At 36.3% G+C, this 110,276-nt stretch overlaps 5 protein-coding genes across 11 annotated transcripts; 2 read left to right on the top strand and 3 right to left on the bottom strand.

Annotated features, from left to right (window-relative positions):
- Positions 1 to 1,041: 1,041 nt before the first annotated feature.
- On the top strand, positions 1,042 to 5,007 carry LOC306885885 (isoamyl acetate-hydrolyzing esterase 1 homolog). Of its 3 annotated transcripts, none has more exons than XM_079442681.1 (6): positions 1,048 to 1,187; positions 1,257 to 1,309; positions 1,380 to 1,522; positions 1,606 to 1,767; positions 2,595 to 2,716; positions 2,794 to 5,007. In XM_079442681.1, the coding sequence occupies exons 1-6, from the start codon at positions 1,125 to 1,127 to the stop codon at positions 2,884 to 2,886; spliced, it is 636 nt and encodes a 211-aa protein (XP_079298807.1). In that variant the 5' UTR covers positions 1,048 to 1,124; the 3' UTR covers positions 2,887 to 5,007. The 3 variants fall into 3 exon arrangements, with proteins under 3 accessions (XP_079298809.1, XP_079298807.1, XP_079298808.1); XM_079442682.1 differs by having other exon boundaries at positions 1,425 to 1,522; positions 2,794 to 3,803; XM_079442683.1 differs by lacking the exon at positions 1,257 to 1,309 and having other exon boundaries at positions 1,042 to 1,206; positions 2,794 to 3,804.
- LOC306885883 (disintegrin and metalloproteinase domain-containing protein 17-like) lies at positions 4,990 to 20,686 on the bottom strand (the record flags this gene model as incomplete). 2 transcript variants are annotated; one of them, XM_079442677.1, is made up of 20 exons in its annotated part: positions 20,260 to 20,686; positions 19,722 to 19,854; positions 18,647 to 18,780; positions 18,450 to 18,538; positions 18,187 to 18,364; positions 17,359 to 17,489; positions 17,134 to 17,220; positions 14,787 to 14,900; positions 13,898 to 14,039; positions 13,729 to 13,820; positions 13,509 to 13,661; positions 13,230 to 13,429; positions 12,136 to 12,239; positions 11,919 to 12,053; positions 11,095 to 11,219; positions 10,912 to 10,990; positions 10,734 to 10,822; positions 8,873 to 8,929; positions 8,591 to 8,630; positions 5,360 to 5,715 (listed from the first exon to the last, which is right to left on the bottom strand). In XM_079442677.1, exons 1-20 carry the CDS (start codon positions 20,372 to 20,374, stop codon positions 5,360 to 5,362), a joined length of 2,553 nt encoding a protein of 850 aa, XP_079298803.1. In that variant the 5' UTR covers positions 20,375 to 20,686. The 2 variants fall into 2 exon arrangements, with proteins under 2 accessions (XP_079298804.1, XP_079298803.1); XM_079442678.1 differs by lacking the exon at positions 8,591 to 8,630 and having other exon boundaries at positions 4,990 to 5,715.
- A 367-nt stretch (positions 20,687 to 21,053) lies between these two features.
- LOC306886002 (putative E3 ubiquitin-protein ligase RNF144A-A) lies at positions 21,054 to 64,066 on the bottom strand. 2 transcript variants are annotated; one of them, XM_079442850.1, is made up of 9 exons: positions 63,927 to 64,060; positions 63,265 to 63,380; positions 43,086 to 43,236; positions 41,793 to 41,897; positions 40,471 to 40,531; positions 35,439 to 35,649; positions 32,034 to 32,181; positions 31,747 to 31,836; positions 21,054 to 24,411 (listed from the first exon to the last, which is right to left on the bottom strand). In XM_079442850.1, the coding sequence occupies exons 2-9, from the start codon at positions 63,363 to 63,365 to the stop codon at positions 24,280 to 24,282; spliced, it is 999 nt and encodes a 332-aa protein (XP_079298976.1). In that variant the 5' UTR covers positions 63,366 to 63,380; positions 63,927 to 64,060; the 3' UTR covers positions 21,054 to 24,279. The 2 variants fall into 2 exon arrangements, with proteins under 2 accessions (XP_079298976.1, XP_079298977.1); XM_079442851.1 differs by lacking the exon at positions 63,265 to 63,380 and having other exon boundaries at positions 63,927 to 64,066.
- A 797-nt stretch (positions 64,067 to 64,863) lies between these two features.
- Positions 64,864 to 68,548, bottom strand: LOC306886107 (S-adenosylmethionine-dependent nucleotide dehydratase RSAD2-like). Its single transcript, XM_079442989.1, has 6 exons — positions 68,161 to 68,548; positions 67,780 to 67,941; positions 66,584 to 66,813; positions 66,346 to 66,495; positions 66,065 to 66,097; positions 64,864 to 65,698 (listed from the first exon to the last, which is right to left on the bottom strand). Exons 1-6 carry the CDS (start codon positions 68,519 to 68,521, stop codon positions 65,534 to 65,536), a joined length of 1,101 nt encoding a protein of 366 aa, XP_079299115.1. The 5' UTR covers positions 68,522 to 68,548; the 3' UTR covers positions 64,864 to 65,533.
- Positions 68,549 to 69,185: 637 nt separating this feature from the next.
- Positions 69,186 to 74,478, top strand: cmpk2 (cytidine monophosphate (UMP-CMP) kinase 2, mitochondrial). 3 transcript variants are annotated; one of them, XR_013785643.1, is made up of 6 exons: positions 69,186 to 69,842; positions 71,221 to 71,335; positions 71,544 to 71,745; positions 72,100 to 72,333; positions 72,442 to 72,511; positions 73,638 to 74,403. XR_013785643.1 is itself a non-coding variant. In XM_079444029.1 (5 exons), exons 1-5 carry the CDS (start codon positions 69,264 to 69,266, stop codon positions 73,756 to 73,758), a joined length of 1,251 nt encoding a protein of 416 aa, XP_079300155.1. In that variant the 5' UTR covers positions 69,186 to 69,263; the 3' UTR covers positions 73,759 to 74,478. The 3 variants fall into 3 exon arrangements, 2 of the variants coding, with proteins under 2 accessions (XP_079300155.1, XP_079300156.1); XM_079444029.1 differs by lacking the exon at positions 72,442 to 72,511 and having other exon boundaries at positions 73,638 to 74,478; XM_079444030.1 differs by lacking the exon at positions 73,638 to 74,403 and having other exon boundaries at positions 72,442 to 72,558.
- Positions 74,479 to 110,276: the final 35,798 nt, after the last annotated feature.

Raw genomic sequence — 110,276 nt, 5'->3', positions numbered from 1 at the left:
CCATTTTGGAGAGTACCACGACGTACGGTCCACTTCCCCCTGAACGTTTTCAATGCAAAGTGCGCTCATGCATCGTGGTAGACAGTAATAAAGTTGTTATTTTGGTTTTCCTTGCACACAAAAAGTGTTCTCTTAGCTTCACAAAGTTGAAATTGAGCCACAGTAGAACGAAGGTCTTAAGGGTTCGGAACGACATGAGGGTGAGTAATTAATGACAGAATTTTCATTTTTGGGTGAACAATCCCTTTAATTTACTACTAAATACTGCATAGTATATTACCTAATATTTTAAAATAGCAGACGTGGCTATGTTTAGAACTGATATTAGCTTACTAACTGTAAACGGTACATAATCTAGCCTATGTATTTATTCATTTACTCATTTATTAAATATCAAGTAGCTTAGAATGGATTCTAAACAGATCCTCTTGCCATTTAATAACTAAATAGAACTGCATATATAGCGCTTACATTTATTTGTTATTGCCATTGGCTTAACTAGTTTGGCATAACTAGAAACATATATATTCATTATAGAATAATAATAATTATTATTTATTTACATTACATTTCTAGAAATCACAGTTTTAAAATTAGGCTTCCTTTTATATCCAGGTCTTTCAAGACTTTTTGAGGGGTAAAATAAGAAATATCTTGATTTTTAGTTGATTTGGCATCATGATGCTTGTTTTGTCTTCTTTTATTCACTTTAAGTCATTGGAGGTTTGCTGAGGTCCCCTAGTGGGCCCTGGCCCCTTAGTTAATAACCAATTATTTGTTTATTTATAATAATACATTGCCATGTTTAGAATGGACTGAATAACACATTTTATGGTCATTTATTTATTAAATAGTAAATTGCTATGTTTAGAATAGACAGAATGACACCTTAATAATATGCACTCTATTTGGTTTATTTATTTAATAGTAAGTGGTCGTGTTCTCGGCGCGCGCTGTAATCTTTGAAGACAAGGAAGCAGTCACGCGCTTTAGTAAAACGAGAAAGGATTCAATGCGAGGAAGTGAACGAGTCAAAGATTCGAACACCGAATCGTTTAGAAACGAAGCACCACATTGACATTGGTGCTACTAGTAGACTGAAGTCGCCAGGTGTTGCTGTAACTATGTCGACACTAAAGAAAGTTATATGGCCCCAAATCATCCTCTTCGGCGACTCAATAACGCAGGTAACATTTTGGGACACAGGTCAGTTTGGGTTTTATTCTTTACTCTGACATGCCGTGTTTTTGTTTCAGTTTGCGTTTCAAGCGAACGGATGGGGATCCGAAATCTCTCATAAACTCGCCAGGTACAGATTTTATGATAGCACAGATGGATTATTGCATTTTGATGATTTTATCATTCCTTTCATTTATTAGAAAATGCGACGTAGTAAATAGAGGCTTGTCGGGTTACAACACAAGGTGGGCTAAGACTGTGCTTCCTCGCATCGTGCCCATTTCTGATGCCCCTATTGCGGCTGTGACCGTCTTCTTCGGCGCTAATGATTGTGCTTTGGAAGGTAAGAACATTTCAAGTGTCATTTCAAGATCTAAACACCAGCGGCAGTGATACTATGAGACACTTACAAACGTTTCTTCCCAGACAAGAACCCCGCGCAGCACGTGCCTCTCCAGGAGTTCACGGAGAATTTAAAAGATATTGTCAAATATCTGCTGTCTGTAGGAGTATCCAATGACAAGATCATCTTCATCACACCACCACCACTTCAAGAAGCCGCCTGGGAGAAAGAGTGCTTGCTAAAAGGTGACACACCTCCTGAATTTAGGCTGTGTTCAATACTAGTGTACTGCATGCTGCACAGTGTTAGAAAATAGCATGTACACGGTAGTATTCTATACTGCCATCATATGACCTCATTACTTTTAATTAAAATAATGAAGTTTATTTTTAATTTTAACTCAATTTTATGTTAAAATGTTTGAACTGAACAACCTGAACAAATAGATCAAAGATGATAATCATGCTGGATTCTTCATTTGAGAGCCTTGCATTGAGGGATACAGTACTGTATTTTCATTGTTGAGAGCACACACACACACACACACACACACACACACACACACGTGTAAGACACATTTAATTACATTAAGAAATTACGTAAAATACCAATAAATAAAACTTAACATTAACAAACATTAGTTACACTATAAACTATTTTGGTTCCCCTCACTTTACAACAAATATTTTAAAGGAATAGAAAAATATACGATATAAAACAATTCTTTATAAACAACATCTGCTGTTGATACATTTTTACTCAAATCTTGGATCAAAATCGACTTGCAAAATACCCATTTAATTCTGAAATTATAACCAGATCACTTCATTAGACACGCAACAGTGTCATGTGACAGCAGTGTAGCAAATTAGATGAAACATGTATTGCTGCATATTACATGCTGCTTCACATACTATTTAAAAAAATACTTGGCAGTATATAGTTTGAAGCAAGCACAACTTAAGTATTTAGTTACAATGATAGTCTCTCTCTATCCCTCTCTCTCACACACACACACATAATGAATATTGTTTTTGGTGTGTTTAAATGCTCTTTTTCTTTTTTAAATCAGGTTCCGCTTTGAATCGTCTGAACTCTGTGGCTGGTCAGTATGCGCAGGCCTGTGTTCAGGCTGCTGGACAGTCTGGTGTGGATGTTCTGGATCTCTGGACGCTCATGCAGAAAGACGGGCAGGTAACAAAGTTGGCAAAACCATAAATGGTGAATTAACAATCAGAACTAGAATAGAAACAAACTGTTTTTCCCCTCAGGATTTCTCAGTATATCTTTCGGACGGACTTCATCTCTCTGATAAAGGCAATCAGTTTGTGGCAGAGCATTTATGGACACTTCTTGAGAGGTGAGTGACTGATTTGCCCTTCATTCTGCCTTACTGGGGGGATGTGGACCCAAAATGCCCTGAGAGCAGCCTACTGTGTGATTAAAACACAGGTCAGATGATGCACAGCGTGCAAAACACCATTCAGTTCCTATAGTTTATATTTGGACATTTTTGGATACGCTTATCCTAAATTGTGTAAGGACCATCCACCAGTCACGACTTGATTTGAAAACAGGAGGTGTTTGGAGTTACTCAAGTTAAATCACAGATGTCACAGATAATGTTTAATGTTCTGCCAAAAATATATTTAGATTTCTGAACGATTAATGTTTTGGTGAAGCCAATTGATTTATTGAGCTTCTTATAAGCTTTTTAGTAGGGACAATAATGGCTTTCATTTTTAGATCTTCTGGCAATATCAAATGTATTTTCTTTCAGGGTAATAAAATAATCAGAAACACTTCAGTGTAGAGGCAGGTTATTCATGTGGCTTCAAACCCCAAGAATAGGCTACATGTTAAAAAAATGTGACATAACCAAGCATAAAAACACACTGTATGATAGCAGAATGAGATCAGATACAGCTGTCTACATCCAAGAGAGATGTTTTAATTACTTCTGATTTGATATACAGGAAAATAAGAAACAATACAAAATATACATTTAGTCATTTGACTTCTGGCACTTTAAGACTTGATAAGATCTTAAAATACGACTGTAATAGTTAAAGTCAGATATTTCACAGTGGGGGAATACTATATTGATTCATTTTGGTCACATCTATACAACTGTTTTAGTGGCAAAAAGAGAAAATCCATGAAATATGCACATCCCTCGGCTCTGTAATCAGTGTTTCACATATTCATGCTGCTATATTAACATGACATGAGATGCTATGGAGTATATAGTAGTACAAATTAAACTGAACAAACCTTAAAGCAAAAAATGATGTGCAATTTCTACTTTTAAGCCTTAAGAACACACAAAATAATACTCATAAATTGCATCTCGTCTTACAGTTTCCAAACACATATGACATTTAATTCATAAACATGTCATAGGACATGCATAGCTTGAATCTTCTCAGCAAGTCGACCAGTGTAACATTAAAAGTATAGAGTCATGCAGTAGTCCTGCTGCTCATGTTCTTAATGAGGTATACATGAATAAAAATACTACTGGATGTATGTTACAAGGCACATACTGACTGTATTAAAAGAATATTAAATACAAGTTAAAAGGATTGTTTACCAAAAATAGAAATTCTGTCATCATTTACTCACCGTGATGTCATTCCAAACCCAGAAGTCTCTTAATCATCTTCGAAACCTGCATTCTCTCCAATCAAAAGTCCATTCTCCCAAAACTTTCATACTTTACATCAGGCATCCTCAAATCTGGCCCACTCCTGCAGAGTTTAGCTCTAACCCTAATCAAACACACCTGAGCATGCTAATCAGAGTCTTCAAGATCATTAGGAAATCACAGGTAGGTGAGTTTGATCAGGGTTGGAGCTAAACTCTGCAGCAGACTGGACCTCCAGGGAAAGATTTGAGGAACCCTGCATTACATGATACTAATGCTTTACATGATGAAAAGATTTCATGCTAGATTTTATTCTCATCTATACACAAATCATTTCTGGTAAATAGAAAGCAAATATAAGGTGATTGTATCTCTTCAGAAGACCTGGATTAAACTATATTTGATTCATATACATTTACAATTTCTTTATGAACATTTTGAAGTGTGAGTTTTGGCAGAATGAATTTTAAATGACAGATCTCTCTCAGGTTTTATTAAAAACATCTTCATTTGTGATTTTTGGGTTTGAAATGTCACGAAGGTGAGGAAATGATAGCATAATTTTCATATCAAGATGAACTGTCCCTTTAAGATGCGTTTTTCAAACCTGTGTTACTTACCTTCTCCAGTGGAACATAAAAAGAAGATATTTTGAACACTGTTGCTACTGTTTCTGTCCATACAATAAAAGTCACTAGGGTCCAAAAGAATATTTGACCCCATTGACTTCCATGCATCTGTGTTTCCACAAAAGAAAATCAATCATACAGGTTTGGAACGGCATCAGGTTGAGTAAAAAATAACAATGTTTTTTTTTTTTGGATAAACTATCAATTTAAACACATAGACTTTTGTCTTTTTGCTGGCTTCTGGAACTGATGAGTCATATTTCACAGCCAAAGATGCTGTCCAAAGCTGTATTGAATTTATTCCTTTAATTTTTTAATTGACCAAATGCAAAGTAATTTCTCTTGGCAGTTTCTGACATGCTTTTAAGTAGCACTCTATTTTTAACAACTACAACTGTGCATTAAAGGAATGCTACAAAATTTCTAAGAACCAACCAAAATGTGTCAGCAGTTTGCACATCACGTACACTTTTAAATGCACCAACAAAATGAAGCCTGATTGCAGCTCAACTCATTTTTGATTCATGCCAGTGTCAGTCTCAGCACGCCGTCTCCTTACTGTCAATGCGCGCCTGTCTTGTCAGCCATCTCTTGTCCCCGCGGGATGGCATTGTCTGTCCGGTGAGGTCCTCGAAGGACCTGGCAGCTGTGTTGCTTTGACGGAAGCCGGCCTCCTCGTCCAGGTGAGAGGAGTCTCCGCTGGGGTCCTCCTCGATTGTGGCCATTCGCAGCAGATCTGCTTTGAGTGTGGCGGAGAGGTTGGCAGGGTCTGGGCCGGCGAACTTCTCCTGTGCCAGTGAGACGCCGGGGCCTGTGGGGCCCAGTGAGGGCTGAGGTCGCGCTGCCGCTGAATGCAGATGAGAGGCCTTCACAAAGCGGATGGACGCCGATTCCAGACCGCTCATCATCTCTGCGCTCTAAGGACAGAATTTGTGATGGAATAAGTAAGGGAGACTTATCGTAGTTGTCACAACTACATAATAGGCATAAATAGGGATGGGCATGAGTACTCGGAAGTGACAGCAATAATTGATTATCAAAGTACTGTGTATCAGAGATTTTTACTTTCTGTCAAAAACATTTAGACCAGTGGTTTTCAAAGATATTTCTTTTGGTATTCTGCTGAAACTCAAAATGCTGCTTGATTTTTATTAAAGGGGTCATCGGATGCCCATTTTCCACAAATTGATATGATTCTTTAGGGTCTTAATGAAAAGTCTATAACATACTTTGGTTAAAATTTCTCAATGGTAGTGTAAAACAACTTTTTACCTCATCAAAATCAGCTCTGCAGAAATCAAACCATTTTGTTGCATGTTGCTTTAAATGCAAATGAGCTCTGCTCATCCCGCCTCTCTCTTCTATGGGGTGACAAGCCGTACTCTGAGAGAGTGTTAAATTTAGCCGCGGAACTTGCTAACTAGCACGTTATTAGGAAGTCATTTGCATATTAGCACGCCATTTGCTAGGGGTGCAACGGATTGTAGATGATCTGTGATCCGCACAGACCAGACCCCACGGCTCGGCACTCATGTGATTCGCGGGGTTAACGGTTAAGTTTAACCATCATAGAGTGAAAGTTTATCATTTGCACATTGTAACTACTCGCTGGTCATTAAACAGTCCACGCTTCCAAGATACTGATGTCCATATGTTTTATTTTCCTGATATGGAACACCGTGAAAACATGCAAACAAACAAAGAAATAGTTTTACACAACAATTCAAAGGACATCAACGCAAATAAAAGAAATATACAACCATTAACTCTTTTACCGTGTTGGCCTGATAACCAGCAGTAGAATGGTAAGGAGCTCTAACATGTGTCTCTGAATTCACATCTCGCCATTCAATTTGTACCAATACTTCCAGGTTAAACTAATCAGGAAGGGTCATGTGACTTTCATTTTAGTCAACTGAGAATACAGCAAAATAAAGTACAATACCAACAAAATTAGGAAATTAACACGCACACAAAAATACACACTTAAATCGTGAAATCATAAAGATACAAACAATATAAACATTAATCCCTAAAATCACAATACGTCCGTCATAACTCATAACTGACCTATCAGCGTCAGCTACACACGTTTTGTCTTGCCAATTTACCCATTCAAACAATTTGAAACCATTCAAGCAGAAGAGAACACGCACACTGTTGTTTTTTACCCAAAGCGAGCACACGCAGAGAGAGAGAGAACACTTCAATTGCTTAGGAGACATTTTTGTCTACGTCCCTGTTCCGGCGTCGAAACAAGGGCTGTTACAGCTCACTCAGGACGGGTCTAAGGTAAGACGGCCGTGTCAATCAACTATCGTGGGAGCAGCCTTGGTCCGTGTGACGTCACACAGACAAGAAGCTGAGAATGGCCTGATTTGAAAAAGGGGATATTATATTTAGGGATTAAATAAAACCACTGGGTGGATTTTTATCATTATAGGGTGGTTGTGTACACACACATTTATGTTCAAACAACTTGTAAAAATGAATTTTGCTTCCGATGACCCCTATAAGAGAAACTAGGAGTGCTGATACATGAAGATTCATTTTGTGATTTTAAAATATCTTCTGTATATTTGTCAATAAATATAATTATTCATGGAAGAAATAAATAATTTCAGTTTACACTTTTTTTGTTTGTAGCAATTGAATTAAGTATTTCTAAGAAATATAATTTAGTCATTTTAAGTTGCCCCGTGGCTCCCTTGGAAGTTTGCTGATGGTTAAGAACTACTGATTTAAACAGAACACAGTGAAAGAAATACAAAAGGGTTCTGAGAACAAAATCGAACAAAAAAAGTGGTTTTAAACTATTTTTAACATGCCATCTTAAAACTGTGACTGAATTAAAAGCAAAACGTGATACAAAGACATCTGAATGATGTTTATGGAAGTAAACCAGCTACTGATTTATAAAAAAAAAAAAGGAAATTTTTTGCATTTAAAAATACAATTATTTGTATTATTTTTTTCTTTTCTTTTTATATTTATTATTTTTTATAATAGCACTTTTACTGAAACTTGGACAAATTATTATTTTTTTTAATTCAGCTTTTTTGCATAATTTAAAATTACAATTTGTATTATTTTTATTTAATAATAGCATTTTTACTGAAAATTCTTCACAAAAGTGTGCAGAAAAAAGTAAAATATAAATATATATTAAAAAAAAACTTGTGGACCATCTCTAGGATCCAATTTTGATCAATTTTAAAAAATGTTAATACACAATTATAGAGTTAAACAGTATAGATCAAACAAAATTGCGAATCTATTACAATACACAAAAATGATAATTCATATATATATATATATATATATATATATATATATATATATATATATATATATATATATATATATATATATATATATATATATATATATATATATATTATGTAGAAATTTATATTTATACATAGTTGCGCAGTTAACTGATGCTCATCCCTATGCAAAACATTAACAGCATGCTACACTTGAGTTAAATGCAGAAAAATATGCATCTGCCAAATCAGTAACGGTCCATTCACATAAATGAAGAGGCGGGTACCTGTAGCGTATGCAGTATCAAGAGAATTTCAAAGCCATGCATTTAAAATGCTCCGGTACTGAACTACATCCAAAAACAGCAGAAACCGGCAACACATCCTCATGGACACCGAATGCACGAGACATACAGGACAAGCTGAACTAAACTCAGTCAGTCCGTCTGACACGTCACAACCAGCGCGCTCCTACTCATCACACTCAAGGGGCATAGCGGTGCGGGTCTGTATGACGCTCACTCACCTGAGTTGAGAGCTCTACTACACACCTCCACCATCATCTGCTGCAGTTCCACAAGGGTCAGAGCAAACAAAACACAAGTCATACATGTGCAGCCACGCTCGCCCATACTCGCTCGGATAAAAGACGCCATGCTAACTGGATGAGCAAGTTATTATGTTACTTTGGGGTGCTGGGTGACTTTAATGCAGGTTTAGTTTGTTAGTTAGTCTGTTAGTAATCTGATCTCCGCTGCAAGAGAAAGGAGCTATGGTGGAGTTGTAGTTTTGTGACAGAAGGACTTACACTAGGGTACATCATGGTTTTGGAGTTGTCCTCATATTGCTGATCCAGTTTCTTGTCCTATTAATGAGCAAAGAGAAACGATCACTGTAATGTCTTACCTTTAAAGGCCTCGTTTAGCCAAAAATTACAATTCTGTCATCATTTACTCACCATAGTACTTACACAATTACTTCTGTGGAGGTATTATCAGAAACAGAAGTTTCTGAACATGACCGCAATACAAATGACATTATGGCAAAATTTATTTAAGTTTACAAACTGTACAAAATAACAAGTATCCCATACACTTAAAAAAAAAAGACATAAAAAAAAACAAAGCCATTGGCTTATTTCCTTTGCGGTCCTAACATTTTTTTTTTAATGTTGATTGAAATAAAGCTGAAAAAAATAAATAAAATAGAAATATCAGATGAAAACTTGTAATGAAAAATGAAATGAAAATGTTTTGAAATAAGCTTTTAAAATGACTAAAACAGAAATAAAAATTAAAACTAAATAGAAACAAATAAAATGACAAAACCATAATCATAACACAACAGAATTATAAAAAATTAAACTAGTTTTTACTAAACCAAATTACTAAAACTTGCATTTAAATGAAAACTAAAAGTATCAAAAAAAAGCTCATTTAAAATATTAATAAATACTATAATAGTACATACATATTGCTAACATACGGATTAAAAATATAAATATCTTATAAGTATATATTTTTAATTATAAATAAAAAGTGTAAATAAGTATATATTAAAAAGACAAACTCAAATTTAATAAAATAAAATTTTAACTATAAAAATGAAAAGCGAATTCAACCCTAACCCATATTAATAAATACTATAACAGTGTATAAATAATGCTAAAATACTAATTCCTCACACAAAGTTATCACCTGGCTTTAGAAGACTTGAAATATAGCATTCAATTCGAATGGACCACTTTTATAATACTTTTAGGGAGCCTTTTGGAGCTTGACTGTCAAAATTCAAACCAGTTGCACAGAAGAAAGTCAAATGAGTGTGAGTAAATAATGACAGGGTGGGCTATCCCTTTAAAGCCGGGCTCACACTGTGCGATTTTTAATAGTCTTTTGCGATTGTTGCTTGTCACACTGTACGAACATGATCCCCATGTCAGACTGTAGGATCTCAGTTGTGTTTAATGTCAGACTGTACGACAGTCAAGACGCGACAAAAACGGACGTACTCAAGAAGACTTGTCCGGAGTTTTACGTCATCAATACGTGACCCGCGTTCTCTCGCTATAATGGTAGCTAGCAAACAACAACAACGTGTAGCGTTAGTTTTATTAATTACATGCCTTGATGTTAAAAGAAAAAACGAAAAAGACGACGTGTGTGGAGCAAGTCATGGCTGGGCAAAAGAGGACTTTATGGACTTCCAGTTCTACAGAGCGAACTTGAGGTAATTTTGTTATTCGAGTTTAAACATCCTGCCCCTTAATAAATAAACTTTAAGTAAACTTTACTTTGTACATATATTGTTTTTACAAATAACAAAGTTGAAGTTTGACGTTGTCGCGCTAATTGCGTCATCAAGTTCAGTGCTCCTATTGGTTCTTGGTTTGACAGTCGTCGTAGGAGATGTCACACTGCAGGAAAGTGTCTGAAATCTGCCAGAATTTAATCGGAGGAAAAAATTTATCGCAACGGCCAATAATCGGCTGTCGGTGAACATGTCAAACCAGCGATCTAGACAACCAATTTTAGCCTAGGATTATAGGAATCTTTTAGGATTTTCAAAATTTGTCTCAGACGACCAAATCGTGGCCAAAATCGCACAGTGTGAGCCGGGCTTAGAAAAATCAATCAAGAAAAACATATTGATTGTAAAATAAGTCTCACCACACAGTGCACCAGTATGCTTAGGGGAATCCAGAAAACGAGAGAGAAGACCACCACTGATCCAACTATGTTGTCAGCCAAGAACTTCCCTGCACATTGACAGAAAAGAGTCACCGCTGGCATTTACAAAACATACAGAAAAAGATCTAGCTAAATTCACCCTGCTATCATCCCTTACCAAATGTGTTGATGTCCAGTTTGTCAATGAAGTCCCATAAACGTTCGATGACATCTTGGACGTGCTTCATGCATTTACCCTGGAATGAACACCACCACCACAGCACTTATCACCCTAGTGAATAGAAAACATTATTCAATCTGATAAATGATCAGTCAAAACATAGACAAGCAGTGTACTCACTGCCCCGTCACAGAAGCCAACAGTACAAGGTTTGCCCTTGCGCAGGTAAATAAATGACCCATCACTGTCAAAGGGAGTGCACCCACTACCGTTCCTACAGCACACTTTACACGAGTTCTCAGTCTCTGAAAAACATCACAGCAAATGGACAGACTCAGCACTTGTGCATTCATAATTACAGGTAAAACATAAATCAACCCTCTCAATTAGTGAGCCAATATAACACAATTTTGATATGGTACGCATCTCAGTCTGTACAGTTTCTGTTTACATATATCTGAAGTCAATGTTGTGTAAAATAGTCTAAATAATCCTGTAATTTCAGTCGTTTTTATACATCTTACCTGCTGCCATTATATACAGAAGTCTGGCGATAGTCGTCACACAGTCTGTATTTACACTATCAAAACTTTGGGGTCAGTAAGATTTTTATTTATTTAAAAAAATTAATACTGATATTCAGAATTAATCTGATCAAAACTGACAGTACTGAACATTGATAATAACAAGGAATCAAAAAATATTTCTTGAGCACCAAACCTATACATTAGAATTATTTCTGAAGGATCATGTGACACTGAAGACTGGAGTAATGGCTGCTGAAAATTCTAATTTGAATCACAGGAATAAATTACATTTTAGATCTATATTCAAATAGAAAACAATTTTATATAGTTATTTTCACTATATGGCTGTTTTTAATTTTGAAACTAACCTTTAAAAAAAAATTAATAATAATATATATGCATTTGACTGGTCATCTAGTCAGATCTCTTGGTTGGACACTAGTGAACACAGAGAGGAGGGTCTGTTGGGACATTTACCATTGCAGGCACAGGATTCAAGATTATGCACAGCCTCACAGAAAGGCATGCACTCGCCCCTCTGACATTGGCCCTTGTCAACACACTCTGTATTATCATCCAGGTTACCAGGGGTGGGGCACTCACTGCTGTTGCCTAGCGATACACAAGGGTAAAACGTTAAATGTAATTGATGCAGACCACTGCTACATGGACACTGGAGAGTTCTGGGGCTCACCTGTGCACCTTGACATGCCCTTGCAAGTGGCGGTGATGGTCTCCTGACAGATCTTATCTGCACTATCAAACCTACAGTTCTTGCAGCAGGGGCTGTTTCTGTCACTGAGGGTCAAAGACAACAATTTCAGCCACAAATACTGAGAACCACACTTCTTAAAACTTTTTTTAAACTATATTCTGACTTTTGACTTCTAAACCTTTTATGAATATGCTTCTGTTGAAGCCATTAGCCAGCATAATTAAACCTAATTGAAAAAATGTACTTATCCAATTTAAATTCCCATGAATATACATAAAATATACTCTAGTCATGTGATATATATGCAAGTTAAATATATTAAGGTTCTGCAATATAGAAATATATTGTGGAAACTTAATTTCCTGTAGAGCTGCTTTGCACCGATTTGTATCGTAAAGAATTTTCAGCATCATTACTTCAGTCTTCAGTGTCACATGATCCCTCAGAAATCAATCTAATATGCTGATTTTCTGCTTAAGAAACATTTCGTATTATCAATGTTGAACACAATCGTGCTGTTTAATGTTTTTGCAGAAACCATGATAATTTTTTTGGGATTCTTTGAAAAATAAATATTTTGCAATATTATAAATATCTTTACTGTCACTTTTTATCAGTTAAATGCATCTTTGCTGAATAAAAGTATTAATTGCTTAAAAATTCACTGAATGGTAGTGTATACATGCATTATTTTAAAAGTTTTATTATATTATATTATTCTATTTTTTAAATTATTATTTGTTAACGCTATTCATTGTGCATAAAATAGCTTAACAAAAGATATTACAGGTTTTTATCAATTTTCATATTTTTATGTAATTAATTTTATATTAATTAATTTATTAATATTCTAAAATACTTTATTAATATTGTTTTTTATTTCTGAACTGGTTGGTTTGGTTCATGACTTAGATTGGGGTATTTTTTTAAATGCCTATACAATGAATAGAAAAAATACTTTGAGAAACAAGACCACTGAAATAGTGTGTGGTCACTATTGTGATCTATATCTGATCGATGCTGATAGTCTTAAATGCTGATATCACTATGTCTATCACTGTTAGCTTCTTTACCTGCATTGTGCCTGCTTCATGAATTTGCACTTAGCTGTGCAGCAGGGGTCATCATTGAGATGAAGGAGTCCAGGGTCACAGTCTTCATCCTCCTCCACACGGGAGTTCCCACACAGCTTACTGCTCCTCTCCTTAAAGCACTGATGGGCCATGAACTTTAACGTCCTACTGACAGAGAACTTGCTACAGCTGGAGAAGCGCTGAGGGAACAAATAAAACCGGTGAGTAAGTAAAGTAGCTACACGTAAAAGGGAAAAATCAGTACAGGATGGATAATACCTTGTTGTTGACGTGATCTCCGCTGACTGCAATTGGGTACATGACATATTTGCCACCCTGGTCGTCGCTGGGCGCACAGGCAAGTATGTTGTCTGGATCGTGTTCTGCTCCAAAGTTGTGCCCGAGCTCATGAGTTGTTACAAGATCTGCTTCCTGGTAAGATAAATCATTAGTATGCTACCTGCTAGTATACAAGATGCAAGTGGTATTAAAAGCAAACCTTAGTCAGAATAGTTTTCCCATAATTCATGGTGCTTGTCAAGCCTGTGTTTAGGTAGCTGGGTTTCCTGATGGTTAGTGATGGATAGTAGGCTGTAAGACAGGAATGTGCAAGGTCAAGCACTTTTGAAGAGTGGAAGTCCACTGATCACAGTTGAAGAGATCCTTACGTTTAGGGCAGAGTCCTCCCAATCCCTGTTTGGAAGGAGCCACGTATGCCAGACCCAGAGTGCCATCATCGAAGTCCTGATAGGTGAAGAGATGGGCAAGGCAAACTGTAGAGGCATTGTCTGCAATGTCATAACTGAATTGCTAAAGAGAAGCAAGATAAAGATGGGATAAAGGTGAGGGTCTATAAATATGTGATGGAGGGATCCAGACAAATAAACTTGCTGTATATTATAATTTACATAAACTAACATTTTACTTCAGCATTTTATTAACATGATAGGTTCCAGCACATCATTCAAACAACGTTTACCTTACAGTTGATATGACCAATATTTTTTTACTGGTCAAAATTTTTTTTTAACTCCATTAATAAATTAAGTAATTAATAATGACTTTAAATAATATGTAAACAAAAGTATGTATCTTTACACATGAACATACTTTTAGTATATATACTGATGTAAGGTTCACAACCCTAAAATACATCACAGTAACGAATCCTGGTTAATTGAGAATCAAACAAGAAAAATGACCCGCAGTTAAGTGAGAGAGTCTGTTGTGAAGGGATTCATTGTCTGAGTGAATCTGATTCGAATCACTAACTTGCAATTAAGCAAGAGGCTGGTTCATGAATCTTTTCCACTGATTCATGAAAAAGAATCAATTCTTAAAAGTTACTCTTAGTGATTCAGACATCATGCTGTCTGTGCAGGAAACAATGGTAAAAATAATGGTAAATAAATATGAACTTATTTATTTTGAATTTTTTTGTCTATTTTGAAATACTTATTAATACAGTACAGAATACAAATCACAAACTTTTAATTGTACTGGAATAATTCACATTTTGACCTGTGTATACTGTATTTCTAGGGACACTGCACTTACTTCTAGAAGCTTCTTCACATCCCACACACCGTCCTTTCTTCCAAATGGGCTGCCATCCATGTTGTAATGAATCTCTCCGTGGGCAACTTTTGTGGGCTCTTTGTTTATAATTATCTGTGGGATTTATATACAACTTAGACGCCAAGATAACACACGCAGATCAAAAACTTGGACTCACTGAACAATGAAATGAAGCTGAAAAAAAGCATTGAGCACATGAACTCCACTGTAATGATGGAAAAAGCAAGAAATAGATTTAGTAAAAGTGTCAGTTAGAGGACGGCTGTACTTTCCCATACAGTAAAAATGAATGGACAATGGAGCTTTCAAGCTTTAAGAAGGATGCAAAAGCATCATAGAAGTGTTTCATATGACTTGTGTGCTGTATTGCAACTCGTCTGAAGCCATGTGAGAGCTTTGTGTGAGGAACAGAGGTCATACAATTACAAAGTTTTTCAGAATTCAAGTCATTATTCACTGATAACCTTCAACGCTCATCATCAATGAATGTTTTAATCAAGAACTGTATCACTGATTTTTCAATGAATAATTCAGAGCGCTTTAATGATCCATTTCAGTGATTCATTCAAAAGACCCTATTTCACAATTCAGACATTACTACTTCTCTTGTGAACATTTCATTGGTAGTTTGAAAGGATATCAAGCAGGGAAGTAACGATATCAAAATCTCAATTATAGTAATAGCCATATATTTTAAAACAATTGCACTGTAAAATAAATGAAAATGAATATTTAATAAGTATATCATTTTTGCTTTACACTACAGTAGGGCAATTACAATACTTCTTTCCTAATTTCTACCTTTGAAAGAGATATTTTGAATTTGTGCTGCAGTAACGTTTCCCATTTAAACCACTAGCTGTCAGTAATTCATACTTTTAAGAAGTTTACATGTATTTTAAAAACTACAATTTTTGCCCAGAAGACCTATATATTGACCTGTCATATTGTCATGTGACCACGATAATATCGAAACAGTGTTGCTATCGTGATATTATGATATTAATAATATCTTTACATCCCTAATCAAGATTTTCAGTGAATAATAACTGAAAAAATAAAGTGCAGAAGTCGTATAGAACAGTTTTATTATATTTTTGTAGTGCCTTTCACACTAAATCTTCAACTGTTAAACAATTCCTTTAATAAATAAGAAGAGAAACTAGAGGTATTATCACATCTGGAATAGTTAGCCCTGGGTCATTCTAAACCCTAGTTAAATGGAATACTGGGTTATCTTGTTTCACATTTTTAGCACTTGTATTATTGCAGACTACTATCAAATGTTGCCTGAATGGACTTTTGTCTTTTTGAATTTTTGAAGAATTCAACAGTTAACAAAAAAACAATCTTCTTCACAACAATTAACGTGTTTTGTCACCACTTGCCATTTTTCCCTTAAAACTCTGAATCAACTGTTTATACAATGTGCTGTGTTTTCATGATTGCCCAAAGTCTGTGAATATGAGGCATGCGATTGTGTGTCTGCTGCCTAACATCTAGTCATAGCATTCTAACGGCGCATCGTTTAACACTGTACATGTTTGGCACCGCAATGCTCCAGACCACGGTTTCATACAGCGGTGGCCAAAATGATTAGAACACTAGTATTTTCACCAGCTAAAAAATGGTTTTAAGTCAGTTATTTCCATCTTTTGCTGTAGTGTAGTGTCAGTAGGAAAAAAGAATATCAGTTTACATTTCCAAACATTCATTTAGCCATTAATTGTAATAATTCAGTGAGATTGTTGTTTGCACAAGGAGTCTGACAACAGCCAGTGCTCCACACTGAGATCTGATCATCATCCAGTCTGTCTGGAATGACATGAAGAAACAGAACAAACTGAGACAGACTCAATCCAGAAGAACTGTGGAGAACAACGTCTCCAAGATGCTTCAAGAAACCTACCTGTAAAGCTACAGTACTGTTTTAGGCACTTGTGTAAAAATGCTGTGAAATGATGATGCTGTCAAAAAAAAAGTCATATTTGATTTTAAAGTCATCAACATTTGGTGTGAGCATCCTTTGCTTTTAAAGCAGCTTTTGCCCTCAGTGCACTTGCGCATAGTTTTTCAAGTAGCTTTGCAGGAAGGTTTCTTGAAGCATCTTGGAGACGTTCTCCACAGTTCTTCTGGATTTAGTCTGTCTTAGTTTGTTCTGTTTCATCATGTGATTCAGACAGGCTGGATGATGATCAGAACAGATCTCTGGCTGTTGTCAGACTCCCAGGGTTAAACATAGTGTGAAAACTCTTAGGAAAATAAAACTCATCTACTGAAATAAGAATGCTAAATTTTAATGAGAACAGAGAAGAATGATCCTGACCTGCTGAATCTGCACACCGTAGCCTATAAAATCATCATCCCAGGATGTGTTTCTGTATATATCATCCACTCTGTCTATCAGCTCAATCTGAAATACACAAAACGCACAAAATCAATACATTTTTAATCTGATATCATGGTGTTTATATGCAACAAACTGCTCTGTTGTATACTACAAGTTGAGTGAGGGCTCTCTTTTCCGGTTACATTCATTTGCATTGCTCACCAAGTAGTTGAGGGTGGTGCTCTCCTCTCCACGGCCCATGTGCTTGTAGAAGCGATGATCTGCCACTAGCAGCAGTGGGCAGGTGTTCTTCTTGTGGTCGTGTGCAGATCTTCTCTCTATGTTGTGAGGCTCTGCATTCAAGAAATAAAAGCCACTAAACATGCTGCACTATAAAATCAAAACTAATCAACCAAATTATTATTTCTAATTGCTCAGTTCCAAAGCATCAATATCCATAAATGGATCAACACAATTTAAAGCAACACAATGGGGGACTTCCATGACTAGTATGATAATGGAGAACAAGAATGAAGTTACTGAATTAAATTATTATGCATTGTCTCCAGACTATGCTCAGTTTTCGTAGCAGGAGGTCACTGCCGGGTGACTACATGCTTGAATAGACTGATGTATAACTCCTACACACACTCATGCAGTAACCATCTCGCTCATCATGAGCATGTGATGAAAGCTGAATATCTATTGTGTGTTTAGGCTGCTATCATAATTAAATATGTCGGTCTCAATATTACTAAAAAACAAAATGACCTTTAAAGACAACATTTTACAATTACACTAGAATCCATATAGTCTGAAAGTTCATTTGGTGGTTTAAAAAATGCAATAATTATATATAACTGCAGGGAATTCCAATAAATTCCTGTTCCTCAAATTTAGTTAAAAATGGTCTGCCACCTGAAAAAGTTTCAGAACCTCATGAAAAAAGGAAATGGGGTTAATTTTGATAACTTGTCTGATTTCCAGTCTCCAATACTAAATTACCCAAAAGCCTATGTGGTCCCGTTCCATATATTTGTAAATACACACCCTCCTCCTGTTGCTTCTGTCCCGCTGCTCTCGCCTCTTCTGGCAGGAGCTCCTGAGCATCAGCGTTCACATATCCACACACTTTGGGTGAGGACAGTCGACTGATGTTTTTAATGTCCTCTGAACGGTACACCAGCAAACGGCCATCAGAGGGTGACTCTGTAAACCGCCACAAGGGCTAAATGAAGACAAGAGTAAAAATGCACACTGTGAAATTAATATCAAATATGCTTTCAAGTATTAAGCATGTTTGAACAAATTACCTCTACATTATATTCAGCCTCTTCAGTAAGAATGTGGGCTGAAAACTCCTCCCCGTCTATGTGTGCCTGCACACGCGAGTGCTCCTCTCCTGTTGAGATAGCAAACAATATGTTGATGTATGATAATAAATCAGAGATGAAAAAAACAAGAATATTCAGTTCTCAGCCAAGGCTGATGTTTTCATCCTATGTCTTACCTACTACGTGTCCTTTATAGTAATTCTGTAACTGAATGTCAAATTGGTCCTCTTTTCCATTCTTGTCTAAGAATACAGCCTTGAAGTTGTCAGTGAAAAGGTCTGTGTTGGTTGTCAAGTACAGCTTGAAGTGCCTTTGAAAAAAGATGTAATCAATGTGTTTTTATTTCAGTGAAACTCTAAAGGAAGAACAAGCCTCTAATCGTGATCTCTTCAGGTCAGAGGTTTAGAGAAGAATAGCATAAACACTGTAACTCTCAAAAAAAAGAAAAACCCAGCAAAATGAATGAATGAATGGATGGATGGATGAATTAATAAATAAATAAAAAAAAAAATACAGAGATAGCCACAAAGATATATATATACATATACATATACATATATATATATATATATATAAAGATGTGGAATAAAAAAATAATAAATAAATAAAATAAATACAAATATATAATACATTAAACAAATAAATAGAAGTAAATAGGCTAATAAATACATAATATAATAATAATTATTATTATAGAAACCAGGGTGGTCAGAAAAGAATATCACTAACAAAAAAAAAAAAAAAAGCAATTAATATAAAACAGAATAAAATATATATTATATTCTTATAAATAAAATATAAAAAATACAAGTCTATATAATAGAATAAAATAAATAAAGGTACATGTTTTTATGAAAAGAAATATGCTAAAAATAAATGCATAAGATTATTATTATTATCAGAGACCAGTGGTGGTCCGAGAAGAATAACACAAATAAAAAAATAAAACAAAATAATTAATTTAGAATAGAATAGAAATAGGTAATATATTATATATTAGATAAAATAGATAAAATAAATACAAAATTATCATAATTTTAAATCAAGGAGGGACAAAGAAGAATAACAAACCTTAAATAAACAGATTAAGTAATTTATAATAAAATAAATAATTTAATCATTATAAAGAATCAAAAAATGAAAAAGTCGCATATCACGTGATCTGCCTTTAGCAGACTTCAAGTCTGCTTATTTAGTGCCTTTCGCTGTGTAATAGTGAGAGAGTGCTGTGTGTTGATCTGACAGCTTTACCTCTGGAGTGCTGTGAAGCTGACCAGCCGCTCCACATGTGATCGAGCATCAACATCCCTCTTCCTGACCGAGTGAAGCTGGAGATCTGATGCAGGCACAACATCAAAGTCTGACAGTATGGAGCTGAGCGCATCTGGATGAAGTAAAGCATATATATTTCATTACTCCTACATAATACCACACACACACACACACACACACACCATTTCAACTTCTCAAATCCCAAAACAATATCTAAAGATTAAATATTAGTAAATATAACAATTAAATATTTTTGGTCAGCACTACATCCTACTGTACAACCATCCAGTGACCCAAACAGTTTCCACTGCAAGAGAAGTTAGTTAATGTAAATGTGTTTTATATTCAACTGCAAATGCAGCAGCTTCCATGTTGGAGGAAATGAACTAACATAAGCGGTCATGACTGAGTCAAAACAGGAAAATGAACTCACCAATCCAGACAACCCCCAGATATTTTGTTTTATATTTAATTTCCTTGTTGAGCCCATTTGAACTGCTTTCTCCGAGTAACTTACCAAACTCTTTTATCTCTTCCTGATTTCTCAGGTCTTCTTCAACAGATGCTGGTTTCACCGCACTATGGATAGAAAGTGGAGCTAATAACACTAAATAAAATATCAAAGACTCCATACTGGCGATGAAGCATCACTTCTGTCAAAGCACCATGTCTGGATGTAAAGCCCGCAGCTGTCAACATCTACTGTCCGTCATTTACCAACATTCACGACCACCTTCTGTTCGCTTAATGAAACTGACGGTGACAGAGGGCTTTAAATATAAAAACTGACAGGATGGGATCCCGTTGAATGCTGAATGTCCAAAAATACGAGACATTACACCGCGAACCGCCACAGCGTTCAGCTTCTCTCACACTGATTCGCGCTGGATTCTGCTGCGATAACAATCTGAGGAGGAATTCCGCCGACTCTACTTCCGGGCAACGATTGAAGTCCCCGGAAGAGGGAACTCTTATTTTGAATTATATTTTAAATTTGTACTGAGATTTTTTTTTTTTTATTATAACTGACCACGATAAATAAAATTTCATACGTGCAAATAAATTAAATAAAACTGATCTTCCAAGGACTCTCTTAATTTACTGTAGTAAAAACTATTTATTTAGAGTGTGTATACAACTAAACAGTTTTTGTATTAAAATGTAAAATTAATCTAATTAATATATTTTTAATAAGAGTAGGCATGCAGATACTTTTATACAAATAAACATTGTGTTAAATAAATTAAACAAAAACGAACAGTTTAACTAAAATTTACTAAGCTAAAAAAAGAATGAAATTATTTTACTTAGCTATATTTGGCAAACATTATTTTATTTTTCAGCACATCATGAAATTACATCATACAACATTTTTGAATCCATGTTTTTAATGATATATTTTTCAACAGTGGTCTATTAAACCGTTTCCTTGACATTTGAAACAAAATGCAGACATAACCAAAATAATAGGGGGAAAAAAAGATGAAGATGAATACATTGTAATATCACAGTGTTAGACGCAAAGACAATACAAGTAAATATGTAGTATTTTGTAATTGTATTTCTTTTTTATCTTTAGGACTTACACATACATGCGATTTTACATTAAACTGTACAAGTGGAATTTGGTTCTGAATCACAACGAATAAAACATTATGACGTCTCAAAAACAAACAACTGACACATGAAAAGGCCATCTAAGGAAGAGTGAAAGGCAAAATCTGTTTTAAAACAATGGCAAGGAGCACTGACAAGGTCCCTAAAAATCCATAGTGGTACAAGTCAAAGCATGTAAAATAATCATATCTGGAATAAACAAATGTCAAGAGTGAAAGATCGACATCAATGCAAACAGACCACTGTTGAGAAAGACAAAACTAGACATGCTTTCCAAATTCTTGCTCTAACTCCAAATTATAAGAATTTGCAGGAGTTTCATCAGGAAATATAAAAACCAATCTGCAAAGCTAAGTTTTGTGCAACAAGCAAATTCCAACAAACAGGAACGATACACTTTTTGGCTGATTGCAAGATCTAGTGTACGTCAAGGAGTATTTCCCAGTTTACATGTAAAGCCACAATTATTTCTAATTTGATGTAGGAACAAACAGCGTTTCAAACGGGATCATGACAACCCAAACAAAGAGAACAAAAACAGCACTTGACTGAATGAACAGGCAAAGTGCGAATTCAATAACCCTGAATTAAGGAAACAATTATATTGTACAACTAATAATTCATAAACACTGTATACAACGAAAAAAGAACACCAAATGGAGTATTACAACAAAATATATACATACATCATAAATGAAACACAATTAGCTTAATTTTTTTAAAGCCCATACAACATCTGTTTTGAGTATATATTTAGAAGAAACAGAAAATGTTCCCTCATCAACGTCATAAAAACCTGCTTGGCACGATTGTCAATATATACATATACATATAAATACATACATATATACATATAAGCATTTATATTATTCTACATGAAATGGCCAAATGTTGCTGAATAACATGAGCACAATTAGATTCAGCTGGACTGAGTAACTTGTGTGCTATTCATAACTGACAATGATGCTGTGCTTTAATTTGATCCATCATGCTGATTTTTGCTTGTCATAATCAGAAAATAATGTAGCAAAATCAATTCTGAGATGCTATTACTGTACTGTATATCATGGCCATTTCATGTACAATGTTGTGACTACATATGCATTAAGGTATTTCTTTAAACATCACACAAGCTGAAAAGTGCCAAAATTATTCATCTAAGACCTGAGGATAAACAAATAAAATTAAATAAAAGCCCTCAGCTACAGGAGAGAAAACCAGTGAGGTACTCAAAAACTTTAAGGCTAAAACGGGATAATGCTACCAAAAGATGGAGGTGACTAACATCAAATATTCACCAAAAATCAACTTTATGAATACTGTGAGTGAATACTGTGAAAACATTCACCTTGCCATATCAATCTCCAATTTGCCACCTTTCCATTACACAACATTAACGAAAAATGGCAGCTGAGGGAATCTCACAAAGGATTTTAAGGAAAACTAATGAGCTACATATTATCCAGCTACACATATGGCAGGTGCTCTGATCTTAAGATTTCTGAGTAACATGGCGCAACAGTTTTTGAGCATACGCTTGCTATTTCAGGTGGCGCAGGCAAGATATTGACATTCAGTATCATACCTCGATTTTAAAATTAGTCTATGAAATGAAAGAAATCATTTAAATAGTATTTGTATTGGCTTTTCAGAAACTGTCCGACTCCGTTTGGAACATAAATTGAAATATTTTGCCTTTTAATTAAAATACACTAACTTGCCCACAGCAACAATTTAGTTCAAGACAACAGAAACCATTTTTTTTATCTTCAAGTTATATGAACTTGCATAGATACAATGCTGGACTTGTAAATATGTTAAGCCAAACAGTCTCGAAATCAGTGTATAATCCCAGCCAGAATTACAGGGACTGTTCCAAAATTCAAAAAATTTATTATTATTTTTTTCCAAGTGTCTGACAAAAATTACAAGATGACCAGAAGTCACATTTCACTGGAGAAAATGATCAAGGAGTGTAAAAAAATAATAATAATAATAAAAAAAGTAAAGACAGGTTAAAAATGTTTTATTTGGTTTCAGTATTTTGACAGTTCTCGTTTAAATGTTGGGTTTTCAGATAAGGTTAAAGTGTCGTTTGAGTGACACTTTCAGTAGGTCAATATCTGGTAAACTCACAGAACAGCCCTGCTTTGGAATCATATTTATGCCTTAGGGAGGTCAGTGACTCGATCTCAAGGCTAAAAATGACGTTTAAGTGCACCGAGAAATTTCATTAGCAAATATCATCTGCTGAAGACAACAGCCAAAATCTGCCAAATCAAACTAGGTTTGTCAATAGTTTCAGACTGAAAGACAATAACTTGACATGAAAAAAGAAAATTCTGAATGCAAAATTTAGCAGTTACCGGTAATAAACATTTGAAGTAGCATTTTAGCTATAAATTGGAGTCAAAACTGAAATCTACTCACTCTAGAGAATTTAAAATGACAAAAAGCCCCTTATCTGTGCAAAACAAGTTATAAAGAATAGGCCGTGTGACTGAAATACTATTATGCACATAAAAACAGACATGAACACACTGAATATATGTTCTATTAGAACAGAACCCTCCAGAACTGTGACATATGCGAAACATCCAGAAAATAGACAAGCGCTGGGATGGAACAGCGCTGTGCTCCTTCAGTAACATCTCTTTTGTTACTGCGGAGGGAACCCCCAGCTCTCGAATCCTCCACCTAAGCAAGCAGCAGGCTCATGAAGTCTCCGTTAGTCTCATCAGGCCTGCCGGGACGGAGCCTACTCAGCTGGCTGTGACAGTAACCACAGCGTGAGATGGCTCGCGTTGCGGCATCAAATGCGCAAGTCCCACCGGTTGATGAAGAGCTCGAAGGCGGAGGAAAAGAAAAATTAAAGGAGATGACCGGAATTCCTCGTACAGGGACTGCTCTCGCCGGGCTGTTAGGTGGGTAAAGGGTCATCGTCGCCTTTACTGCACTTGCACTTACAGCACAGCACGAATGGTGTGGCTAGCAGCAGGAACGGAGAGGCTACCAGTAAGAGGAGGCCAAAACCGGCAAAGATTCCAACAACCTGCGGAGAAAGAGATGAAAATATCGCATAAGATTAGCATGAGCATGAGGCTGCTACCAGCACACTTTACTTCTGGGATGGTACTCTGCAGGTGACGAGCAGAGCTGGTTCCCTTCAAACATTATGCTTAGAATTGAGGTTCATCAGACCAGAGAATGTTGTTTCTCAGAGTCTGAGGGTCCTTTAGGTGCTTTCTTGTAAATTCCAAGTGTGTTTTCTTTTGTCTTCACTGAGGAGAGGATTGAGTTTGGCCACACCGCCATAAAGCCCAGATCGATGGAGTGTTGCAGTGATGTTTGTCCTTCCTGTAGATTTCTCCTATCTCCACATATAATCATGGAGCTCAATTAGAGTAACCATCAGGTTCTTCGTCACCACTCTAACCAAAGCCCTTCTCCATCAATTGCTCAGTTTGACCAGGATGCCAGCTCTAAGAAGAATCCTGGTTGTTTCAAACTTCCTCCATTAAGAGTAACAGGGACTACATGCTTCTGTGACCCTTCAATGAAGCAGAATTTTTTTTCTGAATTCTTCCACATATGTGTGGCTTGACGCAAACCTGTTTCTGAGCTCTACAGACTGTTCTTTTGACCCCAGGGCTTGGTTTTTGCTCTGATATGCATTATCAGCTGTTGAACCTTTTATTAAGACATGTGTGCCTTTCCAAATCATACCCATTCAATTTGCCACAGGTTACCTTCACTCAAAGTCTAGAAACACCTACAAGCGATATGAATGCTCCTGAGCTAAATTCCAACTGTCCCAGATAAGGGTATGAGTACTTATTGGAATCATTTAAGTTTTTTATTTTTAATAAATTTGCAAAGATGTTAACTTTATTTTGCTTTACCATTATAGTGTATGGAGTGTAGATTGATGTGGAAAAAAGTAATTTAAAGCAGTTTAACATAAGGCAGCAACATAAAACGAGAAAAAAAAAATGAAGGGGTATGAATACTTTCGCAAGACACTATCTTCAATTATATATATATATATTAAGGCTGTCAGTTGATCAAAATTTTTAATCTAATTAATCGCAAAATAAATTTGACTGAAAATACCAACAAAAGATTATTTAAACAGCTATTTTTGTGTTGAGAAAGTATCAAGTAGACATTACAAATTGTAACTTGTAAATTGTAAATATTTTATTTGATTCAACAAAATTTATTACACAAACATGTAGGCTACAACGGCCTAGACTATGGAACATAAAAGAAGATAATTTGAGAAACATCTCAGTATTTTTTGTTCATACAATGAAAGTCATTGGTAACCAAAACAGCTTTGTTACCAACAGTCTTCAAAATACCTTCTTTAATGTTCCACAGAAGAACGTCAGTCATTGAGGTTTGAGTAAATGATAACAGAATTAAATTTTTTGGGGTGGACTATCCCTTTAATGTTTTATTATTATTATTTAATTAAATGATTACATTTTTAATTCAATTATACTCTTAATAAGAAACTAAATCTGCCAGCAGGTGGCGGTAAATGTCTTTATGAGTCATTGATTCGAACGGCAGATTCATTCAGGAATGAAGTAAACGGCTCTTTTTATGAAAGGTCTTTAAATCATCGGTTCACAGATTCGTTCAAAACGCAGATTCATTCAGAAACTAAACACCGCTGTATTGCTTGGCGACACACAATAGCTCTGCTATGGCTTTAAAGGTAGTTATGTTCTCTGCAAAATTGAGCAAAAACACATCACATAATATTTTAAAATTTTAAATATAACAATATCAACTTATTTACTGAACTGTGGCATAAAAATCACATTTGCACTTGTGCAAATCAGGACAAAAGCGTCACTCATGTGATATTGCTCTCGCTGCTCGTTTGATATTGCTTATATGGTATAAATATGAAACAAAAATATATGAGAGATATGAGGGGCATACAGGGGCATTTTTTGCCCAAACAAGTATTATAATATTTTTTAGGTAATAACAGCTAATTACACCACATGATAATTTAACAAAATGAACTAATATGGTCTTAAAAAAGGTCATCATTTTTAAATAACAATCAGTGAAAAATGTTTTCTTCTTAAAATAATAAACTACTTAATGAAAAGTAAATATTTAATATTTTTAATAATAAAATTTCTTCATTATGACTCGTGACTTTTTTTTACTTTATTCACACCAAAAATATAAATTTTAACTAAAATCTTGAATTGTATTTTAATATATTATTGGCTAAATTAATAGGTGTTCTCTGACACTTGAACTGACATTGTTTGAAAACAATATGAAAATGTTTAAAAAATTTAAATTAATATGAGTGTGAGTAAACAATAAGAACATCTTCACTTTCATTTGAATAATTCCTCTAACATATTCAGTTATATACACTATTTGGCTTCTAATTTTCACAAGGTGTATATATATATATCCATTACTTCTGCATTCTGAATCTTGCATTCGATGATGACACACACAAACCAGGATGAAGATGAGGGAGCTGACTTTGATAGAAAAGCAAGCAATTTGGATGCTAAAAGAAAAGAGGCTCTAGCAAAAACAAAGGGCATGGAGAAATCAATAGTTTGGAAACCACCAGTGACATCAGCAACCAACAGTAGTTGATGACAGACAAATCATAAGTATTCTTGATTGTAAGTTGTCTATATTATATATTGTGTTTTTGCTGCTTTGTACATTGCCTATTTGGATATTATTATTTTATTATCTGCGTCCTGTCCTGTTGCTGTCTCTCTGCTGCACTGTGGAGCTTCTGTCACTACAACAAATTCCTTGTGTGTGTAAACATACCTGGCCAATAAAGCTCATTCTGATTCTGAAAAAAGCTGTGAAAATGAATCCTAAAAGACATGTCTGTAAAATCACCAACAACTTCCAGAAAGCTGGGGTGATGCTCTGACAATCTACTGTCCTCAGGAGACTTTGACACAGAATTACAGATGCTACACAGCAAGATGCAAACCTCTGACCAGCACCAAAAATAGAAAGGCAAGATTAGAGTTTGAAAAAAGCACAAAGGTGAGCCAGAAGAGTTTTGAAACTGTGTTTATGGACCAATGAGACAAAGATGAACCTTTATCTAAGTGAAGGGAAAGCAAAAATGTGGAGAAAAAAAATCTGTAAAGCATGATGGAGGTGGTGTCATGGCATGGGCATGCATGGCTGTCTCTGGAACAGGCCCTCTCAACTTTACTGATGACTTAATGTATGATGACAGTAGCAGAATGAATTTGGAAGGGTACAAAACCATTTTGCCTACCAATATTCAAGACAATGCCTCCAGATTCATTGGGAAGTGCTTCATATTGCATCAGGACTATGACCCAAAACACCCTACTAGTTCAGTCAAGGAATTTATAAGGGCAAAGAAATGGAAAGTCTTAGATTGCCCAAGTCAATCTCCAGATTTAAATCCGATTGAACATGAATTTCACCAGCTGAAGAGGAGAGTGGGATGAACTCTAAAAGTGCTGTTCTTTTTATTTGGTAAAACATGTATGTGTTGAAACGGCTAATAATAAAATGTGACATTCTGTAGTTTTGTCTCATATTCATCTTTTAATCATATTTGCAAATGTCTTGACTCCACAGCCAACAGAGCAATTTTGTCTTTACTGTTCCAATACTTATGGAGGGCACTGTATATATATATATATATATATATATATATATATATATATATACACACACACACAAAACTTCAGTGAAAGCAAGGCAATATATAAACACGTTTGTTTCCTAATCTTGCTACCCCTTCTTCTCCCCATCATTTACTTTGCTGTCGATAAACAATTAACCCTGCACACCTGCAGAATAGTTGATAGGTGCGTACCAAAGGCTAACACCAAAAATCCTACTTGCAAATAATATAAAAATGTATTCAGCAACGCTTTGTATATGTTTGTGCTATGCTATCAATAAAAGTGAGAAAAGGTACACAAATAAAACAAAAAAGGGCAAAAAGACCCAAATAAACAATTTTTTAATGTAGCATCATCTCCCACCACATAGGGGCATCTGATCCTCACAGTTCATAACTGTTACAAAATGGAACAGAGATTGAGTTCATTTTATGCATGAACTATATATATATATATATATATATATATATATATATATATATATATATAACCTGTCATCTTCATGGGCCAACAAAATAACACATATTTCATATGACTGTAGAACAGAGCACCATGTGAAATTGATTTTCTCTGGATGTAAAACAATTTCTGAATTCTGCACAGGGAATAGGAAACAACTGACCTCTATTTCCAAGCGGAATCCTCTCAGCATTCCGAGGATCACAATTACACTTATTTATCATGGGACAAATTTCAACGTTACACACTATTTCTGTTTCTATCTTAACTGCCCTCAATTTATTTATCTCTTTCTCAGAGCTCTCGTGTGGAATGGTGGCGCGGCGTAACGGAAGAGTGTTGGCAAACCCTATGGCTCAAACCCGGGACTGGCTCAGCCTGGCAGCTCCATCTTTACTAATTCATAAAGAATCAAATTTCTGATGCTGCTGGGCTGAAGCTTTATAAAATGTAAACTCGTAGGGCTGGAACAGAGCCACTGTGCTCTTATGAAGCTTAATATGACTCACTCCTCCCTGCAGAGCAACAGATGTCTTTGTGCAAATGTACAGAAAGCTCTCCATAGTTTCTGGGACATCTCACCTTTATGACATTGTGTTCAGCATATGAAATGATGAGCGTCTGAAGAATCTTTCTGAAGTTTTTGACGGTTCAAAAGGTGAAATTCTGCATCAGAATTACACCTCAAAAGTAAAATAAAACATAAGATTTTTTTTTTTTTTTTTGCATTGACATTTTCATAATAATTAAGCTCATTTCCCCTTAAAACTGTCATTATTATAAATGCAAACAATAATAATGCTAATTTAATACAGGAAATAAAATAATCCTGATAATTTTTTTTTTTTAATTCAAATCATTCATATACATATACACACACACACATACATATATATATATATATATGGGATGCACGATATTGGATTTTTGCCGATATGCCAATATTTTTAATCTAATTTTGGCCGATAGCGATATATTTCCTTTTGTTTGGAAACAACAAGTCTCTCCTGTGCAGAAATTATAAGAAAAATATTTTTTTTATTTTTTGTTTAGTTTTTAACAAACTATTTTTTTTTAGAATTAAATGAAAAATAATGAAGGTTTTTTTGACAGTACATTGCAGCTTTGAAAATAACTATAAATAAATCAGAATGAGCTTTATTGGCCAGGTATGTTTACACATAAGAGGAATCTGTTGTAGTGACAGAAGCTCCACAGTGCAACAAAGACAGCAACAGGACAGGACACAGATAATAAAATAATAATATACAAATAGGCAATGTACAAAACAGCATAAACACAATATATAATATAGACAATTGTGTGTGTACAGGTCTACTATCAATTATCTATCAATTGATATCAATCTATCAATCCATCAATTACTGCTTTATTTGATCAGAAACGCAGTCTAAACGTCATTTGTGTTGGCTATTTTACTTTTAATTTAATTAGAAGTAGGCCAACAGCGCCCCCTAAAGATTAAATCTCCTTACCGGCCGGGCGTTAGGACCTGGTGGAGGCACTGCTGTTACTGTTTACTCTATCACACACCGAACGCGTGCTTTCACAGATTAAATTCAGCTATCTAAATCAGTGAATCTAATCATCATTCAGACAAAACTTTGCTTCTTGAATGAGCCACACTGCTGATGTGATCTAATAACTAGCACACCCTGAGCACGTGAGTTAATGTATTCCTCTTATCGGCAAGACATATCGGCAGAATTTTCATATATACATATATATGGTAACACTTTAGAATAGGGAACATTTAATCTGTTTAATCACTATTAACTGTAACTTTTCCCTCAATAAATTCCTAATTTGCTATATATATATAAAATCTCATGAACACTTGAACTCTTAACAATAAACATGAAACACACACCACTATCATACTTTTTATTTTTATTTTACACACATACTTATTACATTTCAAATTTGCACCTAACATACCTGTACATACCAAATTGTCTATTTTGTATATTGTGTTTGTGCTATTTGGCACATTTTTGTATATTTGTACATTATTTTATTTTTTATTATCTGTGTCCTGTCGCTGTCATTCTGCTGCACTGTGGAGCTCTATATATATATATATATATATATATATATATATATATATATATATATATATGTGTGTACTATGTATATTTATTATGTATATATAAAGACACACATGTATATATTTAAGAAAAATGTTTACATATACACATACATACATACATACATACATACATATATAAATAATATAAAATATAAATATATAAATGCATATACATGTAAATATTTTCAAAATATATACTGTGCGTGTGTATTTATATATACATAAAAATAAACCATACACATATATTATGTAAACAAAAACGTTTATTTAGGATGCAATTAATCACGATTAATATTTTGACAGCACTAATATATACATAATAAATATACAATGTACACACACATACGTTATGTAGACAATTATTTTTATTTTGGATGCGATTAGTCGCGATTAATCGTTGCCCAGCACTTACATATATATATATATATATATTATTTTCTTCACACAAAAAATATCACATAGCATATTCTTTATGATGTTGCATCATGTTTCAAGAAAATTAGGAGCAAAGTTTTGGAGGATTGTTTCAAATAGCATTTTCTGCATACTATGTTTCTCTCAATTCCTAATGAAATCGCTTCCAACACTATTTGTGCTGATCTCTGAACCATAAGAAAATGTATTATTTCAAAGCTATTATGAAATACATAATGGACAATGGGTCTAATGAGCCTTATGTTGAAAACTCTTTGCATATGTCTTTAACTCAAGTAATAGGTTATTGTTTTCTTAGTATTCTTTTAGAAAATCTGCCTTTTTTGATGTAATATTCTTCTATCATTATTTAGTCTGAACAAACAAAACACAAAAGGGAGGAGGGAGTAACCGAGATGGCCTTTTAAAATGTGCTTGTCTGAATTGCTCATCTAAATATATGGCTGGTTATGTCGCTCTTCTCCATCATTTGATGAATAATTTTAGTAAATTTGTCCCAAAGTGACCGTATTGCATTATAATCTGCTGTCAAACAGCAGGTATCACTTGCTCGAGAACAGACAGCCACTTACTTCCTGAATAAACACTGTCTGAATGGATGCCTACGACTCGGTCACGTGTAGGCACACGTGCACTCATTCTGATCTCAGTGGAGAAAAAAGGGGGAAGAAAACGTGTGCTCCTTCCCGTGAAAACCCACCTGCGTTCTGTGCCAGATCACGGAGGCTCTGGAGTGCCCTAATTTGTTCCGGCAGGGTCCTTTGTCATAATGGATCAGGAGGAAGTCGTCCTGTCAAACACACAACGTTACGAGAGGCCGGTCATTATCTACTTGGGTGTTCGAAACAGCTGCGTGAAGGACGCTGTTTGCATTTACGGCCTTGACTGAAGGCGAACATGCTGCCTAAGCAGCAGCCACTTGACCAATAAAAATACGGTATGATAACATGATGTTAAGAGTGTTAAGTTGAGATATTGAGGACTTACGTCCAGAGACTCCAGGCAGTACCAGCAGAAAGCATGCTTGCAGTTCTTACACATCATCTGGGCACAGCCCTCGTCTCTTTCTATGTAGACTTTACATTTGGGACAGCGTTTGATGGGGGCGTCGTCATCATCAGCCTTAAAGAACGAACTGGAAAAAAAGAGATTATAGTAGAGTTAAAATTAACCATTTTCTCATTCCAAGTTGCGGGGTACAAAGGACAAAAAACACTGTGGTACTGGTACTACAGTCAGTTCTTTTTACTCAGACAGGCCCTTTTCTTTTATATGTACTAAAGAGTTGTGGGCCAGGGACAGTGTTCACTGTTAATGGAGAGGCTGACCCACAGGGACCGAGCTGACAGGTACAAGCCCATTCATTTCCAGGACAATTCCCAGTCTATTGATCTAAGGGAAGTGACACTGTGCAGCAAACCTCTCACAGAACGTTAAACAGCAGCAGAGACTGACTCACTGTACTGCAACACTGCAGATCAGTAAAGCAGTTTAGTAGCTTAGTAAAGTAGTATTAATAATAATAATAATAGTAGTAATGCGATTATTTCTAATTTATGTATACAATAGTGTTCAAAAGTTCGGGGTCAGTACTTTTTTTTTTTTTCTTTTTTTTTTTAAGAAATTAATACTTTTCTTCAGCAAGGGTGCATTAAATTAATCAAATGTGACCAGTAAAGACTTTTACAATGTTAACAATGATTTCTGTTCTTTTTCTGTATTCATAAAAGCAGCAAAAATTAATCCAAGAATCAAAAAAAATGTATCGAAGCATTAACAATAAACTGTTTTTAGCATAAGAAATGCTTCTAGTGCACAGTATCAGCGTATTAAAATGATTTCTGAAGGATCATAATGCATTTTACATTTTTGTTGCAAATTCTGTTGATATGTCACCAAGAAAATGCTAACTCAACAGTTTTTTGAAAAACTGTAATGAGAAATGTGAAAAATGACAAACAAATCGGTGATGTTCTGCATCATATGACATCAATCCCGAGCAAAAGTACTGTATAATGTCAAGCTTTTCAAAATTTTGTGTACACAAAAATCATTTTAGCAAAAATAAAATAAATATTGGAAAGAAAGCTACACTTCATTCAAAAAATTGAAAATGGTGGTAGAGCAACTAAAAATTTTAATTACTGGCTCATCTGGGCCAGCCAAAAAAAAAAAAAAAAAAAAAAGAAAAAAAATCAAAAAGATATTTTTTTTTTCCTTTTTACAAATATATATATATATATATATATATATATATATATATATATATATATATATATATATATATATATATATATATATATATATATATACACACATATACATATACACACATACACACATACACATATATATATATATATATATATATATATATATATATATATAATAATATTATACTGACCAAATCAACTTTTTTAAGAGGCAGGTCAGCTCATAGCTCCTTGAGGAAACAGCCCGTTTAAAGTGTAAATGGGGTCCAATTTGATTTCAAGCTGTCTAAAGACTGCTCATCTCCCTCTGAAATATACTTTGGAGTCTAGGTGCAATCTCAAACATGAAATGATACAGAAATTGAGTTATAAACTTGAAAGGCTCTAGTGTGTATTAGTGAAGCAATTCACTTCAGGGCAGGCTGAGTGTTCATTCCTGTACAACCCAAGATCAAGGATCAGAAACTCCGCTCAATGATGCTTTCGCTTTTGAATGAAGTGTGCATGTGACCGGAATGCCAAATAACACCTGTGCATGAATCTCTGGCTTACTGAGCCGAGAGCAAAGCACTCTTCAGCAACTAGAAGCAGAAGATCCATTGATGTTCAATAGTGCAGAAAAACACAGACGGATCGTGGTATTTCATTTCAAATCTCATGTCGACTTAGCAATAGAGCGTTTAAATGCACACCAAAGAGACAAAACTACACCGAGGCATAGCTGCTGATGAATGAGGAGGAGACTTAGAGGAATATTCCTTGTTCAGTACAAGATAAGCTCAATCAACAACATCTGTGGCATAATGTACCCCAAAAGAAAATTGTTATTGACTCATCCTTTGCCTAATTTATAAAACAAGCGAGACATTACAACTGAAGTGAATGGGGCCAATTTTTTTATTTATTTTTGTCACACTTTATTTTAAGGTCCAATTCTCGCCATTAACAAACCATTAACTATGACTTTTGCCTCAAACTCCTAATTTGCTGCTTATTAATAGTAAGGTAGTTGTTAAGTTTAGGTATTGATTAGGGATGTAGAATATAGTCATGCAGAATGTGTGCTTTATAAGCACTAATTAACACCAATATGTTAATAAAAGGCATGCTAATAAGCAACTAGTTAATAGTCAGAATTGTTCCATATACTAGAGTGTTACCTTTTTCTTTTTTTTTTTCTGAAAGTAAAAATATGAAAATTTTAGGTTTGGCAAGATTTGTGTTTTATTTTTAAATTTTGAAAGAAGTCTGTTATGCTCACCAAGGCTGCATTAATTTGATCAGAGTACAATATTATTACAATTTTAAATAATATTTGAATACATTTTAAAATGTAAATGATTTCTGCAAAGCTTAATTTTAAGCAGCCTCCAGTCTTCTGCATCATGATCCTTCAAAAAAAAATTCTAGTATACTGATTTGGTGACCAAAAAAAAGTTTTTATTTTTTTTAATTATTATTATCGATGTTGAGAACAGTTGTGCTGCTTAATATTTTTTGTGGAAACAATGATACAGTGATTTTTTATTTTCAGGATTATTTTATGAATAGAAAGTTCAAAAGAACAGAATTTTAATTTTTTTTTATATCATTATAAATGTTTTTGTCACTTCTGATAAATTTAATGCATCCTTGATGAATTTTGAAAAGTTACATTACAAACTTTTGAATGGTATTGTAACATTTTATAAATTCTCTTACATTAATTATTCTCCTAAAACTTGTGATGATGTTCTAAAGATTTCCTGTAATTATTTTTTAGCAAGAAAGTTATATTTTTGAATATTACACAAAAAAGTTAAAGGGATAGTTCACCCAAAGATGAAAATTCTGTCATTGAAAGTTTCTGTTTCTTTGCGGTCCATACAGGGTCAGAAAGCTCTCAGATTTCATCAAAAGTATCTTAATTTTGTGTTCTGAAGATGAACAAAGGTCTTACGGGTTTGGAACGACATGAGGGAACGTAATTAATGACAGAATTATCATTTTCGGGTGAACTATCCCTTTAAGTTTTTTTTCCCCCACACTAAAATCATGTAAAGTTGTTATTTCTGTGGCTACAATGATGATACAAAGTACTTTAACGTTTACAGACTGGCCACATTCACTTTTATCAACACATTCACTTCTATTAAAGTCAACTTCGAATCTAGAAAAACTCTTTAACAGGCAACAGTACCTGCTCTCTCCGGGCAGAAACGCAGTGATGGGAGCGTTCTCTTGGCAGTCTTGGTCCGGGTGCCAGCTGGCCTTGCAGGCGGAACAGAACTCAAGTGTGCAAACGTTGCACCGCACCAACTGCGGAAGCACCGTGTCTGACTCCTTCAGCTGGCATACAGCCTGGCACGTGGAGGACGGGCACCAGGTCCGGCTCGGGTCCAGTAGCACCTCTGTAGGGGGTGAGAGATGAGAGATCAGACGCGGTTTCCACGAATGTATATTTTCGGCTGCTTACTGCTGATGCAGGCTGACAGGTCACCATGGTTACACCATCAGAGATGGAGGGGTGATAGAAAAGAGCAGCTATGGCCTCATATGCCCTCAGGAACAAGATACCAGAGCTGCTACCAATCATAGTTCTGCATAAATGCTTAGATTTCATTCAGGCAAAAAGCCACATGAGGTCTGTGCATTACATTGATTTTACCACAGTTCACGGCTGGGCACAACAGGAAGTGGAGAGATGCTGTTGTTCAATAAATAATTACAATTAATAATTATTATAATAATAATAATAATTATAAAACATTTAATAGTAGCTAGGTTTGTATTCTCTGATAAAATGTGATTGGTGCTTGACTGTGCAAAAGATCTGGATGTCTGGGTGTTGATAGAGCATTTCTAGGTAGTTTTAGTTGTTTGGTTACTAGGATGTTCAAAGTGGTTTCTAGGGCCTTGCAAGATGGTTGGTGCTCCAAGTAGTCACTAGGGCTTTTCTAGGTGGTTTCTATGGTGTTGCTAGGCAGTTCCTTGGCTGGTTCTAAGTGGTTTCTAGGGAGTTCTGGATGGTATGGCATTTCTAGAACTTTGGTTCTTGATGGTTACTAGGGTTTTGCTAGGAGGTTTGCAAGGTTGTTCTTGGTGGTTGCTACAGTATGTGACTTGAGCTTCTTACTGGTTCACATCCTCAAGTCTCTATGATATTCTGGTCTCTATATATAGCTTTGAATGTTGCCAATTCAATAAAAAGTTACAGACACAACGATCCACTTCCCAATAGTTTTACTGGCTCGTCTGCCTGACAAATGCATAAAAGCTCTGTTAGTGACATATGGCTAAGCTTGGTTATGTATGTAATGTGCGGTTGGGGGTAATTATGTTAGAAAGAAGGTTTTCATAAAATCTGCTGAATGTCATTTTTAGCCGTCTTGTTGAGTCAGGATGGCATGCATTTTCATCCGTCCCCGAATGCACTGCGAGACTCTAACAAACCGAACTCTCTCATCCTCTCCATCTGACACAGCAGGCTATGCGTGACTCCACATGAACTCTTGGCTCCGTTTCTGGGAGTGTGGATGTGTTATAGCTACCATTCCGCTCCAGTTCCCAGGAACACTGATTGGCTAAATGAACGCATTTTTACTCTCTCTCTCTCTCTCTCTCTCTCTGCAAGTCTCTCTTTTATGATGATGTTGCTGCCACGTTTCTCATGAAAACCTCGAATGCAAACCAAAGAGAGACAGAGAGGGAGGCTCACAGCATGGGAGCATCTACTGCATATAACTACATTTATTTATTTTTCTTGCTTTTCAAGGTAATGTAATGCACTGGAGGGGGTGGACAGAGAGTATGTCTCAAGCAAATGTATCCTGTGGTTCAAACTACTGAAGACTATCAGAGTCCAGAGTCTGGGATCCCCTACTGATAGAAATAATGAAAGAAGCCGAGCACAAGTCACAGAGCCCCTGGTCTTTCCTGTTTAGGGGGAATATGTATACTTTTGATCAAGCGTATCCAATTAACACAAGTCTAATTTAATCTTTATAAGTCTTTTGATCTGGGAGATTTATGACTTGAAGCTACATTTGTTCAAATTAAAGGCATTTGAGGTCAGACTGATTCAGATACAGAGAGGAAACTTAAAGACTCTTCATTTGAACTTCACTTAAGCCTTTTTAAATTCCAGGTTAAGTCCATTTTTAACCCTGGGTTTCACACTTGTAATTTTGACAGAGGGGGTTGTAAAGCCTTAAACCCTGGATTATAAAGCCCTGTTCTGGAAATGGCACCTTGTTCTGGAATGGTTTACCTTGGGTTAGAGAATAATTCTTGGTGGCCAGAATAGGGTTGCACCATTAGTTTGAAAATTCTTACTTGCATTGGTATTTCCAAACTAGAGGCTTAGTAACAGCTAGATAGTATTTAAATAACTCTGTACTTAAAGGGATGGCTCACCCAGTAATGAAAAAAGAAGATATTCTGAAGAATGTGGATAACAAAACAGTTGACAGTAGCCATTGACATTCAAAGTATGGAAAAAAAAATACTATGGAAGTCAACGGTTTTCCACAATTGAATAAAGAAACTTCTACAGGTTTGGAACAAGTGGAGGGTCAGTAAATGACGACAATGTTTTTCTTTTTTGTGTGAACTATCCCTTAAATTTGGTTGCACCATTTATTTCTGAAGGCAGAACACATAAGTGCATAATATTACATTTACCTTCAACAAACCAAAATCAGCCTAGAAATTTATAAATAGAAGTTATGTTGAAATGCTGTGAATTTCAGTTTATCTTAAGTTGATTCTAACAGATTTTGCTAGTGGTAAAAATTAATTTCCATTAAAATATGATGCTTAATCATTAAACAACATAACAGGTATTTTATATATTTTCATATAAAATGTTTTATATGTAAATGTTTTACATATTGTCTGTGGAAATGCTTTTATGTAAATCCACTCTGCTTGTCTTGAATGTGAAGATTATTTTATTGAAGTTTCCCTATGCCATGACACAAATATAAATGTGTGTCATGGCATTATACATGCAAATTTATATAATACATTTACCAAGGTTTAAACACTGTGTCACTATCAAAACATCCTGACCAGCCTGACATAGCAACACTGGTTCAACCAATGGCATGAGTTTGGGGCGGGGCTATTTGCTGCCCAGAAGAAGTGTTTTAGAAACCTTATGCCCTGGATTTGATTGTTGACGATTTCACCTGATCTTGGATCATTTGGTTCTTCGAAGCTCACCCTGGACTTGCTGTCTTAGCAACAGGTCCCTAAGCTTAAACCTGCTCGGGAGCAGGCTTATTTCATGTAAACAGGATTAGATTGCATTTTTTTAAGCAGAACTGATACTTAAAATCTGCCCCAATCACCACTACTTTATTACAAGAGTACCCTACTGGTCCAGGGACAATCATTTAAAATAATAATAATTAAAAAATTAATTTGAAAATAATATAATAATGTTGTGTAGTCTATAATACTATAGACACGGCCAGGTTTACTCATTGAAAGATAATTACTTTATAATTGTATTGGAGTCTTACACACATGCTATACAGTTAATCTGAGCTGTGCATTAATTTGAGTGGTGACATTATTATGGGAGTGGCTTGATGGAGCGCAGGAGATGCAGATAACTTAATGTCCAAGAAACTTTAATTAATAATGTCACATAAGAAATCTGCTTCAAAGATAAAATTAAATGAATTGCTAATTACAACATTGAAATAAAAATGTAAAGCCTGTACAAATACTAGAAATCATGAGTATAAATAATTGGGAATCATGTAAAAAAATTACAAATAAATTAAAAACAGTGCACATTTCATTTATCTATTATAACATTTATGTAGGTTTGTTCGCTTGGCTGTTTCCTCATAAAGGTCCAGAAATGTGTCAACTTTTTCGTCAGGTGTCTTTTTTAATGATATGATGTTATTACTTCATTGCTGTCTTGCCATCAGCCAATCGCTGCATTGCTAATTGCGATTTCGAGTATCGATACATCTGCCCTTTTTAGGGAACATGAGAACGCGCAGTCATTTTAGACAACTTAATCCAGATATTTTAATCTAAAACGCAAATTTGTTTGAAGAACCAAATTAGCCAGGGATCAGTTTTCAGGATTAGAAGATCTGGAATCGTTCAAATCATCTCAGATGTATTAAGCGACGTACGAAGAACAGGCCCCTTTTTGAAAACAATCATTACACACTTAGCCTTAATCTTTTAAAACGCAATGTCCACCTTATTTTCAACATAAGAGCATGTGTGGCCATTTTTATCTTGAATGTGTGTTCAGCTGCTCTATATTGCAAACTGGTATTTATGTCGGTGGGGAAGTCGTGGCCTAATGGTTAGAGAGTCAGACTCGTAATCCAAAGGTTGCGGGTTCGAGTCTCGGGCCGGCAGGGATTGTAGGTGGGGGGAGTGAATGTCCAGCGCTCTCTCCACCCTCAATACCACGACTGAGGTGCCCTTGAGCAAGGCACCGAACCCCCAACTGCTCCCCGGGCGCCGCAGCATAAAAATGCCCACTGCTCCGGGTGTGTGTTCACGGTGTGTGTGTGTTCACTGCTGTGTCTGTGCACGTTGGATGGGTTAAATGCAGAGCACGAATTCCGAGTATGGGTCACCATACTTGGCAGTATGTCACTTCACTAATCACACTGGTTTGTAGCTAGATTTACTGTTTTCTGCACTAGTTATTTACCTACAGCAACTCATGAATCAGACGTCTCGCATATGCACAGGACATAGCTTACTTCTACATTGAAAAAAAAAAAAGGATGGCTAGAATTTATTTTAAGATATAAAACTGAATGTCAGGACTGTGGTATGGTAGTCAGCATGAGTTTTAAAACTTTGGTGCTCACGTGGACAAAGTAGGTTTAAATCTGGCGTTTTCTGATTTCTTTTTCTAAAAGTTAACACAATGTGACAGAGTTAAACTAGGTGTCAGCAGGTGGCAGGCTCTCATTGTTAGACACAGAAAGCACAGGTAAAAGTCTCCACTCTGCGACAGCATGATGTCAGCTGGACCTACATGTGTCCAGTGTAGTCCACTCATATCCCTTTCATCCTCACACGTACACCTGTGCTGGTCTATTTGTCTGCTGTGAGTCACCGTGAGTCATCTATGACAGCAAGCATAGAGCTCACCATCAAAAAACACACACACGTGCCTCATCTGCTGCTGTCTGATAATAATTGCCCCCCTGATGGACAGACAACTGCTTTCCACTTACCCTTCTCAAATTGCAGCTTCCTGTACCTCTGCATTATCTCTGTGGCCACCATGCATTCAATCTGAGAGAGAAAGAGACAACAAAAGCAATTATGAAACAATGTAGTCTGATGGATACGAAAACACTTTTAGCACATTTAGCATTTCAATTTGATGTGGGTAAACACATACCCAACATCAAATATGGCTTCTAATCTAATCACTGTCTCGAGATCAAACAACATGACAGGAATATGCATAGTGAATTTTTGCAGTTGCGTTTGGTGATGCTAGTGGTGCAGAAATGACATACTTCAGTTTTAAGGATTGCCAAAAGACGCTTTAGTTGCTCTGATGCTTTGCATCTGGGTCTGATTCATCTGGTTTAGCTGCTTTGATACTGAACGAGCCAGCCATCCTCACAATGAGCCTGCAGCACAGAGGAGGAACCTCATACTTGGAAGGATTTCGCAGTGCAAGCCACCGAGGGCAGAGTCATACTGGAGAGGTTTCAGCATCCATTTTATACTAAAAGGGTTTTAATCTGCTCGATGAGATACGGATTCGTTTTAGGATTTTTATTTGGAAAGTAATGTATTTGGCAGTTTTTTAGAAGCTGTGACTTGCAGGGTTTGTCGTAAAAACTGCGTTAGCAGATTAACAAAACTGTAGATTAACATTACTACATTATACAACCTTTAACAGATCATTAGCTCTGTATTTTTTCATGAATTTGAATGATTTAAATCTTTTTTCCTTCAAGGACCCCTCGTTGAAAACACTGATGCTAAAATTAAAGTCCCTCACATTTACTTTTTTTTTTTTAAATACAGGAATATGTAAACCACCATTTGAAAGATTGGGGGTGGTAAGATTTGTTTATGTTTTTGGAAGAAGTGTCTTATGCTCACCAAGGCTAAAATAAAGTAATATTGTAAAATATTATTCTAATTAAAAATCACTTGCTTTCTATTTTATTATATTTTTAAAATGTAATTTATTCCTATGATGGCAAAGCTGAATTTTCAGGCCTCAGGCCAAAAATCATTCTTTTATGCTAATTTGCTGCTCAAGAAGCATTTATCATCATCAATGCGGAAAACTGTTGTGCTGCTTAATATTTGAGGAAACCACAACTGGGTTTTTTTCCATTATTGTATGATGAACGTTCAAAAGAACAGCATTTATTTGAATAGAAATATTCTGTAACAATGTAGAAGTTTTTACTGTCACTTTTGACCAATGCAATTAATGCTTCCTTGCTAAATGCATTGATTTCTTAAAAAAAAAAAAAACTATGAATCATGACTCACTCTTATGAACAGTAGTGTATGTTGACAGTACCTCATTTTCTTGTAAATGTCCACGTTTTGGACAGGCTGAGTCTGGACAGCTGATGGCGGTTTCAAAGCCCTCTTTGATGAGAAGTTCCACATACTGCTTCAGGCACTTTAAAATAATAATAAGACATTAAAAATCAGTTGATTAAAAAGAAAATATATTATGTGAAAACAAATTCTGCTTTTAACATCTTGTTTAAATTGCTCAATGTGTCTGTGAGAGTGAGTACAGAAGCACTGAACCACTTGTAATGAACTGTTAACTTCCTCAAAACAATTATGCTGTGTAACATCTCAATTTAACGAAGATGCAATCACTTGTCCAAGACTAATTATCCTCCAATGCTAGCAATTTGTGAACTCGCTCCTTTAATAGGCTATGAAAAAAATATTTTATTATTTATTTTATGCTTCAGGAGAAATACTCATGTCATATTTTCCCTCTCTCCCACTCTTTCTCAAAGAAAGAAAGAAAAATACTAAATATCAGATAAATAACATTGTGATCTGAACAGACTAACAAAGCAAATGGATTTGAGCTTCAGGAATGCTCGGTAAGGGGATTTCAGAGGGAGTTGTTTCCATAAACATGCTTCTCTTAAGACACAAAGGCAGTTTTGTTTCAAGTGAGCTCAGACACAACCAAGACAAGGCCTCTTAGAATCAGATGAGGAGATGTTTTCCCTTTACCCTACTCTAGAAGCTTCCTTTCCCCAAATGTTGCTTGCAACCGCAAGACATAAATAAAACTGGTCTCAGATCAGTGTAAAAACACAGCAACGGGAAACTGCTCCCAGAACAGAAAACCTCTGAGGGTTGAAGACGACTCAAATGTTTATTACTGGACTGTGAATCACATTTCTGAAACAAAAAACAATTCAGTCGGCCTGTAGAGAATCTGTCAATAGCTGTGAACTCTGTGCATAAATATAGACATTTTTCAAAATGTCTGAAGCTTATGCAAGAATTTCACTGATTTATTTTTAGACGTTCTGTTCCTCAGACAGCAGTCAAAAAATGAAATAATTCAGAGAATTAACCTTCATTCTTAAAATAAGGCTAAAACACAGTGTGTGTGTGTATGTATATATATATATATGTATATATATATATATATATATATATATATATATATATATATATATATATATATATATATATATATATATATATATATATATATATATATATTATCTACTATCTATTATCTACTTTGATAAATAACAAAATAAACAATACATTAGCCCTCCCTTGAAACCTGTTTTTCATCCCTGAAATCATGTTAGGTGCTACTTACCAGGGTGCAGAAGACGCATTGGCACTGGGTGATGGTGGTCATTTGCTCCAAAGGAAACTCTCCAAGACAAAGCTTACAGGACACCAGCGGGTCCAAGGCCAAATCCCAGGTGGGTCGGTACCTAGCTGTGGTCATGATGCCTGCTGCAGAGCTGAAAAACACAGAATGGCTGCTATTAGAGAAAGCCCACACACTTTAATATACCTATACAACCAGAGCAAAGCTTTTAACCGGTCAATCTGAAGTGCCTACTGCTGCTGCAGCCACGATAAGTGCTTTTGTGATGCCCAGTGCTAATATCCGTGGCATCACAAACACCAACCTTCTAAATGCACATTAAATTAGCCACATTTCGTTTAGTGAAGGTCTAACAGATGCGGTGCTGAAAGGGTCAAATACATTTACCCCCCATTTATATTATATAACTGAATGCCTGGCCACGAAGTGCTTTTCTGAGATGCGTTCGGGAGTCTAGTCTAACTGTAATGGAATGAGAAGTCGGGCCGGATAGACGAAGCGATTTTTCTTCTTCTGCTGCTGAATGAAAGATGACTTCACTGCGTGGTACTCTATAAATGAGAAGGTCAGGAGAGAGAAAGAGAGAGAAAAAAAAATCGTACTTTACTCTCTGCCTACGTCTCTCCTTTTCACAGTTTTTCAGAGAGGGATATTTTTGGAAGTCTCGACTATGAGACACTTCCATTTTCTCACGCTGAAGTGGGCTGTTTTGCACAGAGAGACTCGTGTCTTAAGTGTATACAGGAAGTGCCTGTGAGAACATCAACACTTTGCCTTGGCTGCTAGGCAACGGGGGAATGGGAACGGGGCAGATACGCTTCTGCCGGTGGCGGTACGTGTATTTAAGGCAGGTGCTGTTCTGCACTTGTGGCAGGATGTCAGGTATCTTGTGCTGAGAATCACCCAGGATGCTTTTAAACATTGCAGTCAGTGCTGTACAGAGTGGTGTGGTGTAGTGGTTAAGGTTTGTGCTAGTTAACGTAAAGCGCTTACTGTAACACCAGGTTATGTTTATGACACAGTTCTATGATACTGCATGAAATTCGCCTAAAAACAAATTAATTCACCCTAGTTGTGTTCAGATTAAGATTTCTACTTTTTTTTATGGAAATGTGCCACAGTTGTGTGCTAGTTGGTTGTCAGAACATAAGAGTGCAATAGTTGGGTTACAGATGTAAAATGCCCTTAATTTTCTACATATGGGAATTTATCACTATTACTTCTGAACTTTTAAGGACAGGAGTGTGAGCTACAAGGTCGTTTATCAATAGTAAATGCTTTTGTTTAAGCCACCAGCCCCTATTTAACCTTATTTTTAATAATCACTAATAAAAGTGAGAATACTGGTGAGAAACTTTACATATACACACATATATACACACACACACACACACACACACTCAACATTGATGGGTAATGTAGTTTCTCACCAAAACTATTGTAGTTCTGGTCCCACTTTATATTTGGTGGCCTTAACATACTACTATGAACTTACATCAAAAAATAAGTACAATGTACTTATTGAGTTCATATTATATTGCACTTTTGCTGCTGTTGAGGTGTTGAGTAGTCAGACCTGTTCATTAGAAGGGGATGTACTGTCCATATAGTGCATATACACAATAATTGCATTGTAAATTATTCATTTAAACTTAAGTAGAGTAGTAATTAAAGCCACTTAATATAAAGTGGGACCGTAGTTCTCTCTTATTCAATTCGTTAAGAACACGTTCTTGTACTTTCGTCGATTCTCAAATACTTGTTTTGCTTCAAAGTTCGTAATGTTATGATTCACTTCACAGATGGATTGTTTGAGTTATAACTCTTAAGAATTTTTTTAAGGCCTAAGTGAAAAATCAATAGGAAAAATACTTTAGGAAAGTGGGCGAGCATTGTTGCAGTCTTTTAGCAGATTGCTATGCAGTTATGGAGTTTAGGTGCTTGCTAGGCTATTCTATACGGCTATATGGTAAACGTTATGAAAAGAACACCTCCACTCAAAAAATAAATAAATAAATTGCACAATAAGGTATATAAAGTGATGTGAAAAAGTGTTGTCCCCCTTCCTGATTTTTTTTATTGTTTTGCATGTTTGTCACACTTTAATGTTTCAGATCAAACAAATTTAAATATTAAATCAAAGATAACACAAGTAAACACAACATGCAGTTTTTGAATGAAGTTTTTTATTATGAAGGGAAAACAAAATCCAAACCCACATGGCCCTGTGTGAAAAAGTGCTTGCCCCCTAAACCTAATAACTGGCTGGGCCACCCTTAGCAGCAACAACTGCAATCAAGCGTTTGCGATAACTTGCAATGAGCCTGTTACAGCGCTGTGGAGGAATTTTGGCCCACTCATCTTGGCAGAATTGTTGTAATTCAGCCACATTGGAGGGTTTTCGAGCATTAACCGCCTTTTTAAGGTCATGCCACAGCATCTCAATAGGATTCAGGTCAGGACTTGGACTAGGCCACTCCAAAGTCTTCATTTTGTTTTTCTTCAGCCATTCAGAGGTGGATTTGCTAGTGTGTTTTGGATCATTGTCCTGCTGCAGAACCCAAGTTCACTTCAGCTTGAGGTCATGAACAGATGACCGGACATTGTCTTTCAGGATTTTTTGGTAGACAGCTGAATTCATGGTTCCATTTATCACAGCAAGTCTTCCAGGTCCTGAAGCAGCAAAACAGCCCCAGACCATCACACTACCACCACCATATTTTACTGTTGGTATGATGTTCTTTTTCTGAAATGCTGTGTTACTTTTACGCCAGATGTAATGGGACACACACCTTCCAAAAAGTTCAACTTTTGTCTCGTCAGTCCACAGAGTATTTTCCCAAAAGTCTTGGGGATCATCAAGATAGTTCTGCCAGAAAACGAGACAAGCCTTTATGTTCTTTTTGCTCAGCAGCGGTTTTCGTCTTGGAACTCTGCCATGCAGGCCAAACACTTTTTCACACAGGGCCATGTGGGTTTGGATTTTGTTTTCCCTTCATAAAAAAAAACCCTTCATTTAAAAACTGCATGTTGTGTTTACTTGTGTTATCTTTGATTAATATTTAAATTTGTTTGATGGTCTGAAACATTAAAGTGTGACAAACATTCGGGCATTCGTGGCCTAATGGATAGAGAGTTGGACATGTAACCTGAAGGTCGTGGGTTCGAGTCTCGGGTCCGGCAGGGATTGTAGGTGGGGGGAGTGAATAACCAACACTCTCTCCACCCTCAATACCACGAGTGAGGTAAGACCCTGGGTGTATGTTCACTACTGTGTGTACACTTGGATGGGTTAAATGCAGAGCACAAATTCCGAGTATGGGTCACCATACTTGGCCACACACTACTTCCCCTTCAGATGCAAAAAAATCAGGAAGGGGGCCAACACTTTTTCACACCACTGTAGATATCCATAACACAAGTGATGGTACACAACAAAGTTTAATGCTTTTCTTCAGCACTCACCTTAATAGGTTGCATATTGAGAGAAGAGAGGTTTTGCATCAGACAATCAAATTTTATTTGCTCCGAGCATAAGCACAGAATTAAAAAAAAACCCCTTAGTGCTACAGAAGTGAAAGAGCTCTTAAGCTCTCATTCATAATTTCCACAAAAAGTCTTGGCTGTTTCCGCTTGATAAGTTTAACAGGATGAAGTATTGATGGCTTGATAATGCACCACTGCAGCCTCCTGTCTCTCAAGAACAGAGATGCCAAAGAAAGCTGATTTTGCTGGTCGAGCTCAGAGGTCTTACATCACCCTCCCTTCAATCTGTCACAACCTGTCTTGCTCGTCCACATCCATCCATCTCTGACACTCTTTCTCTCTGGCGTCCTCATCCACCTCTGAGCAACACAGAAGAAAAGACCTCACTCACTAGATATCTCATGAATGGGAATTAGATACTTATGCTGATTTTTGGCCCAGGAATCAAGGAATTCTAGCTAAATGAAACTGTTATTTTATCATCATTTTTATTATGTGCATTATCTATATATTCTTCAAAAGCACTAAAAGAATCTTTAATGGAATCATGTTGAATTAGAACTAGAATCATTAATTCCAAGCAATCCCCATCCTGTTTCACACGCCCTCTACATCAATCATCAAGGTCTGCAGAGACAAATGTTCTGTGAGAAAAAGTGGTGCATGGGAAAGTTCAGAGCTGCATTACTCAGAAAGCAATTATCACTTTCCAACACTGAAACAATAACAAGGAAAAACACAAGTAATCCACAACAAGGCAGCCTTTATAGAGAACATCACTATGCCCTCATTTCAGTTTCTTATCAGATCACAGAACAAAGAGAACAATCATTTATCATGAGCCCGGGCTGCAATTTGATCTACAACATTATGAAATAAAGTCATGTTGCAACAGTTCACACAAAACTGACAATTCTGTCATCATTTACTCACCCATTTATCAATTAAATTAATTTCTTTCCTCTATGGAAGAGAAAAGGAGATATTAAAGTGTCTCAGTGCTTTTTTCATCCATACAATGAAAGTCAGTATAGGGTCTAGAGACTTGTTTGTGACTCCATCGACTTTCACTGCATAAGACAATCTTCACAATAACTTCTTCTGAGAGAAGAAAAAAGTCAAACAGGTTTGAGAAGAAATGAGGGTGAGTAATCAAGACAGAATTTACATCTTTACTACTCGTGACTCCTGGATATAATGGTCCGTCTACAGTAGCTGTTACATTATATACAATGTAAACTCAACCATGTTCAGATGAACCTGAAACCAGACTGATTATTCAGGGTTTCCCTAAAACCAAATTAGACATCCCATTGACTCGACGGTTTTGAAAATACATAGTTTTGTACATAAACCTGTGGTAACTTTCTAAATCAAATTAAATAAAAATCTTCTTATACTTTCTAAAGGAAATGTCTTATTCATCTAAACATCAATAGTATTTTGGCTGACAGTATTATTTCCATGACATTTGCTGTTTCTCGGATGGCCACAAACATATTAGTAAATAGTAAGTCTACCTTATCTTCTTCCATACAGTTCTTTTACTTCTTTAGATGTTCAGATATGAAATAGGTGCAGAAGGTGGAACCTCTCAGAGGTGCTGAATATGAACACAATGTTCCCTTACTCAACTTTATCTGACATATGGGTTCTACTTAATCATTACTGAAAAGAGCAGAAGCATTTACCTGCCCCATGGGCTCAGTTCGTCCTCATTTATCACAATTGTGATGACATAAAAGCGTCATATTTCACAATCAACCATTGTGTTGTAATACTGTAGGGTTTTATAACACTGTCAGACAATAATTGCATAAAGGAGATCAGTCGGATGCCAAAAACCCACCAGACTGGGATGAGAACAGATATAATTTGTGCTTTTCCCACATTATAATATTGAAGAATGAACCGACGGGGAATATGATTACACTGAAAAAACAGAAAACAGGCCTACGTATCAACATCACACCTTGATCTTTATATAAGCTCTGTAAGTCCAATGTGGCTTTTCAAATGTTTTTGAGTGTCATTTCCTCCCACTTGATGTTGTCATGACCTGCAAGTTTTTGATCTGGTAAGGTCAAACTGAAGTCAACATTTTTTCCTCGCTCTGTTACTCGAAAAATAGCTTAACTATTTACTAAAACTAACAATTTATAAAATGTATAATAAGTTTTGCTCAGAACATCTAAATTCAATCAATTCTATTTTTGAAGTTTTTTCCTCAATAGGTTTGATTATCAAAGTTCAATTATTTATTGCTAACAAAACAGTATTTTAATATAAGGCACCAATGTTCAATAAATAACCCAATTTACTAATGATAAAAGTCAATGAAACAATTTCTCCATGTAATGTTGTTCATTATAGTCTAATGCTGTGTTCACATCATGTCGGAATTACTGCAATTACAAGATGACAACTGCCAGATTCCACTCGTAATGGTTCAGGTCTTTGGACTCAGAATTATTAGTTTCTATGACAACAGAAAAATATTTAATCACTAGATTAATTCATTAATTCTACGCTATATGCTCTTGCAAAAATAATAAACAAAGAAATCTCACTAGAGAACAGACTAAAATGACATATGTAGAGATACCCATCTGTCATTTTTGTTAATTTTATGTGATGTTATGACAGTCAAATCAGAGCTTTACATGTTCATTTTAGACTGGAACAGTTCCATAAACTCAAAATAAATTAAGGAACATGTCACAATAAAACAGTATTAAACTGATATGTGTGTATCAAATAGCCTTGAACATGGCTCAGCCAATCAGATTTTAAAGTCTGACCCATCTGTTTTAATAATAGCTTTTTGCTTTTTAGATCTATGAACATTAACATTCTGGCCAACAGTCATCATTAAATAACTCTTTTTTGAAATTCTTTCTGTAAAGCTGCTTTGAAACAATGTGCACTGAGAAAAGTGCTACATATAACTGAAATTGAATAAAAATAAACCGTTTGCATGCTATGGTTGATAAAATATTTTATCTAAATAAACGCAAAAATTAAATGCTAAAAATTTAAATTAATCAACTGCATCACAAAAATTCAATGTACAGTATGTTTGGATTCTGAAAAGGTTTTGATGTGAAAATGTGGGGATGTCCCTGAATGGAGGAGCCCCCGGTTTTCTTCTAGCTGCACTGGTCTCTGACTGCAGGCTGTGTGTGCACCCGCTGAGGTGGGATGTCAGCACTGAGTCGCTCTTTCTGTAAAGGTCATTCCTGGCTCCCTGTCAAAAACTATAACCTCATTAAACAGCCACATTAAAAAGTGAATGCCAAAGTAGCATACAACAAATGTCTACACCAGTTTTAGAAAGTGAGAAAATAAGATGATTTTAACAAAAGTTAAAAAGAAAAAGTAAATAACAAAAACAAAAACTCAGCCTAAAATGATCCATTTTAGAGGCCGTCTCACTTCAATAGCGTATTCCAGTCTTTAGCCAATCACAAGCCTTAAAGCATTAGTTCACCCAAAAATTAAAATTCTGTCATTAATTACTCACCCTCATGTTGTTCCAAATCCATAAGACCTTCGTTCAGAATTTTCATTTTTGGGTGAACTAACCCTTTAAGGCTTGTGATTGGCTAAAGACTGGAATACGCTAAATAACTTAAAACCTGAACAGATTTTAAAACACTAGGCATCATCATACACTTGGCGATTTTGTAAATGGCTACATTGTTCAATCATACATTGAACAACTGAGGTGCTTTGAAAACATTATCCATATAAAACTGTCATTTACAGAAAGCATTATGAAATAGTTTGCCTCACAAAAACAGTTCATTCGTAAACTCTCCATTACATCGCGCACCATCTACAAAACAATCTGTAGTCAAATGCTCTGAACAAACATAATCCTCAGATGCAATATGAATCTCCATTACAAAGTAAACCATTCACTTATTCCTAACACTGGGGTCCTTCTGAAGACTGCACAGATCAGAGACAGCAACGCAAACTTTTTTTTTACTCTTCCAATATGTATACTGAACCCAGTGTGGACAGCATCACTGATTATATATATCACATGCAAATGTATTTGACTCTGATTCTAGACTCAAGATTTACATGGGAAACAAGAAACTAGTGCATAAAGCTGAAAACTTCAAGTGGCCATGACTCTGTGTGGACAAACACTGCTGTAAAGTCAAAGTAGGGCTGGGCGATATGGCCAAAAAAAATCACCACAATAATTTTTTTCATATCAGTCAATATCGATAATTATCATGATAATTGTCAAATCTTTATTTCTTTCAAGTTTAAAGCCAGAATTTAGCTCCAAAGTGAAAGTTTTAGAAACCAGACCATTAATTTTCCTTAAAATAAATATCTAACTAGAAAAATGTATTTCTTAGTTGCTGCATGTTCTAATGAGTGATATTGTTTCAAATCAAGAAACAGGCTCAGGTTGCCTGATAATATTAATAATATCACTTTTTTGTCTCTTAGAAACGCAAATTTGATAGTAGCTTGAGTTAGGATGCAGAGGTAAATTTTTGTTCATTATTAAAATCAGTAACATCTGTAAAAAATTGTAGCAACCTCAGTTTTATATGGTTAAATTTATTCTGACCAAGGTTTTTTTTTATTATTATTTATTTATTTTTTAAATTAAGCATTGGTCTCCCATAGGAGCATACAATTAAATCATGATAAACACAGTTAAAACCACACATAGCACCTCAATACCATGGTAAAAAAAATAACTATATGGTTTTTAGGTAGCCTATTTGTATGAAAAACAGTAGTCTAAAAACATTCAGTATAAATGCACACATGCTATAGCTTAATCACAAATACATACACTATAATTATTTACCATTACTCCTGTAATAAAATTCAATGTGAATATCCCACATTTCTGCCACAATACCATGGTGCAGTGAGTGTTACTACAGTAAATCCATGGTAAATGATGGCGATGTGTAGACTTGAAAGCCTTCTGACTGTCTTGTGTTTCTCCTGTTTGGCTCTAAACTAGTTTAAATCACAGAGTCATGTGTGTTCATCGCTGAATGCAAGCGCTGTTGTTTAGTGCTCGCGTGACCGTCTCATCCGCGAGTAAACGCATCTGCTCTAGTGAGCTTGCGCCGCATGGCAGTTTGACTTTGATCAAAGCGGATAAACGGTCCATGTGGCGCGATTCAAATGAGTCACGCTTTTTCGTTCTGCTTTTGGCGCATAAATATATCAAACATTTATCGAACTCTTCATATCGTTTTATCGAGGAAAATTATATCATGATAATTATCGTTACCGAATTATCGCCCAGCTGAAACACAGGCACACGTGTAACTCTTCCCTCACAGTTTGTTTGCCCTTTCCAAATGACCCACATTTATCACCCAAAGTGATTGAGTGCCATTTTATTTTTGGCTCCGTCTTTATAAACTTTGGGATCCCAGAGGTGAAACATTCCCAGTGAGCAGCCAGGGACTATTATCTTCAGCTCCCAGTAGCGAGATCAAAACTGAAATCTATGACAGGCTGCTTCACTGAACTGATACATCAAGCGATCATCCTCCACTTCATTCATCAAGGGTTATTTTGTAGTTCAGTGACTCAGACAAGGCTACAATAACAACTCTGCATGAAAACATGGGCCGATGCCAGCCTTCAACCCGGCAATGCGTCATTCATGACACCAACAGTCTCTTCTCTAAAGAAGTTTCCTTGAACGTCATGGGCTAGATTAATAGTCAGCACTTCCAAAAGGCTAGTCTAAATAAGAAGGCTGTGTTTGTGAGAACTCCAGATTAATCAAAGCATATGACTCCAGCCCGATTCGGACAGTAATTGTTTCTCATATGGATGTCTGTAAAAATAAATTTACATATCACCTCAGTGATAAAACTCATGGATTCGGATGGCGATTTATTCACAGTACAGGAGCGAGTTCTGTGATCCTCCAACCCGGAAACACATGTAGCCAGTCACATGATTGTCTGCTCTAAATGAAATTAATTTTATTTACAAATTTATTCTTATTATTGTGTAAAATGTATTCTTATTATTTCAAGCATATTTTATAATATATAGCCTAATCCTATATATTATTTGATTATTTAAATCTCCTATTTAAAAATAGGAAAATAGACGCGCTATAGTTTTATATAATTATACGCGATATAGTTATGTACATATTTGTTTATGATACACAAATTGTATTGCATACCTGCTTCTGCCATAATAAAGACCCATTTTGAATGTTTACGTGCTTTTCTTCTCTTTCTGCTCTCACTCGCTGTGGTGGAGCAGTTATGAAGTATTGTTCTTTTAAATAATTTCCAGCATTTCAGAAATAAATATGTATATGCAAATTATACCGAAGTACAACAGTTACCTTGCGGTGTTTGGGAGTGCTCAAAAAGGGTTTAAACACTGAATTTTGAATCTATTTCTTCTCGTAAACTAAGAGATGTGGATTCGGAGGGCAATTAAATTACCACACGACCTTGGTGTTTGTCAAAAAAAAGTAGGTAATTCGGCTGGGGATTTTTACGGGGGTGGTGAGAGATAAACACTGACATTCTGGCTTAGGACGGCAATTAAATAACCGACTACCCCGTCAATGGTGAAAATCACTTACATCCCCATCAGATACAATTACTGTCCGAATAGGGCTTACTTAGATCAGTTCATTTCTATCTACGTTTACAGAGATGTTACAGTATCCGTTTTGAAAAAAAAAAAAACACAACTAGCCCAAATCCAGCTAAATCCAGGTAGTAGCTGACTTAAAAATAGTTTCTAGCTGGCCCAAAGTAGTTCAGGTGGTTGATCAACTGAACCACCATTAACTACTAGTAATAGGAACAAGTCAAGATGGTCAGTTAATCATCCAACAACTGTCTCGTCAATTAGTGAAGTTGAAAAGTGAAGTAGAGGTGGGCGATATGACCCAAATCTATCACGATATGAGTAATTTTATTTTACGGTAACAGGAATGACAGACAGCGGGAATTTTAGACTGCTGTCACATGTGTTTTCTTTCTCAGCTATTTGCTTTCACGTAAGACCTACATTACTGTGTTTATGAGGATACTTGCAAAGACGGGTATTCCAAAAACATACAAGTGTGTGTATTTAACCATTCAAGGCCTATAAAGCGCCAAAAATAATACTTCCACGCTCTAGGATCACCGTCTTCATGTGCGTACTTCTCTGACAGCACTCATTAAACAGTCTCTCAGACAGCGCGCCACATATAGCGAAATGTGTTCTCTTTTTCTGTTGATTGCATTTCAAGGGCTTAAAATCACTTGTTTTCAAACCAGAATGCTTAAAAAGTCATGCAGACTTTACGTTTTTGTGACCACGTGGCACAGCAACATCACGTGCGCATGTAATTGTGATCGAGACGATAGTTGACAAATTTCTACTGGTTAATAGTGTCTACCTGTATATCGCCTATGGAAGACAAATGTCTTTGAAAACAAAAAAGTATGTTGAATTGCACTAACTGAAAAAATAATGCATTGCATTAACAGAGCTTGCACCATACTTGGCCGTATGTCACGTCACGTTCACGTTCACGATCAAACCCGGTTGCTGAATAAACATAAGATTTAAATGCTTTCATTGATTCAACATGACTAATAAACATACGACTACGCCAATACATGGTTCCTATTATTATAATTTTCATTATAATAAAGTATATCTATAATGCAATGCTAATTGACATTTATCACTGCTTAGAATACTATGAAATATGTTGCATGCCTTTTTCTGTATTAGAAGCCACATCATCTCACAGAAGGATTTATTTCAAACACTCGACAGACGTTATGAAGTGAGTTTGGAGTAAAAACATCATTAAATGTGGTATTTTCACGTGCTTTCAGATGGAGCAGCATTTACTACACAGAGCTGTAGTTCACTGAGAAGCTACGCAAACAGCTGTCATTATTGTGAACGATTTCATAATACATCAGATGGAGATTTACTACAAATCACAGAACCGGCTTTACTGACAAGATGGGCATGACAATCGCATTTGATTAATCGTGCAGCCCTAATGGCCCCCACCCCTAGTGAAATGACTATCCATGCACTGGGGGAAATGGGGGACTTAGGCAATTTCTGTTGTTTTTTTTGTCCTGCCACAAACCCCAAAAAGCTTCTTATCTAAACAACCCATTACAAATACGTCAGATCGAGAGCAAGTGAACCCAAAATCAGTTTATACAAGCAGAACAAGGTTTCCAAAACAGATTATTTGGCTACTCATTTAGGCAACATACTGACTAGTCAAAAAAATCATTTATGCATCCTTACCTGGTAGACCAGGAGTGTCCAATCCTGATCTTGGAGGGCAAAGGTCATACTACTGCATTGAAGTCTGAAGATCTTGATTAGCTGGTTCTGGTGTCTTTAATTGGGGTTGGAGCTAAACTCCACAGGACAGTGGCCCTCCAGGAACAGGTTTGGACACCCCCGTGGTATACAATCTTAGTTGACCTGGTCAGAGATGTAGACCTTGGTTCCAAAATCGGTGTCAAAATTGATTGACCAGCTACACCAACTTAACCTGGTGTGACCTGGTTTCTACATCAGTATAAGATGGTGAACCAAGATGTGTGTGGATCACAGAAATGCAGTTTCAAAACTTCAGACAAGTACTGACTTGGCAGGAAGACAGTAGACTCATGAGGATGGGATACAACAGCAGAATGAGCTCTCAGAGAGCCTGAAGGAGGAATATCTTGGAGAGCAAAGACAATCTGATCAAAGTTACAGGAGTATGTACTGTAAAGGTAAATTTTCCAGAATAAGGAGACGATTTCTCTAATGATCTGAGGTCATTCTGACTAGCGTCTCCAGCTGGTGGAAAACATTTTCCAGTGTGACTAAAGCATACCATTATCTCCAAGGATGAATATGATTACAGCAGAATTAAAACAGTGAGAAATTTAGCCTCCCTGTAGTGTGAAGACAATGATTTAAATGATTTAAAAATGACATCAGCTATGTCAGAATAAAACTAAATCAAAATATAAAGAGACATCTTTATTCTTAGAAGCCTAGTGGCGCACCATTTGTGCCTGAAAAATTAAGAGGATATGACAAGCATTCAGCGGAGTACTTATTCCTATTGACACGATCAGAGACTGAGAGCCTGAGGTTATCTATGAATTCCATCTAACTTGTCACTCAAGGTTCTGCTAATCAAAAAAAAAATCTAATAAAAAGGAAGAAAATAAATGAAAGTTTAAACAATTCAATTTAATACCGAGAACATTTTTATGTGAGAAAAAGTAAAGGATTTAGCCAACAAAAAACATAAGCCATTGATAAATGTTTGCTTTTCATTTACAAAAGGTCTTTTAAACATTCAGATGCTTTTTTTCTTCACAAATTTATGAAGGAAAACAAAGTTATGAAGTGTTGCCTATATGCAATAGTTGTGAATAAGCTCTGAATCACAGATGCTGAGGTCAGAACGTGCCCAAACTTCTCTTCTTCAGCAAACGCACCCTCACTGGAACACACTTCATACACAAACACCACATTGTCTTGGCTTGACACTACAGACACACACTTCTAGAAATCGCCTAGTTTTGCTGAAACAGAAATGAGTATCTGAAAATAAAATAATTTTAACATCATTGTACAAAATCATAAGGCGGTACAAAATCTTCTGTGTCATATAAAAAAAAAAGTAAACTACCGTTTAAAAATGTGTTTTTCTGTGCAGCTCAATAGATGAGTCAGGTTTCACTAGTTTGCTGAGGCACTCAAAGCTCTACTTAAACTCATCAAATTGAGGCGGCAAGCCACAGCAGCTACCAAGCAGTTCCAAAATGGTGAGAAAATCTTCCTGTTTTAAAGTTGTTGAGAAAGGTAACTTTCAGATGAAGTTTATTATAGGAAATATAGTCACATTGTAAGACAAAAAGTCGCAAATGTGAGATATAGTCTGGATTATAAGATTTAAAGTAGCAATTGTGAGATAAAATTGCAGTTCTGATAAGTAGTTACATTATGAGATAAAAAGTCTCAATTATGAGACATGAAGTCACAAATGTGAGATCTGAACCATCAATAAGGAATATATTGAGATATATTGTCACAATTGTGTGATAATACCAAATATGAGAAATAGTCGCAGTTAAAGAAATGAGAAATGCAGACGCATTGTAAGATAGAAAGTCACACTTATGAGATAAAAACTTGCAATTATGAGAAATACTTGCAAAAATGTAATATATGAAGTTATGAGAAACTGAGAAATAATAAAATTATTACATTTAATTATGGAATGTGGTCCTAATTATAGGGTATACAGTAGCAACTGAGATATACAAATTTTAAGAAACTGCAGGCTATTAAGTTGCAATTATGAGAAATAAAGTCTTAAATGATAGATATTATTTATTAAGTCACAACTGTGAGATTAAAAAACAGTAATGACTGGTGGAATTTGGTGGTTCAAAAACACTGCATCATGTATGAACAAACATACCATTTTCTTTGCATTGAACTGTTGCGGAATTATTGCTGCATATACCATCATGGAGGTACTAAAACTTGGATGATGTTGTGCAGTGCTGTACATACCGCTACAACGTGGCAACACTCACACGTTGCCAATAAGCTACTAACATGCAAATGCCTCATTTTATCACCAGCCACATGTGGCAATGCTTGATGCTCCAGGGCAGGGGGAGCCACCAGGCTGTGAGAACTGAATGAATAAAAAATTATACCCGTCACTCAGGTACTGCAGTTTAAAATCACATCAGACAAGCTTGCATCAAGCTTGTTCACCAAAAGGCCAACCATCACACAAAAAATGAACAGGTACTAGTCAATTACCAACATTACTTTTAGATCGTTTTGATATTATAAAAAATGCAAATGTGTGTTTTTGAACTATAGTTGTCGGGTTGTCGCACACTACTGAAAGTCAAAACTGCAGATGTTGATTCAGATTCAGTAACCACAATGACAGATCCAAACTGACAACTTGACTTGTTGGAGTCTTTTGATGTGACTCGCTTGTTTTATTTCATGAATCCCAGTGTGTTCTTGGCACTCTCAGTTTGGAAAATTATTTTGTGCATATGCAACTTTTATGCACGAGGCTACTGGGACTTATCCTGCAAAATATCTGACTCAATCAGATGTGAACCCAGCTGAGGTCACCTTCTGCCATGAGCCAGCTAGTCTCCTGCCTGCATTACAGAGCTCTGAGTTAACTGCTTTCTCATCCACAGTTGGTGGGCAGCAACAATGTGGCTTTTGACATCACTGATAGGAACGATGATTGACTAATAGAGAAAGCATGGTATGTTATTAAGACTGCATTTAGGAAATACTCCAAAACTTCAGAAAAATCCTTACCACCTTGAGTGATAATGGCAACCTAAATTAGAATCACGAGGTATTCAGAGAAACAGATATGGAATCTTTAAGTAAATAATAGCATATATGATTGGAAAAGTTGATTGTCAACCATTATATTTTAGTTGGTATGGCAATAACAAAATCCTGAGTTAAATTGTCTGTTGTCATACAGTCTCTCGTAAATATATTGCAAAATGGTCCTTGTATCTCAATCCTCACCCGCTTCCAAATGCTGGCCATAACTTAACAACTTTAAGTGCTCTGTAATGCATTTAGTGCATTGGATGTATGCGTGTGGGGGCTTAGAAGGCCATATTAAGGTTAAAAATATAGTATGCTCGTCTATGAAGCTCACCTATAAGTTAGAACACATTAGCAAAGCCAGTAAATGTCTTCATGGATTAGGGATGCGCGGTATACCGGTATTGGAAAAGTACCGGTATATTATATTTCAAACGGTACGATATCATAATTTTGCTCAATTCGGTATTTCATACGCTGCAGTTGCAAAATGCACCTGTAGGTAGCAGTGCTTCCCAAATTGCTGCAGCTATCACTACATGGGTAAATGTGACAACAGAACAACGTGATGGATGAACTATCAGCGCACCCGAAATTAATAAACAAACAGTAGAAGTGAAATATGGCATTACTTCGGATACAAACCAGATGACAAAGGTGAACGAACTGAGGTTACTATACCTGTATGCAAGCGTTGCTATAGGCCTAAATCATGTTGCCACAGGAACACATCAAATCTTTAAGCACTTGTCGCTTGCTCATCCTGATCTTTTCAGAGAGGTGAGTGCATCATTCATAAATTCAGATTTAATTTGACCTTTTATTTGCAACTGATCAACGCACATACAGGTGTGGTACAGTAGCTCAAATGTGCGTGTGTGACATGCTAGAACCAGTTAGTCACATACACTTGCATTTCATACAGTCGAATATTAATTGAATTTGAATTCAGCAAGAGTTTTGCCATATTAATTTTAGTATCAATAATATGAAGGGGATGTTTCTGCTAATATGAAGCAGCCGATAGAGTGAGATTTATATTTAATGCTTTTTCTTTGAGTCTGAAATCTGAAAAAAAAAATCTGACAGAAATAATAACGTGATTTTGAATATTACTTTGACTGCTAGAATAACACTTTACAATAAAGCAACATTTGTTCCATTAATTGCTTCAGTTACTTTTTCTTCAATCTCAGTCAAAATGTAACCTATGTTCCCTGTAGGTTTTTTGTTAGTTTGATACAAAGGTATTAAGATCTGAATCTGTTGTTATTAATTATTCAAATTGTTTTAAATTCACTTATCTTTTGAGGCTGGTTATTAGTCACCTATGGCATCGATTTAGTATCGATACCGAGGTATTACATTCTGGTACCGTACCGAAGCCAAAATGATGGTATCGAGATGCTATCATGGATTTCCCGTAAAAATTCAAGACAAAACTGCAGTCAGAGTTCCCAAGTCAGTTGGATTAAATGGGATGACCAGGAAGAGTTATTAAATAATCGATACAGCCAGGTCAAGCTATTCAGCGTTCTTTGTTATTGAAGCGTTACATCTTATTGTTTTAGGAATAGATGTTACTAACAATGCAAATCAGAGTATGTTACGGCAGCACGATTAATTGTATTTTAACTGTGATCACGACTTCTGCTTCTTTTGAGCTAAGCATAAACTCCTACTACGATATTGGCCCATTGTTTTTTTTTTTTTTTATTATATGATGTCTCTGCTAAATATTGGTAACTAACAAGCCTCCGTGAGAGTTCATGCTTGGTGTTCCCAGATGTTTAGAGCTTTTCTTCTTTCTCATTTTCGGACTAGTGCTTTACTTAATTTTCATAACCTGGCAGCCCTGCGCATGAGTTCTCTCTGCACTTAATAAAGAGCCTTTTTGTTGTTTTAATAGAAAAACGCTACATCATTTGGGATTATTGAAATTAAAATTTTATGGTTTTAGCTTTTGAGAGAAGCTTGTTAAAGCTTTACCAGTTTTCACAATGTAGAGAGTGTGTTAATGTGTGATAAATATAATAAACTTCCTGAATGTGAGAAAGTGTCATTCTAAACAGAAATTTCTCAAATGTGAACATTAGTGATTATTACAGGGTTCGTACAGAAATTGCTAAATGAAATTCCAGGACTTCCAAGGACTTTAAGCACAATTTTTTTGGTTTTCAAGGACTAAAATCAGAGATCTCACTTACCAAACAATACTGTTATTATATTTCAAATTATAATACATAAACTAATAAAACAATGGTACAAATTAAGTGCAGCTCAAGCAAAGCATGCAGTGACTATGGCCACTTTAACATTTAAAACTATACTATGGCAAAGTACATTTTCCTATTATTTTATGAATACACGATTGACCTGAAGAAAAAAAGCTATATCATACACTTGGAAAAATATGAGCTATATCATGCTTGTAGACGCTAGGGGTGTGACAGTAAACTTAGCTCATAAAATAAGAAAAAATACAGAGACTTGGTTCACTAGAATGAGAGAATATTTAAATACTATTTTTAAGAAATTTTCAATTGCAAAACCTTTTAAGTCTTTTTAACCTTTTAAGTCTTTAAAGTCTTTTAATCACAAAACAATGCAGTTGTATTTTGAAATGCTTTAACTGATCTAGGGCCATAACTAACAATTATTTTAGTAAATCAAGAAATCTACTGGATTATTTTGACAATTGAGTAATCTGATCATTTTTAGCAATAAAAATAAACGTAAGTGAAAAAGAGGCTTTAATATGACTATATTTATATATAAACTAACGATGAGGCAATCATAATTGGTTGAAATCAAATCCAAGTAATTACATGGTTTTATTAAACAAAACTGGTAAAATGCATAATGTAATATGCCTAATTGCCTATATATAATATACCAACTTTAAGTACATTAAGTATTCTAACAAATTCCAGCAGAGGGCACCAATGTTTCATTTTCAAGCGTTATTCAATGACGTTTAAATCCATTTAACACAAGCAAACTCAGAGCGACCTTTTTGAAATCGCGATGTACAACAAATCGCATGTTTAGAAATATGTTGATGTATTCTCCAGTGTTGGCATAGGTCTGTAAATGATTTACATTACAAATCTACACAGATAACACACACTGTTTTCCCAGATGAACGTTAAGCAACTCAAACTCCAGCATATGCTGAGGAAGAGTTTGTGGACTGAGCTGCTGAGATGGAGACGTGTTTCACGCTTGTAAATGACAACAGTGCAACACAAAGCGTATCGGACTTTATATGCGTTCCCAAACGAACAGCACATGCAATAAAAGACCGAGCAATATAATGCAAGCTGAAATATCGCGAGATCTTGTGCGATAATTAACACACGCGGTAATAATTAACACAAATAATTAATTACAAAGGTAATAATTAACACACGCGGCATTGTTAATTTTGCGTGAAAATATTGTTTTTATCGAAAACTAATATGAACACTAATTTCATGTATACTGCCTTTTAAAATTTCAAGTACTTTTCAAGTACCTTTTCATAAATATGGCTGTTTTCAAGGGTTTTCCAGGACTTAAATTTAAAAAAGTCAAAAGCAAGTACTTCAAGCACCTTGTACGAACCCTGTTATTAGTAATGATAATGTGATTATCATTTTAACCATTATAGTCCAGCCCTGGAGTAAGCCTCTACCATGCACACAATTTGTCTTGAACAGGATTCAGTCCAGAATCAAACATTAAACTAGCTTTTCACATGCCTGACACATTTAAGCTAATATTTCATAAGCATGTTCCTTATCCTATTCTTGAGGTAACTGTTGTACTTGCTGCACTTGCGTTTGGGTCAACACAATCTTTGGCTGAACTGAAGCATCTGCGAGTTGCTATAAACAGTGGAAATAAAGGCTATCAGAAAAAAGTATTCTTTTTTGTTTTTCCCATTCAAGCCACCATTTTGATTTAACATTCTGATGGACGAATACTAAAGGTTATACTTCAGAATGTCTATTTATGGTAAGGAAAGACAAGTGGCCTAATTTGGGAGTGTCTTTTTGACTCTTACGAGTAACGTAATTATCTAATCTCTGCTCTACTGTGCATTTTGGGTGAAACTGCATAACCGTGTCACATGCAGCGCACAGGTCAATAATGTTATTGTTTAAGTACATATAAATATAAGTGCAGACAATTGTTCTACAGTCAAGGCTAAAATGCAGAATGTTAGATGATGGAGGACAAAGAGTTGGATGTTAATGCTTCACATACACAGTCAAATCCAACACTAGATAACACTCATCAGTTAAGGACTCTCCTCCCGTCCCGCTGTTATCCCATTCTAAAGTGTATTTATGTGGAGGGGAGAAATACAATTGATTTTAAATAACCTTATTATTGTTTAAAGTGTTAAAAAAATACATTGACTAAAGTTTTAGCAATTCAATTGATAGCATGCATTTTGGTGATTGAAATGAATTAAACCATTAATACCACATCCAGAAAAATTTAAACGGAAAATGCAGAATCATAGTAACCCATCTAATGATGCTTTTGATCCAGTACACTAAATGAATGCTGGGTGTTGAGTAAATACCAGAGGGACTGCAGTATGATATGTAAACACTGGCAGATAGCAACATGTGGTGTGTCAAAACTTTGCAGCCACTAGCCTGAGGACCAATGAGAGTAAAGAGTTTTTCTTGGACACTGACTAGAACTATTACGATAAACCCTTTTCCCAAATAGCGCAATCTACTTTGACCACAGAAAAAACATTACAACGTACGTACGAAACTCCAAGTTTCCCAATTTTAAATATGCTTTTTCCTCAGTCACTCATGTGCTTGGAACTTCATAATTAATCCATTAGTCGTATCCAATAAACTAAACACTTTTTAACAATTAAAGTGGGGTGGATTCAAACTGAAAGAACCTCACATATCAGGTACAGGACAGATCAGTTGCCATATGGCGGGGCAGAAAAAGATATAGAAAATTACTCACGGTATGAACAAATGATGCTATTATCCTTTTTTGCATATGATTAATCGGATTGTTTTAAAAACCATATATTCATGGTTGTCTCTCACATTCTTGCAATACATTCCAAACAACTATCAAAGCAAATTTACACCCTTACACAAAACCTTTGCCTTGATATGTCAACAGATGCACTGAGAAGATCTACAGCCTTGGATCACACATGCAGTTTTGACGACCTAGTGAAGGGTTTGCAAATACTACACAATCCCCCCCAAAAAAGCATGGAAAATCCCTATAACTCAAAGCTACTTACTGTCTTTCCGTGGAGTGTTCATCCTGGGTTTTTGCCAAACCAGCTACTGTCGAACTATGCAGCCCATTCACGACCCTCTCTAGACCCCTCCAGAACACCATCACCAGAGCACTAAACTAAGCATTAAACAGCAGAATAGGGCATTTCATACCAATATCGTCTGACTGGACGGGACAAGAGTCCCATGATACCAAAACTGAGTGTGCTGCCTACATAGACAGCTTTTTGAGCATTACAGACTCGTGAGATAGCAATGATGCCCAAAAACGCTGTCTAGGTAGGCAGCACACTAGGTTTTGATAGCCAGTCCATCTGAATGTGACAGTAACCTATGGACATATAATAAACAGCCATCTTAGGCATCAATCTGGTAAACAAATCTATATGAGAGCTGCATATCCAGGACTAAAGTGGAGTTTCACCGTTATAGCTAAATGTAGATCATAAAGCATTGCCAAATAAAATAAAACCGAGATTTTATGACAAATATTGACCTGCTGAAATAGACATGAGCTTTAAAACGATGAACGCTGCACAAATCCTACTGCATTACTGAAAGTCAATATAGTGTCGTATACGGCGGATACTGTGGATAAAAAAACCCTTTTAGTTTAAACCCAACACATTCATCATAGCCATCTGCAATTGCACGGGCGTTTTACCTTCTGTCTTCATGTAGTTTTGCAGGCAGATATAAGAATCAGCTGGTCCGTCGGACGCGTCATGAAGACGCCATTAGTCTGAGTGTTTCCTAGTGCTGTGCTGTACAGGCAGCGGAGTCTGTCTGTGTGTGTGTGTGTGTGTGTGTGTGTGTGTGTGTGTGTGTGTGTGTGTGTGTGTGTGTGTGTGTGTGTGTGTGTGTGTGTCTGAAGCGAAGGCGCAGCACTAGCGTCCTCTGTTGGGTGCAACACACAAATTATTATGGTGCTCTTGAAAACAGACTTTGGGACAGCTCCAAATGATATATAACAGTTTTTGGGAGCTGTTGGGGTAACATTACCTTACGTGAATGTGTTAACCTGAAGGTAATTCTGTTTTTTAACCATCGTTTAAAATAGGCTATTGATACCGATTTTGCTTTATCTGAATGAATGGATGAATGAATGATGCATTTATATAGCGCTTTATTGAGTAAAGCTGTACACCCAAAGCGCTTTAGGGGTGGAATATTTTAAAGTAAAACATATATTAAGATGCATTGCATTAAGGACAGGTTTTTGCTATAGTTAGCCTACATTTTGTTAGTTGGATATTACATTATATTTCTTAACAAACTCAAACGATATTTTCAAGAAAACATTTTAGAATATTATACAATATTTCATCATAAAATGACCACTATTTTGACTTCAAATAAATCATTATGATTTCCATCTTTAAAAATAAGTTTTAATTTAGTTTTATTTTTTAATAATTTGAATGATTTTCTACTGTATTTAGGATGTAGCCTATATGATAGGGACATAAAAATGTACTCCACAATAGGGATTGCTTAAATATTACTGAGCAGTGAAAACTTTTTAAATAAATTAATGTTAAGGTAATTTCATTTGAAAAACTTGACATGTTGAGCAGTTTGAACAATTATGAGATCAGATGTAACAGATGTAAAAATATTTATTTTTCAAAATAAAGTAAAAAAATAAAATATAATATAATCATTTTATTTTCTATAGATTTCATTTTCAGGGTGCCTCAATGACCTTCACTATATTACAAGTGCCTCAAAGCGTTTCATTTCTAAAGGGGTTACAGAGAAAAGAGTATTATGAAAGTTCTCCAGTGGTGCAATCTGAGGAGCTTCAAACTAAATAGTCAATTCTGCACTAAAGTATCTAAGATGAACTGAAGTCTTAATGCTAATTAAAAGTGCCTTCATGCTTTCAAAGTGCAGTTTATGTAAGCTGATAATTTATCAGTAATTTTCTTCCAAGATTACATAAAAACAATTACTTGTACTGAGAATGTCAAGATAAAGACAACCATAGCACAGTCAAATTTAACAACATACTTCAGGTTATGCAAATATTTCAGATGAAAAGCAAGCATAATACAAATCACATATACAAACTCATATGTGTGATAGATTTATAAATATTTATATATAAGTACTTCAGTCTTAAAAATAGTGAATACACAGACATTTACACCCCGATGTATCCAACCAGCTTTTGGAGCTGTGTTGTAACTATATTGTACAATTATTTATTACCATATAAATACAGGTCTCAATGTAAACACAGGCTAAAAACAGCAATATTAAAACAGTTCACCACTCCAGTTTCATATCTGCTTTGCTCCACACATATTTCCCCCCTCTTATGAGGAACATCTTCTCATCAAAACCACTAAACTTGATGGCCTCTTCCACACCAACATCCAGAATGGACTTTGACGGATCCTTCCTCCCCTTTCGGCAATCCAAGAAGCGCATCTGCGGAATCAGATATGGAGGATTAAAAAATCTATTTATGATGATTGCTCTTTCTGATGATGTAGCGTAGACAGCATGATTATTAATAGAGATCAGAGATTATCAAGGGAAGGAAAAGTAATTTGAAGCCTGGAATGAGGCAAATTACTGCATGCCTTATTATATTCCTATCCATAATCCCTCCACTACTGATATGATGACAATGTAATTTAAAAGAATCATTTACACTGTAATAACAGTGTAATCTAATATAGAAAAAATCCTTTAGACACTACTGACAACATAATCGAATATAAAAAAAATCTTTCACATGGTAATGAGAAGAAAACTTAATGGATGCTGAGAAGAAAATATGAAACCACTTACATATTCATCAAGAATCAGGTAAGAGTCTCTCATCTGTAAAAGAAAAATAGATGAGTAAGTAAACAATTCATATCAAGTTAACAGTAGGCTTTATATTGAAGTCCCTGGCACCTATGCTATTATTTAAATTCAAATCTCGCCGTGCACGCTTATTAGTCATAAAAGCTTTCATAATGAATTGAAACTGAAAGTTTACCCATAGACTGAAGCCACTTTATCTTCCAAATTTGAAACGCTGATCTGAATTGAGCGAAAGTATGCGCTCTGTGCCTCATATTTACCTTTTGATTAGACTCTGGAACCAGAAACTTGACGCTCTGGTGGCGGTCCAGGAAGTCTTGGAATTGCTGATCGCTAATGATGAATTTCTTTGCCTCGCGGAGGCTGTTCTCCCCAGCGTTTTCACCTTCAATTAGCAGACACTGGAAGACCTGTGTGTACATTGCAATACAGCCTTAATAACGCAGTCAGCAGCCTGGTTAAAATGATAGAGTCTGCAGTAATGAAGTATAACTGTACCTTCCAGCGCACTGGGTTCAGATCAGTGATCTGCTCGGTCATATCTTCATCCACATTGTAAGTGTTGATAACTGAGTTGATTTTGAAAGCCACCTTATAGTCTCGGCACCAGTTATGAACTTGATGCAGTTTGTCCAGATGACTCTTTCTGCCCTGACCTCGACCTATGACTTTATTGGTGTCCTCGTTAAAACTGTCACAAGATACAGCCAGGATGTCCAAGTAGTCACCTATTAAAGATACAAATTAAATTTGTACATACCTTTGATATAACAATGTATTTTTCTGAAATATATTTAGCAAAGTATATATTATATATAGTGAATAGTTTAAAAGTTTGTTCTGTGCTTTTTTTCTAAAGAAGTCTTTTATGTGCACCAAGGCTGCATTTATATATTTTATCAAAAGAAAAAAAAAAAACAATAGTAATATTATTTCAAATTAAAACTCTTTTCTATTCTAATATATTTTAATATGTAATTTATTTGTGATGACAAAGCTGTATTTTCAGCTGTCATTACTCTAGTCACATGACAAGTAATGTTTAATATGCTGATTTGGTGCTCAAGAAACATTCCTTATTATTAATGTTGAAAATAGTTGATAGGTGATGCTTAATATTTTTTGGGGACATATTCAAGATTCTTCAATGAACAGAAATTCTATGCATTTTTGTAACATTATAAATGTATTTTACTTGAATGCATCCTTACTATTAGAAATTAAGTATTAAATATATATATTAAAAATATTATACAAATCTTACTGACCCCAAACATTTAAACGGTAGTGTATACGGTGCAAATTTTAATTAAATTACATTTTCAGCTTGGCCATATTTCACAACTAATCTTTTACTTAATGTGCACTCTGTTAGTTAAATCACCTTGAGCAAAATACTGAAAATCATTTTTGTTGTCATGTGATTTTGTTGCCAGTGTTTTGGAACACAAAACAGCTCACATTACTGTGTATTTGACTGCAATAATAAGGCATCTCACATGAACAAAATGTAACCTAGGTCTACTTAATATTTTTAATTATAAGTAGGCCTTTCGTGGAGCTATAAACGTTGTTATAGCCTAGGCTTTTCCTATAGTATTATTAACTAGGGCCTGTACTAACGTGAAATATGTGTAAACCAGAGAGTTGAAAATCAATCTGTCTGCCCTCTGCTGGTCATGCACGACTCTCACCGTATTTCTGGAACCAGGTTTCTCTGATCAGACTGCCATTGCTAACGATGCTGACGCTCGGCAGCTCCAGCTCCTGTTTGCAGTATCGCACCAGCTCTCCCAGAAAATTACCTCTCTCGTGAAGGAAGGGTTCTCCACCCGAAAAGTTGACTTTTTCCATTCCTAAAACATACAATCGATAATAAGTGTGAGAATAAAAATTACAGTCAGCTTTAAGAATTTTTTTTTAACTTTTGTAATGTAATATTTTTGGTAACATTAACCTACATTATCGTTTACGGTTACTTTGCCTATTAATAAAATAAAATAAATCAAATTCTAAAGCTTTCATTTTAAGTTGGGCATAGCTATTTCACAACTGTCTTGTAAATGTTAGCCTACCTGCTTCTTTCAGAAGTCGTAAGCCTCGCTTTGCCTCTTCAATAGGCACGACGAAAGAGGTCTTTGCAGTGTGGAAGCAAAATCCGCATTTGTAATTGCACTGCCGGGTAAAGTGGTAGTTTACACTGCTTGGAGTGCTGGAGCCCTCCTTCTGCTCTTTGGTGCGAGTCTTCAGGCGACCGATCCTTCCGACAGGTATTTGTTCCACCTGCGTGCCTGATACCAGCATAAAACCCCATCTCAGCAGGGCAGCTAAGAAGCTGTGGACGTTCTTGAAACAAAATTGCATTAACATTGCTGCAAAACCAACTTGGTTTGATGTCAACATGGTGTTGTGTTGAATGAGGCTCAGAGAGCTCATACCTCCCTATTTATAAGGGGCAGTCTCAACTTCCTTTTCTGATCAGTTTCTTTTCTTGCTCGAGAGGACTGGAAAACGAAAGATAAATAGTATCAGCTGAGCCAGACATAGTAGGATAGGCGTGGTGTTTTATTTTCTTTAGTCACCTGGAATGTAACTGGATCGTTATGTTTTTCTCTTTAAAAAACGGGGCAAATTATTAAGATACAACCTAGGTTTCATCTCATTGTCATTCTTAGAATATATTAAAATGGTATGCATATTAATAACTGATTTAGTTCTTGTCCAAACATTTCAACATTGTTACCAACAACAAAAGCAAAATAAGCAAGGCTACTGCTGATATATATAGCATATAGCCATATTCATTAAATCGTTAAAAAAACAATGTTGACAACAATTGGCAAGTCCTATTCATTTTAATAAGCATAAACAAGCAAATATTAATGGAATGGAAAATGCATGGAAAAACCTGCTTGAAACCAACCAATCTTGTTGGTCTGGTTCATGTTTCCAGGAAATAGCCTAAGAATTTACACCGAAACTTTGTAGATTATTAACTGCTTATGCAATCTGATTGTTGAAAAGAAACCGCAATAAAGTGTTTCCTAATTGTATTATTAACACGCAGTTTGTTTACGGCTGTTGCCTTACTTTCGTTTTCGGATCTAAGTTTCGTTTCTGTGTAAACGCTGCTCTCCAGATCAGCATTGCACTTCATATGCTATTGTAATACCTATCAATGCTAAAGAGAGCTATGTTTCGCTGTGGACAGATGAGCTCGCGTGTATTCGCGGTGGAGTTTGATTTACGCACTCAACCTCTTTATTTCACGCTGAGCTCAACCCCACAAGAGCTTCATCATGCTCATCAACAGCTCTTTGGAGATGATGGCAAGCTCTTCTCGCTACATGTCGACAGTGACAGCAGAATTGAGAAAGCGCAAACGCACGCCGAGATAAAACACAAGCTGTCCGTAACGCTGTCGCGAGATTGCGATGTTGTTGAAGCGTCTTCTTTTGTACCGGACGTCAAAAATAGCGTCGTTAAAGGATTTTTTATACGAGACAAATCCACTACAACCCTCTCAGAGGACATATTAAAGACGCTACAGCAGAGTAAATCAGTATGTGTGTTTTCATACAAGCGCGAGGGTCAGTACTGCTGGCAGGAGCTGTGGTCACCTGTCGATCAAGTGCAGGAGTCCATGAGGCAGTACATCACACCTGCAGCAGCAGCAGAGCATCACCCATCCACACTGAACATCAGGAACTCTGATGTCTTCTACTGCATGGATGAAGCCTATAAAGTTCTTCAGGAGGTACAGTAGGATTTGAACGCATTTTGGGAGCAGGTTATGCTATATACAGTACATTTATTTTTAGTTAGACTACTTTTTATTTTCATATAGGCTATGTATATATATATCCACACACACACACACACACACACACACACACACACACACACACACACACACACTATGCACATGCATGAAGACATGCATGTCTTTTCTGTCCATTATAATTAATTTAATGCATCACTGCTGAATTCCATATATTTTGAATAATAGGAAATGTTTCTTGAGCACCATATAAGTATTAGAATGATTTCTGAGGAATCATGTAAACTTAAGACTACAGTAATGGTTGCTGAAAATTCAGCTTTGCCATTACATGAATAAATGATACCTTAAAATATAATAATAGAAAATAATTGTAATAATATTTCATAACAATTCTTTTTAATGTATTTTAATCAATTAAATGCAATTAAATCAGAAACTTTTTTCAAAAACATTTAAAAAATCTGCCAATTCCAAACTTCACTGTGGGAACCAAGCACTTCTCACTGTACTCCTTCCCTTAGCAATGCAATACCATTTTGAACATTCTGTTACATCCAAAATGATTGACTTGGTCTCATGAGACCAGAGTTCCCAGAAATATAACTGCCACTCTTTTCAGAAGTTTTTACCAGCTCTGCATCACTTGTTTTGTATGTGTCTGCTTTTTTCCTAGCTAAAAAAAAAACTGCTCATCATGAAATGAAAGCTAAAAAGTGAAGGCTTGGTTATTTCAGGAACTTTATCAAAAGTCCATTGCTTTTGAATATCTGTTACATTTGCTATATTTCCACACTTAAAACCATGATTAAGTATTCCTCTTGTACCACGGTCCTCTTTTGTGCCAAAAAAAAAAAAAAAAAAAAAAAAGTAAGTATTTGGCTTTATTTTGTAACTTTCAGGACGGTGTACTCATTTTTACAGCACAACATTTTATCACTTTGATAAGGAAAATATTATTTTCATGATATCTCCAAATAACTCCAAATGTCTTAAGAGTAATTGCTGGTTGGCACCGATAGCCTTGTGGGCAGCGTATCAACATACTGCACCATTGTGCTTCCTTCCCCCCTCTCTGTCTCCCACTTCACTTCCTGTCAGTTCTGATCTGTCCCATCATAATAAAGGTGAAAATGGCAAAAATAAATAATACTTAAAAGTTAAAAAAGTATCAAAACACCAGTTATAAAAGTATACCTTCGTAGACTGTTTTACTTTGATGCTGAAATGAAAGTGTATAGGCTAACTAATTTAAGGTAACAATGAACATTTGGTGATTAATTACTCAATGTATTTCAGTACTTAACCACAATGCAGCTTCATGTAAAACAATACATCCTTCTGCCCATCCCAGTGCACTGACATTATCCCTGAGTCCAAGCAAGTGCTGAAGCTTGTAGACGAACAGTTGGAGACAAGCAGGGGTGATGGATTTCCTGTCATTGTGATCGAGGGACTGGATGCCACAGGTTAACACTGAGCCTTTGATAAATACTTTATTCAGCTAATTAAAAAGTATGCATTCAAACACAATATATTTTTACCAAGCAGAATGTAATGTCACATACACATTCATAGCTTCCAATATGATAAAACAAACAAACAAACAAAAAGTTTGCACTCTGAAATTCTGTTGCTTTCACACTGTGTGTTTCCCTGATTTCTCCATGTACCCAGGTAAAACTACTCTCACAGAAGCCCTGCGGGAGTCTCTGAATGCTACTCTGCTGAAATCTCCTCCCCAGTGCCTGGCTCCTTTCAGACAGCGCTTTGACTCAGAACCACCCCTCATCCGCAGGGCCTTTTACGCTCTGGGGAACTACATCACTGCTGCCCACATCGGAAAAGAGTCCTTGAGGGCTCCTGTCATAGTGGACAGGTAGAGATGTGTGCACCACAAATACACTCACATGATGTTTGGGCAGCACTGTGGGACGTATGGGAATGAAACAAATATATGCTCTAAAGCTGAAATTGTGGAAATTGAGGCTCAGTGAAATGTAAATTGTTATTTGAGAATACTTCAGATTTCATCAGATTTCATTTATTTTTGTAATCAGAGCAGTTTTTTTTGTGGCACAAAAACAATGAGGATATCCATTTTGGGTGGAATATATCTTTAACAGACTGGTTCATTAGAATTGATAGTAGTAGCATTTCTACTTCAAGTTAGTTCGTTACCCAGCACAATTATAGACAACCCCCTCTTTTTTTTTTTTTTTGTCTCTGTTAGGTACTGGCACAGCACAGCAGCGTATGCCATTGCCACAGCAGTTGGTGGAAGAGTTGAAAACCTCCCAAAGCCAGGCTCAGAGCTCTACCAGTGGCCAGAAGACCTACTCCAACCAAACCTGGTGCTGCTCCTCACTGTCAGTCCAGAAGAAAGACTGAGAAGACTCAGGGACAGAGGACAGGACAAGACAGTTGAGGAGGCTGAACTGGAGATCAATCAGCTCTTCCGAATTAAGTAGGTCAACTTGTTAAATGTGAGAGTGTTTTTAAGGTACATCTCAATACGCTTACTTACTGCATGTGATAACCCTTAAAGTTATCAGATGCTGTTGTGCATCTCTAGATTGCTTGGACTCTAGCTGGCCTAAATACTCCAAAGTAAACTTCAATAGTTATTTCTAGGGGATTTTCAGGTAATGATGCCATTTGTGACAAAAATGTGCATGTCTTCAATTAAACTTTTTACTTAGGAAAAAACAAGTAATAACTTAATATGAAACAATATTAATAAATTAATGATGAAATTTCTCTTTAAACAAATATGCCAACCCTATTCACAATGTTTTGAGTTTGAAAATAAAGGGGGGTTAAAGAAGTTTTTTACATTTTTTTTTAGAATTTATGATGTCACCCCTTCAAACATGATATCAGAATCAATATAATATATAAAAAAATTAATATAATTTTGCAGGATAGCAGGTTTGAAGAGAAAGTGTAAAAGTTGCATTTTAATTTCAATAATAGCAACATTTTTGGTAGAATTTGTTTTAAAAATTATTTACAGTACACTACCCTTCAAAAGTTTGAGGTCAGCAAGATGTTTTATTTATTTTTTTTTTTTTACATAGGCTAACTTTTATTCAGCAAGGATGCATTAAAGACTATTTTAAATAAATGTAAAAAAAAAAAAAACTTTTATTTGTCAAAGAATTCAAAACATAACAAACAAATAAATAAATAAATAAAATAAGAAGCTGTTTTTAAAATTCATAATAATAAGAAATGTTTCTTGAGCACCATATCAGTGTATTAGAATGATTTCTGAAGGATCATGTGACACTGAAGACTGGAAGCTTTGTCATCACAGGAATAAATTACATTTTAAAATATAGTAAAATAGAAAACAGTTATTTTAAATTAAAATAATATTTCACAATGTTACTGTTTTTGTTTTTTACCAAATAAATGCAGCCTTGGTGAGTTTAATAGACTCTTTTTTTTAATTAACATTAAAAAATCTTACCAGCCCTAAACATTTGAACGGTAGTGCATAACCTATTAAAATGAAAAATTGTTAATCAGATGAAAACAAATATATATATATATATATATATATTTATATATATATATATATATATATAGTAAATATTAAAGAAAAATAGTACTTTATTTTTTACTTTTGTATTACATGAACGCATATAAAACACAAATGGCTTTATTTCCCAAGCACAATCCCTGTAGTAGTTTAAAGTTTTCAACGCTGTCAGGTATATTGAGAAAGCCAATGAGCGTTTATGACAAATTACTCTTTGTTTTCAGAGTGGAAGAAGCTTACAAGAGAATCCAAAATCCTGCCTGCATCATCGTGGATGCAAGCCCCTCTCCACAAGAAGTGCTGCAACAAGTGCAGCATTTAATTAGGAACAAATGTCACTTGTAAACAACCAGCTCCCTACCCGACGAGGCATGAAGCAATGCAACCCCTCCGAACACCACTAGATGGCAGTGTAGTGCTACGATTCCACCCCCAGTCAGTCAGCCGAGCCTTTAGGAGGCTGCTGGCTAACTGCCAGCATATATTTCAGGGCTCGTATCTGGACATGTCACAACATATTCCCCTTCCCACAGAGCTTTAGTGATGACACAAGAGAGAAAGTTATTGCGGGTGCCATAGCTGGGTGTCAGCTCTCATACGTAGGGTCACAGCGTCCACTTTCCTTACTTTGACTTATTCCCAGTGAAACACAGGAACTCAGCTAAAGAGGTTTGAGAATTCATCAATCACTTCAATTAGATTTAAACACAAGAACTCATTGTTGGTCAGCTCGGTGTTCACTCCTTCAGGAGATGGAATCAAGGGACCTTATGGAGGTATTAAAAGCAATAGATCTGATACAGGCAATTTAAACTTTCTTTGATTTGTTTCTGTTGCTTTTGGACACAGAATCTGATAATTAATTACGAGTGATATGTTAGGACAAAAATGTACGCTGTAACTTAGTTTTCAGATCCAGATTCCTTAAAGTTTATTTATTGTACTAAAATAATCAGCTAAGAATAAATTGTAATCTAATACAAATCTTTTAAATATGTTACTCAGGTTTCAGTTCATTTTAAACAAACAGTTCACCTACAAATGAAAACACTGTCATGAAGGGAATTGTGAGATAAAAAGTCACAGCTACCTATAGATATATATATATATATATATATATATATATATATATATATATATATATATAGATGTAAGCTTGCATAACCTGTGAGTCATAATTGGGAGATAAAAAGTCACAATTACCTTTTAAATTATTGTTTTTCTATTCCATGGTGGACGCTTTAAAGCAATTGCCAAAAAATAAGAAAATAAAAAGGAAAAAAATAAAATAAAATAAATATAAACCCCCCACCAAAAAGTAGTCCAGTAAACTGTATTCCATGTCAAACAATATGTTTTTGTGTTTTTCACAAACTTTTATTGTGTGTACAGACTGTTTTATTATTATTACTTTTTATTTAAAATTTAATTTTTTAATTATTAATATTTTTTATCTGAAAATGTCAAAATGTTTCACAATGCATTTACAAACCATTTTGGAATCTTAACACAGACACTAATGAGGTTTCAGAGCTTCGGTGGAGGGGAACATTATCAGTAAACATCAACCTAAAATTTCAGTCTGAACACCAGAAATTGATAATGTTGAGTTTTAATTTTTGGATTATTCAACTAATCTTTTAATTATACATATGATCTTCAATAATCCACATTTAGCACACATGCACACGTTATGCATGCATGCAGGCACCCATCTGCCCTCATGTGCTAACAATACTATACTTACCCTATAATTCATTTATATGGTGAACACTGCATTTACCCAGTGATAGCAAGATTAATTAAAGGTTTTAGTAATTATGAGCTCAGTGAGGATATGGGCCGGGAAAGACGGAGTGACCCGTCTCTCACACACTGATGCCTCAGCAGTGTGGAGAAGAGAGTGGGGTATATTCATATGGCAATTAATGGAGTCCTGTAGATCACTGTCAGACGGCTTTCCACACCACTGCGCAATTACACACTCCCCTTAGCCAATTATTGAATCTCTTGCTATAGAAGCAATTATATGTTTATTTTTTTAACACACTGCATATACCTCATATATGCTCGGAGGTGGTTAATATTAATGCCTCATAGGCGTAAAAGGCCACATTTAAATGTGCGGCGTGAGAAATGTACTGGTCAGTGATTTTAATAAACGATTGAACTGGTTGCAGTTACATTCCTGGGATTTTCTGCTTGGAGACCACAGTGGTCCCCAGTGGTCAGACAAACCAGGTTGATCAATTTTCCATCTATTTGCTGTTGCTCTCAGTGGGAATATACAGGGTTTAAGGATTATATGTTCAGTTGTTATGGACAGATACTCCTACAGTGCAGTCCTTATGAACTAGGGAGGGGGTCAGACATGTGCTCTTAAAATACTCTGAGTGGCTTGTAAATTAGCTTGAGCAGTGCTTTATGTATAGTCATCCTTCACTAACTGTAATAAGTCTTTTTTGTGGTGTATTATGATAATTTGAAGCTATAGCAGTATGTTTCTATAACATAATTAATAAAAATAAAAATGTGTACTACTGTTCAAAAGTTTGGGGTCGGTAAGATCAGTAAAAGTCTCTTTTCTTATGACAAAAATACAGCAAAAACAGCAATATTGTGAAATAAAATTGTAGTTTAAAAGAACAGTTTTCTATTTGAATATATATTTAAAAAGTAATTTATTCTTTTAATTGAAAGCTGAATTTTCAGCAGCCATTACTGCAGTCTTTTGTGTCACATGATACTTCAGAAATCATTATAATATGCTGATTTGGTGAAAATTGTTGAAAACTCCCAGTATTCTTTGAGGATATAAATATATTTTGTAATTGTAACATTATAAATGTCTTTACTGTCACTTTTGATCAAGTTCGCGCATCCTTGCTAAATAAAATGATTCATTTTAACTAATTAAAGAGAACTTTTTAAAAATTAATATATATATATACATACATATATATAAATTAAAATGAACATTTTAATAAAAATTCTTACTGATCCCAAGATTTTTAACGGGGAGTATAGTTGTATAGTAGTTTAAAATAATAATAATAATAATAATAAAATCTCAATTGTGAGATATAAAGTTGCACTTAAAAGAAATAAATTTGCAACTGGATACAGTTGATTAAATGTCACAATTACAAAAATTAGAATCACTGTTTGTTCATCGACAATTTCTTATGCTTTCAGATCAACAAACGTCACTATATTGTAACCTGTTAATAAATCCACATTGTTTCTAACACACAAAGTAAGTTTATTTCAATGAGCTTGATATACGGTACAACCTCATATATTCAAAACCCTATAAGTAAAATAACATCACAACCTTAATTTTTCATTTCAGTCTAAATTATTTATAGAAAAGACACTTATTTAACCAAATGCTTTAATCTAAAGTGATCTACAAATGAGGAGTGTAACGAATCTTACGATAATCAGACATAAAAACAAAGCTGAATGCACTGAACCCTTTAACCAAACATTAGATCATATGTGCTTTTGAAATATGAAAAATCAGGTCAGAGTGCAGAAGGGAAAGGTAAGCCACCATCCTCCCCAGCAGGCCCCACGAAATCTACATCAGCCACTTCAATATTTCATTAGCACAACAAAGAACAAGACGGAGAAAACCCTCTCTACACTAATTAAAGATCCAGCAGGGATGGAGCCACACAGCAGTCTGTGGTCCCCCCCGCCTAAGTAATAGATCAAATGAAAGCTGTCCCTATGAACATGAATAATGAGTGAAGTGTGCTGAGAGAAGTGGGGGTGGTATAGGAGGGTGGGTTGGAGTGGGATCTAGAGACCTGGCACTGACACCCTCCTTCTCTGGGCCCAAAGATGCTGCCAATTGCAGGGGGTGAGGGGGGCCATAGAAGCCTATAGGACCCTATAGAAGAGATGGCGGGAGGAGGACCAGAGAGGCACTATATGTGTGAGTTCTGTGCTTCTATAACACTAAATCTGCCAAATACACCAGATGATAAGCAGGTGACTTTAGATCAGCATTCAGATTACACAGTGACCTTCTGGGTGTTATGATGGGGATTATGATTGTGTGATTACTAATGCTTTACAATAGAGTTGTATACATAACCATTTGCACATATAATGTGTTTTAAATTCTAAATGAATTATCATGGATTCTTGAATATATATATATATTAATCTCTGTAAATGTATAAATATACTCTTGTCCATTGTTTGTAATAATGCTACATTATTTGATTTAATAAAAATGAATTGGACTACTAATGATTCTAAAATGGTTTGTTTAATAGTTTGTGTTTTTGAGTTGGGAAGTCACTTTGGTCAGAACTAGATGGTGATGTATCTTTTCTACAAAAGATTCAGAAACAGAACTCTACTTCTACAAAATGATGAATAAACAGTGTGCATCAGTTGTTTTTTTTGCTTTTTTATGTATTTATTTAGTTTATGATAGCGATGTATATTGAATAGATCCTTTTAATATTTCCAGGGTTCACAGAAGCAGAAGTCGTCATAGTTGGGTAAACTTCTAGAGTGGTGAGCGGAAACTACAACAAAATTATTTTTTGGGGATTCTCATTTGCCCATATAGCATAAGAAAAAATAATCCATGATAGCATTTCTATTACTTTCCAAAAGAGGAAAAAAATATTGAGAGATTGATTACGTAGGCCAAAAGCAAGAAATATGTTACATTTGTGGTGCCTCTGTCAGCTTTTGTAGTGGAAAATCCCATGCAGTGAGGTCAAAGGGATAGTTCAACCAAAAATGAAACTTCTGTCAACATTTACTAATCCTTCCCTTGTTCCTGTATGAGTTTATTTCTTCCAATGAACTCAAAAGAAGATCACTAAACAGTTGATGGTAGCCATTGACATCTATAGTATTTTGTTTTTCTGTACTAGGGAAGTCAACATCTAATGTCAACTGTTTGGCTACCAACATTCTTCAAATAATGCAAATCATGGCAGAATTTTAGTTTTTGGTTGAACTATATACCTTTAACTAGTTTTATGTAAAGTATAGTGTTATAAAATGCACATTAATTAAGTATTCTGTTGTAATTGTACAATGCTGATGTATTTTGTACATGCAACTTTTTGGCGAGATTTATTGTTAGCAAAAGTTCTTTCATTCATTAATTTCAACAAATTGCTGCTAAACCCCACTTCCAAATCGGAAATTCAAGACTTAAAGCGGCAGTCCGTAAGTTTTGCCTCTTTGTTGCCATCTCTGTTAGAAACCTGCAATTGCAGTTATTTGCAGAATTATCTTATTTTCGTGGGTTGTGCATCGGCACGGCTCCACAGCGCAGATGAATGTAATGTTTTGAGTTTATGTGTAGCTGTGAGTCAACACACCAGTGTGGATATTAACTGTACTTCGGAATTACAGAAACTACGTCTTGAAAGTATGTCCAAAATATGAAGTTTCACCAGAAAATGTCATCTTAACAAGTAAGTAACATGTCTACCACTTTTGTTCTGACCAACTGATTTTTTCTTTTTACAATAAATCCTGCAACCAATGGTAATTAAATCTAACGATTGCAAGGCTAGCTCAGATTATGTCCAAACATGAAAATTTACACTTTGTTCTCAAAGTGTTAATGCTAACAACATCAGCATTGCAGAAACCACCCTGAACCACTCAAATTAGAAAACATTATTAGCCTACATTACCGTTGTAAATTGGGCAAAGGAGATAGTTTTGAACTATGATTGGTTATGTACTTGCTCAATAATTGATTTTGGATCATTTTTAACCAAACAATTTACAGAATGCAACTTTAAAGAAAGTTCAGGGTTTCCCATTAACAATCAAAACATTAACTCATAAATGCAATCTTTCCGACATGACAACACACCAAAAGCATCAGTAAACCTTAATAGTGTGATTTAATCAAAATTCATTTTGTATCGGTCTGAATGGGACTTGTTTTGTAAAAACGACAAGACGACCGTACATTTAGAATAATAATAATAAAAAAACATTTATACCAAATTTAAACAAAAAATTTAAGAAATGGACATTAAATATTAATTTGAAAATTTTATTTCATTATGTGAGAAGAGAAGAAGCTGTGGTTGGGACAGTGATCAGTTATAGAGTTTAGCACTCATTACACACAAACACTTGACAACAGGATGCTGCGATTGACCAATCAGAATCAAGTATTCCAGAGACCCACATGATCAGCCCTCGTTCATTTGACAATTTGGGCAAATATAGGCTTGCATTTATGGGTAGATATATTCTTAAACAGGTGCACAAACAGAAAATGAGCTGAACATCAATGTGCATGTCACATTTTCTGAGCATTTCTCAGAATTGGGATAAAATTGCAATGGGTGTTCCTGACAGCAGATAGAGGAGCTACTCCAGGAATTGTTAAATATTTAAACACGCTGCGAGATCTCATTAAAATCTGTACAAGCGCAGCCCACACCAAAACCCCCATCAGTGTCTAGCGCAGTCATTTTGGATACTAGTCATAACTCAGTGACGTGTGACACAACACTTATTATCTAAAGCTTCCTTGTCATACTAAGAACATCATATATCATCATTTCCAGTGAAATGAGGCAGCCTTTGACGGAGATTCATAAAATCTTGGAGTGATTCGCTCTGCTTGAATTCTGACAGCCGAAGGCGGAAAACAACAAAAAATGGATAGAGGGGAGAAAAAAGTAAAGGAAAAGAAGAGCGCGTGACAGCTTGACTACACGACTAACTCCGTAGAGTAAACACAAAAACAGGATTGTGAACAAACTTGGGTTCTCCCGAATGCTCCCTTCTACCAAAATCATGCCAATTAATTCTTTGTATTCTTAGCGTTCCCCAACTTTTAACTGGGATGCCCTCTCACATAAATTGATTTCCTGTGGTGAACTTGAATCTTCCTTGTACTTCATTCAAGATGTTCCCGTCCTTTCTCTTCCCCTTAGGAATAAATCAAAGACCGCGGCTGCCTAGTTGCTGCGCGGCTGTATATCTTTTTATACTTGAAAATGGCTTATTTTTGTTTTAGTGCCATTAATGGTGGGGCATGCTTTAAACTTCATCAGTGTCAACCGTTGAGATGAAGTGCTGTGTCTGTTTATTCCTCTCCCATCTCCTTGTTTATGTATTTACTGAGAACTCATGCGTCGTACCGTTTTGGCTTTCACAATCCCAATCACCGAAAATGAATGCAAGGTTGAAAAAAACTAAGATCTTGGAGTGTGGAATAAAAAATGTTTAAACAGCTTCTGCTGCACACATAAATAAAAGTAGAGTGACTTCTTTCGCTCTTGTCTGAGCGTCAGGGGAAAAGTGTCTGCGATGAATGTAGTGAGATGTAAGATATTTGGCGCTTAGAGTGTTCTGGTTGGAAAAGAAGGAAGTCCGTTGCAGTTTTTTCCTCGCTCTACTGGAAACACTGGAGAGCGTATCCTTAATTATCACATACAACAACCAAGACCAAGTTGGCTGTGTATACATATTTCATAAGTATCGTTCTCTCTCTTAAAAGAATAGTTCATCCAAGAATGAGAATTCTGTCGTCGTGTCATTTCAAACCCGTATGATTTTCTTTTTCTCGTTGAACACAAAAACAGACTGTGCATGTAGCTTTCCCCCCAATGAATAAATTAAGCTTTTAAGCTTCAAAAATGCATGTGTATGAACCATAAATGTATCATAAAAGTATTCTATATGACTTGTGCGCTCAAATCTTCTAAAGCCATATGATAACTTTGAGTGAGGAACTAAAAAGGTCATTATTTATGAATAATCTTCTGAGCAGAACTGAATGTTATTGTGAACAAATCTTCTGGACCATTTGTGAACCTGTTACGGTATTGCTCCCAGGAATGCGAACGAGACAGGCAGGTATAGAAAACAATGCTCTTTACTTGTTGAAACGTAAGGTGTAACATCAAACAATAGCAGACAAAACGGCAAGGGTGAACACAGGCTTAAATGCAAAACATAATCAAACGACAACAGGAACAGGTGAGGGGCTAATTAACTCATCAGGGAAACTGGGTCAACTGAAGACATAACTAGAACGTGACAGTTCGCCCCCTCCCGGAACGGTGCGTCCTCGCACCGAAAAAATGTAGACAACCAGAGGAGGGAGGGTGGGGGTTCAGGAGGCGGGCATGGAGTGGGAGGGAGCCGGGCAATGGGAAAGGGGAAAAAAGAAAAACAGTCCAAAAAATGAGTCCAAGGGGGAGTGGAGGGTGGGAGGAGCCAGGGAGGAGCCCGGAGCAGGAGAAGCCAGATGGCAGTCCAGAGGCCAGCCAGGATGGCGGCCCACGGCGGAGTCGATGGCGGGAGGAGCCATGGTGGTGATGGGACCACCGACACCAGGGGACCGACTGCCGGAGATGACGCCGGTGGAGAAGGAGCCCAGGATGGAGCCGAGCAGCCGCAGAGCCAGGGTGACACTGCTGGGCCGGAGGACCACGGCGGAGCCGGCGGCTCGGGCGAATGAGGCGGAGGCGGGGATCCCGAGTGACGCGGTGGAGCCGGAGTGACAGAGGACAACGGTGGAGCCGGAGGGAGGGAGGAACCCGACGGAGCCAGAGGAATGGAGGGACGAAGCGGAGCTGGAGGAGTGGAATTCCGTGGAGTAGGCAGGTGGACGACTGACCCAGGCGGAGCCGGAGGGACGAGGGAGCCCGGCGGAGCTGGTGGAGTGAGGGGCCACGGTGGAGATGAGGGAGCCACGAGCCAAGGTGGAGCCGATGGATCGGAGGGCCGAGGTGGAGTCCGGGTCTCGCAGGCTGGAGGTGAAGACTGGGGATCCTCCAACCCCGAGGTGGCTGATTGCAGGGAGACCCGAAGCTCAACCGATCCACCAGGCATGGCATGCTGAGGGTGAGCTGAGGGGTCTTCCAGATGTGGCTGAGGAGGGACTGATGGGCTGGCTGACTGGTATCGAGGAGGCGGGAGAGGGAGGCTGGGAGGGAACACGGGAGGATTCGAGCTGGACGGAACCAGCGGAGACACAGGAGATTCCAGGCTGGACGGAACCAGCGGAGGCACAGGAGATTCAGGGCTGGACGGAACCAGCGGAGACACAGGAGATACCGGGCTGGGTAATGCCTCCCCAAACCAGTCAATCAGATCCTCTTCAAAGATGCCCAACAGTTCCTCAAAAAAGTCTCCAGAAGCCAGTGGTTGCTCACCCTCAGTGGTAAATGTGTGGGCTGGGGATTTCTCCATTCCCTCAATCTCCACTAAGACTCCCACGACGCACGATGTTGCCGGCTCACACACCTGGTCAGTCGCGTCGAGTTCGGTCTCCGGGGCGATGAGTGGCTCTGTCACTCTCCGTGGTGACGGCTCTCTCCGCGCGGCCGGCTCGGGCTCTGCGACTGCGGTGGGCTCAGGCGAAACCTCCGTGCAGCGAGATGGTGAGGGCTGACTGGGCTCTGGATCGGGAGTGGGGCTGGAGCTGTCCTCAGCAGGGTCACCGAAGATAAACCGATCATTATTCTCCAGCACCCACTCCACGCAAGCGGCGAAATTCTCCTTGGGACCGTTCGCTGGTAGGCGTGCCTTACACTGCTCGCTCAGGTTGGCGATGTAGAACACGCAGAGCGAGCGGTCTTCAAAGTGTGTAAGGCGCGCCAGGTTGATGTAGTCCTCCAGCGAACGGTCCTTCTGCTCCAGGCAAAGGAGTAGGACGGCGGGATCCATACCGGAAGGGAGAGGGAAAAGAAACAAAAATGAGCAAAAAGAAAAACGCCGCTAAAAAAACTGTTTCGGTCTGCTATTCTGTTACGGTATTGCTCCCAGGAATGCGAACGAGACAGGCAGGTATAGAAAACAATGCTCTTTACTTGTTGAAACGTAAGGTGTAACATCAAACAATAGCAGACAAAACGGCAAGGGTGAACACAGGCTTAAATGCAAAACATAATCAAACGACAACAGGAACAGGTGAGGGGCTAATTAACTCATCAGGGAAACTGGGTCAACTGAAGACATAACTAGAACGTGACAGAACCATATCAAGCAATTTATGGTCGTTTACTGCTTTTCTCATGAAGTAGGAAATTAAAACTAAAGCAGATATCAAAATTTTCAGTGAATGATGACTTCAAGCGCACCTATTATACAAAATTTAATTCTACATGATGTTTGAACATAAATTTGTGTTGGCAGTGTGTGTACACAACCACCCTATAATGATAAAAATTGCTTCTTTTTAATCCCCATAAATCATAAGCCGTTCACAGAATCTGTAAAATGTGATGTCACATTCACAGGCCTCACACACAACTGTTGAGAAACAGTGCCATATTAGCAGATTTCTTTCCAAGATGTTTACCTTCACAGACATAACCTACTGTGTTTTTGTAACTTGTGTGTGTTTTTAACAAAAACTTATTTGTATTTGACAGTTTAAGTGTTTAGTAATAAGTTTAGTACTCACTTGTCATGTGATGGCCGCTTTCTTTGCACTCAGAAAACCGTGCATTAGAAGTTTAAACCGATATGGCATTAAAACGCATGATGTCAGCATGATAGACATGATAATCAAAACCAAACAGATGTTATTTAGCAGAGTATCTGATGTATGAGCTGTAAAGGCATAGCCCTATTCTGGAAAATGGGGCAGGGAGCAGCAGCTCATTTGCATTTAAAGAAACATGCACGAAAACAGCGTCCACTCAAAACAGGCATTTTCAAAATGATATAATAAATTATTTGTGGGGTCTTTTGAGCTGAAACTTCACAGACACATTCTGGGGACACCTGAGACTTATTTTACATCTTGTAAAAAAGGGAAAAATAGGTACCCTTTAAATTGTGGCTTGTTTTCTCAATGAGGCTATCATATGATATCAGAAGACTTGGAAAATAACATGTAGGGACTACATTTAAGATACATTTATGGTGTTTTGTGTCAGTCTCTGTTCATAGCAGTTGTATGAAAAAGACCATTCAGAAAATGTAGTGTCTTGACATTTGCTTTTGTACTCCAGTGTGTCACCTAATTGTCATGGGCCGTTGAAGGGTGTTTGAGAGGAAGCCCAGAGGTGGGAGGAAGAGATGAGTGAAATCCTCACTCTTTATCCAGAATAAGCTTTGTGAATCCCTCTACACCCATTTAGTTTTCTTACTGTGCAATTCTTTTGACTATGACCCAGTCATCTCCCTACTTTAGAGTTCACTCACTCCTCCTCGTAAAATATGGAGCTTATGGCCGTTCATCTCTATAATCATCTGTGTGCGTGCTTGGCGGGCGGCTCCAAGACAAGCTAACAAGAACTCGGGCTCCATGCCAGCTTCCTATAGCTTCGTTCAAAAAGTCCCCACTTTTTCAAAAGGTAACACTATTAAATATCCCTTTGAGAGTGGAAAGCCTTAAAAAGTGCATGATTTGAAATGCTATCATTCCTAAAAATGGTTTTATAAAGAGAAGCATTATGTTGTCACAAAGAATAATGCATACAGTTCACACAGCGAACTGTGGCTTAAATATAAAGCTTAATCAACAAGTCAAATGCTCTGAAAACCTTGAAAGCCGCAGTAGCTCGAGGTGAGCTTTCTTTAAACAACTAACTGCACTGCACAGACATACTGCAGTAAGAAAAGTGTCTGTCCCAAGCAGAGCTGATGTAAAATTAAATTTTAAATAATGATTAATGTATTGTACTACTGTTGAGCCATGGAGCCTAAACCACAAAGCTTTGTGGCTTGTAGTGCATATCTGTAAGTTTTAGGTCCATTGTTATGTTAGCATACTCCTAAAAGCTGACAAATTTACAATTTAACAGTTAAATGGAATTTATATTTTTTTATAAGTTTTTTCCCCCTTGGAAAATGGAACAAAAATACTGATGACTCATTGTACATGCATAAGGACTATTATATTATATTGTATTGTTTATATATATATATATATAATTACTGTATTTATTACAATTTATTACATTATATATCTCCATATATGGTAACACTTTATTTTAGGGTCTCACTATTAGCATTACTAGAATATTAGCCATTTATTAGTACTAATTAAGCACATTATAATTCCTTATTCTACATAAACTTATTCTATATCCCTAATCCTACCCAATACCTAAACTTAAAAACTACCTTAACAACAATTAGTAAGCAGCAAATTTTCTGAGGGAAAAGTCATAGTTAATAGTGAATTCCCTATTCTAAAGTGTTACCATATACATATATATATATACATATACAGTGGTGTGAAAAAGTGTTGGCCCCCTTCCTGATTTTTTTTTTTTTTTGCATGTTTGTCACACTTTAATGTTTCAGATCATCAAACAAATTTAAATATTAATCAAAGATAACACAAGTAAACACAACATGCAGTTTTTGAAGGAAGTTTTTTTATTATGACGGGAAAACAACATCCAAACCCACATGGCCCTGTGTGAAAAAGTGCTTACCCCTAAACCTAATAACTGGTTGGGCCACCCTTAGCAGCAACAACTGCATTCAAGCGTTTGCGATAACTTGAAATGCGTCTGTTACAGCGCTGTGGAGGAATTTTGGCCCACTCATCTTGGCAGAAATTTTGTAATTCAGCCACATTGGAGGGTTTTAGAGCATGAACCGCTTTTTTAAGGTCATGCCACAGCATCTCAATAGGATTCAGGTCAGGACTTTGACTAGGCCACTCCAAAGTCTTCATTTTGTTTTTCTTCAGCCATTCAGAGGTGGATTTGCTGGTGTGGTTTGGATCATTGTCCTGCTGCAGAACCCAAGTTCGCTTCAGCTTGAGGTCACGAACAGATGGCCGGACATTGTCCTTCAGGATTTTTTGGTAGACAGCAGAATTCATGGTTCCATTTATCACATTCCATTTATTTTACGCCAGATGTAACAGGACACACACCTTCCAAAAAGTTCAACTTTTGTCTCGTCAGTCCACAGAGTATTTTCCCAAAAGTCTTGGGGATCATCAAGATGTTTTCTGGCAAAACTGAGACGAGCCTTTGTTCTTTTTGCTCAGCAGTGGTTTTCGTCTTGGAACTCTGCCATGCAGGCCATTTTTGCCCAGTCTCTTTCTTATGGTGGAGTCATGAACACTGACCTTAACTGAGGCAAGTGAGGCCTGCAGTTCTTTAGATGTTGTTGTGGGGTCTTTTGTGACCTCTTGGATGAGTCGTCCTGAATTTCTTTGGATCTCAACATGATGTGTAGCTTTTGAGGATCTTTTGGTCTACTTCACTTTGTCAGGCAGGTCCTATTTAAGTGATTTCTTGATTGCGAACAGGTGTGGCAGTAATCAGGCCTGGGTGTGGCTAGAGAAACTGACCTCAGGTGTGATAAACCATAGTTATGATTTAAATTTTTCACACAGGGCCATGTGGGTTTGGATTTTGTTTTGCCTTCATAAAAAAACCCTTCATTTAAAAACTGCATGTTGTGTTTACTTGTGCTGTCTTTGATTAATATTTGAATTTGTTTGATGATCTGAAACATTAAAGTGTGACAAACATGCAAAAAAAAATTAAATCAGGAACACTTTTTCACACCACTGTATATATATATATATATATATAAATAGCTATGTATATATAATTCTTGAAAAACATGTAATACTTACTGTTTAACTATATAAACTATAATAAAATATGTACCATAATATAATATAATATTATATAGTGAAATTGCATTGTATAGTTAAAAAAAAAACCTTTATTGTGAAATACAGTAAACAAGGAAAAGTCAAAAGAGGAAAGAAATGTGTCGCCACTATTTCATGAAGTCTTAAATTAGATTTGGTATTACACATTTCCTTTCATAAAATATACCACTCTGGCAAGTACCATATAAAACAAGTCAAAAGATGGGTAGTGCTTTGAGTGCTCCAATATGCAAGACCTTCCTCCTGAGACCACAGTTGGGGGCCATTCACACAGCGTGCAAAAATTTTTAAAATAGTTTTTCTATGTACATACGCATCAGATGCATTTGACCTGTCTGACATGAAGCGGCTTGAGTGCCAGTTTGTGTCAGGTTAAGCGTAGTTCAAGCAGGTCTGATGGTCTAGTGGATGTCTGAAGGACAGCCAGACCTGTGCAAAATATAGTCATATACGGTGCAACACAATAAATAGAGAGCGTCAGTATGCTCAGTCACACTCACTGTCTGTCACACCGTCGGCTGTCCAGGGACTGTGACACGGCACTCAGCAGCACAGACACTAACGCGTGAGCTTGTGAAAGTGCCAGCAGGGGCACTGCACCTGATAGCCAGAGGATTTATAGCCAGCAGACTGAAAAATAAAGAGAGCGAGAGAGAGAGAGAGAGAGGGAAGGGGAGAGGGAATAGAGAGCATGTGTGAAGGGAGATTGCTGCAGGCATTTCTCAGTCTGACCTTCAGTGTCCCGTCCCAGCCGAGTTCTCTAAATGAGTCTCTACACCACCGGCGGCCAGGCAGCCGTCCAGCCGCGAGGCAGGGGACGACACATTTCAGCCACCCATTCACGCTGCTGATATGTCCAATTTTCACCAAATCCCCTGAAGAGCGTGCTCTCAACAGATGCACTAAATGTATTTCAACGAATAGAGCACAACAGCAGGGTCGCCCATAGAGAAAACAATAACACACAAACCTTTCAATACAGACAAAATATGAGCTTAGAAATGTATATGGTATGTGCATTTAAAGAAGGTACAAGTGTTTCCTGCTTTACTTAAAAAAAAAAAGTTTAATAGTAAAATTTCCAGTAACTACAGTAACTACAGTACCCATAATCCTGAAGAAAGAGGATTCACTGTTACTGTGGAAACAAAAACCACATCCAAAGAGCTTAGAAGCCATTGTGAATGCCGTAATTTGCATATATATCAGTTATATAAAAGTCAGTTATATAACAGTTATAAACCAGTTATAAGTCACTTATATGTTTGTACATGGAGTACATTACATTACAAGTACACTACAATTGAAATTTATACCAAAAATGTACACCTCTATGATAAACGTTTTTAATTTCAGTTCAAACAATGTATTTATTTATTTATTTATCTAAAAACATAATTAATTATTTTTATGTCATTACATTTTTGTGAGGTTTAAAAAAATCTGGACATTTTTCAAACAAAAACACAAAAAGTATATTTTTATAGTTTTACATTATATATTTATTTATTATATATATATATATATATATATATATATTTTGTTTTGTATTATTTATATAATATATTATATATTGTGTGAAATTGTTTTATTTTTTTCTAAAAAATAAGTATTGAAGCTATTTTTATTATTAAAAATGAGAAGTTTTGAAGTCTTGTCTGCCTCTGACTTAACCAACATGCAGGAATCCATTTAGCATTTATTAACTGACATTTAATTTAATTTCAATTTAAATTTAATTACATTTTAATAAATTTTATTGCGGGTTACACCACTTGACATTTCAGTCAATAAATCAACATTTTCTTCAATTTTCAAACACTTCTTTGCTTCATTTTTTGTGTTTCATGATTCATCTTGGTTGGTTGGTTTGTTTTTCAAGCATAGCCTTTAACTTTTTCTTTTTTTTTTGTTAAATCTCTATAAAAAGAAACGGGAAATAACTTAAAGCACCCAGGCTTCTGAAAATGCATCATGTCACTATTCTGCTCTATTCGTGATCACTGTGAAATGTGCCCTCAAGCAAAACCAGTCCACAATGTTTCTGATAACAATGCTGTGGTGGGCCTTTCCTGTTTGATTCAGTTCGGGCCACTACATGGGTTCACAGATGAATCGTGAATGATTCAGTGCATCAGTCTTGATACCAGCAGAAGTGTAATGACTGTGCTGAGTAATATCTCCTATAGGAGATGCTCATAAAACATAGCTATGATACCAGGATGCTTTACAACCACAGGGTCTCCACCGAGTCTGCATGGCCCTGCATACAGAAACCAGATAAGATAATGAGTCTGTGTTTACATGTGTGTGTAATGCACATGATGCGCATTTATGAGAGGCCATGGCTGATCTCTTTCTTTTATAAGGCATTCATAACAAAGCATCCGGATGTGTGGTTGTCTGCAAATACTTGCAGAGGATAGTCAGAGTTTAGAGTGTTATCAGACATGGGCATTATTCAGTCTGCTGCTGGCAACACAGTGCTGTAATTGGCCGAAAAGGATGGGCGTCCCGGCAGGTTCACATGGGGGCTTGCTGCTTCTCGGCTTTCAGCTGCTCCTGTTACACCCTGATGTGCTGAGACAACCGTGCTGCGGCCCGTCTGTCAGTCCCGTGGTCAGACACAGACATCTTCACTGCTTCACTCTTCAGTTTCGATGTCCTGAGCCGAATGTCCTCTGTGACCATGAGATGGGGCGGCAATGCACTTCAGTTATTAAAAATAAAGAGCTCAGTGCTGGCTCAAGCTGTCAAGTTCAATGATCAAATAGTTTTATCATAACAGAAGGTTATTAATTAAATTTTCATGGATTATTTGATTAATTAGGAAAGACGCAGTTGTGCTATTCAGTGTACCCTTTACAGAAATACAGAAGGACTGATGAGTAAAATAAAAACTAGATTAGAACATATTATTATTGCTCATACATCCCCCCCAAATCCTTAAACCCGAAGTACAAAAATAAATAATTTCCAATAACGATAGCGATTTAATCATTCAATCAAGTCTAAAAACAAATAAATAAATAAAAACAAAAGCAATTTAAAAACTATACAATAATATTGATAATAATAATATTTAAACATAATATCATATAAACATTTCAATTATATATTTATATTATATGATTAGAATTTAAAAAATACAAATATTTGCAATATAGTGGAGGAGGAAATTTCAATCATTCAATTACAAAAAAGAGTAATATAAAACATCAAGAGAAGCCTTAAATTATCTATATAAAATAAGTTAATAATAATAATTAAATAACTTATTTTGGTAACACTTTAGTTTAGGAACCAATTCTCATTAACTAGTTGCTTATTAGCATGAATATTACTAGCATATTGGCTGTTTATTAATACTTACAAAGCCCATATTAATGCCTTATTCTGCATGAACATATTTTAGATCCCTTAATCCTATACCTAAACTTAACAACTACATAACTAACTATTAATAAGCAAAATTAGGAGTTTTTTGAGACAAAAGTAGTTGTTAAAAGTTAGTTGCGAGAACTGGTCCCCAAATTTAAGTGTGACCATAATTTTATATATAAATATATCTGAAGTATTATTATTGTTTATTCATCACACACAGGAATCATACGCCTTCAGAAGACACAAGTCCACTTTTATGATACTTTGTTACTTTTGCATCCTTTTGGAAACTTGACCCAGTCCTCATATACTTTTGAGTGGGTGGGATACCCTTTAAAAATTCATGGTTTGAAACAAATTCATAGGGGTTGGGAGCACCATGAGGGTGAGTAAATGATGACAATGTTCATTTTTGGGTGAGCTTTTCCATTAAAGATGTCCTCACTCTCTCCTTAAAACTTGAATCAAGAACTTTTTATTTCTATCAGGTCTCTTTCTCCTTCCCCTCATCTGTCTCTCGGCTTCGCCTTCTTTCTCTCATCCTTCTCTCAGGCCCCTTGCTGTTCTGCCTGCCTTGCCTTTGCCCTGCCAGTGGGGCTGCAGGGATAAACTGTGTGATTAAGCAAGCCCGGCTGTGAACAGAGGAGAGATTGGAGCAGCTGTTCTCATAAAAAATGCAAGCCAATGAGACTCTTTTCCAGCCAGAAATCATCCTGCAGTTTAATGCATTCATTTTTTGCTAGAGAACGTTGCCCCCAGCCATTTTACAATGGCTAGGTCTTCACTATATGTGAACATGGAAAATGAATCATTGCAACACACCGTTGTACAATGTTCTGTAGGAACATGTGCGCACACACAGATAAAAAGCACACAGGAGCACATACATTTAGAGGTTACTGAAGGTTTTAAGTGCTTTAGATCTTATGACTTTGCCATAAGGAAGGGCAAAGGTTTGGATTTAACAACAGGGTCATTTTAGAATTAATCAAACCTTAAAGAGGCATTATATTTTCACAGACACAGTGGAAGTATTTGTGTACTACCTTTTGTGCACTCAGTAGAAATAGTCTGTATACCCTAGTGAAAAATAAATATACTAAAATGTATTTTATATACATCTATTTTGTGCTAAGTATACCACAAACACATATTTATGTACTTAATAAAAATACCATTCAATTATACTTTTAGTATATTAAACTGTTATACGTAAGTGTGCTAAATTGGAACAACTAATGTTGTACTTAATGCACTTTAATTGTGAGGAAATAGTGCTGAAGTCCAACTAAAGATATACTGAAGTATATCTGATTGTGCTGAAGTGGAACTATTGCAAGTATACTTCAGGTACACTTTAAATATCTTGCATTTAAAGACTGATATTATTCAAAGATCATACAATCCTCATCAATAGAGACATTAAAACACATTTTAGGCTTAATATTAAGAAATGTGAATTGTGCCCAAGTAATACTTCATATAAAGTTTAATTAGAATTTTTATATCGGTAAGTCTCGAGCGATTTATCAGTAAATATGTTAACAGATTTGAACTATACTTAGTAAAAAGTAAATGTATTTTAAATATAAGCCTATTGCATTTTCATTAAAGTTTCCATTTGCAACCCATTTTACTCAGGTTATGTGACATATTTCCAAATTAAATAGGATATTCAAGGGAAAAATCTCTACTGTAATACAGATTTCTACATTTAAATCCCTTCTAAAAAACTTTTTAAATCAATAAATCCATTCCAGAAAAAGTCAGCAGGTGTAATCTAGGCCTGTGGCTATAAGATCACACACAATCAAAGCAATAAAGCTTTAATTTTCTGTTTTTTGGTGAGCGAGCATTTAGTCCTGTGGTGAAAGGCAGAATACGTTCAGGACATTCTCTCAATGTTCTGCTGACACTTCAAAAAAGAAGTGAAACACAGAGGAAGGGAGCGTAGCCTTTAAAGTGGAGAACCAATGAACTGTACAAGAGGGCAACCTAAACAGGCAGTGTGCAGAACCTCCCGAATCAATCACCCCCCACTCCCCAGGAACTTCACAGCAAGCAAGAATATGAAGGCTAAAACTGCAGCTCTGCACAAGATAAGCCACTATGTTACATATTGTCAACACAGGATGCCATTTTTCTAGTACTGTGTAGTGTTTGGAGGGTTTGAGGGGATTTCCAGACTGGATGGGCAACCTCTGGTTTTCTTCAAGCAGCTGCTGAACATTGGGGTCATGGGAGGTGGAAGAGGGGGCTCTGATGGATTACCATTTTCACCTTTGAGACGGACTCCATTAGTACACCTCCTCTGTGCATGCAGATAAACACACACGCACGCACCAGAGAGACGTTCAAACCTCGGTTACAAATCAGTTTCTTAGTCTTGTTTCGAGACACGGAGAGACATGACCATATGTGTGAGGTGATTTAATGTTACATCAATATAAGAACATCTTCCTTCATCAATGTGTCCAAATGCTTTGGGAAAGCCCAGTCCTGTTAGGTCATATCAGTTTCATAGATATACTTTGTGATTTTAATTCTTCATGCTATACTTATATCAAATAGCTATGTTTTTGGCATAAATTCAGCACACACGATCTTCCATGATAAAAAAAAAAACATATTGTACTTACATAAAAGTAAAAACTACAGAAATCCCAAACTCATCTGGATAAACAGATTAGCTCACAAATACCCAAATGTCACAAGTGTTAATGACTACCTAAGATAATATTTTTAAATATTAATCCAGCCTAAACAATGCAGAAGGAAATATATATTGAGGGAAGGAACGAATGAGGTAAGCAAGCAAGGAACAAAGGAAGAAGCAACTCAGTACTGTATGGAAAAGAGGAAGGATACAAAAGTAAAGAGGGAAGATAGGAAGGGACTAAGGAAGTGAATCAGTGAAAAGGAAGAAATGAAAGAAAGGAAATAAGTAGGTAAGTAAATATAATGAGGAAAGAAAGAAGAAAGAAAATAAGCAAGAAAGCAGGAGGGAATAAAAAAGTGACTAAAGAAGGAAATTAAGTAAATAGGTATACTGCCGGGAAGGCAGGAAGGAAAAAAAGTAAGCATGTAGATATGAGGAAGGAAGTTAAAAGATAAAGAAGGAAGAAAGGAGTGAAACAAGTGGCTAAAGAAGGAAGAAAAGAAGGAAAAACAGGAAATACACAAGTAGGAGAGTAAATAAGGATGGATGGAAGTGGGCAATTAAGGAAGGAAAGAGAAAAGGAAATAAAGCAGGTAGGTAAATAAGGATGGAAGAAAGTCAGTAGATAATAAACAGAAAATAATTGACTAATAAAGAAAGCAGGCAAGTAAGGAAGGAAGGAAAGAAGGAAAGAAGAAATAGGAAGGATAATTTAGTAGGTAATGAAGGAATGAAGTGACCAAAGAAGGAAGAAAAGAAGTGAAGTGAAGTAATAACCTACTGTCAGGAAGGGATGAAGGAAGTAAAGGAAATAAGTAAGGCGGGAAGGAAGTAGGCAAGGAAGGAAGGAAAAAAATAAGTAAGGAATAAGAAAAAGAAGGAAGGTAATTAAGTAGGAAAGAAAGAAGGAAGCCAGAAAGGAAATAAATATACAGTAAATAAGGAGGGAAGGAAGTTTGTGAGTAAGAAAGGACATTAATAAGGAAGAAGGAAGTAAGGAAGGAAATAAGTCTGTAGGAAGGTTAAAGAGGAGGAACTAAAGGAAAGAAGGAAGAAAGAAAATGACAAATTAAAAAAGCAAATAAAGAAGGAAATAATAATAATAAAAAAGCAGTGACTAAGTTTTTTGAAATCCAGTCATTTCAATAGGAATTCAGGTGATTAGGAATTTTGAGTCAGGCGAAAGATTTTGGTAACCCTGTAGGGAACACTTATTCACTATTAACTACGACTTTTCCCTCAATAAACTCCTAATTTGCCGCTTATTAATAGTTAGTAAGGTAGTTGTTATATTTAGGTATTGGGTAGGATTAGAGATGTAGAATAAGGCATTAATACATTGACTTCTGCATGAACTTTTTTAAAGAAAAGAACGCAAGAATGGACTAAAAAGGATGTTGTTTTTCTATAGTATCTATAGTGCCATCCAGGTGCCTCTTAAGCACTAGGCAATTATGCAGAGGTCAGTGTATATCTTTCCTAATGAACAGCATTAGGTTGGGGTGTTACATTTTGACAACAATAAAAGCTAATAGTTTCTCCAGGGATTGATATTTAATTGAATTTCTTTGCAAATAGCTTCAGCAGACACAGTCATGGAGAGGTGTGTGCCATTGTGTGGGGTCAACTACGCCACAATTTCATCACATTAGCATAAGCACACTATACTGATAATAAATAAAAGCTGATTTTGTCATTGTATGCGCTTCCTTTAAAAAAAAAAAAAGATTACTGTGTTCTCGGGACACAGCTGCACACTCCACAAACCCTGCTTGAGTGTCACGCTACCCTAAACTGATTTATGAGAGTTTTCCAGTTCCTCATAAGACCTCTCAGTGATTAACGGCAGCAATATCAGGTGAAATGTTCCCAAACAGTTTACATAATTCACTGTATTGCTCCTAAAATGGCATTGTTGTCACTTAGTGGATTATTGGAGGGAAGACTTTACCCTCACCGCTGCGCACAGTAGCGCGACGGTGAACCGCATATAGTCAATAAACCAAATGGCCGCTATGAGGAACAGATTGTGTTGTTAAAGGAAATGTTGTTTGTAGCACTCAGACACTAGCAGAAGTTCAACATAAAAACAGCAATAATGTGCATGTTGCAAAGATTTATGGATTCTCACCTTCTTGCTTCATACATACAAAATATTGCTAAGTAGAAAGCGGAATAGCAGCACTTTTGCCCCTTTTCCTCACAAGCATGTGTCATAAACGCACACACAGAAATATTGCCTGAGTAGATGATATGCAAAATTTCATCTGAAACACTCAAGCGTGGTGTTTATAGCGGTGAATGAAACTTTTAACAAGCCTTTACAGATAAATGAGAGTATTAGGTGTGCTAAATTTGTTACACTATTGTGTTAGCAACATAGTCTATACAACATTCACTTACACTATACATAATGTAGCCTGCTATCTAGTGTATGAATTTTAGAAGGGTGGTGTTTCAAGTAGAAATTATGTTTTTTTCCTGAGGTGTTGTCACCAGTTGCCAAGTCTGCGTATTTTACCCGTAATTCAAGTTAAAAAATCACGGGTTGCGGGTTGTGTTTTTTTTGGCCTTATTTTATAAAAAATGGTTGCTTGTTTGGTAAACCTGACAAGCAACTTTGTTTCTTTACATTTATGGCCGCTGTTTTTTTTCCAATATATTGTTGAGCCAATCAGTGCAATAATAAATGTGATGTAGGGTTATTCGTCATCACACATCGTGCCCCCTCCTCCCCCTCATTGGAGTAAAGTCCCGTTTAACGTGCAGACATGTGAATGTAATCCAAGCAATTATGGTTAGTAGATGTAAATAGACAAACAAGGCCACCAACAGAGACGTGCAGAGATGGAGGAAACATGGGAGAAGGTGAACGGTGCAGGGGAGGAAAGGAATCTACTTTAATTTGTAAAATACTTTTATAATCATGAAATAAAAAAAATGATTGAATTGAGCAGTAATACTAATAGTAGATACATATGGTTTGAGTTTATTTTATTATAAATATGTGGCTAGTGCTCGTCTTGTCTTATTCTCCTTTTCCATCTCCAAAACTATTGTGCTCGCCGGTGATCGGAGGATGGTGTGTGCCCTCCCGCTTTGTTGCAATTTGATGATTTTTGTAAAACAACTTCTGTTTTTGCTCGTTAAACTCCGAGTGGTTTCAGTTTATGTTGCAGGCTCATTTATTGATAAAGAACAATTGATAATAAATAATAATGATGATAATAAATAAGATTATACTATTAGGCTTGATTAAAATGCCTTAAAATGCATGTAATATTGAGGATGTCACCCGATATTTGCAGGGATTTAGCTTTCAGATATCTCAGTTACTTGTTAGGCCACATCACTAACAAAAAATACAGACCCTTTCAGACTGAAAATCTCTGTTGGAATTCAATGTAAATGATGCGGTTCAGGTTTATTTGTGTGGCCATAGGCGAGACCTGATATGGTGCTCCCCACACCCCTTACATTTAACACTGCTGACAAACTTTTTATTACAAATATTTGAACACATAGAATATTAAATGTATACATAATTAAATTAGACAAATAATTCCATGCACATTTGTTAATTTCATGAAGCAACAAATAATATTTTTTTATAGAATTTAGCTTAATGTTAATGTACAAAAATACTATTGATCAGGGTTGCCATATGCTTACGTTGTTACATTTGCGTAGTTACATTAGTTACAACAAACATACGATAACCATAATCAGTGGTTTATTTGTAAATTGACAATTATCTAGATGTATGGTATAAATAATTTTTTGTTACTACTAACAACAACATTTTGGTTACATTTTACAGTAAGTTTCTAAATATAATATCATATAATATAATAATATTTGTTATATTACAGATAATAATGATAATCATCATAAAGTGTTTTATGTTAAATTATGTTTGTTACATTATATAACATAATATAACAATACAATTATTTGTAATATTCATAAAAATGATCATTATTTCATTATTATCAGTATCATCGTCATAATGGAATAATCTGGTAAAACTGCTGTGGATGAAGCAAAAGTTGAATGCGCATCTTGAGAGCTCTGTGCCAGGACAACCCGATCTGATGGCAATTTGTACGTATTTGACAGGGTGGCTGATTCATACAAATTTGTATGACCTCACCCGTACGAATTTCCTACGATTTGTGAAAAATTGCAAGTATTTTACGAGGTGGCAAATTCATAGGAATTTGTATGAAGGACCATACCTAACGAATTCGTACAAATTAGCCATCTCATAAAATACGTACAAATTGGCTGTGAGATAGCGCTGGCCGGGCTGCCTATATTGTCTATGCCAGGATCCGCCACTGACTGTAAAAGTTCCTGTTTTACATTTTTTAGCTTCGTTATACACACTAAAAAAAATCAGTGGTACATTATTGAATAAAAAGATTGCAGTTTTGAGGTTTAGGGTTCTTGAGCCTGACTGTGAAACCCTCTCATATCACTGCCCACTGAATGAAAACATCAGCACAGCATCTTTAACCTGCAATTTAGAGCCTTCACCACTGAAAAACACTTTGTTCAAATGTTGGGAATGGTGTGTTCACTACTACCCACTTCACACATTTTTAATTTGGTTAGGCTGAAAGCAAATCAGCATTGATCAAACCAATAAACTATGGCAGTGTTTGCTGATAATTATACTTCCATACACAGATGCTCCCACCCTGATATCTCTCTCTGATAGATCCAAAGAACTCAGTTCAGGCAGCTGGCTGGTATTAAACCTGATCCCCTGGTTCCCCAGCAGCTTTGGGAGGCTAGCTCATTATAAAAGCATCTCTACTGGCCACAGCCCAGTAGGAAGGGATGGCCTTCAGCCAAGCCAAGCACTCTTTTGCCAACCACACCCAAACCGTGGCATCTGCTCTGCTTCTCCACTCAGCTCCAGTCCTGACGGCGAGTCACGTTCAGTTTCGGGCGCATTTGCTCACAGAGCTACATGCGTCAAACCCCACTGGTGTCATTAGAGTAAATAAACAAATTGCTTATTTCAGGGACCTACTCAAGTTACAAGCTCATACAAGGCAGAGCTTCATTTTGTTTGGATGGGGCCTGGTCCAAATTGGAGATTTCCCCTCAAATGCCTCCGATTTATGTCGAAACATATAAAAGCCCTCGTAGAGCGCTATAGGTATAGAGTCTGCTCTGGGTGGACTGAAAGCCCATCTTAGTGTGTGTGGACAGCTGCTGTTTTATGTGCTAGGTTCATTTTATCACCGGCTTTAGTTTGTGTGAGTACATTAATGCATGGGATCACCCAGGCTGATGCAGAATCAAAGCGAGGCATGAACATGGGAGAAATGTGCACACAAATGTGTCGCTGTTAATCTTTACAGCAAAACATAAATGCGTCTTTGCAATTTCAGATATTGCCTTGAAAAACAATCATGTAAGCACCATGGTTGGGTGGAATTCAGAATTTAAGAACTGGCTGCTTTTCAGTTGATTAGTTGGAATTTTATTTGAATTAGCAACGGCCCACTGGAGGTTTAACTGGAATGTGAATTGAAATGAGAGGAAGAGGAACTCACTGAATCTAAAGAAATTCAACAATTTGAGCAAGATAGCTTCTAGATAACGCCTAAGATTTAAATTTTATAAGCCTGATTTACATTATTTTGCTCCATCTAATTTTCCTCTAACAGCACTCTTATGAGAATGATATTGCTTCAGTGGTTCAATAAACAAGTTAATATTCTGTAACTTATGTTTCAGACCCATTTTGGCCAGTTTGCTTATATATTTTTTCTTCAGGAACAGTGTATATGACTGGAACTGTAATGATTCAGCTCCTACTCCACTTCAGGTTTCCCATTTCACAGTACAATATATAAAATAATACAAAATATAGAGTATATTTATACCAAATAAATAAAAAACATTAACATGCACAGCATATATTAAATTATATAAATTCTATTTAATATACATACTGTAATCACATATGTGACCCTGGACCACAAAACCAATCATAAGGGTCCATTTCTATCATCTGAAAGTTGAATAAATAAGCTTTCCATTGATGTATGGCTTGTTAGGATCGGACAATATTTGGCCGAGATACAACTATTTGAAAATCTGGAATCTGAGGGTGCAAAAAAATCTAAATACTGAGAAAATCGCCTATAAAGTTGTCCAAATGAAGTTCTTAGCAATGCATATTACTAATCAAAAATTAAGTTTTAATGTATTTACAGCATGGAATTTACAAAATATCTCCATGGAACATGATCTTTACTTAATATCCTAATGATTTTTGGCATAAAAGAAAAATCGATAATTTTGACCCATACAATGTATTTTTGCCCATTGCTACAAATATACCCCAGCGACTTGAGACTGGTTTTGTGGTCCAGGGTCACATATGTTATACAAAATTAATGTATAGACTCTAAAACAAATCAGTAAAAATAGGGCATTATATACTGTATAATTTGAAGGATTTTTTCCGCATTTATTTTTTACAGGTGTTTTGCCAGTATTTATAATTTTACACTTCATTGCATGGTGCTTTAGAGTTAACAGAAATGTCCGTAAAATTAATGGATAATGTCATGTGTAATGAGCTGCCAGTACAGATTTATTTTTTACAGTGTAGGTTGAATACATAGCATGTTAATTGTAAATGATACTAAAAAATAAAATCCAGCCAAAAGTTTGTCACCATTTACTCATCCTCATGTCACACCAAAGCCATGAGATGGATCGTGGATCTTCAAGACATAAAGATGTTTTTAATATTCTCTCATTATTTTTGTCCATCCATTTCAAAGTCAATGTAATCAGAATTTTCAAGATTTGAAAATTATATAAACATATAATCTATATGAATTAAGCAGTTTAATCCAAGTCTTCTGAAGAAACACTATAGCTTTATACGATAAAGAGATTTATATAAATCGACCAACATACATACATAAAGCATATAAAATATGGTAAATGGCAGCTCATATACAGTATACATGCTTGGTAGCATGGAGCAAAAATGATTACAGAATATTAATATCTTAATTTTTGTTCTGAAGATGAAAAAAGTACTTTGATATGACATGAGGGTGTGTTAATGATGGGAGAATATTTGGGTGAACTATTCCAACACATACAAAAAAATTATTTGAATTTCATATTAATATAAATTATAATTCTACTTCCTTAAAATGAAATACATTCACCTCAGTTCAAATCCAGGTAACTAGAATTCAAACAGCATTTCCAATTCAATTCTGGGCAGACAACTTTGGTGAAGACATCCACAGCCCCTTGTGTGTCTAATACAACAGCTGTCAAAGTGATCAGAGGTGAGGTGTGACAATGGACTGAGGGTCTGATCCAGACAGGCCTCTCTAGGCCATGCAGGAGAATGGGGGCAGTCTAATAACTTTGTTTTGCTTGTTAGCCTGATTGTTTTCTTACAAAGCTAATTAACTAGGATGCCTTAGGGACCTTCTTGACTGCCCGGCTCCCCTTCTTTCCCTGCTCTGCAGCCCTGCACCTTTCCGCTGTAGCTCTTGTTCCTGTCATCTGGAAATTGATGGGAGGCTGTGAACTGTCTGTTGCAGTCCCAAGGTGCCTTTGCTCAGCACATAGACAGTGCCTGAATTCCTCTTTCCTTCCAGTTGATTGCGATAAATCAATTGGAAGGTGAAAAGTAATGGCTGAGGCAAAGTTTTCTCCACTGGCTGCAGCTGAGCAGGATTGTGAAGGGGAAGCTTTCTCCTGACCTCAAAGACTGATCTTATATCCATGGCAAGACCTTCATTAATTGAACCTGTGAAGGAAAGAAAACAGACCGAAAGGATGTGTGTGTTAATATATAAACTCCTGTGGTGAATATTTTTGGTATGTTCACACTGGAGATATGGCCTATATAATATATATATATATATATATATATATATATAAATATTTACATAATATGTCCTAAATTTTGGGCCCACTTTATATTAGGTGACCTTAACTACCATGTACTAACATCAGAAAATAAGTGCAATACACTTATTGTTTTTATATTGTATTGCAAAGCACTTCTGCTGCTATTGTGGTGGGATACAGGTAAGGTTAAGAACAGGTTTGGTAGTATGGGTAGGTTTAAGGGTGGGTGAAGGTGTAAGGAATGTGTAATTATGAATGCAATTACAGAAATAAATTACAGGTGTAATTACATAAAGGTATTTTTCAAAATATAAGTACAATGTAAAAATGTGTGTACACAATAAGTGCAAATTATTAATTTAAATGTAAGTACATAGCAGTTAAGGCCACCTAATATGTGACCCAGGAGCACAAAACCAGTCTTAAGTAGCACGGGTATATTTGTAGCAATAACCAAAAAATTAAGTAAAGATCATGTTCCATGAAGATATTTTGTAAATTTCTTACCATAAATATATCAAAACTTAATTTTTGATTAGTAATATGCATTGCTAAGGACTTCATTTAGACAGCTTTAAAGGCGATTTTCTCAATATTTTCAGAATCAGAATGAGCTTTATTGCCAGGCATGTTTACACATACAAGGAATTTGTTTTCGTGACAGAAGCTTCCAGTTTTCATATTTTATATAAAAATATATATTTTATATTTAAATATTTCATATTTTTTTGACCAAATATTGTCCTATCCTAACATCATCCTATCAATGGAAAGCTTATTTATTCAGTTTCAGATGATGTATAAATCTGAATTTCGAAAAATGGACCCTTATAACTGGTTTTGTGGTCCAGGGCCACATATAAAGTAGGACCCAAATTTCTATGTACACACTACCCAAAAGTTTGGGGTCAGTAAGAAGTTTTTGACAGAATTCTCTTATGCTGACCAAAGCTGCATTTATTTGATCATAAATACAGCAAAAACAGCAATATTGTGAAATATTATTAAAATGTAAAATAGCTGTTTTCTTAAATATAATTTATTCCTGTTATGGCAAAGTTGAATTTTCAGCAGTCATTACTCCAGTTTTCAGTGTAACATGATCCTTCAGAAATAAAAATATTTTTCATCAATTAAAATGTTCTGTTTAATATTTATATGGAACTTGTTTTTTTCCCTTGATGCCTAGTAAATTAAAAAGACCAACTTTTTTATTTAATTTTTTTTATTTAGAAATCATTTGTAACATTATAAAGGTCTTTACTGTTTTGATCAATTTAATGGAACTTTGCTGAATAAACCAACAAATGTCTATTTACAGATGCACACCAAATTTGTCACAACAACTTTGGGAAGTCGTGGCCTAATGGTTAGAGAGTCGGACTTGTAATCCGAAGGTTGCGGGTTCGAGTCTCTGGCCGGCAGGAATTGTAGGTGGGGGAAGTGAATGTCCAGCGCTTTCTCCACCCTCAATACCACGACTGAGGTGCCCTTGAGCAAGGCACCGAACTCCCAACTGCTCCCCGGGCGCTGCAGCATAAAATGGCTGCCCGCTGCTCCGGGTGTGTGTTCACGGTGTGTGTGTGTTCACTGCTGTGTGTGTGCACTTTGGATGGGATAAATGCAGAGCACGAATTCCGAGTATGGGTCACCATACTTGGCTGAATGTCACTTCACTTCAACACTCATCAAAAATTGTCACGGTTTGGTTTCTGTTCAGTTTCCCTTTTGCCCTTATTTGGTTTTTCCTGTCATTAGTTAATCATCGTTCATCCTGTTCTCCTGTCTTGAGTTAATTATCTTGTTTCCTAGTTTGGTTGTCCCTTTATAAGTCCTGAGTTCTCCCCTTGTCTTTTGTCTGATCTTAATGTTAAGTTAAGTTAATCTATGTATAGCGGGTTGATGATTATTAAAAACGCTTCCTTACTACAACACCAACACATAACAAAAATCAATAAATCCCATGCCGGTTTGTTTTCATGTGTATAGGTGAATCACTGCACTGCTACATGAATTGGACCAATTGAAGTGTGCAATTTATAAGAAGGCTTTAAGAAGGATGTCCATGACTGTTTGATACATGAGGCCGTAATTGATCTGCATGGTAAGAGACTGATATAATGGGCTGAAAGAAACCTGGATCAAGGGAAATGGATCAGCTCTCAGTGGGGAGTCTCTTTAATGCTGGTCTGCTGCTGCGAATGTCTCAAACAGAATTGGTAATTCATGAAATACCTCATGTAAAACTAAATAATCATATTATATTATTATAAATACTCTGTTATATACAAGAGATCTTCAAACAGCATTTGAATTGTGTGTGTGTGTATGTGTGTGTCGCTTGGGGATTGCTAAATGGGCATGCAAATATTTAAAACAGCGCACTTTTGTTGAGAAGCAACCACTTTAACGTGATGTTTGGAAACCACTCTACTCCATTTCATGGGGAAAAAAATATGCCAGATATAAGTTGACTGGTTAGAAGTTAATTCACAGTTACAAATGCTTCCAAAAATGCATTAGTTCAAACATTCCTCAGTCTCCAGAGAGAACACAAAGTGATCCGCAAATGTTTTATGTATCAGTAAACACAACTGGATCAGGAAGAACAATTGATGGTAACTTGCCAATGCCAACGACCACATTCGGTCCATTCTCGAAGGAAGCAGAGCCCCCTCAGGACCAGCAAGGTCTTAGTCTCCTGTTCTGGCTTAATTAATAAATTTGGCAGTGATAGCCAGAACAACAATAGGTTTTAACCTGGCAGGATTGTGGAGCATGTAGTGATTGTGGGGCCTGTGATGAAGGTCCTGGGTAGGAATTAAAAGATCTTTGCAGGGATTGTCTCCCTCCGCTAGGCAGGAGATTTGAGTCTGAATGAAATTATTGTATCAGATAGAAATCGATGGCAATCCATGGTTCCCTTAATCCAGCTGCAGCGCACAGATCAGGGTCTGATGCAGACAATCTCTCAGCCATCATTACACTGCACGGATCGATCGCACTTTCTGCGAGGCCCTTCCTCTGCCTGAGACAAGGGGAGGTGAAAGGCCTACATTGCTTAAAGGGCTCTGAGTGCCTGACTTGATACAGAGTTGTTTGTTAGAGGTAATTACCACAATCAAGAGGGAGGAGAGAAGGAGAGAGAAAGACAAAGAGTAGTAAGCAAACTAAAAGTACAAGAGGTCTCTAATGGGAAAACAATACATGCAAATAATACATAAAATAACTACATGATGATTTTTTTGAAAATGCATATTACAGTTATAGACAATGCAAAGTAAGAATGTACTATATGGTTAAAACTTCTTGGATTTCATAAAAACAGTAGCAGAAAGGCAAAATCATTGGTGTTATAATGCCTAATATCTATGCTAAATAAACACTTACAAAGAAATAGTGTTCTATAGGGCACTGTCACCCTGTCTAATGACTCCAGAATCTAGTACACCACCTTGTAATGACTGAGACAGAACAGACATGCAATTACTTGTTATAATTAACAATATTTTTATATTCATATTTATATTTACAGCCTATAGACCTTAGTTAGGTTAGATGCCATACTGAATGTGAGGGATGGACTTACAGTCACATAAGGGTCCAAGCTCATGTAATTTTCATAACTCAACTTTCAAAAGTGTTTTCTAAAGTTTTTGTCAACTGAAAGTTGTTTTAGAAAGACATTTCATCAGCTGAACAATCGGGGTGTTGTTAAACAACAGTAGCCTACAATCAACTGTACTTACTTCATACTGTACTTCAGTCCCTCACTGTCTCATTTTTATTCCCGCCGAAAATTAAACATTGTGTAGCCTGACTAGATCTAGACTGTACCTAGACAATACTAAGACATCATAGGCACATTCACAACCTAACAATCACACAGTGTTCATATGTGCAATGTTTTTGTATGTGTTTATTAGAGTAGTATTAGCTTACCAGCATGCATGCCAAACAAGCTCTCACTAGCCCTGAATCTTACTTCCCTACTATATAGAAGGTGAAAAACAGTATGCCAAAAGAGTACTGTGTGGCAACACTTTAATTCTCATTACTAACCCATTGCTTATTAGCATGCCTATTATTAACATATTAGCTTTTAGTACTTATAAAGTACACACAGTGCCGTGAAAAGTTTTTGCCCCTTCCTGTTTTTTTTTTTATTTTTTTTATATTTGTCACACTTAAAAGATTCTGATCATCAAACTAATTTTAATATTACAAAAAGATAATGCAAGTAAATAAAAAATGCATTTTTAAAATTATGATTTCATTAAGGGAAAAAAGTTGTCCAAACCTACCTGGCCCTACGTGAAAAATTAACTGCCCCCGCCTGTTAAATCATGAAAGAACTGTGATTAACCACATTATTTTAGAAATTTTAGTTAAATTTCACTAGCCAAATACAAGCCGGGTTTACTGCCAGACCCATTGAATCAAGAAATCACTTAAATAGAACCTGTCTATCAAAGTAAAGCAAGCTTAAAGAGCAACGCATCATGCCGTGATCTAAAGAAATTCAAGAACAGATGAGAAACAATATAGTTGACATGTATCAGTCTGGAGAGGGTTATAAAGCCGTTTCTAAGGCTTTGGTACTCTAGCGAACCATGGTCAGAGCCATTGTCCACTGCAACAGTGGTGAACTTGTAACAGTGGTGAACCTTCCCAGGAGTGGCTGGTCTACCAAAATTACTCCAAGAGCACAATGACGACTCATCCAGGAGGTTATAAAAGAACCCAGAACAACATCTAAAGAACTGCAGGCCTCACTTGCCTAATTTAAGGTCAGTGTTCATGATTCAACAATAAGAAAGAGACTGGCCAAAAATGGCATCTATGGAAGAGTTCCAAGGCAAAAGCCACCAAAAAGAACACAAAGGCTCATCTCACATTTGCCAAAAAATATCTTGATTATCTTAAGACTTTTGGGCAAATATTCTGTGGACCGATGAGACAAAAATTTAACTCTTTGGAAGGTGTGTGTCCCGTTAAATCTTGCGTAAACCCAACACAGCATTTCATAAAAAGCACATAATACCAACAGTTAAACATGGTTGTGGTAGTGTGATGGTCTGGGGATGCATTGCAGCTTCAGGACCTGGATGACTTGCCATAATTGATGGAACCATGAATTCTGCACTCTATCAGAAAATCCTGAAGGAGAATGTTCGGCCGTCAGTTTGTGACCTCAAGCTCAAGCACACTTGGGTTATGCAGCAGGACAATGATCCGAAACACGCCAGCAAGTCCAGCTCTGAGTGGCTCAAGAAAAATAAAATTAAGATTTTGGAGTGGCTAAATGAAAGTCCGGGCTTAAATCCAACTGAGATGATGTGGCATGACTTTTAACAGTCCATTCATGCTTGAAAACCCTCAAATGTGGCTCAATTAAAACAATTATGTAAAGAAGAATGGGCCAAAATTCCTACACAGCGATGTGAAAGACTTATTTAGGGAGAAATTACTTTTTCACGTAGTGCCAGGCAGGTTTGGACAGCTTTTTTCCCTTAATAAATGAAATCATTATTTAAAAACTGCATTTTGTATTTACTCGGGTTATCTTTGTGCAATATTAAAATTAGTTTGATGATCTGAATCATTCAAATGTGACAAATATGCAAAAAAATAAAAAAACAGGAAGGGGGCAAAAGCTTTTTCACACCACTGTATTCTGCATGACCATATACATCCAACCCAATACCTAAACTTAACCTTACTTACTATGCTATGAATAAGCAACCAGTTAGGACTTTATTGAGTCAAAGTCATGGTTTATGGTTTGTTAATAATGAGAATTGGACCTTAAAATAAAGTGTGACACTAAGTTTAAATTCATATAGCCTATTAATAAACAAGTATACTGGATGACCTACTTACTTACTTGGATTTCATTCAGTCTACACACATTCATACTATACAGAACATATTTTTTTAATGGTTGAAATGTTCAATCCTCATCAAATGTAGAACTTGGATAAACCTTAGGTTTCAGAAACAATATCACAATAATTGGGCCATTTTGGAACATTTTGGATCCTTCACAATTAATATTATTGTAACTTTGACAATGAGTTTACAAGTTAAGTTTATTTGTTGGCAAAAATTATATGCTACAGTGAGAGCAAATGTCTACTGGACTATTTACTGACAGCTGGCTAAAAGCGAGCACCACTTGATTTAGTCTAAAAGAACAAAACAATACATTCTGAAAGTACCAATGTTTATGAAATAAAATAAAGCAGTAAACAACTCCACAAGCAACTCTAATTGTAATCATCGGCAATCTCAGACATTGTTAAGTTTCTTCCCTAGCACACACATCAATTTAGCTCTTAAAGCCCCATACTAATTTCCCACCTCCGTCAAAATCTGCTCCGCTCCCAGAGCTTGCTCTCCCTCCGAGGGCTTTGTCTGGATCTATGTAAAACAAGTAATTAATTCCCAACATCAATATTCCACTCATGAGCAGTGATCAGAGCCCGTACGTGCACAGGAGAGCCGCGCAGTTAAGCCATTGAGCCTTGGTTGTGAAGCGTTTTCTTTATGGGTCTTCCATAACTAACCTCCGCTCTAGTGTTTATTTCAGCCCCCTGTTCCAAAGCCTGCCGGCATCGAGGAACTTTCTCACAGCAATTAAGCGAGTGCCGCTGAGCTCGTTAATTACACTGGCATAGTGCTGTTGTCACAAATCTAGATTTGCCCCTGGTCATTAAAAATTGCACTAAAGGATATTTTGAGATGAATTATTCAAAGTGATGGCTCGCTCTCCATTATTCATGTGCTGAGAGGACGATTTGCATCGCCACGCTGTAAATGTTATTAATCTTGCCAATTACAAAACTTGTTGCAACTTACTTCCACATACTAAGCCTAGTGCTCATGCCACAAGTTGGCTTTAATGTTTAAATGTTTGGATACCAATGAAAATTAAACAGTATTTGTGGAAACAAATGGCGTAGCACAAATGTAATCACATATGCTCTAGGACATAAATACATTTGCCTCTGGTGCAGGAATGTGATCAAGGCCAGCTCCGTTGTAGGTTTAGGCAGTATTACCGATCTTCCTAAATGGACGACTTCCAACATATGCCATTTACAATTGTGATTGAAAGTTACTAATGAGTCTCATAGAAGAGCGTTAGCATGCTAGCAGGAACATATAAAAACTACTGGATTTGACAACAAGCCTGCTCAATTAATACTTGTCCTATAGCTATTCTTGTGAGGAGGCTTTTAAGTACAAAAACATCCTCAACACAATTAAAACATGGTGAAATATTGGTCTTAATGAGAGGTCCAATTTGAAGGGATATTCTCTGGTGTTGGAATGGTGAATGAAGACCTTGATGCAAAGATTCCTAATCCATATAGTCTGATGTAATGTATCTCAACCCTGAGCAAGCTAAATTACATCAGGAGCACACCCTCATTAATTACTTAGGCTGTCGGCAGCATCTGAGATAAAGGAGACTGTAATAGCAGTGAGGGAACACATGCTTTAGATTGTAGAGTCAGCAGCTCTTTATGTGTGCAGCTCTGGAGCAAAGCTATAAAACTTACTGACGTCATTTGTGCCTCTGTATGATCATTGAAATTCAGTTTGATTTTAGCAAATTCTAATCTGCATATGCAGAGAACTGCAATATTGCTCTCAGAACATAATTTTTCAGAACAAACTTTCAATCAGTATTATATGCAGTGCAGATTGAAACCTATTAATTCATCCAATCCTGCAGAGGTGCTGTCACAAAGCTTTGAAATTTGGATTTATTTAAATGTTGGTCTAGAGCCCTATTCAGACGGTAATTGTTTCTCAGGGGGAAAATGATTTTCACCATTTACAGGGGTAGTTGGTGATTTAACTGCCGTCCGAATCCAGGATGTCTGTGTTTTTCTCTCACCACCCCCGTAAAAATCCCCTGCCGAATCACCTACTGTTTTTTGACTAACACCAAGGTTGTGTGGTAATTTAATTGCCGTCCGAATCCACATCTCTGAGTTTACGAGAAGAAATAGATTCAAAATTGAGCGTTTAAACCCTTTTTGAACACTCCCGAACACCGCACATAACTGTTGTACTTCGGTATAATTTGCATACATATTTATTTCTGAAATGCTGGAAAGTATTTAAAAGAACAATACTTCATATAACTGCTCCACCACAGCGAATGAGAGCAGAAAGAGAAGAAAAGCACGTAAACATTCGAAATGGGTCTTTATTATGTCAGCAGCAGGTATGCGATACAATTTTAAAATGTGTATTATAAACGGATATATATCAAGTAGAATCATATACAACTATAGCGTGTCTATTTTCCTATTTTTAAACAGGAGATTTAAATAAATAATAAATAGGATTATACATTATAAAAAAGCTTGGAATAAGAATACATTCTACATAATAAGTGTTACGGGGCTGACGAGACGTGAGACGTGCGGATCCATTTGCAAAGCTTTATTAAACAACATGGTCAAGACAGGCAGGGTCAGAGATCGGCAAACAGGTATGGTGGAGGCAAGACAGAGCAATCCGTGGAGCAAGCGTGGGTCAACGATCAGCGAACAGTATCCAAAGGGGCAAGGCAGAGAGATAATCCAGAGTCGACAGCAATAATCCAAACGGGGAGCGAACACAGTCCAAACAGCAGAGGCGAAGGGTAAATGCAGGAAACACGGGCAGGGTCAGACACGGCAGGAAAACAAGACAAGACTAAAGGTTAAGACTATAACAATGGCTCTGTAAAGTAGCTATCGCTGGGTGAGTGATAAACGCTAAACAATACTCGGCCCTGAGCAAGAGCAAGTCCCAGGTTTATATAGTGTGTGTAATAATGAGAATCAGATGTGTGTGCTCAGTGTGATGAGTGAATGGTGACAGCTGTGATCTGTGCAATGGATGATGGGTATTGCAGTCCAGAGAAGTGTGGTGTGAGAGTCAATGTGGTGAGTGAGTGACATCTGGTGGTGATTGTCCGGAAGAGCATGGACCAGATTCGTGACATAGCCCCCCCCCCAAGGAGCGGCTTCCAGACGCTCCTAAATAATCCAGGAGGGCGGTGGAGCGGAGGCGGAACAGGGGGAGGGACGGAGGGCCAGGTCCTTGAGGAAGTGGGAAGACCGGGGATTGGGGCAGAGCAGGACATCCAGCCGGAACCGGAGACCAGGACAGAGCAAGAGCCCACCACGGCGGAGCAGACGACCACCAGACCCGAGCAGAAGACCACCACGGCGGAGCAGACGACCACCAGACCCGAGCAGAAGACCACCACGGCGGGGGCAG

This window comes from Barbus barbus (assembly GCF_936440315.1).
Source record: "Barbus barbus genome assembly, chromosome: 20".
In the NCBI taxonomy this organism is placed as follows: domain Eukaryota; kingdom Metazoa; phylum Chordata; class Actinopteri; order Cypriniformes; family Cyprinidae; genus Barbus; species Barbus barbus.
The sequence above is the reverse complement of the archived record's forward strand: the minus strand, read 5'-3'. Positions and strand labels throughout refer to the sequence as shown.

Coding starts and splice junctions, on each gene's coding strand:
- LOC306885885 (XM_079442681.1), top strand. CDS start 1,125: ATGTCGACACTAAAGAAAGTTATATGGCCCCAAATCATCCTCTTCGGC. Junction 1,310..1,379: donor ATCTCTCATAAACTCGCCAG/GTACAGATTTTA, acceptor TTCATTTATTAG/AAAATGCGACGTAGTAAATA. Junction 2,717..2,793: donor TCATGCAGAAAGACGGGCAG/GTAACAAAGTTG, acceptor TTTTCCCCTCAG/GATTTCTCAGTATATCTTTC.
- LOC306886002 (XM_079442850.1), bottom strand. CDS start 63,365: ATGGTGTTCTGGAGGGGTCTAGAGAGGGTCGTGAATGGGCTGCATAGT. Junction 31,837..32,033: donor ACTGCCTGGAGTCTCTGGAC/GTAAGTCCTCAA, acceptor TGTGTTTGACAG/GACGACTTCCTCCTGATCCA. Junction 24,412..31,746: donor TGATCTGGCACAGAACGCAG/GTGGGTTTTCAC, acceptor CTTTCTCCGCAG/GTTGTTGGAATCTTTGCCGG.
- LOC306886107 (XM_079442989.1), bottom strand. CDS start 68,521: ATGAGCTCTCTGAGCCTCATTCAACACAACACCATGTTGACATCAAAC. Junction 66,496..66,583: donor TGAACCCAGTGCGCTGGAAG/GTACAGTTATAC, acceptor ATGTACACACAG/GTCTTCCAGTGTCTGCTAAT. Junction 66,098..66,345: donor TTCCAGAGTCTAATCAAAAG/GTAAATATGAGG, acceptor TTTCTTTTACAG/ATGAGAGACTCTTACCTGAT.
- cmpk2 (XM_079444029.1), top strand. CDS start 69,264: ATGCTAAAGAGAGCTATGTTTCGCTGTGGACAGATGAGCTCGCGTGTA. Junction 71,746..72,099: donor GCTCCTGTCATAGTGGACAG/GTAGAGATGTGT, acceptor TGTCTCTGTTAG/GTACTGGCACAGCACAGCAG. Junction 72,334..73,637: donor AATCAGCTCTTCCGAATTAA/GTAGGTCAACTT, acceptor CTTTGTTTTCAG/AGTGGAAGAAGCTTACAAGA.